The 144179-nt window shown below is 39.6% G+C and overlaps 1 protein-coding gene across 2 annotated transcripts; it reads right to left on the bottom strand.

The window, feature by feature from the left end:
* Positions 1-35237: 35237 nt before the first annotated feature.
* dis3l2 (DIS3 like 3'-5' exoribonuclease 2) lies at positions 35238-137162 on the bottom strand. 2 transcript variants are annotated; one of them, XM_067361728.1, is made up of 21 exons: positions 137075-137162; positions 135341-135463; positions 133523-133659; positions 132076-132129; positions 131722-131823; positions 95187-95322; positions 93812-93900; positions 93135-93364; positions 92862-93035; positions 92610-92689; positions 92409-92521; positions 70755-70862; positions 70344-70577; positions 65511-65590; positions 65068-65251; positions 60182-60268; positions 59311-59458; positions 52492-52622; positions 52154-52258; positions 38208-38312; positions 35238-37046 (listed from the first exon to the last, which is right to left on the bottom strand). In XM_067361728.1, the coding sequence occupies exons 2-21, from the start codon at positions 135456-135458 to the stop codon at positions 36948-36950; spliced, it is 2514 nt and encodes an 837-aa protein (XP_067217829.1). In that variant the 5' UTR covers positions 135459-135463; positions 137075-137162; the 3' UTR covers positions 35238-36947. The 2 variants fall into 2 exon arrangements, with proteins under 2 accessions (XP_067217829.1, XP_067217828.1); XM_067361727.1 differs by having other exon boundaries at positions 35240-37046; positions 134795-135463.
* Positions 137163-144179: the final 7017 nt, after the last annotated feature.

Below are 144179 nucleotides of genomic sequence, written 5' to 3'. Positions count from 1 at the left end.
TTGCTGTCAGTCAGCCACGGTATCGACCATCTTACCACAAATGGTGTCAGAAGTGGGATAAGAAGCCTTTGTGGAGTGACTGACAGTAGAAGAGGTAAAACTGCAAACTTCAAGATGACCTCTAGGGGATATGGAGGTCCTCAAAGGATTACCCGAGCTCATCCAATCCTGCTGTCTGAGGGGGAAGAGGACACTGTTGAAGCTCAAGCCGGTGATTTGGTGTTGGAGGCTGGGGCAACTGAGGAGGCTGTGATAGACTTGTTTCCTGGGAGAAACGTGCAGGATACTGAGAATGAACCTGTGGTGAGACCCAAGACCAGTAAAGTTAGTACACCCCGAGGTGAAGCAGAAGATATTGTGGTGGGTCAAGAGTTTCTTTTGGAGATGAAGAAGTTTATGCAGCAACAACAAAGAAATGAAAAGATATTATTTGATGAACTGAATGGTTTAAAGGCTACTATTTTTCAGAAACCCAAGACAGGGTGGGAATCAGTTGAACAGCTAAGCCAACAAACTCACTACCCATCACCTACACCCAGAACATTTCCACAGGAATCAGGGGGAAGAGCCATGCTTTCAGAACCTCCTCAAACTCATCCTGAAGACCATTTGCCAGGTATGTCCCCACCACCAGTAGCACCTTTTAGATGTTATGAACCACGAATTCCTGATTTTGTTGAAGGTGAGGATGTGGAGAGCTTCTTTGTACGGTTTGAACGTATTGCCAGAACGTGGGGATGGCAAACCGATGAGTGGGCAGCCCGAGTGGTAACTCTGTTAATGGGCAAAGCTCTGGAGGCCTATGCGGGCATGGACGAACAACGTTCTGGGAGAAGCTGGGAGAAACTATCATACTGGAACAGTACCTGCGTGTGTTGCGACATGACGTGAGAGCGTGGGTCAAAGAGAACCAACCACTGACTGGTGAAGAAGCTGCTAGACTGGCGGAGAGGTACATGGCGGCACATCGAGAGCCACCACGAACCAACAAAGGTACTGTGACTGTGGGCAGGGGTAAAGTTGAGGAGCCTATAGATAAGACTATGGGAGTGCCTGGGAAACATTCTAATGCCACTCTGATTTGTTTTTATTGCCAGCAACCTGGACATAAGGCTTCTCTTTGTCCCCTTAAAAAGCCCAAAGTGACTAACATGTGTTATGTTCCTAGGAATGAGTGCATTGGTGAATCATCAACAGTTACTGAAAAACATAGTCACCTTATAATGGTAACGGTAAATGGTCAACCTGCCCAGGCTTTGGTTGATACAGGTAGTACACAAACTTTGGTCAAATCTGACTTGCTAAATTGTGAAATGTTGAATTATGGTGATACTGTGTGCTTGGGATGTGTACATGGGGATGAACAAATGTATCCAACTGCTGAAGTCACTGTAGTGATAGAAGAACAAGCATACCTGTTAAGGGTGGGGGTGGTTGAGAAACTAGCATTTGATGTGGTTTTAGGGGAAGATTTTCCTTATTTAACTGATTTGGTGGGTTCAGTATCCAAAATGTGTGCAGTAGATACAAGGTCCCAGACCAAAGGATTGCAATCCCTTCCCAATGCTGATGCTGATCTGTTTTCTAATGTGGGGAAAGATAGAAAAAGTAAAAGATAGAAAAAGTAAAAGACAGAGACGACAAGAGAAGTATAAGGGGAAGGATAGGGTACAAGAGAGCTTACCAAATTTTCCTGACCCTGGGTCTGAGTTTAACTCTCATTGGCAGGTCCCTGATAATTTTAGGGAATTGCAAAAAGAAGATGTTGCTTTACAGCCCTTGTTTGCAAAAGTGTGTGAAGTGGATGGTAAGCCAGTAGAGGTACCAAACTTTGGAGGGGACCGGTATATTTTAAAGAACAGCCTTTTGTATCTGGCTGATACCGAGAGTCCTAGATTAGTGGTACCTAAGGTCCTGCATCAAATGGTCTTACATCTGGGTCATACCATCCCTTGGTCAGGGCATTTAGGCCAACAAAAAACATATGAGCGGGTCAGTCAACGATTTTATTGGCCAAAAATGTACCAAGATGTGCAGGACTATTGTGAAACTTGTACGGAATGTCAAATGGTAGCACCTGTTCGAAGATCTGATAGAAGTTATCTGCAACCTTTACCCATTATTGGAACTCCATTTGATAGAATAGGGATGGACATAATAGGTCCCTTGGTTAAAAGTAGTTCGGGTCATCAATTTGCATTGGTGATCTGTGACTATGCTACTCGATATCCAGAGGTGTACCCCTTGAGTTCAGTACAAGTTAAGCACATTGTGAGATGTTTGGTAGATTTGATTTCAAGAGTTGGAGTTCCGTCCGAGATTATCACTGATCAGGGAACAAACTTTATGGCTAAAGTGATGAAGCTACTGTATAAACATCTAGGCATTAAGGGAATTAGAACTACACCATTTCATCCTCAAACCGATGGTCTTGTCGAACGGTTTAACGGTACCCTGAAAAACATGCTTAAGAAGTTTGTTGACGAGTCTGGGAGGGATTGGGATAAATGGATCCCGTTTCTTCTCTTAGCATATAGAGAGGTCCCTCAGTGTTCAACCGGTTTCTCACCTTTTGAACTTTTGTTTGGCAGGCAAGTTCGTGGCCCCCTGGACGTGCTCAAAGAAGGGTGGACAACAGAGGAACCAGCCCAGTGCAGTATCGCTTCATATATTTGTAGGGACCCGTTCGACAGACGTTACCAAATGGCTTTATCAGCCAGAGGCATGATTGAACAAAGCTTCATTTGGTCCAAAAGATCCATTTCCTGACAGGAAACACCTAGCCTTAGCAGAAGTGATGATGTGACTTCTTTTAACAAAGGACTCTGTCTAAAGGACTTCTTTGCTCATCAGCAATAAACTAATCAGAACCCATCACGTGGGTCTGATCACATTAAATCTATTGATTCTCTCACAAAACCCTCTTGTATCATCGGACAGAACAGGAAAACACCCATCAACGGATTTAAAGACAAATCTGTCCTATCAATACCTCCCTTGTGTGACCGTCCATCGTGATCCGGTCACCCATGACTCTGGTCAGAGTTTAAACTATGCTTAAGGACTCAATCTTGAATCTCAAAAGGGACAATTGTCGATTACTTAAAGTATTAACTATATCCAGAATAACATTTGCTATGATGTGATTACTAATATGTTGGAGTCAATGCTTTATATGTTTGTAGTCCTGTATGCATCTTCTTTCTCTTATAATCATTGTTTTAATTAGGTCAGTCTAGTAATATGTGTGTAAGAAGTGTGTCATGTTTGAGCTCTAAATGCAGAATTTATAATTCTCTGTAATTCTGTGTGAATGAAACATTGAAATTCAGTATCAGGAAAATATTAAGAAACTTTATAAAGTTGTTAATAAAACAGGAAAATGGACTTCCGGTTAAGAGGGTTAATGGAGTAGACGTGTTTGTTTCTCGCTCCCACATTTTCTAGTCCAATCTAACATTTTAAGCCCATTAAATCTTTTTTTTGTTTTGTTCAAACAACAATCTATCACGCACGCTATATTTCTGTCTAAACATGACGTCTAAATCGGCTAAGCAGAGCAAAAAAGATATGAAAACGGACTCTGTAGATGACGCTGCTAGCGAGCTTAACATGGCAGCGATGGCCAAGCTTCTAGAGCAACATCGCCAGGCCCTGTCGGCCGAATTTAAAACGGCCATCTCAACACTCGAGGAAAAGATTGACAGCATTCAGACCAAGTTGTCAGATCACACTCATAAAATTGCTTCGCTCGAATCAAGTGCCAATGATTTAGACGAGCGGGTACGAGCGTTGGAATCGACCTGCGCCACACTGGCTGAGAGCAGCGTGAAGTTACAAGACAAAGTTGTCGACCTGGAATCACGCAGTCGCCGTAACAACATTCGGATCGTTGGCTTACCGGAATCGCTCGAAGGGCCGCGGCCTTCAGTTTTCTTCGCGCAAGTTCTCGTAGACATTTTGGGAGAGGACATCTTTCCCTCTCCGCCGGAGATTGACCGGGCACACAGAGCTCTCGTTAGCAAACCAGCGACTGGGAAGAAACCGAGGCCAGTTATCATCCGGCTCCATCGCTACCGTCAAAAAGAACTGATTATCCGTGAAGCTCGAGCCAAAAGAGGCAAACTTGTTTACCAAGGCAGCCCAGTCGCCATCTACGAAGATTACGCGCCCGAAGTGGCTGCTCAGCGCGTTAAATACCGGTCCGTGATGGCAGAACTATACAACCTCGGATTCAAACCAACGTTGTTTTTCCCTGCACGGCTCTCCATCTGGACCAAAGACGGAGGTAAGAAGATGTTCTCTTCGGCGACAGAGGCCGAGGACTTTGCTGCATCTGCCCGCTCATTGGAACATGTGCCATAACGTGGAAGGCCTCTGCTTATTCCGACTGTCAAACTGCCAGGGGCATTTTGTATTGTCGGCGGTGAAATCGAAACCAGTCGCGGGAACTATCACAATTGTTTTGTATTGATTTTTTTTTCTCTCCCCTCTCTCTTTCTATTTCTTTCTTTTTCTTTTCTTTTCTATACTAGAGAGTCGGAATTCACAATAGTTCTTTTATCTGCTTAATGAGGCAAATGTATGATATCTGACTGATTGGAGTTTTCCCTGAAAACATGCATATTGTATATTATTCCGTTTATTTACTGTATGTATACATTTCAATATGTGGTATTTCTGTCAGCAAACCTGTCTAGATGCCTGAACGTGCAGATTATTTTGCAGATAATTTTTATATATAGTTCTTTTTATGTTCAAGACTACATAATCTTGCATATCTTTTTTTTTCCTCCGTCATGGTTTGTCTGTGTGCAGGGACTAATTATTTCTAGTTTTTTATTTTTATGTATATGTGTGTATATGTATGTGTATGATGTGTGTATGTACACATACTATTGTATTGCAAAATCACTTGGTTGCTTTATAGCTGGCAGATGTACATATATAGCTTTTTTTTTTTTAAAGCTATTTTTATTTATTACAGTTTAGTAATTTTGTTCTTAAAATGTTCTTTTAATTTTTGGTATGTTAAGGTTTTTCCCTTTTGCACTTTTAAGCCATAAAAAAAAAAAAGTTATGTTTGGAAATTGTGTTTTTGTTCAAGTTCTATAGGGCTTACTTTTGAAACGGGAATGAGATCCTGAAGGATGGATTTGGTATTGGAAGTTGAGCCTAAATGCTCAGGCAAGTTAGTTGTTAAAGGTGGGTTGGGGGGTGGTTTGTTGTGGGATGGGGACGTTAGGGATTCTGATCTCCCTTTAATTTTTTTTTTTTTTTTCTTCTTTTATTTTCTTTGTTTGCTTTGTTCCTTATGTTTCTCCAGTTTATCTTCTATATTTGGATCCAGAATGTTTTCTGCCAGTTCTCAATGCTATCCTGTTTCATTAACCTCTCAGAATGGTTAATATTGCCATGCCAGGGGATGGGTGCCTGCGTATAGTGTCCTGGAACACCAAGGGAATGAACAGTGCCGTCAAAGTTAGTAAGATTTTAATGCACTTACGGGATCTTAAGGCAGATATTATGTTTCTACAAGAAACTCACTTACGAACGGTAGATATTCTTCGTATTAAGAGGGCTTGGATGGCTCACCTGTTTCACTCTAAATTCTCTCAGAGAGCTCGCGGGGCTGCTTATTAATTAATTTGATATTCTCCGACTACTATTCTAGACTGTACACTTCAGAAAGCCCTCCAAATAGTTCTACGAATTTAGATCTCCTCAACTCGCTTGAATATCCCACAATTGATGAAAACACTGCTAAGTATTTAGGCGCTCCGGTTACAGAATCAGAGATACAGGTAGCAATTAATTCCATGAAACCGGGAAAATCTCCTGGCCCTGATGGCTTTACTGTTGAGTTTTATAAAGCTTTTGCTCCCCTTTTAGTTCCTATTTTAACAAAGCTTTTCAATGATTCATTTAAAGAGGGGTGCCTTCCTCCTACTTTATCTGAGGCTTCTATTTCTTTGCTTCTTAAGAAGGATAAAGATCCTACCTCCTGCGGTAGTTACAGACCAATATCACTTTTGAACGTAGATTTTAAAATTCTGGCTAAAGTTTTAAGTTTCCGCCTTGACCGTGTATTACCATCTTTAATTTCTCATGACCAGACAGGCTTCACCCCAGGAAGACACTCATTTTTTAACACGAGGAGGCTTCTCAACATTCTGTTTTCCTGCTCATCTGATTCACCTGAAATTATTGTGTCTCTAGATGCTGAGAAGGCCTTTGATAGGGTGGAATGGGGTTATTTGTTTTTTACTTTGGATAAGTTTGGGTTCGACCCTAATTTTATTGCCTGGATTCGACTTCTTTACTCCTCCCCTATGGCATCTGTACATACTAATGGTGTACGCTCTCCCTTTTTCTCTCTCCAGCGTGGGACACGACAGGGATGTCCCCTGTCTCCCTTTTTTAATCTAGTTTTTAAAAATCTAATTTTTAATCTAGCCATAGAACCTTTAGCTATCTGGCTCCGTAGCCATGATGGATTCAAGGGAATTTTCCATCATGGTCTAGTTCACAAGCTCTCACTTTATGCTGATGACCTGTTGTTATTTGTCTCAAACCCTGCTGCCTCTCTGCCACCAGTTCTGGATATCCTAGACAAATTTGGACAACTATCTGGCTACAAGATAAATTTACAAAAAAGTGAACTTTTTTTTGTCAACTCTGAAGCTAAAAAACTTCCACGATCACTTTTACCCTTCAAGATTGCCTCTGATGGTTTTAGATATCTTGGGGTCTTTTTTACAAGTTCATTTAATAATTTATTTGCAAAAAATTTTCAACCGCTTGTGGACAAATCCAAACTGGATATGGGTAGGTGGGCCTCTCTCCCTTTATCCCTTGTAGGTCGCATTAACCTTGTCAAAATGGTTATTCTGCCTAAATTTCTATATTACTTTCAACACATACCTATTTGCATTACTAAATCTTTCTTTACTGGTTTTGACAGTCTTTTGCGTTCATTTCTATGGGGGAATAAACCCGCTCGCCTCAAGAAATCAATTCTACAACTTCCTAAAGCTAAGGGGGCTTTGCACTCCCCAACTTTCAGCAGTATTACTGGGCTTGTAACATCAATAAACTTCTCTTTTGGAACAAGGATACCTACTCTGACAGTTGTCCTCCTTGGGTGCATACAGAAACGTCATCAATGAAAAGCACTCTCTATTCTGTTGTCTGTTCTCAACTGCCCTTAGTTGTAAACAGAGTCTCGGATAACCCAATAGTCACTAGCTCCCTTAAAATTTGGGTCCAATTTAGGAAACACTATGGTTTACATAGAGGCTCTACCCAAATGCCCATCCTCAACAATTACTTTTTTCCCTCTTCTAACTCTGATCCAGCATTTCGCCTTTGGTCATCTAGTGGCCTTATCAAGATTAGTGACCTCTATGACAATGGAGTATTTGTCTCTTTTTCTTTCTTATCTCAAAAGTATAGCCTACCCAGTCATCATTTATTTCGGTTCTTTCAAATCAGACACTTTATACAGAAGCAGTTTCCTCATTTTCCTAACCGTCCCCCTGAAACACAAATTGATCACTTTCTCGCTTTAAATGCCAGCCACAGGCATTTAATCTCAGTTATTTATAATTTAATAAATTCTATTAGTTCGGACATTAATGACACTCTTAAAGATACCTGGGAGCAAGACCTTGGCATTACTATTACAGAGGATCTATGGCATAACATCTTGAACCAGGTACACTCTTCTTCTTTATGTGCCAGGCATGGCTTAATGCAATGTAAAATACTATTCAGAGCTCACTTAACCAATGCCAAACTGGCAAAAATCTTCCCAGACAAGAGTGCTGCCTGCAACCGTTGCAAGCAGTCACCTGCCAACCATCTGCATATGTTTTGGACGTGTCCACAGCTAGTAACTTTTTGGACCAATGTATTTGAGACACTTAAAAAAGCTCTCAACACTAATATTGACCCTGACCCATTCATAGCCCTTTTTGGGGTCTCCCCTAGGCCTGATCTGTTGGCCCGAGATCGTAAAGTTATTGCTTTTACTACAATCTTGGCCAGACGGGCTATCCTTCTTAAGTGGAAGCATGTTTCTCCTCCAACATATGACCGGTGGATACAGGACATTTTCTACTGCATTGGGCTTGAAAAGTTAAGATGCTCTCTCTCTGGTTCACTTAAAACTTTTCACAAGACCTGGGATCCCTTCTTAAATTACATTAAGGGTTTACCTTGCACACCTGTAACTAGCAGTGATACATAATTTTCATTCATCAGAAGGATCTTTTTAGAAGGAACTTTAAGAAATGTATTTATTTTATTTTATTTTATATGTATATGTGTATGTATGTGTGTATATGTATATATATGTGTATATGTATGTAATACACACACATGTATAATTTTTCATGTTTCCTTTTTTTTTTTTTTTTTTTTTTCTTTGACATTGATTTTGGGGAGGGGGATCATGTAAGGGGTTAATAATGGACAACATTTTATTGTTTACTGTTTTCATGATGTCCTATTCTGTACTGTCCCTAAAAACCAATAAAAAAGATTGGGAATAAAACAGGAAAATGTTCTGCAGATATCACGCGATGTGATCAATAGACAATAGACGAGGCGTGTCTAATCTCCGTAGCAACGTCTCATTGGAGGATCGCATCTGAAGGAGGGAGCCAGAATTGCTCCTTTAAAACTATGCTGTCCGAACAAGCTAAAGTCAGTCAGAAATATGAAGTAAAGTCAGAGTCAGAAGCTGGAAGTCAGAAGTCGGTCAGAAATACTTTGACCACGGCTGAAAAGTTGCTTGGGTCATGCTGAACAGAAGAAGTTGAGAAGATCCTTTATCGAGGCTGATTTTCCATCTAACAGCCGCCGATTTCAACTATGAGCCACGCCGCTGATCAACAGCCGTCACATTCAGACTCCACAACCCTCGGTGAAATATCTGACCAAAGTCTCCCAAGAAGAGAGCCACTCAAGCCAGACGCTCAGATCAGAACAGCTTCACCAGCCAGCAGCATCCTTCAAAGCTTCCGCGCAACCCACAGGGCTTTCCCGAGAAGACGTCACCTGAAAGACAGCCAATCCAGAACGGGATTCCGCTGTACACGAGTCACGGAACAACCCGATTACCTCAGCTGTCAGAGCAAACGCAGGTACAAGCAAACTTCTCTCTCTCTTGCTGGAAACTGGTGAAACTCCTTTAAACCTAAAGAATCAAGCCAAAGCTCTGCTTTTGTGATTTTCCTCAGGTTATGAGTTAGCACTGAACTTGGGACTTTTCATAACTCATCAACTCCGCGAATGTGTGTGCATGTATGTATGTGTGTGTGTGTGTGTGTGTTTAGCCTTAGTTTCCTGTAATCATTAGAAGTAGTCAATAAATCTTGTTTTGATTTTCACATATACGAGTTTTTTGTGCTGTGTGTCAAATTACTGCCTTAAACTTTAAAGATCATGTACCTCTTTCTTATAATAATATAATAATTATAATTATAATAATCATAATAAAATATTGTTACTGTTGGCCACAGAATAATATTTTATCCAGAATTGGTAAAATACTCTAACCTCAATTTTCGCTGGACGAATAATTGATGAAGTGTTAAATATTAATTCTGAATCATTTACAGTGAATCATTTACAGTTGATTCGATTCTTATTCCCTGTAACAATTAAATTGAGCTAATAAATGACCCTAAGGCTAAGCCCTTACATAATGGTGGAGAAAAATTCGTGCAGTTTAATCTAATTTGTACACAAAACAAGTAACTTGTGTGATTGTATCTTTTCTATTGGTCCGGAAAATAGATTAGAAACAGAAACGAGGCTTTTTGATTGTCATTACAATGATTGCACATAAGGCGCGGTGGATGAATGAAATCTGAACTCGAGTTGTTTGTCTGTACGTTTTGTTGTTGTTGTTAAAACTGCAGTAAATGAATCTAAGATTGTCTGCCAAGACAAAAGGAAAGCCGCCTTAGAGCGCACCAGGACAGAGTAAGCGTGTTCCTTGCTTTTGTTCTTTAGGCCTTGTAGCTAGTGGATAATATTGCGTGTTCCAATGTTATTTCAACTAAGCTAAAATCCCTGCATGTTTACATTAGAGCAGTGGTCACCAACCTTTTTAAGCCCAAGATCCCTGACCTCGACCTTTTTGAAAGACAAGATCTACTTGATAGAAAAAGACAGCCCAGATTGTATTTAGTATTTTTTTCGTGGTCATTGTAGATTCTGATTTATTTATTTATTTTTACAAACAAATTGGTCGATTCCGATACTGGTTGCAGATATTTATTATTAATATTATTATAATAAACAAAAATACATAGCCATTTCAAATTAGAGGAACCACTGCTTTTTAATCACAATCCAAACAAAGATGCTATCACATTGCATGAGCAGTTGTTTTTTATTTGAATTAGATTTAATTTCAAGATTTAAAGCAAAAACAGAACGGTCTGACTTTATCTTTGTGAAATTATAAATGCTACATACAAAAACAGCAGGCTGAATGGGACGCAAATTCACTCTCTGACAGCAGGTGGCGCTTATGGAGCAGCAGTGATACAGCGTTTCCTTGGTTACCGCTGTAAACAAAGCTGAAATGCGCTAATAATTAGCTACTTTATTCAGAGGTAAGAGGAAAATAAAAAGCCATTGCCATCGAAATCTTCCTGAAGACTGATCTCTTTTTAGAGGTGAATTCATAACCCTTCACCCCCAATTCAATAGTTATATTTTCTTCCTATATTTCGAGCATCGTGAACAGTGAGCTGCTCTGCCTGCTACAGAATTTTCTCCTCTTCACGTCCGTCTTCAGCGTCTCTGGCCTCTTGTTTACATCCGTTTACAGACTCGGACATTATGTGGGCTATTTACCTTTATCTGTCTGTCTCCAGAAAATAACATAAAAATAAATACAAAAATACAGTACAAAGACTGGAGAAATGTAATGTATTTTTGTACTCATATTTCTGTTATTTTCGCGAGCTACTGGAACAGTGATAAAGATCGACCGGTCGATCGCGATCGACGGGTTGGCGACCACTGCATTAGAGAGTAGCTACCTAATGTGCCGCCTATATCCGCTCATTCGTGAGATGAGATATTAATACTCTAAACACCACGTGTCTGAGTTTGATTTGAATGGGATTATTTTAAAAATTCTTGATCAAGTATTGTTGCAGTAAATCTTGCATGTTGTTGCGTGTCCAGAAACTGACACGAATTCAGATCGCCGAGATCTCAGTAACGTTAATTATTAATTGCAGAAAAATCTGTGGATTAATGTGCCTCACTCTAACTTGAGGGGGTTGTTCAGCTCTGAAACGCGAGAAGCTGAATGGTTCATTGTGAATGAACTGCGCTGTCAGTTCAATAATTATTGTGCTTTTGTTGTTTGTTATCTGTGTGCAAAGAGTATAGAACAAGTGTATTCTTTGTTGTGCGTTAGTGACCACGACAGTGACAGCTGTAACCCGGAAGCCCTAAGAAACCTTTTCCGGGACAACCTTTAAGTGCGCATGCGCAGACTGCCAGCGCCATATTCAACTGTGTGTAAACAAAGCCTAGCATAAGCTGAGCTAGCTAAAACTAGTGCGGTTGCATTACAGTCTATGTAAAGCTAGTAGCATTGCTAAAGAGCTAGTGGCTAGCATAGCATTTTGTGGTCTGAATGCAATGTTGCAATGTTGGAATGACTTCTTTCTTACTGAACTTTAATTCACTCTTGTGCTTTCACCTCTCTCTCTAACTTGCACATCTTATTTTTTTTTTTCTCATCTCCTCCCATTTGAGAGAACGTGACAAATGTTAAATTAATAAACCTGTTTGTTAATCTCATTTGTTGAAGAGTTGTCTCTCTCCTAAATTTACTCTTGTCAGTTAAGCACGGTTTTGTTTTATATTTAGCAATCATCCTGATTACATTTGAGGACATTTCCTGTTATTTGTAACTGCTCTTACTGATTTTAATGACATCTGGGAATATGAATTTTTGATTGGGAACTTTAATTCGATTTCAATTTTAATTGAAAATCAAGTTCATAATTTCAGTTTAGCTTTCATATGGTATGGATATTTGTGGATTAATTTAATTGTAGTTGCTTACAAACATCTGGCAATTTTAATCATTAACTAATCATTATTTCTTTGAAATTTTAATTTCATTAGTCATTAATTAGGATTTTGGCTTCCCTAATTCAGATGATACTTGATTAATTAATTTGATTATAATTGCTCTCAATGTTTAATGCTGAACCCATTACAATTTTAATTCACAACTATAATTTCCAAATTTAAATTCAAATTTCATAAGAAAATAGAGTTAGTCTCAGATTTTCACTCCCTTAGTCTTTGATTTAATTCATTTATTTAAAGGAACATTTTGGGGTCTCCCTCAATACTTGGGTCAGTTGACTTCTGCTAGCGCAGTAAGCCAACCCCCTAGGTGTAGCGACTCCCTAGCGCCACCACTCTGTCAACCCTGTAATTTTTCAAAATTTTGGGAGCAAAACTTCACTCTCTTCTTCTCTCTCTCTCTCTCTCTCTCTCTCTCTCTCTCTCTCTCTCTCTCTCTCAGCTGTCCTCCTCTGGTTTGACTACTGTTGCTGGTTTTTGGATTTGTACCTGTGAAAGTCATAAAAGCAGAGTGTTTGAGAAATATTTAACAAATATTTGGGAAACAGAACACTTCTTTCAAAATTGTATGACACTCACTTTACCTTCCCTCCTCATCCTGTTATCCTAGTCAGCCTAGGCTCAAGCAGGTTGACAAGGAGACTGGTAGGCGTCCATAAACCCCGATCGCGCATCTAGAAACACTTTGTGGTGCATGGTTGTCAATCCTACTAGCTGAGAAACCAATACTGTCATTGTTATTGTTTTTCTTTCACCCCGAAGGGAATTTTAATAACAATCACAGTCCTGGTACTTTGAAATCCTTTTCAAAACCCCTGTCTAGAACCATCCTTCTAAATTAAATTTGACAAAACTCATTCTGCAAACAGTGTTAAAGACAAAAACTTCATTTTATAGGGAAACTGGAAGCACCCCATTATTACTCTGCTCTTTGCTAAATGCTGTCCTGTTGTTTCGTGCTTTACTTTTCTTCTGCTCTTCTCTAACTGTGCTACCTGTGTGTGCTTACTGATTCTTTTCGCAGAGACTCCGAGTTAGAAGCACATCCACGAGAGGACCACAGTCGAGAACCAGTCTTACCTGCACATTTACACACTCATTACTCATTCCCATTAGCCCACACTTGACATTGCACCCTTACACCTTTGATTTGCCCTGCTTGTTTGTTTTGTTTTATTGTGTTTTGTTTTGTTCTTTTCTTCAAGGTCTGTGTCAGTTTAGATCTCCCTTGCAGTGCCAAAACATGTCTCGCACATCAGACCCTGCTGGACACTGGGAGGACCTGGAGACCTGGCTAAGTGTTGTAACAGACAGCATCCTACCTAAAGCCGCTGAAACACTAAAGCATCAGACACAGGACCAGCTGGATGACAACATAGCAAGCGTCATGAAACAAGACCCAAGCCAGAGCTACAGTCACAAAGAACTAGCCAAGATCACCGGCTCCTTAAGCCACACACTCATCGCCACCCTCAAACTGAGCGACAGGCAAGCCACCCATCGCCAGCAGGAGCTGACACGTGCACAACGACGCATCGAACAGCTGGAGCTGGAGGCTCAGGAACGACAAGAAGGGCCTGATGAAGTGGAACAAGGCGCAAAAGAGGAGATCAACAGGCTAAAAGAGACCCTAGCAGCTACTACGCAAGAAATGGAACGAGGAAGAACAGACTACGCTGATCTCTCCGACAAGCTACAGTACGCAGAACAGCTACTGGAAAAAGCAAAGGCTGACTTCAGAGACAAGAACAGCTGAATTAAAGCTCTCGAAACTCACCTGAATGAGTCAAGAAATGAGGTCAGCCGCCTAACACGTCAGCTTGACTACATCAAAGAAGAGTCCGACAGTATTAAAGAGGAACTCAAGCATGCATATGAATTGCGCTGTGAGCCGTCAAGAACACGTCGGACACCAACTTCACCTTTGCCCAGCAGGACCGGCTCCCCTGTTCCTGGACTGGCACATGATCAGAAGGGGGCAGTGCCAAAACAGTCACCAGCTCCCTCCGAAGAATCCTATCTCCCCACTAAACTAAAAGACTTTGCTCCAGCCAGCCACAGATCATCTCATGGCTTGGACCTCAGAGACCTTGACAAGCTTGCTAGAAACATTGGCAAATTCACTCCAAATGTGCCAGGTAGTCCAAATGTTCAGAGTTATCTGCAAGATATTGACTTCCATCTGGAGATGAGACCCAATGTCACTGACAAAGATAGACTTTATTTGCTCAGAGCCACATCCAGCTCTGAAGTGCGCAGCTTCCTGGACCGGCAGCCTGCCCACACAAAGACTGATTACTACCTGCTCCGAGAAGCTCTCATTAAAGAGTTCGCTGACCCTGAGTCAGAACAAGGACTAGTGGCTGCCCTGGAAACAAAACAAGGTCGCCATGAATCTCCTCAAGTCTTCTATAGCCGACTCAGGCTAGCCTACTTCGGGTCTCGCAACGAACAGAATATGGAGGAGGAATTGAACTTCAAAACTCTCTTCCTGAGAAACCTCCATCCTGGGGTGAGCCACCACCTTGGCGTCCTTGCCTGTCCACGCACAATGAGTGCTCAACAGTTAAGATACTTGGCGCACAAAGCTTACTGCAAACAGAAGATGGCCTTAGAAAAGGGCACCAAAACCACCACAGTTCTTGACTTCAACACTCAGAGTCAGAGAGTGGGACTTCCACACTGGTACTCGACCTAAACAGAGAGACAACCGCTGGGATGGACCACGTGGACGACAACGCTCACCTGGACATCACTGGGAAAATTCATGGAACCAATCAAGACCTCATGAGAGTCATTGGGAGAAAACTTGGAATCAGCCAAGCTCATTTGGAAACCCTAGAGGAAAAAGCTCATGGGAATCCAAGGGAAAACGACAAACACACCCTGGAGCAACCAGCCCAAGGAATCGACAAAAAAACTCACAAAGATTCCAAGCTGACAGAGCTCAAAATGAATCCATACCAGAACAAAAGTCTTCACCTTGCTTCGACTCTCAAGAGCTGATGAAAATGATGATGAAAGAGTTCTTCCAACGAAAGGAGGAAGACCGGAAGTGGGAAGAGAAAAAGAAACCAGATTCATCCTGACTAGCGGCCGGACGAGATGGCAGCGACCACCTGACTCAACTGACCCCAGAGAATAGCACCTCACCTCTCTCCCAGAGAACCACAAGCACCATAACTCCAAACGGACAAGAAATCCCACCTGAACATCCCACAAAACAGTCAGAAACTGATCCAACACCTGATGGCAGCAGCATCCAACAAACACCTGCTGTGGAAACCACTCCAGTTCCTGAAAGTGGTGTCTTGGTCGTCTGCCACTCCTCCGAAGAAAACGAAATAAATGCTGACATCCTACCTCTCTCATCCCAAACTCCAGTCCCACAACTCCTGGGTGATCTCATTGAGAAAGATATAGCAAGAAAGTTCTACCTCTCCGTTATCATCGAACAACACATCAAGGTTGAAGCCCTCCTCGACACTGGAGCTGACATCACCCTAATGTCAACAGAACTCCTTGAAGAAGTCCAAAGCAGAACAAAGAGGTCTAATGGAACCTTTAAACTTCAAAGGTGTGAGCTAAACCTCCAAGCATATTCCCACACAGGCCTACAACTAAAACATGTGGCCCCAATTCACCTAACTTTGGGACCAATGAACCTTGTTCACCCAGTATACGTCTCACCACTCAACACATATCCTCTCCTCATTGGGAAAGACCTGCTTAACCGCTTTGAACCCTTAATAGACTTCAAGCACCTGAAGATATGGACGCAAGTCCGTGAGCCTCTGCCTCTCCAGTCAGTAAACTCCAACGAATCGCAGTGTCAAGTCACAGACACCGCCCCCCATCTACTGACTGACGATGCAAGTTCAAAACCAAGAGCAAGTTCCACTCCAAGCAACAGGAACCAAGACCCATTTCTCTGCTCATTGCAAGCATCTGACTCAGGTTCCCTCCGAATCATGACTGCCATAAATGTCCAAAACAAAGATCTCAATGACCAAACCGATGCCCTTGCCAAAGCAGGTGCATCACATGGAGTGCCTTGGAAATTCCCATCCCTCCCACCCAACCCTTCAGTTGCAGCCATAACCCGCCGCTGGCACGCAAACCCCCGCCTCCTCCCATGTTGACCTCTCACTTCAGTTCACTGCTGACGATCTCCTCACCCTCCAAGCGTCGGATCCAACGCTGCAAACCATTGTCGCTCACATTTCCGACCCGATAACTCATCCCATTTCCACCTCCGACCTATCCAAGTCCTCTGATCTCCGCCACCTTTACTCAATCAAGCACATGCTGCATCTCAAGGACGGCGTTTTCACATATGTCCCTGAGCCCCTAACTGCGCCAAAGCTTGTAGTTCCTCAGAGCCAAAGGGGGATGATGCTGACACACGCCCACGATGCACCATGCGCTGGACACCATGGCGCCAAGGTCACCTATGAAACGCTCAAACAAGTAGCATATTGGCCTGGCATGAAGCAAGATGTGACGGAATACGTAAAAGGATGCCTGGTGTGTTGCCAGTTCCAACCGACAAACCCAAACCACAGAGCACCACTACAACGGAAAGGAATGACCTTCCCATGGTCAGACCTCCAAATAGATTGGGTAGGACCCCTGCCACGGTCAACACGGGGTAACAAATACTTCCTCACCGTGGTTTGCGAATTCACCAAGTGGTTAGAGTGTCTCCCAGCTCCCAACGATACAGCAGAAACAACAGCCTGCCTGCTAATGAACCACATCTTCTCAAGATTTGGACTGCCTCTCAGAGTCAACTCTGACCAAGGAACCCATTTCACCGCTGAGTTTATGCAGGATGTATGGAAACTCCTGGGCATACAGGCCAAGCTTCACATAAGCCATCATCCAATGCCTTCAGGGCAGGTCGAACAGGCCAACAAGACAGTGGCAAGCATGTTGAAGAAGTATGTGTCCGCCAACCAAAAGGATTGGGATATCAAGCTCCCTCTGGTACTGATGGCCATCAGGGCCACCCCTCACTGGACTACCGGAGTAGCCCCATTCGAAATGATGACAGGGCGACAAATGACACTACCACTACACCTGCTGTACCAACCTGGTGACATGAACCTTGTCACCGCCTACACCACTCACCAGTATCTGGAAGAGTTGCATCAGCACCTGAGAGCGACTTTCGCCTTCGCACAACAAAACCTCCAAAGAAGCGCGGAAGGTCGTAAAGCCTACTACGATAAAAGGGCCTCTTACCAAGAACTCAATGTCGGAGACAAAGTGTGGTACTACAGCTTTGCCCAGCCAAGGCAGAAAGCTCCCCATCGCCTGTCAAAGAAATTCCTACCTCATTGGACAGGACCACATGAGATCGTGGATAAGCTCTCACCTGTCGCCTACCGAATCAAGATCGGACAAGGCCGCAACGAGCCTGTCCTTTGATGGGTCCATCGAAACCAGATAAAGAGGCACCAAGGTTCCAACCGACGGGAAAAGGGGGAGGTTCAAACCCACTGACACAGACCGACAATCCCTACTCTACACCAGACTAATGACTTTGTCATTTTTCTGGTTTTGTTTTACACAACACTTACACCTGCTCCTCCACAGCACTGCTAGGAACAACCTCTAGTAGAAAGGAGTTGCTTCACACATGTGACACTTACTTTGCTCTAGTAAACTCAGTGTCCTTGTGCCTCTTTGTGTTTTCTTTTCTCTCTCTCCTCATGCTTTCCCTTTTTCCTCCTTCACTATCATTAGTCTTCCTCCTCAGTTGCCCATTATCGATTTGAATAATGTTTACCGGCTCAAAGACGTTGTGAATGTTTGATTTTGGCAAGGGAACACCTATGTCAAAGTACACACTCCTGAGGTCGTGGCGTACCACGACAACAACAAACAGTTGTACCTGGCCCCAAACCTAAAAATGTGTACACAAATTAAAGACATTCATTACCTTTGCCCGAGTAAACCATTCCTATTTGATAATACCGAGGGCTTCTGCGGCCTAGAATCAATTAGACCCGACACTAGCTGCCACACGCATCAGTCTGCCTAACCAAACCATCTGGATCAATGTCCCTAAGGGCTCGATCCTCCACATCGACGATCTTGCAGTGTATCACGACGATGAGCACTAGGCTGAACTCGAAATCTCACCGTACTTCAAACAGCATTCCTTCGTCCTCGATCCAGAATCGGAAGAGAGGATCAGGGAGAAAGGAATGCAACTTATTGATCTCACTCCTGTCGACACAGCCTTAGAAGCTATAGCTCGCCTTCCGCCCGCTGGCGTGCCATTCATTCGGTCTTGGTCTGCTGCTGACACAGCACTTTGCTTCTCTACTATTGTAGGATATATTGTGATCTTGACACTGGCCTTCATCCTGCACAAGCGAGTGAACGCCGTGCAAGAATCTTTCGATAGATGCACGTCAGGCGTCCAGCGCATCTTCTGACGTGATAAAATCGACCAAGAACCTGAACCCGAACTCGAGAACTCAACCAACCTGATTGAAATCATGCCTCTACCTCCTCGTCGAACCACTGACAATTAGATTAGTCGAAACCACCCAATTACAACTGATCTTAAACAGTACGCCCCTATGTTAGTTGGAGTGTTCCTAACCCGTTTAGTCCAAGATACCCAAGTCCTTCACCAGGCCTCAGTCAAGTGAGGGAAGCGTTGTTTGTGTTTTTTGTTTGTCTGTTCTCTCTCTGCCTCTTGTTCCAGAGCCTGCCGACGTTCGCACCAGGAACCTCGCCAAGCAAAAGGGGGACTCTGTAGGGACCCGTTTGACAGACGTTACCAAATGGCTTTATCAGCCAGAGGCATGATTGAACAAAGCTTCATTTGGTCCAAAAGATCCATTTCCTGACAGGAAACACCTAGCCTTAGCAGAAGTGATGATGTGACTTCTTTTAACAAAGGACTCTGTCTAAAGGACTTCTTTGCTCATCAGCAATAAACTAATCAGAACCCATCACGTGGGTCTGATCACATTAAATCTATTGATTCTCTCACAAAACCCTCTTGTATTATCGGACAGAACAGGAAAACACCCATCAACGGATTTAAAGACAAATCTGTCCTATCAATACCTCCCTTGTGTGACCGTCCATCGTGACCCGGTCACCCATGACTCCGGTCAGAGTTTAAACTATGCTTAAGGACTCAATCTTGAATCTCAAAAGGGACAATTGTCGATTACTTAAAGTATTAACTATATCCAGAATAACATTTGCTATGATGTGATTACTAATATGTTGGAGTCAATGCTTTATATGTTTGTAGTCCTGTATGCATCTTCTTTCTCTTATAATCATTGTTTTAATTAGGTCAGTCTAGTAATATGTGTGTAAGAAGTGTGTCATGTTTGAGCTCTAAATGCAGAATTTATAATTCTCTGTAATTCTGTGTGAATGAAACATTGAAATTCAGTATCAGGAAAATATTAAGAAACTTTATAAAGTTGTTAATAAAACAGGAAAATGTTCTGCAGATATCATGCATTGATGTGATCAATAGACAATAGACGAGGCGTGTCTAATCTCCGTAGCAACATCTCATTGGAGGATCGCATCTGAAGGAGGGAGCCAGAATTGCTCCTTTAAAACTATGCTGTCTGAACAAGCTAAAGTCAGTCAGAAATATGAAGTAAAGTCAGAGTCAGAAGCTGGAAGTCAGAAGTCGGTCAGAAATACTTTGACCACGGCTGAAAAGTTGCTTGGGTCATGCTGAACAGAAGAAGTTGAGAAGATCCTTTATCGGGGCTGATTTTCCATCTAACAGCCGCCGATTTCAACTACGAGCCACGCCGCTGATCAACAGCTGTCACATTCAGACTCCACAACCCTCGGTGAAATATCTGACCAAAGTCTCCCAAGAAGAGAGCCGCTCAAGCCAGACGCTCAGATCAGAACAGCTTCACCAGCCAGCAGCATCCTTCAAAGCTTCTGCGCAACCCACAGGGCTTTCCCGAGAAGACGTCACCTGAAAGACAGCCAATCCAGAACGGGATTCCGCTGTACACGAGTCACGGAACAACCCGATTACCTCAGCTGTCAGAGCAAACGCAGGTACAAGCAAACTTCTCTCTCTCTTGCTGGAAACTGGTGAAACTCCTTTAAACCTAAATAATCAAGCCAAAGCTCTGCTTTTGTGATTTTCCTCAGGTTATGAGTTAGCACTGAACTTGGGACTTTTCATAACTCATCAACTCCGCGAATGTGTGTGCATGTATGTATGTGTGTGTGTGTGTGTGTTTAGCCTTAGTTTCCTGTAATCATTAGAAGTAGTCAATAAATCTTGTTTTGATTTTCACATATACGAGTTTTTTTGTGCTGTGTGTCAAATTACTGCCTTAAACTTTAAAGATCACGTACCTCTTGCTTATAATAATATAATAATTATAATAATAATAATCATAATAAAATATTGTTACTGTTGGCCACAGAATAATATTTTATCCAGAATTGGTAAAATACTCTAACCTCAATTTTCGCTGGACGAATAATTGATGAAGTGTTAAATATTAATTCTGAATCATTTACAGTGAATCATTTACAGTTGATTCGATTCTTATTCCCTGTAACAATTAAATTGAGCTAATAAATGACCCTAAGGCTAAGCCCTTACATATTTTACAGATGCGGGACAAGTTGGAGAACTTTAGAACTCTGGCTAAAGAGAATTTAACTGCCACCCAGCGAAGACAAAAGGTATGGTACGATACTCATGCCAGGGAAAGGAATTTTAAACCTGGACAAAAAGTTCTGCTATTATTACCATCAGGTACCAGCAAGTTGTTGGCCAAATGGCAGGGGCCGTATGTCGTGACCAGGAAACTGGGTCCAGTGACCTACGAGATTTTGTGTCCAGAAAGAAAACAGCCTAAGCAGGTCCTACATGTTAATCTCTTGAGAGAATTTAAAGAGAGGGTGTCTGATCTCAAAGGTCCTGAGGATGTCAAAGGTCAAGTGATGATGGTGAGGGCCATACGGGAGGAAGAGGATGAACCTGATATGGAGCCAGTTCATTCATTGCTGAAGGCCCCAGAATGTTATTCAAATTTGAATAACCAACAACAACAGCAACTAACTGAGGTACTTCAATCTTTTCCCTCTCTTTTCCAGAAAAGACCGGGTCGGACCGAGATCTTGACACACAACATCATCCTGAAAGATTCTGCTCCCATACGACAGAAACCCTATCGAGTTCCAGAGAAGATGGTGGAACAGTTAAAAGACTGAGGTCGAGACCATGTTGGAAATGGGGGTTATAGAACCATCGAAAAGTGAGTGGTCAAGTCCCATACTATTGGTCCCTAAAAAAGATGGAGTTAGATTTTGCACTGACTTCAGAAAACTTAACAGTGTCTCGTGCTTTGATTCTTATCCGATGCCTCGTATTGACGAGTTGATTGAGAGACTGGGTAAAGCATCCTTTATGACTACATTAGATCTGTGTAAAGGTTATTGGCAAGTGCCCCTTGATCCTTCTTGCAAGCCCTACACTGCCTTTCGATCTCCCTCAGGGTTATACCAATACACTGTTATGCCTTTTGGATTACATGGAGCACCAGCCACTTTCCAAAGGTTGATGGACCGTGTACTTACGGGATGTGAGCAGTATGCAGCTGCATACCTTGATGATGTGGTGATATACAGTGGTTCCTGGCAAGAACATCTACGACATCTTGTGGACATTCTGAAGAGGCTTCACGAAGCTGGGCTCACCATCAACACCAGCAAATGTTCATGGGCTCAGACGGAGGTGAGGTACTTGGGGTATTTGCTGGGGCGTGGACAGATCAGACCACAAGTGGAAAAGCTTAAGGTCATCCAAAACATTACTCGTCCTCAAACTAAAAAGCAGGTGAGATCTTTTCTTGGTTTAGTTGGCTGGTACCGCCGATTCATTCCCCACTTTGCATCACTGGCTACACCTTTGACTGATTTGACTAAAAAGAGTCCTGCTAAGTTTTGTTGGACGAATGAGTGTGAATAAGCCTTCAATGCCTTGAAAGATTTGTTATGCAATGAACCAGTGTTACAGAGCCCTAATTTCTCTCAGAGATTTATTGTACAGGTGGATGCTTCTGATGTGGGCCTGGGAGCCGTACTGGTCCAAGGAGAGGGTCATGAGAGAGACCAGTTTTATTTTTGAGCAGAAAACTCTTTGAGAGAGAGCGGAAATACTCAATTGAGAAAGAAGGACTTGCTATCAAGTGGGCTGTGGACTCTCTGCGGTATTACTTGCTGGGGTGTGAATTCACGTTACGGACTGACCATCGTGCCCTGAAGTGGATGCAAACCATGCAAAACAGTAACTCAAGGCTACTGCGCTGGTGTCTGACTCTGCAGCCCTATGTATTCACAATTGAGCACTGTCCAGGTAAGAAAAATCTTATTGCAGATTATTTGTCCCGTTTGCCAAATTTAGGCCCTCCGGAGGGGGAAGAAGGGGGAAAATGTGATGTAGCACACATGGTTAAAATGAAAACACCTTAGAAATGTTTGTTAAGATCTTTATTTTGTTTGTTTTTACTTAGAAGCAGTAACATGGAAGGTGCACATTCCATGGTGACTGCTGGTAATGTGGAACACTCAATAAGGTGGTGAAATCAAGAAATGTGTGAATATTAATGTATGCGTTTCATTTCTGTGTCTTACCGGTTCCTGGAAAGCCCAAAAAGGAGTGGCCCGCGAACAGGAAACCAGTTTTATGGCATCCTGAAGGGGAGGAGTTAGTCAATCAAGGATATGTGGATTAAAATGTCTTTTACATGTATACGTCGATGAATTATTATGGAGAGAAGCCTTTGGTTAAAGGATCAAAATCTGGGCAAATCTTCCCATGAATCTGCCAGTCCTCTTATATGACACATGTATTTCTTGAGATTTGATTCACGGGGGGTATCCTCATCATCATCAATATCATCTTCATCTTCATCCGAATCGGGTGCGTCTTGGATAATCTTTTCCAGTAATGCAATCATTTGTCTTTTGTAATGACTTTTAAACAGAAATTCTATGATGCGCCTTTGGCTACATACAGCACCCATGGTGGCGGTGGTGGTGGTGGAGTCTGGCTCACTCTCCATTCACAAGTGAGAAACCTTTCCAGAGATCGACGGTGTCGTGCACCACTTTCTCACAGGATTTGTCCAGAAGTTTCTCTCTGATTTCTTGTAGCTTTGCAGCTATGAATGGTTCGTCTTTTAATTCGTGCAGAATAGCTCCGGCTGCTCCTTGAATTCTCTGAGGATGAGACTTTAAACCAGACCGGTGTAGGGCATAGGCTATGATGGTTCGGAGATCAGGTTTAAACAGTTTGCGGGTCAGCTCGTCAAAGTGAGAGTCAAAAAAGTAGGTGGGTGGTTCAAACAGGCATGAATGTTGCAGTTGGCTGGGATGATTTATCGCACAGCCTTCACAGTCCTCCTTCAGCTTTTCATCGATGAGATGTTGCAGGAGTACAGAAATCAGAGCTTTGATGATTTTGAATCCGAGGTCGGTGAAGCATCCGTCTGGGGCATCGATCCCCTTGTCGGTTGAGGTAGAGGGTGTGTCAGACAGACCAGATAGGTAACTCAGGTTGTGATGTCCGAGTTCTTTGCAGAATTTATCTAACCATTTTTTACTGGCAGCAGATGTTCCGGGTTCGTCTGGCTGAATATTATCACCATCGTTGTCATCAGGTGGGTCAGGACCATGGTCGAAAGAAGGACTGTAGCTGCAGCCTGGAGCATCATGTTGAGACATGGCTTATAAAGCTGTTGTGCGGGGTGGGACTGGCTTGCAGCACTTCTTATGGGTGTAGTGAATGGGTGGGGACGGCAGAGAGTATGTGCCGCTGCGCGCGCATCTCTCAGGGTGGAACAGCTGCACTTTAACTTTATTGTAACCATCACGCATGTCACACCATTTGAACATTTTGTTTATGATTGAAAAAAGACAACTCAGCAGATCCCGATCACACCACTTGAACAAAAATTGCATTTCGTACATGTCGAGATGATAATTTTGTACGATTACTCCTGAGACATCGCTGAGCTTCGTCTTGTCTTTATAGCAGAATATGTAAATGCACTCATCCGGATTCTTATTAGAGTGATCACCCACCACTCGGTACCGGAAATTCGGTGTTACTCCGTCCCACTCCGCGATGTACAAAGGCCTTTCTCCATAGTCATCCAGATCTTTCCACACACGTGTGTAGAATAAAGTCCAGTCCTTTTCAGGAAATACCAGACAGGGGTCTCTTTCCGGTGTAAATTCACCGGCGCTGTCAGCGGTGTAGAGTGTGACAACTCGAGACGGTTTATGGAATATGTAACCGAATAGACGTTTACTATTCAACCTAAACTCGTCTCTCACATACTCCTTATTCTCGTGGAGAAAATTTGTCAAATAGACATGCCAGCGTTCTTTTTTTTTTTCGGAGCCAGAGTCAGACTTTTCATCATCTCTTCATCCCATTCCATCTCGGGGGTTTTAGGTGAGTATGAACTAGCCATGTTTCACAACTCTTTTTCTGTTTCCACAGGACACCACGCTCACTATTTATACAAACATGAAATGGAATGCGGATACTGACACATCTGCTACACCCATTACCCACCCAAGACTTCAAATACCAGCTGTCAAGTTTATAAATGACCCATCTACAATTTATACACCCAGAAGACAACCAAAACTCCACAGGACAACATCGTTATTCAAATATACCCTGTCAGTTATATTGCCTGAGGATATCTCCAGTGTCAAAGGTCAAGGGTGATTGAACGGTCAACGTGAAGGGAGGGGTAACATCATGGGTGGTCCCCCATGGGAATATTCATACCGGACACGATAAAAATGATTTATTATGACAGGTGCCATCAATCATTTTGACACAGTAGCCTCCCTATATCTCTCTCTGGTAGCTGCAAGGTAAATTACTATAAAGGTGGTGGTGTTGGATTGACAAGCTTGTAGTTGTGTGTATTGGCGTTTTCTGAAAGGATCAAGGCATCAAGCGACTTGCGCTGTTTATCACTTCATAGGGCAGCAGAAATGCACGTTCCCTTTCGATACTTCACTCGTACTGCGTATGGGGAAAAGTCTCCCTTTTTCCCCGTCACTGAAGCCTTTTTCAATAACGCAATGTAACTGCATCGTCATTGGTTCACTCATAGACAAGTTGTTGAACCAATGACGGCGCGGCATAGCTGCGCAACCTATGGCGAGAGAGCGCGCAAACTCTCCCGCCGAAATGGGCGGGGCAAAGGGCTATATAAGTAGGCGTTTCGCCATAGGATTTCAGTCCTTTCTCCTTCAGCGACGACAACGCATCTCTTCGCTGATCTCCGCCTGAAGCCTGAGGAAGCTCGCCGCCTTCAAGAAGCTCCCGCCGCCGTCTGAAGAGGTCCCGAAGCGGACCCAGCTGAACTCGCCGGTCGGAGACAGCGCCGGCGCCCTCGCTGACTGCCGCCCCGAGCGCCGTCCTCGAGACGCCCGCCTCCCGCTCCCGCTTCCGGCAGCCTTCTCAGCGTGTCTCCTGCCGCCATCCGGCGCGCCTTTGAGAGCTTTTCCCGCGGCTTATTGCCGCTCTAAAAGAGCGTTTCCTCAGCGGTTCTACCGCTCTAAAAGAGCTTCCGCTGCCCTCGCCGCTCTAAAAGAGCCCCCCCAATCGCCCGTTATAACGGCGGCGGCGTTGCTGCAAATGCCGCGCCACTCTTGTGGCACGTGCAGAGCCCCTCTGCATGATGACGACGGACACAGCGAGTGCGTCGCGTGCCTGGGCAAGTCCCACGCCGACGGCGTGCTCGCTGGAGCCTCATGCCCGCACTGCGAGAGCATGAGCCTCGGTTCTCTGCGCTCGCGGGTCGCCTTCTTCACTGAAGGCGATCTCGCCTCTCGCGCCCTCCCGTCTCCTTCCTCCCGCGAGCCGGCCAGGAAGAGACAGCGGGGTAGAGCTACTCAGCGCCCGGAGTCGTGCGAGCTCACGCCGGCCCAGCCCCCGCAAGCCTCGCCTTCTCCCACTAGAGAATAATCTCCTGTCTTGTTCTCCCGACCAGAGCAGCGTCCCTCTGCAGATGCGAGCGACCTCGTCTCGTTTGGAGGATCTGACGAAGAGCCCGATGACTCCATGTCTCTTGCGGCTTCTGAAGCGGAAGGACGGGCTGGCGAGCCGGACGAACCTGGTCCCCCGCCTCCTTTGGAGCCCATTGAACACGGCCAGGGTATGGATGCCGAGCTCTTCCGCATCCTATCCAGAGCAGTGGAAAAGCTAGACCTCGACTGGGCCCCGCCGGAGGAGCCATCACGCAGCCGCCTGGATGAGTGGTTCCTGCCAGGCCCCTCGCCAGCGTTCCGCTCCATTTTTTCCCGAGGTGCACGAGGAGCTTACGAAGTCGTGGCGCACTCCGTACTCCGCCCGCCTCCACACAACGCACCGTTCTGCCCTCACTGCTGTCAACGGCGCAGAAGAAAAGGGCTATGAGCACTTGCCGCCCCTAGATGAAGCGGTGGCAGCTCACCTTTGTCCTCCCGCGGCTGTGGGGTGGAAAACCAAGAGAGCCCTGCCTTCCAAGCCCTGCAGAACCACCTCTACACTGGCTGGAAGAGCCTACACCTCTGCTGGCCAAGCTGCTTCGGCGCTTCACACAATGGCGATCTTCCAGGTGTTCCAGGCCAAACTCCTCCGCTCCTTGGATGAGTCCGGCACTTATGCACCCGCCTTCAAGGATCTCCGCAGCGCCACCGATCTAGCTCTGCGGGCCACGAAGGCCACTGCCCAGGCCATCGGGCGTTCCATGTCCAGCCTGGTTGTGCTTGAGCGCCATCTTTGGCTCAACCTCACGGAAATCAAGGACCTGGATAAGACGGCCTTTCTGGACGCCCCGGTCTCCCCTTCCGGTCTTTTTGGGCCAGCAGTGGATAGTTTCACTGAGCGCTTCACAGCAGCGCAGAAGTCGTCTCAGGCCATGAGACACTTTCTGCCCAAGCGCTCCAGCTCTGCGTCTGCTCCTAGCCGCCCCAGGACTGCGCCGGCTCAGCTGACCAAACCTGCCCCATCCACCTCTCAAGCAGCACCGCCTAAGGAGCATCGTCAGCGCCCTCGCCCTGCTAAGCGCCAATCCTCCTTCCCGAGACGCCAGGGACCCCGGCCCAAGATTGTGCTTGACCCGGTGACTCCGAAGACGTCCTGATCCAGCAGGAAGGAAGAGGGTTGGGGAATGTCCCGTTACGACCGGACCACCCCAAAAGCTCCCTCGTGCAGTCTCCCCTCCGCCTCGTTTAAATGCGGGCGTGGGAGAAATGCTCTGTGTTGTAGCTGGGCCCACACATGTTGCGCCCAAACAAAACGCCGTTTTCACGGCGAACACTATTTTACTTCCTCAAAAAGAGAGCAAATTTCCTCTTCCACCTCCTTCGGTGCACGGCCCCCTAACCAGCGGCCTGTCATCCGACATCATTCAACCCCTTGTCACTCGGGCCAAGGCCTGGCAGGCCATCCCCGACGTATCAAGTTCGATCCTCCGGATCATAAAGCAGGGCTACTCGCTCCAATTTGCACGACGGCCCCCTCGCTTCGGAGGGGTGCTTCAAACCTTGGTGAACCCGGACGACGCCCCTGTCCTCCGGGCCAAGGTCATGACCTTACTGAAGAAAGGGGCTATAGAAATAGTTCCCCCTTCAGAAAGCGAGTCAGACTTTTACAGCCGTTACTTTCTGGTCCCCAAAAAGGATGGCGGCTTCAGGCCCATCCTAGATCTCAGACTTTTGAATCGCTCCCTCATGAGACGGAAGTTCAAAATGCTGACGCTGAAGCAGATCCTCGCACAGATTTGTCATGAGGACTGGTTCTGCTCGCTGGATCTGAAAGATGCATATTTTCACATCCAGATAGCCCCCCTTCACAGACGATTCTTGAGATTTGCATTCGAGGGAGTGGCATACCACTCAGAGCGCGCCCTGGCGATACAGCAGCTCGCGGCTTCCGTCAAGAACAAAGCCTATCTTCCTCTGAATCTCTTCCAGAGGCTCTTAAGGCTGATGGCTTCCGCCTCCCCGGTTCTGCAGCTCGGCCTTTTTCGGATGCGGCCACTACAGTTCTGGCTGAAATCCCGGGTCCCCCCACATGCCTGGCGGCACGGCCGCTTATGTCTCAAGGTCAATCGGGCCTGTCTTTTAGCCCTGAAACCTTGGATGAACCCTGCTTGGTTCAGTCTTGGGGTACCCCTACAGGCGGTGTCACGAAGGACGGTGCTCTCGACGGACGCATCCAACTCAGGTTGGGGGGCTCTGTGCGAGGGCAGACCGGCCTTCGGCTCGTGGTCCCACGAGGAAAGCCATCTCCATATCAACTGCCTCGAAATGTTGGCAGTGATGAAAGCCCTGCAAGCTTTCCAGGCTCACTTGACGGGACGCCACGTCTTAGTCCAATCGGACAGCATGACTGTGGTGTCATATATAAATCACCAGGGCGGTCTTTTGTCCAGCCGCCTGTGCGCTCTGGCGAAACGTCTTCTGGAGTGGGCAAAACCAAGGCTTCGGTCGCTCAGGGCGACTCATATACCTGGCAAAACCAACCTGGGTGCAGATATGTTATCACGGAGCAACGTCCCCTCAGACGAGTGGATGCTCCATCCCCAGATGGTTCTCAAGATTTGGGAGCTCTTCGGGAGAGCAGAGATAGACCTCTTCGCCTCAGAAGACAGCTCTCATTGCCCAACATATTTCTCAAAGGAAGTCGATGCGCTGGCCCACGTTGAGCCCAGCACACTCCTTTACGCATTTCCCCCGATCGCACTGATCCCGCAGGTCATCAGGCGAGTCAGGGAAGACAGGCACAGAGTCCTTCTAGTGGCCCCGCTCTGGAGGAGCTAGACTTGGTCCTCAGAGCTGTTCAGGCTCTCCACGAGAGCCCCATGGCCCATTCCCCTGAGGCGGGACCTCCTCTCTCAGGCGAACAGAACAATCTGGCACCCACAGCCAGAGCTCTGGGCCCTACATCTCTGGTCCCTCGATGGGAGCCGACTAACCTCCCCAGGGACGTACTAGAGACCGTATCTCAGGCGAGAGCCCCGTCCACGAGACGCCTCTACGCCCAGAAATGGTCGGTCTTTGTTGATCGGTGTTCCACACGCAACATAGACCCCGTGGAATGTGACGTATCTCCGATACTGTCCTTCTTACAAGAGCGTTTGGATCTGGGGCGCGCCCCCTCAACGCTCAAGGTATACGTAGCAGCCATCTCAGCGTTTCATGTTCCTATCGCTGGCCAGTCAGTGGGTCGAAACAGCCTTGTGGTTCGTTTCCTAAGGGGTTCTAGGCGATTAAATCCTCCTCGTCCCCTTACTGTTCCCACTTGGGACCTTTCCTTGGTCCTTAGGGCTCTCAAAGGTAACCCCTTCGAGCCGCTGAGTTCAGCTGACCTCAGGCCTTTAACCCTGAAAACCGCTCGGTCAAGCGCGTTGGCGACTTGCAGGCCCTCTCTGTGAGCCCTGCGTTCCTCGAATTTGGGCCTAATGACTCTAAAGTCGTGCTGAAACCTAGACATGGCTACGTACCCAAAGTGCTCTCTACTCCGTTTAGAGCTCAGGTCATTTCGCTCTCTGCTCTTCCTCCCTCCACGGATGAACAGGAGCTGGAGTTACTCTGCCCTGTCAGGGCATTGAGGACCTATGTAGAGCGATTGCAGCCTTTCAGGCAGTCGGATCAGCTCTTTGTCTGTTTTGGTGGCCGCACCAAAGGGTCTTCGGTCTCAAAACAACGTCTCTCGCGTTGGATAGTCGACGCGATTAATCTCTGTTACTCCTCCTTGGACATTCAATGCCCCTTAGGAGTTAGGGCCCATTCCACTAGAGGAATGGCTTCCTCCTGGGCCTGGTCTAATGGAGTTTCCATTAAAGACATCTGTGAGGCAGCCGGCTGGTCCTCGCCGTCCACTTTTGTCAGATTTTATCATCTGGACGTTCCGGCATTACAAGCCCGGGTCCTCTTGGTGTAACTAGGTGGCCTCTTCGAATTCCACCTCTCACCGATCAGGAGTTATCTCTTCCTTGTAGTGTAAAAAGGGTTTACGATGACTTTGCCTTCTTACTTGTTCTCTTGGTCCCCCTTCGGTGTCCAAAACAAGTTATGTCGTTCCCTGCCGTGGCACGGCGCGGTTGAATTCGTTCCCCATACACAGTACGAGTGAAGTATCGAAAGGGAACGTACTCGGTTACTAACGTAACCTCGGTTCCCTGAGATACGGAACGAGTACTGCGTTACTTGCCGTGCCACGAGGCTGCGGCTTCAGTGTCGTCGCTTCAGTCGATTGGCCTGAAATCCTATGGCGAAACGCCTGCTTATATAGCCCTTTGTACGGTGGCCGAGAGAGCTCAACGCGCTGCAAATGAGAAAACATCTTCATCAGTTTGACAACACATGCGCTGCAAACTCCACAACACTTACAAATAGTGAAACGCGCTGCAAATAAAGAAAACATCTTCATCAGTTTGACAACACATATGCGCTGCAAACTCCACAACACTTACAAATGGTGAAACGCGCTGCAAATAAAGAAAACATCTTCATCAGTTTGACAACACATGCGCTGCAAACTCCACAACACTTACAAATGGTGAAACGCGCTGCAAATAAAGAAAACATCTTCATCAGTTTGACAACACATGCGCTGCAAACTCCACAACACTTACAAATGGTGAAACGCGCTGCAAATAAAGAAAACATCTTCATCAGTTTGACAACACACATGCGCTGCAAACTCCACAACACTTACAAATGGTGAAACGCGCTGCAAATAAAGAAAACATCTTCATCAGTTTGACAACACATGCGCTGCAAACTCCACAACACTTACAAATGGTGAAACGCGCTGCAAATAAAGAAAACATCTTCATCAGTTTGACAACACATGCGCTGCAAACTCCACAACACTTACAAATGGTGAAACGCGCTGCAAATAAAGAAAACATCTTCATCAGTTTGACAACACATGCGCTGCAAACTGATGAAGATGTTTTCTTTATTTGCAGCGCGTTTCACCATTTGTAAGTGTTGTGGAGTTTGCAGCGCATGTGTTGTCAAACTGATGAAGATGTTTTCTTTATTTGCAGCGCGTTTTTCTTTTTGTAAGTGTTGTGGAGTTTGCAGCGCATGTGTTGTCAAACTGATGAAGATGTTTTCTTTATTTGCAGCGCGTTTTTCTTTTTGTAAGTGTTGTGGAGTTTGCAGCGCATGTGTTGTCAAACTGATGAAGATGTTTTCTTTATTTGCAGCGCGTTTCACTATTTGTAAGTGTTGTGGAGTTTGCAGCGCATGTGTTGTCAAACTGATGAAGATGTTTTCTTTATTTGCAGCGCGTTTCACCATTTGTAAGTGTTGTGGAGTTTGCAGCGCATGTGTTGTCAAACTGATGAAGATGTTTTCTTTATTTGCAGCGCGTTTCACTATTTGTAAGTGTTGTGGAGTTTGCAGCGCGTGTGTTGTCAAACTGATGAAGATGTTTTCTTTATTTGCAGCGCGTTGAGCTCTCTCGGCCACCGTACCTTTGCCCCGCCCATTTCAGCGGGAAAGATCGCGCGCTCTCTCGCCATAGGTCGCACAGCTATGCCGCGCCGTCATTGGTTCAACAACTTGTCTATGAGTGAACCAATGACGATGCAGCTACACTGCGTTATTGAAAAAGGCTTCAGTGACGGGGAAAAAAGGGAGACTTTTCCCCATACACAGTACTCGTTCCGTATCTCAGGGAACCGAGGTTACGTTAGTAACCGAGTACGTTCGTCAGTGGCAGCGGTGAGCGGGTATTTGCCTTTTGCAGTTTCCCATGCGCTCCAATCAAAAACAAAAATCAACGCGGGAGGGGGAGGTCTCTCTCACTTTGGCCTGTCAATTCAGAGGACAAACCACTGGGCCAGTCCATGGCAAAAAAATAAATAAATAAAAAAATAATAAAAAAATAAACCTTTTATCGGCCCCAAAGTGCGTCGGCCCACCGGGGCTGCGTTCCAGCTCGGTTTTTAAATGCCCTTCCCTCGCTAACTTCACTCAGTCTCCTTGACTCGGATGTACGTCATTGCTTACGTTGCACGAGTGCCCACTTCTGGCGGAACCTTTGTATGGGCTGAACTGGAACGTCCTAAGCCCTTGATCGCTTGGAATCCGCAATGGAGCTGATTTATTATTTATTTTTTCCCCTTGCAAAATTGTTTAATACAGCATTCTATATGAATATGTGTGTTTTAAATGTTTAAAATATAATTAATATATCATAGAGTTGTTTGTGGTGGGGAAAATTAAACGCGATATGCGGTAACGTCACAATCGTGTTGCATTGTGGGTTATGGAGCTGCCTGAAGTGCACATATGGACTCGCTCCCTCGGTCAAAATCGAGAGGAGCGAGGGTCTGTCCATATAAACTTCCCTCGTCCACTTCACGAAGTGGAACCCACTTCAAAATGGCGGCAGGGATTCCCCCGAGGGGAAGTGTTTAGGGAAGTTCGCGAGCGTGTGTCTAAAAACGAACTGGAACGCAGCCCGGGAAAATGCCCGGTATGCCAGATTACCAGTCCAGCCTTGGATCTATCACTGCTTACCACATATGTGCTGATTCTGACAACTAACCTCTTTCTCTAGATTTACCTACCATTGTGACCAGTTTTTCATTTTTTACCTCCTCTTCATTAATAACTGGAGACCATTAATTTAAGGAAATGAGCCCTAGAGAAGCGAATACCTCGTCGACTACAGCCCTCTGCACAGACCCCAAGAACCGACTACAAGGCCCAGACAAGTCTTCTGCACAGATCCCTATGGCCAGCTTCACCTCCCAACATGCTGGCATGATGTATCCCAATCTTCAAGAAGCAGCAGTTGAATTACAGCAGAATTGAATCCCATTTGCAACACTGATCATTATTTTTCTGTTTATCACTGTAAATCTGAAACAATCTGTATTGTATTAAGAGCTATATAAAAGTGACTTGATGGAGGTGGTAGAGACTTGGAAGCGGTTTTTATTAATTTTGTAGTCAGTATCTCACTTCACCACATTCATTTGCCAAACACCACAGGTTTTTCCCCACTACTACTCACATATTTTATTTTAGGACTACATTTTTAGACCAGTGTTACAAAAAATGTGCACTTACGTCAAATTTAACCCCTAACAGAGTATGGAGGACCAGAAGTGTCATGGAAATAGTAATACAGCATATCATTAATTAATAATTGTACAATAAAAATGTGCATTCATAAATGTATTTACAAATTAATTGATCAATCTAAAAATAAATAGATTAAATTGCAAAGTAAATCATTTTTTTTAATGAGCAATAAAAGCAGTAATTATAAAAAATAATTTATAAATGAAATATTAATCTATCAATAAATGGTTCAAATTAAAAATGGATTTAACAAAATAAAACACTCAAATACATCATAAAAATACATTTATGAATTCATAAATAAATATTGGAATTTCAAATTGTATTTGAAAATGCAATTTAAAAACATAAATAATTAATTGGATTCAGAAATTGAATTACAAATATAGGTTCTAATCATCCATTAAAAAAGGGAATTCAATTAACCATTTGCATTTGCCCACTGTTTTTCCTTTTTCTACTAGCTATTTGATTTGCTTAATCATTTAGCTTCTCTTTTTAGCCTCTCTGTTTAGCATTTCAGTGACACTTTTGCTATTACCTGGCAAGTCATGTGCAGACGTATGTCATTAATATGGAAAGGGGAAGGTGATTGATAGAAAACCTAAAATGGAAGAAACAATTTCCCACACACATGATAACATAAACATTGCTGTAATGCTTTAGCTATAGCTAACGACATGTAGTGTTTACAACACTGGAGAAAAGTAGTTTGCAACTTCCGGTTCACGGGGAGTCGGGGACTTTAAGGACAGCCTGCATTGGATGACGACGCTACATGTCGTTAGCCACAGCTAAAGCAATAGACAAGACAAGACACACCAAAGCGTTTTGCTATCTCCCTGCACCAGATTCCAAGGGAGATTTGTTGCTGAATCTTGTCTCTTTGTAATGTCAAGAAGGCTGAAACTCTGAGATGTTTCCAATTTGGTGAATTATATGCTCCACCTCATCAAACGGTGTCCTCCAAATGCCGACAGGATGCTTAAGTTTTCCTTAAGATGAAGCAACGTTGTCAGAGCATAGTCATAGTCAACTGGCATATTACTGTCGATGCAGTCAGCCAAAGAAATTATGGCATTTATTGTGTTATCCCATGTGGGAAATTGTTTCTTCCATTTTAGGTTCTCTATCAATCACCTTCTCCTTTCCACATCAATGACATACGTCTGCACATGACTTGCCAGGTAATAGCCAATCAGAGATTTTGTTACACTCATCTCACATTTACCTCGGGTGCATCTCAATCAGCTCCCTAGTTCAGTAGTCAGGACAGTGATCAGGGAATCAGTCACATTAATTTAAATGATATACTGATTCACGACCTAGGGAGCTGATTGAAACACAGGGCTCATTTCCCCAGCATGCAAGTCCCAAAGTGTCACTGAAATGCTAAACAGAGAGGCTAAAAAGAGAAGCTAAATGGTTAAGCAAATCGAATAGCTAATAGAAAAAGGAAAAACAGCAGGAAAATGGAAATGCAAATGGTTAATTGAATTGCCCTTTTTAATGGATGATTAGAACCTATATTTACAAATATAGATTCTAATCATCCATTAAAAAGGGCAATTCAGTTTCTGAATCCAATTAATTATTTCTCTTTTAAATTGCATTTTCAAAAACAATTTGAAATTCCATATTTATAAATTTATAAATGTATTTTTAAATGATGTGATGATGATTTATTGAGTGTTTTGTTGTTTTAGTAAATCCATTTTTAATTTGAACCATTTATTGATGGATTAATATTTCATTTACAAATTATTTTTATAATTACTGCTTTTATTGCACATTAAAAAATAAAATAATGAATTACTTTGCAATTTAATCCATTTATTTTTAGATTAATTAATTTGTAAATTTACTAATGCACATTATTGTATTGTATCGTATTGTACAATTAGTTATTAATTATATGCTTTATTACTATTTCCGTGACACTTGTGGTCCTCCATAACAGAGTACTTACAACACAAGTCTCTAATTAAACACCATATGCAGATTTAAAACTTTGACATTTTATATATGGATATTGGCGTGTTCCAACCATAGACTGTAAAAAATGATGGGCAACACACCTTCACTCTCTTCCATTGTAGTAAGTGAAGCTGTCAATCATGACGTAAAAACCTGTGTTTTTAGAGCATTAAATTACTAACAAAAAACAAACTTAAATTTAAAGAAAGAACACTTTAACTAATATCAGCGTGATAAAAACTGCCTAAAATGACAGAAACCTTTTTCCAAAATCTTTGGAAAAAAATATTTGATGAGTAATTTGACTATTTATTTTCACGTTACATTACATTACAAGGAGAGGGTGGGGTTTATGACCTACACTGCATCCAGCCACCTGGAGGCAATCGAGACACTTTGGCTTCACTTTTCAGGACTCATATGGCATGCTTGGTTCCAACCTTACAACAACTGGACAACTCTTTTCCCCACTTCATTTACACAGCAGTTTTTGTAAAATAAACAAAAAGCAATTTTTTTTGTTATATCACATAGCTGCTTTCTTGCTAACTGTAAAGCTTCTTCAACTGAGTTTAATTGTTTAAATGAAGTTAAGCCCAACTGCCTTTTTCTAGTTTTTCTGACATGTTGTATAGTCATTGTCTCTTTTAACATTTTATACTGGTCCCAAGGATGGCATATCATACTACACAGTAGAAAAGACATTGTTTGCAAGATCAATAGTTTATAAGTAAATAGTTGATATATCTGAAACAATCACTGAAATTCCATGTGCAAAAACAAACAAGAAAACATTAAATGAAACGCATTAAAAGAGACAAATTACACATAAAAACATTTCCTAAAGACGTCAAACAGACGTTCAGTGTATGTAAAACAACATTCAAGTGTGTGGGGTATTTGGGGCAATACCTTTACATATATCAGACGTCAGCAATGGAGCGATTAAGTAAAAAATTCTGCCAGATGTTTTCTTCTTATGGAGAAAAAGTTGATGCTTTACAATTAATTCTCGAAAATAATTAAAAAAGCATCTATCAATCATTAACAAATGATTCACCCAAATGTCTTAGAAACAGATCCAGTATTTGCAACAAAACAAAGCAATCTCTTAGCCAAGCTAATATATAGTTCAAAAATCACTTAAAATGTTATTTTGGTTAAGGTCTCAATGCTTAACATATCTGCAACTTCTGAAGTTGACAAATGCCATTTCTGAAGTTATTATCTCTCAAACAAAGGCTGCACAAAAGGTTTAAGGTAGAACAAAAATAATGCCCAAATGTTACAAAGCACACAATGGTGGAAGTGTTAAAATACTGACACCAAAAACTAAAATTAACTTTGGAAACTATTCTTTGAATCAGGATGGATTTCATTTTGTTTCAAAATAGAGATACTTAAACTCATGGCACAATCCCTGAACACAAAACCTTCACTTAACACTTCCTGAGGCAAAAGCAAAAATATTTCAAATATTTCAACTTTAACATTATCAAATTAAAAGAAATGTACATTTGAAAGATTTCAGAACAAAATTCTAAAAAACAAATAAAATCACATAAAACTGAGCTCATGGTTTACTGGTGCAGAGGAGAAGCCTTCACCAATATCGATACTTCTGTTTGGTTAAGAATAAACCTGCAAAAAAAAAAAAAAAAATGTGTTGGGATAATTCATACAAGTGCTGAGGGTCTCTTGAGCACAGCACTGTATTTCATTGGAGCTCTATCTGCCTTCAGCTGAACATTCAACAGGGTAAAGATGGAGATCTCCTGCAAAAGAAAACAACACACCATTATCCACTGCAAAAAAACAACCATGGTATGTGATTGCTAGGATGTACTAAGATGTAGCTAAAGTCTTGATACGCAGTTTCTATGGGCCAACCTAGACTTTGTTGGCGCCCTAGGAGAGATTTTAGATTGGCACACCCACCCCCCACAACACTGAAATGCTGATCTTTTTCATTTATATTGTAAAAATGATAATTAAATAATTTGTAACAAATAAACAAATTTGACAAACAACCTGTTCCAAATTCTTTCTTGATTCTTTCTTCAGTCAAAAGTCTTTTTTGATCTGGGACAGATCAGAGTACTGGCAGCCCTCATAAACTGCTGGTACTCTGTTCTGTCACAGTTGCCATGTGAATAACATTCCCAGCACTGTGAAATGCATTTACATATAAGCACTGTCAGTAATTAGGAAGATTTGTGGCACAACAGATAATAAAAAATATATATAAATCCTCTCATGCTCTGCCCCCATCTTTTTGCACCCTATAGGCTGCCTATGTTGCCTATGCCACGGTTCGGCCCCAAAGTAGCTCACTGTTAACTGCTTGCTGTGTTTTCTGAGAACACTGCTATTTGGTTACTAGGGTGTTCTAAGCAGCTTCCAGGGTGTTGCTAGGTTCTGAATGGTTTTAAAAATATTGATATGGACAAAAGAATTTGGACACAAATCTTAATTATCAAATTCAGGTGTTTGAATCAGACCCAATGCTGAAGGTGTACAAAATCGAGCACCTAGCCATGCAACCTACATTTACAAACATTTATGAAAAAAAAAGGGTCATTATGAAGAGCTCAGTGAATTCAAGTGTGGTACTGTGAAATTAGTGATAGGATGCCACCTTTGCTATAAGTCAGTTTGTGAAATTTCATTCCTGCTAGATATTCCACGGACCATTCCATTCCATGGTAAGTGGTATTATTGGAAAGTGGAAGCATTTAGGAAAGACAGCAACACAGCCACGAAGCGCAAGACCATTTAAAGTCACAGAACAGGGTCAGTGAGTGCTGAGGAGCATGGTACTTAAAAGTTGCCAACTCTCTACCTGTTCCATATAGGCGAACAGTTACAAACTTCCACTCCATGATATTCTACTGGATGAATGGGCAAAAATTCCTACAGAAACAGTCTAAAATCACCTGTTGTATGGACTCATTGCTTGGGTCATCTGTTTCCCAAAAAAGTGTCATCTTTGGTCTCTTTCCCACTTTACGGAAGTGGACCGCCTTTAGTCCATCTAATGACTTCAAGAGAAAGAAAGCATGATAATTATTGATTATTTCATACATTATTAAAAAGCAGTGAATGTTTTTTTCTGTTGTGGCAATATATAGTGTGCTGATTTACAGCTCAGCTTAATACCACATTACATTCAATGGATTTAAAGGGATAATTCACAACTGGCGAAATAGGATTTTAATTAAACTTGAAAAAAAAAAAAAAAAAAAAATTAAAATCAGTGCTACCTGACACACAAAAAAACAGATAAAAAGGTGCTGTTGTCTCCCTTTTTTCCAAATAGGTTGGAAAAACTCCAAACCCATGATGCACTGGGGATGTTGCCACCCAAGGCCACTCCCAGTCTGCTCCTACTGAATAGAATTGACCAGAGTCAAATACTGCCTTGCTTGAGTAGGAAATACTTCTTGCCAAACTTTTAGTCACAATGTTTTTGTTTTTTTCAGGATAAAGCACCATTGATACCATTTAAACTTAGGGCAGCCCCATCCACCTTTTATTTTAGTTCTTTAAAGTGTACACCACTTGATGCTGGGACACTATCTATTCCAAATATATTTTCAGTAAAGAATCGATTAATTAATTAATTAAATTAATTTTCCAATAATTAACTGGTGGTGTATTTCTCTGAAAATGTGCTAATACAGCATTATGAATCGGAACACTGTGGTGTAAATTTGTGGTGTAAATTGAGGGAGTAAATGAACACAGGTGGAAACTAATTACATAATTAACAGACTGACAGACAGAAACTAGGACAAACTAAGAAACACAACACAGCACACATGTGACAGTTCGCCCCCTCCCAGAAAGGCATGGTCTCATGCCGTATAAAGTCCAACTGAGGAGGGAGGGTGGAGGTTCTAGAGAAGGGGGTGGAGCAGAAGAAAATAAACATGAAACTGTCCACAGAGTTGTGGAAGGTGGGAGGAGCCAGGAGCAGGAGAAGCCAGGTGGTAGTCCAGAGACCAGCCAGGTTGAGGCCCCAGGGCAGAGTCAAAGGTGGGAGGAGTCTTGGTGTCTTCCATCAAGTCGACTCCCTGGGGACGACCAACAGATATGCAGCCAAATATGGAGACCAAGATGGAGCTGATGAGCCCATGCATAGCCAATGGTCCAGGAGACCGAGGAGGAGCCATGGCAATGAGCGTCTGGGGTGGAAGCAGAAGTCCAGAAGGCAGAGGCTGAGCTGGTGGGACTGAGGACGGAGGCGGAGCCGGGGGAAGGCGGAGCCAGACAAAGCCGAAAGTGCAGGTGGGTCAACAGCTGACCAAGGCGGAGGGACAAGGGAGCCCAGAGAAGCAGTATGACCGATGGATTCCGGTGGAGCCGAGGGAGGGAGGAGCCAAGGCGTATCCAACGTGTCTACGGGCTGTGGCGGAGCAGGGGGCACAGAGGCTGGAAACAAAGACAGGGGATCCTCTGTTCTGGACGGAGATGATGGCCTGAAGACACTAGGCAGCTCTACATGGCATGTAGGACAATTGGAGATTGCTCGATTGCTCCTGTCTGCCTCGCTGCTGGTGTTTGCGTCTCAGTATAGCTTTGTTTTCTCTTACTTTTATTGAATCTCTTACTTTTATTCATTGTTGCTTATATTATTATTATTGCCTACCACATTAATCTGACATCGCTAGCCTGTAATCTTTGAATCTAAATCGCTGTTACAACGCGTTTGCATCTCGCTTGTTAACTTTTCATCAGTCTCGCGTGCTCCTTTTCAACGCATTCATCAAACAGCTGTGGTAACTCGGATCAGTCTACAAACACGGTGAGTCATGTCATCCTTTCCCACTGTTATCTCCTGCTCAGTTTGTCACATGTTCAGTGTAGCTCTCTCTGTCAGAGTAGGGAAATAGTCAAGCTGACAGAGAGAATCTCAGAATTAGAGACACGCATCCGAACTTTAACCGAGGATAGTAAGAATGCAGGTGCTTCAGATACTGTTTTGGATGCGACTTGCTTAGTGAACTCTGTACGTTGTTCGGTTCCGGCTGTAGAGCCCGCGCAGCAGGGCACTTGGGTAATGGTGAGGCGGCCTAGCCGTGGAAAACACCATTCTTCCGTTCCATTAAGAACATCAAACAGGTTCTCCCCACTCAGTGATGCACCCACTGAGAATCCTGTTGAAAGTGCCCTAGTTATGGGTGATTCTATTACACGGAACGTGAAAATAGAGACACCAGCCACCATAGTCACATGTTTGCCGGGAGCCAGAGCACCTGACATCAAAGCAAATTTAAAAGTGCTGGCTAATGCTAATCGTAAATACTCTAAAATTATTATTCACGTCGGCACAAATGATGTTTGACTTCGCCAATCGGAGATCACTAAAATTAACATTAAAGAGGTGTGTGAACTCGCAAGTACAATGTCAGGAGAAGTAATTTGTTCTGGCCCTCTTCCTGTTCGTAGGAGTGATGAGATATTTAGCAGATTATCATCACTCAATGGCTGGCTGTCTAAGTGGTGTCCGCAGAATAATATGGGTTTCATAGACAAAAAAACATGACAAACTGGGGCCCAGGACAGGAAGCAGACAGACTGGCTAAACCGACCGTCTGCTGGCTGCCTCACGTTACAGAAGTCAGATAATTCCCAACAAATAGAAACTCTTGCACCTAGATATTATCACATAGAGACTGTGTCTGTACCCCGAATTAGTAAAAACAAAAAACGTCCAAACCCATGAAATGGTAAAAATTGAATTGATGTTCAACAAATAAAAAATAGAGATAATAATGATAAACAAATGATAAAGCTTGGGTTGTTAAATATTAGACCACTTTCTTCAAAAGCACTTATTGTAAACAATATTATCACAGACAATAATCTAGATGTGCTGTGTTTGACAGAAACCTGGCTAAAACCGGATGATAACATTACTTTAAATGAGTCTAGTCCTCAAGGTTATGATTATCGACACAATCCTCGACAGAAAGGAAAAGGGGGAGGTGTTGCTGTAATTTATAGTAATATTGACAGTATCAGCCAGAAGTCTTTCAAATATAATTCCTTCGAAGTGATGGTGTTTTACGTAACATTATGTGAGTTGACATTTGTGTTGGCTACTGTATACAGGCCACCAGGACACCATACAGACTTTATCAAAGAGATTGCAGATTTTCTATCAGAATTAGTACTAGCTGCAGATAAAGTCCTTGTTGTTGGTGATTTTAATATCCATGTAGATAATAAAAAAGACTCATTAGGATTGGCATTTACAGACATTCTAAACTCTATTGGTGTTAGACAACACGTGTCGGGACCCACTCACTGTCGTAATCATACTTTAGATCTAATATTGTCACATGGAATCGATATTGATGCCGTTGAAATTCTGCAGCAGAGTGACGACATCTCAGATCATTATCTATCTACATTTAGTCAAAGAGGCTAAACTGCCTCCCTGCCATAAATATGGTAGAACCATCACTTCTACCACTAAATATTGCTTTATAAATAATCTTCCTGATCAGTTTCATCGCCTTAGCATTCCAGACAGCTTAGAAGACCTCAATATTGCAACAGAAACTATTGCCTCTGTCTTTTCCAGCACATTAGACTCAGTTGCTCCTTTGCGTTTAAAAAAGATTAAGGAAATTAATCCAACACCATAGTACAATGAGCACACTCGGGCCCTAAAAACAGCAGTTAGAAAAATGGAGCGCAGCTGGAAGAAAACAAAACTAGAAGTATTTCGCATTTCGTGGAGAGAGAAAATAACTGAGTACAGAAAGGCCTTAAAAACTGCTAGATCTGCCTATTTTTCAAAACTTTTAGAAGAACATAAACACAACCCTAGGTATTTATTTGATACAGTGGCTAAATGAACAAGAAATAAAGCTTCAACTTCTGATGTTTCCAAAGAGCACAGCAGTAATGACTTTATGAACTTCTTTACTTGCAAGATTGATAATATTAGAGAAAAAATTATAACCATGCAACCTTCTACTACAGTCTTGTGTCAGACAGTGCATTGTAGTGTCCCTAAAGAAAAATTCAATTCATTTACTGCCTTAGGAGAGGAAGAATTGTCTAAACTTGTTAAATCATCAAAATCATCGACATGTATGTTAGACCCTATACCGACTAAGCTATTGAAAGAGATGCTTCCAGAGGTCATAGATCCTCTTCTTAATAGTGTTAATTCATCTTTATCGCTAGGATACGTACCAAAAACCTTTAAGCTGGCTGTCATTAAACCTCTCATTAAAAAACCTCAACTTGATCCTAGAGAATTAGTCAAATACAGGCCGATTTCAAATCTCACTTTTCTGTCAAAAATACTACAAAAGGCAGTTTCATCACAACTATGTTCCTTTTTAGAAAGAAATAGTATCTGTGAAGATTTCATCAGGATTTAGACCATACCATAGTACTGAGACTGCTCTCATTAGAGTTACTAATGATTTGCTCTTATCATCAGATCGTGGTTGTATCTCTCTATTAGTGTTACTGGATCTTAGTGCTGCATTTGACACTATCGATCACAATATTCTTCTAAACATACTCGAAAACTATGTTGGCATTAGTGGAATTGCATTGGCATGGTTCAAATCATACTTATCTGACCTTTATCAATTTGTAGTAGTAAACGATGAGATGTCATATCAATCACAAATTAAATATGGAGTACCGCAAGGCTCAGTACTAGGACCGTTGCTTTTTGCTCTGTACATGCTACCGTTGGGAGATATCATTAGGAAGCATGGCGTTAGTTTTCATTGTTATGCTGATGGTACTCAGCTCTATATTTCTTCGCGCCCTGACGAAAATCACCAATTCGCTAAATTAACAGAATGTATAGCTGATATAAAAAACTGGATGACTAGTAATTTCCTACTACTAAATTCAGGAAAAACAGAGATTCAAATTTTTGGACCGAAAACTTCTTCACGCAATAATCTAGTATATTGTCTAACACTTGATGGCTGCTCTGTTAAGTCTTCGTCGTCAGTTAGGAACCTGGGTGTGCTCTTTGATACCAATCTTTCATTTGAAGGCCATGTTACTAGCATCTGTAAAACTGCATTCTTCCATCTTAAAAATATATCTAAACTACGACATATGCTCTCAATGAAGAATGCAGAACAGTTAGTTCATGCGTTCATGACCTCAAGGCTAGATTACTGTAACGCTCTACTGGGTGGTTGTTCCTCCCGCTTGATAAATAAACTACAGCTCGTACAAAATGCAGCAGCTAGAGTTCTTACTAGAACTAGGAAGTATGACCATATTAGCCCAATTCTGTCATCACTGCATTGGCTTCCTGTTAAACATCGTTTAGATTTTAAAATCTTGCTAATTACTTACAAAGCACTAAATGGTTTAGCTCCCCAGTACCTAAGCGAGCTCTTAATACATTATAGTCCTTCACGTTTATTGCGATCTCAGAATTCAGGCCAGCTGATAATACCTAGAATATCAAAATCAACTGCAGGTGGTAGATCCTTCTCCTATTTGGCACCTAAACTCTGGAACAATCTTCCTAGCATTGTTCGGGAAGCAGATACACTCTGTCAGTTTAAATCTAGACTAAAAACGCATCTCTTTAACCTGGCATACACATAACACATTATCAATTTATATTTTCAAATCTGTTAAAGGATTATTAGGCTGCATAAATTAGGTCAGCCGGAACCAGGAACACTTCCTATAACACCAGATGTACTCGTTACATCAGAAAAAGAATGGCATCTACGCTAATATTAGTCTTTCTGTTTATCCCGAGGTTTACCGTAGTCAACCGGATCTGGGCCGTATCCAGCTGAGACCAAGGACCGGTGCCATGACACGACCACAACGCAGCCCTGAAGTATCAGCAGAGATCGAGTCAACTAGATCATCCATTGTGAAGACATCATCAACACGACAGCCAGTGCCACAGTTCCTCAACAGACCGTCCATACCGGCGTGATGAATACGTTCCTCAACTGGACACGACCACAACGCAGCCCTGAAGTATCAGCAGAGATCGAGTCAACTGGATCATCCATTGTGAAGGCCTCATCGACATGACAGCCAGTAGCACAGTTCCTCAACAGACCGTCCATTCCAGCATGATGAATACGATCCTCAACTGGATGGAACTGAAATAAATACTTTGATTGTTGCGATCCTATCAGAATTATGATAGCAACCTGATTGTAATAAAGCACTGTTCGCCAGAGGAGAACTGGCCCCCCGACTAAGCCTGGTTTCTCCCAAGGTTTTTTTTTTTCTCAATTTTAACAGCTATTTGCCACTTGTTTGCCACCTGATGTCACCTGATGGAGTTTGGGTTCCTTGCCGCTGTCGCCTTTGGCTTGCTTAGTTGGGTACACTTGACATTTGATATTCAATAGTATTATTGACATTTATTGAACAGTGCTTCTGATCTGTCTGCATTGACACTATTATTTAAGATCTGCTGTGCAGCCAAATTATGTACCAGTTATCAATGTAAAGCTGCTTTGACACAATCTGCATTGTAATAAGCGCTATATAAATAAAGGTGACTTGACTAGAAGATATAGAGGGGCTTAAGGACTTCAGCGGAGATGGGGCTGAGGAACTGACTGATTGAGGAGGTGGGAGAGGAAGGCTGGGAGGGAATTCTGGAGATACTCGGGATGCTGGAGAATCGAAGACACTGGGGGACTAGGAAAAACCTCTCCTCAAAAATGAATAAGGTCCTCATCAAAAATGTCCTTTAGTTCCTCATAATAGTTGCCAGAGAACAAACAAATCCCATTCTGCGTGGTGGAGTTGTGGGCAGGGATTTCCTCCCAGCCCTCAAGCTCCATGAGCACTCCCTCATCGACGAATGATGTTACCAGCTCCCGCACGTTGTCAGACTCTTGCAATGAAGTGGGCTCTGGGGCGATGTTACCATCCGACCTTGCCCTTGGTCCTGGCTCATCCATCGCGGCTGGCATGCCTCCTCGGTCTGCGGTGGGCTCATGGAACATCTCTGTCGGTTCTGCCCCTTCTCGCCAGATAGAGAAATGCACAGGTGTGGGCCTCAAGGCTTTTCTGCTCCTGCTCCAGGCATAGCAGTAATACAGCAGGTGAGTTCATCTTTAACATTCAGGCGAGTTGTCTTTGGTTTTGGTCCATTCTTCTGTTACGTAACATGTTAGTGGAAGCTCACAAAGACGAGGATGAATAGGAAACAGGATTGTTTAATAACTAAACTCAGGAAACCCTTTACAAACACCATAACTCAGACACATACATTGATGAGGATAATCCAAGACTAAGCCAGAACTGAGGAAATAACAAAAAGGAGCTAATGAGGGAGTAAATGAACACAGGTGGAAACTAATTACATAATTAACAGAATGACAGACAGAAACTAGGACAAACTAAGAAACACAACACAGCAGACATGTGACAAGTAGGGTTTTTGAAACATTTGAAAAAAAAAAAGAGGCATCATATGAGTTTGGAGCATATATATTGACAAATGCAAACCTATTTCCTTCTATTAAATGTACAGCAAAATGCAACTCTAACTTTATTATTGAACACACAGGTTCTGATGATGATGGTAGAGTTGTGTTTGAAAAGAATTGTCACCCCCCTTTTTTTAAGATTTACAACTTTATGATACTATGGCAATGTAGCGCCTGTTTTGCATTTTTTGGGAGTCCCTGGCGTTAAGGTGGGTTACTTGAAGAAACGCTACATCAATCTTTTTTCTGTGTAAAAAACCTAAAACCCGTGTATGTTTGATAGGAGAGTTTAACACCCTAACTTTCAATGACAACTTTTTTATTATAACCATAGTATGAAGTTACAGGGCTCACACAGAATGACATGTAATGCTTAGAGTAGGTTAATAAGCATACCATTAAGGTTTCCATCGGTATATGCAAAAACAAAAACAAAGATAGTCCTGAATGCTTTATGCGCCTAAGCGCCCCCTCCCTTTCCCATATCCTTCCTTTAGCAAAAGTCTGTGGTGGTCGCAAGGCAATGTCTAAACACTATTCACCTTATTAGCCCCCTATGAATTTAACAGTTGAGGAAATTAAAATTATAGAATGAATATTTCAAAAGTCAGTATAAAATGCAACGATTTTCAGAACTGGATTTTTTTTTACAGCAACCAGATTTAAACTAAGAACTGTAGCCCGTCTGAAGCAAACATACAATAATTAAACAGGATCTTTACATATAACAGTCTAACAACCTGCACATGGAAATTGTTTAAAGGAGATTTTGAAACAAAATGCAGTTATATAGAAATAAAAGTGTAGTTACCATTTCACTTTGGTGAACTGAAACTTTAAGCTGAAACTTTAAACTGAAAAGTTTACGCTGAAAAAGTCTTGGTAACACTTTACAATAAGGTTCATTAGTTAACATTAGTTAACATGTACTAATAATGAACTGCACTAAATAAAGCATTTATTAATAATAATTAATTTTGTTAATTTCAACATTTACTAATACATTATTAAAATCTTGTTAACATTAGTTAATGCACTGTGAACTAACATGAACAAACAATGAACAACTGTATTTTCATTAACATTAATACAGTAACAAATGTTTTGCTCGTGGTTAGTTTGTGTTAATACAAACCCGATTCCAAAAAAGTTGGGACACTGTACAAATTGTGAATAAAAAAGGAATGCAATCATTTACAAATCTCATAAACTTATATTTTATTCACAATAGAATATAGATAACATATCAAATGTTGAAAGTGAGACATTTTGAAATGTCATGCCAAATATTGGCTCATTTTGGATTTCATGAGAGCTACACATTCCAAAAAAGTGGGGACAGGTAGCAATAAGAGGCCGGAAAAGTTAAATGTACATATAAGGAACAGCTGGAGGACCTATTTGCAACTTATTAGGTCAATTGGAAACATGATTGGGTATAAAAAGAGCCTCTCAGAGTGGCAGTGTCTCTCAGAAGTCAAGATGGGCAGAGGATCACCAATTCCCCCAATGCTGCGGCGAAAAATAGTGGAGCAATATCAGAAAGGAGTTTCTCAGAGAAAAATTGCAAAGAGTTTGAAGTCATCATCATCTACAGTGCATAATATTATCCAAAGATTCAGAGAATCTGGAACAATCTCTGTGCGTAAGGGTCAAGGCCGAAAACCATACTGGATGCCCGTGATCTTCAGGCCCTTAGACAGCACTGCATCACATACACGAATGCTACATGGGCTCAGGAATACTTCCAGAAAACATTGTCGGTGAACACAATCCACCGTGCCATTCGCCATTGCCGGCTAAAACTCTATAGGTCAAAAAAGAAGCCACATCTAAACATGATCCAGAAGCACAGGCGTTTTCTCTGGGCCAAGGCTCATTTAAAATGGACTGTGGCAAAGTGGAAAACTATTCTGTGGTCAGACGAATCAAAATTTGAAGTTCTTTTTGCAAAACTGAGACCCACGTTATCCGGACTAAAGAGGACAAGGACAACCCAAGTTGTTATCAGCGTTCAGTTCAGAAGCCTGCATCTCTGATGGTATGGGGTTGCATGAGTGCGTGTGGCATTGGCAGCTTAAACATCTGGAAAGGCACAATCAATGCTGAAAGGTATATCCAAGTTCTAGAACAACATGCGCTCCCATCCAGACGTCGTCTCTTTCAGGGAAGACCTTTCATTTTCCAACAGGACAATGCCAGACAACACTGCATCAATTACAACATCATGGCTGCGTAGAAGTAGGTACTGAAACGGCCAGACTGCAGTCTAGATCTTTCACCCATAGAAAACATTTGGCGCATCATAAAGAGGAAGATGCGACAAAGAAGAAAACAGTTGAGCAACTAGAAGCCTATATTAGACAAGAATGGAACAACATTCCTATTCCTAAACTTGAGCAACTTGTCTCCTCAGTCCCCAGACGTTTGCAGACTGTTATAAAAAGAAGAGGGGATGCCACACAGTGGTAAACATGGCCTTGTCCCAACTTTTTTGAGATGTGTTGATGCCATGAAATTGAAAATCAACTTATTTTTCCCTTAAAATGTTAAATTTTCTCAGTTTAAACATTTGATATGTCATCTATGTTGTATTCTGAATAAAATATTGAAATTTGAAACTTCCACATCATTGCATTCTGTTTTTATTCACAATTTGTACAGTGTCCCAACTTTTTTGGAATGGGGTTTGCACATTATGCACATCGGGTTTACATAAACTAATGTTTAACTAATGAACCTTATGTAAAGTGTTAAGCCGCAGTCACACTAGACTTTGAACATACAAAATTTCTTCGGATGCTGTAACAGTTGTGATATGATGTCATGGTCTACAGCGTCTTTTTTATAAACATGAATTCAACAAATAACAAAGCAAAACATTCAAAATGTAAAGTTATAGAACTTACTCGACTTTACTGCAAAACTATCATTCTTTTAATTCAGCCAAGAGGTCATGCCGTGGTGAATCAATCTTCTACTGGTCGCAGGTCTTCATGTGATGAAAATTCGCAGGTCAGAGTTCACCAAACATGAACTTTGGAACGCAGCGAAATGTGAAATTTTTCGCATGAGCTTGAGTTTATGGTCTGGCGCATTCGCATGCATTTGAAAGGAAGTCGATGGAACGAAAAGTGCAGTGTGACTGCACCATGTATTGTGTAGGTTTATCAGCAAAGACATTACACAACTCTTTAGTCGGCCTCATCCATTTCCTGCTGAAGCAGGAAGTTTAAAGATCTTAAAGCAGTAGGTACCGTTGCAGCATCAAGACCCTCAAGATATTTTTCATTGTCCTCCAGAGGTTCAAATGAGTATTTCTGACCCTTATGGGTGACTCGCAGTGATGCTGTGTAGATCAGGAAAGTTTTCTCATGACGGTAATCTGCATAGAATTCCAGGCGCATTCGTCCGGGCAGAGTGGGTTTTGCTTTCCGGGCTCCTGGAAGGATGGCTTGACTGTCAGGATAGCGAAGGATCTGGAATATCAATGATTGTGGTTTAGATGAGTTGAAGTTCGAGTATATTTGGTGAGCTCTATTGATCTTGATCAGGCCTGGGCATGCCATAAGTTGAGGAATCCTTTTAGGTAGCATTTTCTGTAGAAAGCCGACACAATCATCCCCTTCCATTCCTGTTGGTAGATTAACCAGGCAGACACTGTTGCGTCGTGACTGGTCTTCGAGGTCATTGCATTTTTGCTGCATCTGTTCAAGCTGAGCTTTGTATCTGTATATTTTTTTTGGTTTACTGAGCAACAAAACAATAGAGATGCCTCTGAGGATTACAAGATCTTTTGCAGTCCCAAACTGGAAAAAAACATTTCTTTGCATTGCCTTCCTTGTGATCAGGAAGTGTGAAAGAACTTTATTTTAAACAAAGTTACAGTTTGTGTCAGTAAGACTCATTTTACTAATTTGTTTTTAAACATGACACAGCTTGATGCAGGTTTTTCAGAGAGACTGAAAATAAAAGATGATGCAATGTCGACTATACTGAAACTGACAATAATGTTGCAACACACAAGTGTACATGTACTCATTTACTTTACTGAAAATAATGAACGATGAATATAAGAACGACAAACGATGGTACATTCATTCATAATTTGTTTACACAAAACATTGTAAGTTATCCTTTGTTAACTATGACTGTGGTAACTCCAAGTAAGTTACTTAAACTTTATTTACCACAACCAAGACTTATAAAGCATGTAATACGTAAGCAACAAGGTATTCGAGGCTGTGCTGTATCGTAAATAAGTCACGGCTGAAGGGCGACCTTTTCAGCCATGACTTATTCACAATACAGCACTAGCCTCGAGTACCTTATTGCTTTTATAAAACAAATATTAAAGGTGCTACAGAGGATGTTTTGTTTTATACATTTTTGCAATATTACTTGAAACTGTCTTTACTAACTGATAAAAGACTATTTATTAGGTGCACTGAAAGAAAATAATATTAATATACATCATCTGTGCACAAGGTAGGGCCTTAAAAACATCAGCCAATCCCTCTGGCTTGTCAATCACTGCCATTACGTTTCTTGTGAGAGACGTGCGCGGCTGCGCGCTCCAGTAACTTTCCACACTCCACAGGCGCCGCAATGCAATGTTTTTGTCAGGAGACAGAAGTAACAACTGCAGATTACGAGTTACCTGCGGTGAGTCCGACATAATGAATCCACTAACACGACACAGCAAATGGCGGTGGTAAACACTCATGTTCCAATACTCATGCATGAGTTTTGGGAGGTGTTCTCTCGAAATGAGCTGTGAAGGAGGAGGGGTTGTTCTTAGGCATGCACTCATTTCAAGTCTTTGGTTTCTCAGTTGGCGAAAAGATCCTCTGTAGCACCTTTAAAGCTAGAAATATTTATAAAAGCAACTTTCACAAAGTAAACTTTTTCTAAAAGCCTTCCTTCTACCAGTCAGTGTGCAGTAGTGCAAAACTCTCACTATCAAGGAAGCACAAAAAAATGAACATACAGTACACAAGAATAAATACAAACAAGTGTTTGTGAGGTGGGACCTCCACACAGAGTTAAAGGGCAACTTCACAGTGACCTCCCCTTTCCTCTTCCTTCTTCTCCTGGTTGCCGCGTGTGGGTCTAGAAACCTGGTCCAACCGTGAGGTCGCGGGCTGGCAGGCCACAAAACCTCTAGCCATGTGGAACTTCCCCGACCATAATGGAGTCAAACCAACCAGGAAAGTTCGTTATCATTTCCTCAATTAACGCAGAAGAAATTGATTGCAACTTCAAAACCATCGACTCAAGGAAGCATCAAAACCAGACAGCTTCAACTGAAAAAGCAAATGCAGGTTTTGTTCATTTAATGTATACATGATTGTGTGTGTTTGTTTGGATTAGTTGTGTTCATGACAGGGTTGGGCTGATAGACAATGCCATCGTCCATCACTGATGCTGACAGGCAGCTTGCATTGTTCCCAATCACAATAAAAATAAAGTTGAAAAAAGTTCAATGAACACAATTTAAAAAGTAAAGTTTTTATTGCGCAAAAAATGGCAAACAAATGATAGGCTACTAGATGTTTTACACAAACTAAACCCCTGATATTCATATGGCAGACTGTGGTCTGCATCCAGACCCTGGCATGTTTACATCCAGACCCCACGAGACAGAACGGTAACAGCATTTTACTGTTTCTAGTTGGAGTGGTGCGGAGCACAGCACAAGCACTCAGGATCGTTTGTGGTAATGATATTTCAGCACCATATCCTTTGGTTGTTTTATCTAAAGCCAAACGCACTACATTCGAGCCCTTCCAGCTCCTTGCACTTTCGTGCTTTCTCTCTTTCTCCAGACGCGTGCCACATTAACGGTGCATGTCCACTGGTGTGGATCAGAGCTGGCATTTTTCATTAATTCCAATGAATTAAATCCCCCTACCCCGATGTCATCCTCTGATGCCAATTTGGTAGACATAGCCAATGGTCCTAATCTTGCTACATGCTCGTAGTAGTACTGTTCAATAAGAAAGTTATTTCCATTACCCTGGAAATTAACATTTCTTGAAATTAATAAATAATCAATAATCAATACTGAGTGTCTGCTGGACGAACTGATAAATTGTTTGTAATATTAGTTCAACTACATCAAGTTAATCGGATTAACTGAGCCAAATATTCATAATTAATTATGACAAGTTATGATTAATTATTAATATTTCCCCTTTGAGCTGATTTGCTACATTATTGAAAAAAGCAGCTCATGAACCCTCGAAAAACCTCTGGCCATTGCTTTTACATGCCTTTTCATGACTCTTATGGTCGAATAATGGGGCAAATGACACCAATGTATTATTATGTAAAACATATTTTACATATTTTTACTATTCCAAGGAAAAGCTGTGAAAACAAATAGTTAAATAAGTCATACATACATTACAGTAGATTCGTTTCTGCACTCCGTAGCGAAGCACAAGCACATCAAAGGACTGGTCCAGAACCCCCATGACCATAGCCTCTGAATCCAGAGGACCACAATCCTACCAAAAACATCATGCTCATAAATAAATGGTTTGTTTACCAACATAATTTCTGCCTTTGCAGATCAATAGCAACTAAGCTTACATTATGTCAAGGGCAAAATGTATTTGTTCAAATTTGATCAATGTTTGCTTGTTTATGATTTATATACAGAAGATTTTTACTTTATGTGCAAACTTTGCAAATAATAAATAAAACCTGACCTCTTGAGCATCTTTCCTATGATACGTACCTTCACAAAGACAGCAAAGAAAAGTTCAGAGCTCAACTCTTGAACTCTCTTTGAAGCAGTCTTCCTGTCATTGCAGTGGGATGCCTGTTTGTGTACTTCCTCTCCTGAGAGACTCAAACATGGACCACAGTCTGTAACGAAACATAGAATAAATATGAGGCTTCAGATAAAACAGCACTGAACTTAAAGTCTGATTTTATTGCACATCCTTGCCATCTCTAGCTTAGAGCAGACTGCCAATTGGAGAGTGGTTAAGGATGTTCTGCTCAAGCAGTCATACTGATGCCATCAGAGAGGAACGCTATTCCAATGGAAAGCAAATTTTGACATTTTGATTAAAGATTACAAAAGATTTATTTCTGTGGATTAATTTGCACAGATTAATTGTAAAACTAGTAAAGGTCACTAAGTAAATAGGGTCAATTTATTTTTACTGAGACTTTAATAAAACACTACAGCAACAACTGAAGCATCCAGGTCAAAATATATGACAACTGAATGAAAATTTTCCACTTTCAAATGTGTTTTAGTAACAAGAACTTGGCATGTTCATGTAACTCATGTAACATATTTTGTAACCTATTTTGTCTATAGTGGGCATAAAAGGTCTACACACCCCTATTAAAATTGCAGCTTTCTGAGATCATGTCAGATCTTTGTCCACTTTTAATGTAACATTGAAAGTAAAAAAAAAAATTCATGTATTCAATTCATGCAATTCATGTAAATTCATGTAAAAAAAAAAAAAAAAAAAAAAAAAGAACAGAGAGAATAAAAATAGAAAAGAAAAAACAGAATAGAGGGGAAAAAAGGAATAAAATTACCTGGTTGCATAAATGTACAAACCCTTTTATGATGGAGCATGGTAATCTGTTTGAAATTAACCAATCACATTCAAACTCTTACTAACTAACTACTGCGTGGAAGAAGATGTGCCACACTCTGATTGGATCCTTGGTGAATGAACAAACAAATGTTCAACATAATCAGATAAGATGCCAAGACAACTGCCAGACACCTCTTCCAGGGCAGGAAGGGGGACCTTTTGCACCCACCACAACTAAGGAGAGGACTTCTCATTGGAAGACACATTGACTCTAACCACCAAACTCATTCCTAAGGTTTAGGCAAGAACTGCCATAAAAATTCCTAAAGGACATCCTGAATGCAGCAACGGTGACTGAAATAAAGAGAGGCCACAGAGATCTACCTAAATCCATTCATACCCATGTTTGGAGGTCTTAATTTGATTTAAACTGCAACACATCCAGAATATATGGTTACAGACTGTTAACACAACAGGTCATGGGACAGACCTCTTAAAGCTGCAGTAGGTAACTTTTGTAAAAATGTATTTTTTTACATATTTGTTAAACCTGTCATTATGTCCTGACAGTAGGATATGAGACAGATAATCTGTGAAGAAATCAAGCTCCTCTGGCTCCTCCCAGTGGTCCTATTGCCATTTGCAGAAATACACCGCTCCCAGTAAGAAACAACCAATCAGAGCCAGGAGGAGTGTCTTAGCAGTGTCAATCAAGCTCGCGTGCGAGCGCGTACAGGCGTTCAAATTCAAGATTACCAGTATGCCGCAGCTTTGCTTATGGCGGACAAACAATCCAAACTGCCAATTCCTCGAGTGGCACCTGCTCATAAAATAAAGACAGGTAAACGAAAAAAGACAGATGACGATGATAAAAAAGCCAAAAAGAAAGAATTAATATGAAATAAAATGAGGGTTAATATCGGAGCGGCTTTTCCGAGGTGGAGGGAGCTACATGTCCTGAAAGGATTAAAAACCGATGCAGAGTTAGCCACATTTCTGCTTGACAAGTAAGTATCCCTGCTTGATTTGTTTAATTTTTTAAGAACTACACAACTAAGATAATTTCAAAACAGGCCTGCCCGTCCCCTGCCTGATGCTCTGCGCACACCATGGCTTCCTCTTCTCCCCGCCCGTTAACTCCTCGAAGTTGCTGTGGGTGTGAATTCGTTGTCGGAGCCCACTGACTCAGTGTCAAAACTCTAGCCGCATAACATATAGATAAAATGTCACGCACTGTGTAAAGCAACTATTGAAACCTACTAATTCACTGGCTTGTCATGTTGCTGAAATAATGTACTAGCAAACCTTATTTAGCATTACATATCGATAGAATAATTACTTGCATACTGTAATGTTAGTTACCGTTATATTATCTTACTAGCTATTTATTACTTATAGAAATAATGCAACGTCATATAGTTACATTACATGTATTGCAAAATATGTAATGTTTTGAGGACCAAGTTTGTAGTCAAAGTATGGGCAGGCCATAGTCAATGTAAATCATATTGTTGATGTTTCGTCCGTACCAGTGAATGTGCCATAACTGTTTATCCGCCGTCATCGGTGGCCCTGCTTGCACAGGCAGACAATTTAAGGATAGTGAGTATGATTGAGAAACAGGCCAAAGATGAGTTAAAATCAGCCTTGTCTGAAATTTCTAGTTTGAAAATGGACTTAGAAATAGAACACAAACTGAGTATTGGTGCCCGTGAGCAGTCAGAGTTGTTACCCTCGAGTCGGCTGTTAAATCAGTTCATCTGAGTAGAGTGGGTCAACTATAATATTATAGAGCGACGAGAATATTGTTTTTGCACCAAAAAAAAAAAAAAATTTGTAACAATATCTATTTCAAAACACTGCTTCATGAAGCTTCGGAGCTCACATGAACTGATTTAAATGTTTTTAGTGCCTTTATGGATCTTGAGAGAGGAAGTACCATTGCTGTGAATACAGGGCTCACTGAGCCATTGGATTTCATCAAAATATCTTAATTTGTGTACCGAAGATGAATCTTACAGGTGTAGAACGACATGAGGGTAAGTATTAAATTACATTATTTTCATTTTTGGGTGAACTAACCCTTTAAGACCTATACCGCATTATATGAACAGTTATAGATATAATTAATTATATAAATAATATAAATGTAAGAACAGTTATAGTTATATGTTATTTTTATAATTACTTATAAGCTATGCATTTGCTTTTTCAATGCTCATGCTCATAATCCATTATACACTCATTTATAAGTAGTCAGTCATATGGTTCCATGAATGTATTTATAAAGATGCAACCTGCATTGCTATAATGTTATACATTGTTTTATGTGTCCGAGTAGGCAGAATGATTTTAACATAACTTTGAAGCAAAAACACTAAAATATACAATTCCCAAATTGTTAGTATGTGTTTTGAGGCCTTATTTCAGTGATTTTTGTTTTGTTTGTTTTTTTAACCAAAAACCATGCATATACGTAATTCTCTCAAAAATACAAACGTGTACATATTTGTTGCTCACATATTATTGTAGCCTAGTTTGTGCTGAATACAGTGTAATGAGACTTTTGTCTATGTTTATAAGCCTATGAAAAAAGCACAAATGTCAGGGCATGTCAAAACTACTCCAGTACCCCAAATTAGCCTCAATGTCCACTTTTGGGCACTGACAATATAGTTTTATCTAATAATCAGTTTAAAGGGATAGTTCACCCAAAAATGAAAATTTAATGTTTATCTGCTTACCTCCAGTACATCCAAGATGTAGGTGAATTTGTTTCTTCAGTCGAACGCAAATTATGATTTTTAACTGTAACCGCTGCCGTCTGTCAGTCAAATAATAGCAGTGGATGGGAACTTCTACTCTAACAGTAAATAAACTTGCTTAGACAAATCCAAATTAAACCCTGCGGCTCGTGACGACACATTGGTGTCCTAAGACACGAAACGATCGGTTTGTGTGAGAAACCGAACAGTATTTATATAATTTTTTACCTCTAATACACCACTATGTCCAATTGCATTCAGCTTCCGGTTAGTGAGGTCAAAAAACATGTTCTGATGACCGAAGTGATGTCTCGCCCATAGACTTCAATGAGCGCGAGACATCACTTCCGTTGTCAGAGCGCGATCAGATCTCACTAACCAGAAGCTGAACCGAGTTGGACATGGTGTATTAGAGGTAAAAAATTATATAAATACTGTTTGGTTTCTCGCACAAACCGATCGTTTCATGTCTTAGGACATCAATGTGCCGTCACGAGCCGCAGGGTTTAATTTGGATTTGTCTATGGAAGTTTTTTCGACTCTTATTGTTCAAGTTCCCAATCACTCCTATTATTTGACTGACAGATGGCAGCTGTTGCAGTTAAAAATCATAATTTGCGTTCGACTGAAGAAAAAAAAGTCACCTACATCTTGGAGGCCCTGGGGGTAAGCAGATAAACATCAAATTTTCATTTTTGGGTGAACTATCCCTTTAAAGGGGTGGTTCATTGCAATTTAACTTTTTTAACTTTAGTTAGTGTGTAATGTTGCTGATTGAGCATGAACAGTATCTGCAAATTTATAGCGCTGAAAGTTCAATGCAAACGGAGTTATTGTCTTTTAAAGTTATGGCAGTTTATTGCCTACAAAAACGACCGGTTTGGACTACAACGAGCTTCTTCCCACGTTGGTGACATCATAAACCCGGCAAAACACTGCCCCTGGGAACACGCAACAAAGTGGGCGAGGCCATGTCGCGCAGCATAATGGAAGCGGAAGAGTTGTGTTAACTGGATGTGAGCGGCGCGATGCAATGCGTCAAAAGATAATAGAAGCCATTATAATAATAAGATATTGTTTACACCATAGACTGTAAAAAACACTGTCTACACTGGATGTGCCATGGAAGACAGCTTTCAGAATCTACCCGAGTTCAATGCTGGATTTGCACAAAGGCTATTACTGAAAGAAGCAGTTCCCACCTTAAAAGCAGAAGCTGCTGTTTATTGGCCCCAAACTGTAAGTACGTTTTATTGTTTGTACATGTCTTTTAAACATATAGTTCTGTTGCTATTTTTTGGTTGCATCAAGGACGTAAACAAAGACCAATGCGGTTTGGCTTCGCTAGCCAGTTAGCTAAATTCTATTGCATACTTCAACAAATGCCAACAAACACCATCAAACTTCTATGTTCATTGTTGTTCATGCTATAAATTAAACACTACCTTTACAAAAATGTGACTACTCAGTCATGTATTCAGCTACAGTAAAGCTTTAGTTAGGATAAAACTGTATATTGAAAGCTTACAGAGCACAGCAGTGATAGCATATCTAAACACTTTGACACAAATACAAAATGAAATACCATTCATACCATTCATATCCATTCATAACCACGCATAAATGTTATTCCTTCAAAAACACAAACATGTACATACATGTTCCTCACATATTATTGTAGCCTAGTTTGTGCTGAATACAGTGTAATGACACTTTTTCCATTAATATGTTTATGAACAACTGAAAAAAGCACAAATGTCAGGGCATGTCAAAACTTCTCCAGGCCCCAAATCAGCCTCAGACTCCAGAGGGTTAATATACAGCATATTATGTTAATACTATAAATAAAAATGTGAAAAGAAATAAGCTTTTAAATAAATATTTTTAATGTGCTTGAATAAATCCAACCACCACTGTGACCGATTTAAGTTTCACTTCCATGATCCGTGACCGACAGAGGAGCATCTTTGCGGCAGGGATTAGGGCCCATCGCGGGTCCAAAATTCCTGTTTTTATTTCATTTTTAATGCATTTTATATCTTTTATGTATTATCTTGTTTTTTCTGACTTTTAATGCATTTTAAATATTGCTGTCTGGTTGAAAGAGCTGGGAGAAATAGGAAGAAAGCACTTTTGATTAGGTTAAAATTTGGTAAATTTGGATAAGGGGACAAACCATGGGGAAATTTGAGCTGTGGTGCATGGTTAAGATATCTCTGGATTACAGTCAGAACACTTTCCAAAGAGGGAAATTTCCAAAAGGGAAATTTGAACTGTGTTGCATAGATAAGATATCTCCGGAAGGGGGATTAGGGCTGTGTGGTGCAGTTTGAGGTGTCTTGGCAAAAGGGGAGATTGAAACTTTGTTTATCAGTTTGAAGTGCCTTAACAGGTAGAGCTAGACAGCGGTCCTGTCGTGTGAGAAAGATCCATTTAGATCCGTTCTTATGGATCCATTTAGATCCACTCTGGCGGACAACAACAACAACAAAAAAACTCCCTGAAAATTCCTAGCTCTTCCATCCAGATAGCAAATTTCTTTGTTTTTACTGTTATTTCTATTCCTTATGTTCTATTTTTATTATTCTTCTTTATGTAAAGCACTTTGAATTACTACTGTGTATGAAATGTGCTATACAAATAAAATTGCCTTGCCTTGCCTTATTTAATGCATATTTGTTAGAATGTAAGTTTTGTTTGCGTTTTTAAAAAAGTGTAATTACAATTGACTGTCTACTAAAATTATTTTTTTTGCTAAATTGCTAAAAATATTTAAACACATGAGAAATTAGGCAGCTACAGTGATCTGTTACACCACAATAAAGAATGCCAAAACAGTATTTATTGTTAAATTATGAATTATGTAATAACATTGTTACTTTTGAAGTCTCAGCTTTCAAATTCTGTCAAAGCACAAAGCTTCTTGTAACTATTGGATTAGAAAAATATTACATATTTTGTTTATGCATTAACAGCATAAACTAAAAAATGATTCTTGGGATTTATGAATTGAAATTGATTCAACAAGTGAATTGATTTTTTTAACAGTGTTCATACATTTAATAAATGTTGCAGTGCATAGTGGAAGCATAGTAGGGACCACTCACAAAGACTCATATAATGAACAGGCAGTAGGATGTTGAAAACCTCTAGTGGAGTTGGAGCAGATTACATTACATTCAGTCAACCAATAGTCATATGCACCCTGACTCAACAAAAGTAACTCACCGATGGAGGCGGCCAATAGACGGTGCACTATGACATCGGCATAGCGTCGTATAGGTGAAGTGAAGTGTGTGTAGAGAGGCACATTCAGAGCATAATGACAGAAGAACTTCTCATCCTTCAGAGCTCCAGTACAGAAATACACCGCCATCTAAACAGGACAACATAAAATAATTCAAATTAGATCATAAGAGTTCATAAGATCATAAGTTCAACTGAACCATTGCTTCAGTTCTAATAATCTGACACATTAGCTGTGTTACAATTCAGAGTAAGCTGCCCAACCTGGATGGAATTTTGACGCATATTATATACACACAGGCTGTTCCAAACAGCAGGTAGAAAATTTTTCTGCTTTGTAAGAAAAATCTATTATTAAAAATGCTCCCAATATGGTGGACTACTTAAACGGTTTAGTTATGAATAGTTTTTATTGATACTGGATAAAATGCATATTAGTCCTGAATAAAATGCAATTATATAATATTCAGTAATATTATTAATTTGACTGCCCTGACACTATTGGATGAAAACAAAACTTGAAATGAATTGAGCTGGATGACACCACTGTAGTGCTGCATTATAGCCAATTCGACTTCCAATTAATTTTCATAATTGATGATTTTGCAACATCAACACTGTTATTGAACTAAATTGGATCAATATTGAACTGTCTCAGAGTGGATAACAATAAGTCTATTGTCTTTTTAGAGATGATTTACAGCAGCATGCTTTTTGTATCATTGATCATTTTCCTGATTATTACTGCACAACTGCTTTGAAACAATCTGTAACACAAAGCACTATGGAAATAAAGGTGACTTGACACTGAGAAAGTGGATTTAAACTGTTAATAACAGGAGCACATCTTCACCTGCATTGGCCTGGAGCACATGTGAGTGAGAACTTCTTTCCTGGCAGCCGAATACTTGTCATCACCAAAGTTTTCATTCAGACTCCTCTGTCATAAAAAACAGACACAGACTAGTATGAGCACACACATGCAAAAACACACGCACAAGTTGGGTTTTCGTGTTTCATGAGGACTCTCCATAGACAATGATTTTTATACTGAAAAAACTTTACACTCTGTCCCCTAAACCTAACCTTTTCAAAACACTCTGCATTTTTGATTTTTTTTAAAAAACATCTGTGTTACAGATATAAGCCCTGTTCCTTTAGAGGGGAATACCTTTGGGTTGTGCCAATTGTCTGAAGCCCATATAAAATCACGGCAAGCTAAGGGAATGATATGCCACACACACCAAGCTCCGAGAGCTGCCATTTAGCTTTCCCATGTTTTCACAACATACCAAAGCCTATAGTTAACAAGGAAACTGCAATGATTTAAACAAAAAAACCTGGGAACCAGAAGCCAAGACCAAGTCCAAATTATAAAATTTTACAAAAGCATGCAAAAAGGACCAATTGCCCACAACATAAATGTCCTCCAGAGAAACATCTCTGAACAGCACCTGAAGAGATGCAACACTCCTAATAGAGTGAGCCCTGACACCTAAAGGCAAATTGATTCCACACACCTCATAGGTTAATGTGACATCCACTGTTTTGTGGCAGCTAGCCCCTCAAGGTAGCCAACAAAACAAACAATTAACTGATTAGATTTACGCCACTGGCAAGTGTGGTCAGTCGTCAAGACACAGATGCTATTGAGTCTCAAGGGAGCCAGAACAGCATCTGTGCACTGTGCAAATATGAGGCGCTAAAACCAGACTGAAAGGAGGAACCCGATTTCTGTATCCTTTGCCCCTGAACACGACCCTGAGGAACTTCCTGTGTCTCTGGATGATCCGAAAATGGAAACAAACATCCTTCAGATCCACTATGACAAACCAGTCTCCTGGTTGAATCTGCATCAGAATATACTTCAACATTTTCAGTTTGCTTTTGACTTAAGAGTAGTTCAAGCATCTCAGGTCCAAAATAAACCAAAGAGGTCCACCAAAGCGTTTTTAGCCAGCTGAAAATGCTAAGCGCTCTGCTTAAAACACCTATCTGTGATCGCTTGAGAGCGCTTCAGCTGTGCAGCGTTTTTTTTTTCAGTTGACACGCTTTGTTGCTATGATACGGAATATCCACGGCACTGTTACTTATAACTGATTTTGCAGGTAATTTGTTTCAGACTAAATGTGGAATTACTTGCTATATATGTTCGGAGAACAACAAAATATTAATTTCTCTTTGTTCCGTTCTCTGCTTGTTGATGTTGTTGTACAGCAAGAATGTTGTGACCATAGACTGTAAAAAAAGATGGACGACGCGACGCCGCTTCCTTCCATTGTAATGAACTGAGGCCAAAATGGCTGACGATGGGCGCTGACATGTTACGCAAAAACGTCATAAAAAAAACCAGGGCATGCGCAGAAGGTATCGTCCGTGGAACCGGAGGCGGAGCCGCTGTATCAAACTTCCGCCCAGACGACTGCGTCATCATTCATGTATTTTAAATAGACTATAAAAATTATACACAATTTAAAATTCTACCTATAAAATAATAGGCTATTCTGTTTCTAGAGCAATAATATTTTTGAGACAGCAAATTCAGTAGATAAACTCAATATAATATGCCACTAGAAACGACTCTAAATCGTCAGAAACGGTCTTGCCATTTTAAATCAAGTTCAACTAACTTTACAGGAGATCGACTGCTGTAATTAGAGTAGGCTATCATTAGTTTTGTCCTGCTAATTATTATTTTATACCCATGAAAATAATAAGTAACTGCCAGATAATGATCACCTGCTTTTTCCCGACATGGTTAACATTAGGTGTGTTATCTTAACTAATAACATTTATTAATTAGCTTATAATGCCCACATTTAATGTAACAGAAAAAAAGTTCAGTGATCCGTCAGATCCTGTAGGTCAGTTAGTACAGTTTACTGCTGAACAACTCATTTTGTTGGTGTTAAATAACAAAGAAATCGAAAATTAACAGTTAATACATCTTCAATCTCCCCTCGAAGCTCCGACAGTCCTCAGACAAGCTGTCAATCAACTTCGAATCATGACGACACGCTCCGTTTTTATAGCATCAAATTGCTAGCTAAAATCTAAATCGTCACAAAAACGAACAAGTGAATATATATCAGCATGATAACAACTACCTTAAATGACCAAAACCATCTTTCAGAAAGTTTTATTTGAAGCAGAATTTATTTTTAAGTTTTCACTGAAGTCTCATTCAACTGCATTGAGAGGGCGGGGTTTATGACCTGTACTGCATCCAGCCTCCAGGGGGCGATCAAAGAGCCCGTAACTCCACTTTTCAGGACGTAAGAGACCCACCCGGTTGTGACAGTTGGTCGGTGTTGTATTTGTCCCGCCCCTCCTCCACTCTGATTGGACGGCTGGCTAAAAAGGGACAGTGATGAGTGCAGCGTTTTACTCAAAGTTGAACATTCTTCAACTCAAGGTGACTAGTAAAAAACGCCGAGCTCTCAGCGCTTGAGCGTGAAAAAGACGCTCAACACGGTGCTCCCATTGAAAACAACTGAAAAAGTATGCTAGCAGGTGGAAAAAACGCTCTGGTGGACACACGGCCTGTGCGTTCACACTGCCGCCGGCGAGAGCGTCAACAGTCGCTTTGGCCACCCTGCCAACAACGCTGTACTGTTCGTTCAAACCACCGCCGACGGGAGGGTCAAAGTAAATGACAAGTTGCGTTAACCAATCGGAAGCCTCTCAAGCGAGGACATCTACATTCCGATTGGTTGCCGCCGAACCGCGTCATAGCTCATTACCATAAAGTTAACCTGATTTCAACTCTCCTCGCCGCTCTCGCCGGAGCTCGCCGCCGGGCTCTCATTGAAAATGAATGACTTCCTGTCACTTTGACGCTCTCGCTGCCGGCGGTGTGAACACACAAGAGTTTATGAATGGATTCAAAATACTGTTACACATTTTTCTCAACTATTTATGTTCCAAAACTGACTGTTTAACTGGATACTCGCCAAGATGGGCATTTTGACATAATTTTGTTTCTATTGGACTGTTTAAGGGCAGTAAGCCAATCATTTTGGTACTTGTGACTCACAAGCAGCTTGAGACGTATCAGTGGTGTGCGCACATTTGATAGCTATTTTTTCTTTTACTTCAGAAATGTTGACACCACGCACAACTGAGCTGGCATGATTATATACCAAGCGTGCCACACGAGTCCTGAAAAGTGAAGCCAAAGAATCTCGATTGCACCCAGGTGGCTGGATGCAGTATAGGTTATAAACCCCACCCTCTCCATGTAATGTAATGGGACGTGAGACAAACTAAACAGTCAAATTACACATCAAATATTTTTTTCCAAAGATGGTTTCTGTCATTTTAGACAGTTAAAGTGTTCGTTCTTTAAATAGTTTGTTTTTAGTTAGTTATTTGATGCTATAAAAATGCAGGTTTTGACGTAATGATTGACAGCTGAGATTGACAGCTTCTCTGAGCAAAGTAGTCACTGAAGCACAAACTGACTTTTTCTAGATCTTTGGGAGGAGATTGGAGCTTTAACTTTAATTTCTACATTTCCAGAACTGTTTATTTCACACCGACATAGTGAGTTGTTCTGCAGTATTAACCGATTCTGCAGGAGTGTGGGCAGGATCTTGAAATCACGGCTCCACTTCGCACTCACTACTGTGCAGACTCGGGCTCCAAGTTCACTATGCACAGACTCAAGACTCAAGATGTCAGCACCATATTGGCGGCTTCACTTATTACAAAGAAAGAGAGCAAAGGTGTGTTGTCCATCTTTTGTTACAGTCTATGTTATATACAGACAATCAGCACCACCCAAAGGTCTTCCCATAGCATCAGCTACAGATGCAGCATCAAGTTAACCTATGAAAAGGAACATTATTTAGTATGATTTATAAGCTGCTTTCCTCAAGGGCACCATACATTTAGTTTGTTATAGTAAAAAAAAAAATCAGGTTTTGCTATCCTTGTGGGATCACAACATTGGGAATATCTGGACCACACATATACGCACTCACAAAAAAATAAATAAAAATAAAATAAATAAATAAATGATTATATATATATTATATATATATATATATATATATATATATATATATATATATATATATATATATACATAGTGACTCCACAATGAAAACAATGGGATTCCTTAGTTTAGTGGCCAGAAAATGCCATAATTTCTAACATTATAAATCTCATATCCTAACCTAAAAGTTTGTTTTTTTTGGTCAAGAATGCCACAATATGTTTCTGGAAGTAAAAATCCCAATTTTTCTATTAACAATTTAACAATTGGACATCCACTTTTAAGTAGGCTTTTTGATCGTGAAGTGGAGATTGAATATCAAGGTTACCTTTAACTGCATCTTGACATATCCCAATGGTAACACTTTGTTATTTGTGGTAACCTTTAAAACATTCCTGTTAACTGGCAATAAATCACTGCTTTAATTATTAGCAAGAATTCAGAAAGGCCACATAACTATATAGCATTAGAAATGCCATATAACAGGCTTAAATAACACCTAAACAGCTATTTGGCTATTGGTTAACATTTTCCAATGGTCCATGCATACTAGGTGACATCTGCAAAAAGCACTGTTGTTTCAAAAGTTGTGCAAGTCATGACATATGATGAAAGATTATACTTTCACTTTCAGTGGGGACAAAACAATTACTAAACAATAACATCTGTCACATTGTTCCTGGTTGGGATCTGGAAGTCAATTATTTTGGTATGCTGTTAACATAGTTTGTGATACCCACATGGAGTGCTCCAGATGAGGAGAAGTCAATGTCAAGGCCCATCTGTTCACAAAACTCCTGCAGGTCATCCACCATCTTGCTCTGGGGTGGCGGATGTCTCCGCAGTAGGGCTAATTCTGGGTATGTGCGGTAGATCTGATGGGCAACCGCCATGTTTGCCAGCAACATGAACTCCTCCACCAGTCTGTATGACACAGGGCATGTGATTCATTGTTCAGAAGCTAAATATGAAGGTGTTTAGGGCCACATGTTGTGCAATACCAGAACAGGAGGTGACCAGTTTAACAACACTAAGAAATTACAACCAGCAAAAGGACAGAACAGAAACAAAGCTGGCTTTAGATGACAAAGCATGCATGCCCACTTACACTGCTTATTGGTGAGTATTTTATCACAAAAACCACAGTCAGAGTCATATCAACTGCTTTTGTGTACATTCTTACTTGTTGCTGTCCCGATACTGATAGATATAACAGCCCTGAGGCATGCTGGACTCCTTATCGAGGGTGAAAGATAGCTTAAGCTGTAACCAGGAAATGTCAACAAATTAATTAGACAAACATAACTGTAATTCAAACAGATCATTAAAACATCCAGATGCAAATTACATCCTGTAGGATTTTCCCATCATTTAGAACAGTGCTTTTCAATCCTATCCTGGGGACCCCTCACCATCGCACATTTTGGTTCAATGAGAGCCCAATTTGTGTGTTTAAATGTAAATTCTTATGATATATATTAGGGCTGGGACAATACATCGATGCCTTGCGAATTGAGAAATGATTCTGGATCGATTATAATATTTTCCATATGTATCACGATTCTCTCTCGAATCGATTCTAAACTTAGGTTTTCAACAGCAGATGGCACTGCGTGCTTTAGAAACAGACATACTCTGCTTCCTTCCAATTCCTTACAAACACCAGTTGAATCTTCTATAAAATAATCATTCATAAAGTTCGAAAAGGTTGAAGCGAATTACAGTGGGCTGTTTACACTAATCTCGTGTCATAAAAGCATTGTGAGGTGCACATTGTGAGATGTTTTTCGGTCACACTTTATATTAGGTGTCTTTATCATGTAATGTCTTGTAAGTCAGTGTGGATGTTCATGTTTTTCTTTCTTCAGTCGAAAAGAAATTAAGAAAACATTCTAGGATTATTTTTGTATTCTCCAACAAGTTTACACTGTATGAACTTAAGGAACGAACGCAATGCCAGTTAATTTTTTTTTTTTTCCATAAGTAGAATAGGGAAGGTGTAGGACATACAGCGTAAACTTTTTGGAGAATACAGAAATGTGGTTTTGGCGGAAGCACTTAGAAGGCAAACATGTGTCTGGTATCGTTTTTATAGCCCTTTGAAGCAGCACTGAAACTGTAATTTTGACCTTCAACCGTCTGAAGGCCATTGAAGTCCACTATAAGGAGAATAATCCTGGAATGTTTTCATCAAAAACCTTAATTTCTTTTCAACTGAAGAAAGAAAGACATGAACATCTTGGATGACATGGGGGTGAGTAAATTATCAGGAAAAGTTTCACTAATCATTTAATAGGCTATTTATTAATTTAAACATTTTTATATCTTAATCTGGACTACAACATGCCCTAGAATTGTTTTCTGATTATTTGTTATTATTCAGTAAAACTTAGTGACATAAGGCTTCATTAGTTAGCATGTTAATTCATTATTACCAAACTGACAATGAAAAATACATATAAAGCATTCATTAATCTTAGTTAATGTTAATTTCTTAGTTAATGTTTAATAACATTAACATCAAAAGGTCTATAATTTAAGTGACCTGAGCTAATCTGACAATGATCAGTTGTATCCTTTATCGGTAGCACTTTATTTGACAGTATGTGTACTTTCCTGGTACATATATAGTAATTATGTTGTACATACAGGTAAAAGAGTGGTAACACAAGGTACTTACCTGACACGTATGTACATGGAAACTAATAAGAAACACTGCTGTACTTTCCAATGGTTCATACATGGTAATTACTTTGTACCTATAGACAAGTGTTGGGTAATAACAGGCACTTACTTATAGTGTCTGTATATGGTAACTAACAGACACATTACTGTACTTACTAATGGTATGTATATGGTAACTATGTTGTACTTATGGACAAGTGTGGGTAATAACAGGCACTTATTTATGGTAACTAGTAAGACATTACTGTACTTACTAGTGGTATATACATGGCAACAATGTTGTACTCATGGACAAGAGTGGACACAAATAACTAGGGGTGTAACGATATGCTCAGGTCACGATACGGTACGTATCTCGATTCTGGGTTCACGATACAATACGTATCACAATATTTTGAACAAAATGAAACCGAAATTCAAATAACAGATTTATTTAAAAAATATTAACAAATTTCAATAACTTTCTTTGTTGTACACACAAGATCACATTTCAAGGTTTAATAAAAACCTTCTGTATTCAGATTAACAGCTGAATAAGTCTGTCTGTCACTGAAAAAACTGTTAAATTTAACATGAACTTACTAATTAAGAATCCTAAGGGGCCGTTCACATATCGCGTCTAAAAATGCGTAGAAAGGCGCGGCCGCACTGCTGCTTCTTTCCAAAGCGTTTGCTCTCCCATGCCGTCTGTTGTTGCTATGCAACCATGAACTGCGCTCTCCGCGAGGAGTAGGAATTTTCAGCAAAGGATAAATTGATTTCTAGCCCTTGCATTAGCTTTACTACTATATATATTTATGGAGATAAGATATAAAAAACCACCATGTACAGCTACGATCAGCTGTTCGGCTGAGATTTTGATGTTTTGTTACGGAAAGGCCATAGCTGGTCGGTCGGTTCTTGTCACATGATCTGCGGTGCGCTTGCGGCATTCTGAAAAGTTAAGAATTTTTCATCTCAATGCGTCTGGAAAACTCACCGCATGTGCGTCACGACCACGTTGCTTCTATTGTGAGCGCGCCTGCTGCGCGGCTACATTAACTGACTTGCACACGGAAAAGACGCAATATGTGAAAGGCCCCTAAGACAGAACTTCTTAAAGCAAAGGAACGCAAGCATCTTTTGCTTTTCTATAAGCACAGCTTGTAGCACTGTGGTGAAAGAAAGCCACGACTTAACTCACACAACCAAGCAAGAGAGTGACATGAGAAATGTTTAAACCTGCTTGCAAGATTTGATGTGTGCGCGAAACACTTACTGAACTAGGGGAGCTGATTGAGACACACCCTTAATATGGGGTGACAACCTGGGTTCTCTCACTGCCACTGCGTGCATTGTCAATAACAACAGCAGCACTATGAGGAGCCCAGACGTCGCACTTCTGTCAGATTTCTGCAACTGCGATGAAAAGACACGCAATGCTGTTGCAGAGTAGGTCACGTCGGCAGCTCAACCTATAAGATTAGACTGCCGTCATATCGTAAAAGTATCACCATCACTCTACGATACATATCATAAAATTTTTGCATCATGAAATATCGTACTGCGATATATCGTTACACCCCTACAAATAACGGACACTTACTTACAGTGCGTAGAAATTACAACATAAGTACTATATATATGTAGGCTACCAGGTAAGTACACATACTGTCAAATATAGTGCTACCCTTTTAACTAACATAAACAAAAAATAATACCTTCTGTAAAAAGTGTAGCTATTTCTCATTCTTAAAGGTGCCCTAGAACTTTTTTTTAAAAAAAGGTGTCCCCTGAATGTGTCTGTGAAGTTTCAGCTCAAAATACCCCATACATTTTTTTTAATTAATTTTTTAACTGCCTATTTTGGGGCATAATTAGAAACGAGCCGATTTCAGGTTGCGGCACCTTTAAATCGCGCTCTCTCCGCCCCCTCCTGAGCTCTAGACTCTATCACAGCATAAACAAAGTTTACACAGCTAATATAACCCTCAAAATGGATCTTTACAAAGTGTTCGTCATGCATACTGAATGCATGTGTCGGATTATGTGCGTATTGTATTTATTTGGGTGTTTACATTTGATATTGAATGAGTTTGAGGCTATGCCCTGTGGCTAACTGGCTAACACTACACTGTTGGAGAGATTTATAAAGAATGAAGTTGTGTTTATGCATTATACAGACTGCAAGTGTTTAATAATAAAAAAATTGCGATGGCTCTTGTCTCCGTGAATACAGTAAGAAACGATGGTAACTTTAACCAGATTTAACAGTACATTAGCAACATGCTAACGAAACATTTAGAAAGACAGTTTACAAATATCATTAAAAATATCATGTTATCATAGATCATGTCAGTTATTATTGCTCCATCTGCCATTTTTCGCTGTTTTCCTTGCTTGCTTACCTAGTCTGATTTTTCAGCAGTGCACATCCAGACGTTCTGCCCTTGTGTAATGCCTCAATCATGGGCTGGCATATGCAAATATTGGGGGCGTACACCCCGACTGTTACGTAACAGTCTGTGTTATGTTGAGATTCGCCTGTTCTTCGGATGTCTTTTAAACAAATGAGATTTATATAAGAAGGAGGAAACAATGGAGTTTGAAACTCACTGTATGTCTTTTCCATGTACTGAACTCTATGCCAATATAAATTCAATTTTTAATTCTACGGCACCTTTAATCTTAGTTATAATGCATTAACTAACGTTAAATAATGAGACCTTATTGTAAAGTGTTACCTGCTGTCCTTTATAATTCTTTTGCACTTTAATCTGTTTGAAACTATATATTTTTGTGTGTATTGCGTTATTTTATTTAAATGTTCAGAGTTCTTTTTGTTATAAGAAAAAGTGTTAAAATTTAACCTGTTATACTATGACAACACTTTTTTCCCAACTTATTTCAATATGGGGATAATAGTGTATACCGTAATAAAAGCTTTAGCAATTATCGCAACATGAAAATTTGATACCATCACATGCCTAATCACCACCGAAAGAGAATCATCACTGAGACGCATCAACCAAATGTACTCATCTCTTTATAAAAACGTCCTAATAATAACAACAGGGTTCATGAAGTCTGCAAGTGAGGATGTGAGGTTGAAAGACACTCCTTGCAAAAATGTACTGCTTGTTACTGTAAACCTGTCCATGTTTATCAAATATTCATCCGTTTATCCAACTTTAATCCATCTTGCTACAACCATTTTAACACTTTTTCTCATGTTGAGGACAATTCTACCCCCATAATCCATCATCAACTCATCATGTAAAATCAGGTCACACTTCCACCCATAAGTAAAATACATGTGCATCTACTTGAAATTGACTTGCATCTGCCTGACCTGGTCAAGCCAGAGAGCTCCACACTCAAAGCGCTGGGCTCGGAGTTGTTTGGCAATGTTGTGCAAGTTGAGGACAGCCTTTTGTATCTCTTGGATGCTGTGGTCTGGGGAGCAGGATGGCAGTTCTTCAGCACTGAAGTGCTTGTCAGGAGCTTCAATCATACTCTGAGCATGATCATAACTCAACTGAATGCAGGAACAGATGACAGTTCGGCCAAACCACTCACTCAAGATCTGGAGAGTACAGATAAAATAATACTATCAAAAAAACCTTACTCAAAAAAAGTGATTATTCTGAGACAGGGCTGTCTCAGGCCTGAAAAGAGAGGTAACACCCACATTAAGGCACAGGATCTGAATTTTAGTGATTTGTTCTCAATGACCGTATAAGAGGTATATAATAAAAAGTACCTTTCCCTCTGGAGAAAGCTTCCAAATGACAGAGAATGCCAGTCTATCGGTCAGAGAATTCAAGCTGCATAGCTCCTCACACAGAAGACGAGGCAACATGGGGATCACCTGCATTTAAAAAAAAATAAATAAATAAAAAATCAGATGGGTTTTTAATTTGATGTGGATAATACAAATCCTCTGCTATTCTATCAAACAATGAAAAATGAGATACAATAATAATAGTAATAAATATAGCTGCAAGCAGCGATAACAGGCCCAAGCCCAGTGGCACCACCAACACGGAGGCTTCAGGGCAACAGCGCTCGGTGGGAAATAGGCATTTAAAATGGGTAAACATAAAAGGACTATTTCAGAGTAATTTGAATACACCACATATACTGCAGCAGTTGGTGCCCATATGATCCATGAGATCGTTTAAATTCAGATGAATTTCATGTCATAGATCGATTTCAAATGAGTGCAGAATATCATCCTAATCTGCCATGTGTGTGTTTTTCTCAGACAACCACTATAAAAATTCCAGAGCAAATTGCATACTGTTATTAGCGCAAATTCAACAGTACTCTGAGAAATGTAATCCATTCTTAATGTGAATATCTGTGATTGCTGATGTTGTATTATCCTAACACTTCTCTTCATGTTTTTTGACCTCCCTGTGCTGTCATTTGTGCACCAATCTTATGCACCAAAAGCATAGTTAATTTCAATATGTGTGGTGTACGATGAAAAAATAAAATTATAAAATTAATAAATACAGCCAAATCACAGAACCTGCAAAGACATTTTAATATCAGTCTCAGGTAAGAGTAAGGTACATGTTTAGATTTTTCTGCTCACTTATGCAAGATTACAAACAGCCACTTTTACATGATGTTAACAAACACAACACATGACCTTCTGTAACGCCCATGTCTAGAAAACACACACTTTGCTCTGTAAAAAACAGAGATGTTAGTCTTGTATGAATCAGTACATGAAATCACAGGTGTCAGGTAATAATAATTGTAACTCAAACGACATTTAGAAAACTAGACCTGTCCGAATAGTGATATAGCGTCATGGTTCTATTTCAAATGAGTGTGAAGTTATCATTTGCAGTTCATCAATAAATGGGTAATCAGTAAAAGGGTTAAAGATCACTAATCAAGATTGTAAAACACACACACACACACACACACACACACACACACACACACACACACACACACACACACACACACACACACACACAGAAATATAATATAAATATATTTAGACAGATACTTTATTTATCCCGGTGGGAAATTCACAGTTGACAGCAGTATACACAACAGATATAACATACAGTAATACTAGAATATAAAAATAATAAATATAATTTAAAATACAGTCCTGTGCAAATAAAATTTTATGCTACCACATGTACAATGTATAATCCAGGTCAAATCAATGACAAATGTCCGCCTTGAGTGGAGTTGGTGGCATGAGGAAGAAACAACCTTCTAAGTCTGTCTGTGGAGCAGGGTAATGACAGTAACCGGTCACTAAACCTGCCAACCTTCTGGGGAAGTACATCTCTGTCCTTTCCTGCACAGAGCATCCGTGTTAGCAGTCCAGTCCAGTTTCTCATCTAACTGCATCCCCAAGTATTTGTACGTCTTTACCAGCTCCACACCACCGCCATTGATGATCACAGGCTCCGGTTGAGGCCTAGGCCTTCTAAAGTCCGCCACCATCTCCCTGGTCTTGGTGGTGTTAAGGTGCAGGTGATTTAAGTTTGCTATGACTATAACAGAATATGGCCATGGACATGTGTTTGGGAAAGGACTTTTTATCAAGTGTGTGAAGTTTGGGGCAGATCGGACATTGCCTGCCTTAGTTACATGCCCTTTGACGAAAACTCAAGATCTTTGCAATTTAGCGTTGCACAAGCCTTTTGATTAAACAAACCAAATTTGAAGATGATCAGATTAAAACTGTAGGAGGAGTTTGTTAAAGTACGAGGTCTGAAAATGGAAAGAACTGCACAAAAATCGCACAGGAAATTCAAAATAGCTGACTTCCTGTTTTGATTAGGACTTAGCTTCAATTTTGTAGGTAATGGGACGGTACATGTATGTACCGAATTTCATACATGTACATCGAACGTAGCCCATGGCGCACACCGTTGAAGTTTTATAGATGCCACTATTGTTTTGCCCCACCCATTTCTGAAACCTATATCAGATGTCAATTTTCGCCAGTCCTGACACGTGTGCAAAGTTTCGTGAGTTTTCGAGCATGTTTAGGCCCTCAAAAATGCGATAACGTTTGGAAAAGAATAATAATAAATATAGCTGCAAACAGCGATGACGGGCCAAATCCCGGTGGCTTTAGAGGAACTGTGCACGTCGGGCAATAGGCATTTTAAAACAGTTAAACATAAAAGAACTATGTCAATTTCACACCACATTTACTGCAGGAGCTGATGCTCCTATGATCACAGACCACAACAGCCACATCCATGAGATTTTTAAAATTGAGATGACTTTCATGTCATAGAATATCATAGGTTAGTTTCAAATGAGTGCAGAATATCATCCTAATCTGACATGTCTGTGTTTTTCCTCAGACAACCCCTATAAAATTTCTAGAGGAAATTACATACTATATGTGCAAACTCCACAGTGCTCTGAAAAAAACTGATCCAGCCTTAATGCGAATGTTTGTGATTGCTGATGTTGTATAATCCTCACACTTCTCTTCATGTGTTTTTTGACCTCCCTGTTGTTTGTGCACCAATCTTATGCACCAAAAGCATGCTTTTATTTAATTTCAATATGTGTGGTATAAGATGAAAAATAAAATAAAATAAAATATAGCTGCGAGCAGCGATGGCGGGCCCAAGCCCGGTGGCACCGCCACCCCGGTGGCTTCAGGGCAACTGTGCACAGTGGGCAATAGGCATTTAAAATGGTTAAACATCAAAGGACTATGTCAAATTCACTCCACATTTACTGCACTACAAGGTGGCGCCATTGAGCCCCTCCTCCCTGCCCGTTTCTAAGGCTTTGTCCATGTCTACTGGATATCAATTCTGACGTATGTCGAGTTTCATACAATTTGAAGCATGCTAAGAGTCTCAAAAGCATCAAAAATGAATATTAAAGTTTGATATGTTGCCAAGGCACCAGTGTTTGAGATATCACAATTCTTTTCAAAGGACTACATCTGCCACGTTTTAACAATGTTCTGATGAAGTTTGAAGCAAATCGGGTAAAAATAAGAGGGTGATCTCAACGCATGCTATCACTTTGAATCACAATAGTCACATCCATGTGATCAGCCTTGTACAACAAACACAGCTGAAGATTAATCAAAATCAATTAATGTATGCAGAAGTAATAACACTTTGTTTCCCTTTTTGTTGTCTCACCATGGCCAAACCATTTGAGATATCCAACATCTATTTGCAATTAAACAACTTCAATGTGTTAGCACCAAGTTAAAAAAGTTTGGTGTACATTGTATAAAACCCTGTAGGAGTATAAAATTCATAGCATATTTTTTCAAAAATTTGACATTCAAACCAAAATAGCTGACTTCCTGTTGGTCGGAGCTAATGAATGTAAATTAGAAAATTGTCCGGCATGATGAGAACAATATGTGTAACGCTTTTGGTGACTGTAGGAAAAACTATCCCCCCCACTTTTGTCAAAAGGTGGCGCTACTGAGCCCCTCCACCACGCCCATTTCTATGGCTTTGTCCTTGTCTACTGGTTGACAATATTGATGTGTGCGTCAAGTTTCATGCAATTTGAAGCATTTTAAGAGCCTCAAAAACACTGTCACAGGTCTACATCTGCTGTGTATTGACATTACACTGATGAAGTTTGAAGTGAATCAGAGTGAACATAGAGTGAACTCAATGCATTTTGAAAGTGACACTTCCTGCTGCCAGTTGGTGGTGCTATGCCTTTGACTCACAATAGTTACATCCATGTGATCAGACTCCTATAACAAACACACAGCTGAAGTTTCATAAACATCACTCAATGTATGTAGAAGTTATAACACACTTCCTGTTTCCCTTTTCTCACCATAAATTTGTTGCCTCGCCATGGCCAAACCGTTCGAGATATCAAAAATCAGCTGGCAATTTTTCATCATCAATGTCTTGACTTAATGCTGACCGAGTTTGGTGGTGACTGGATTAATCGCCTAGGAGGAGTAAATCAAATTTCAGAGCATGCGTTTTTCAAACAACCCGTAATAACTTACTTCCTGTTGAGGTGACGTATAACTTAGAGTATGAAAGTTGTTTTGCCTGATGAGGTCTATATGTGTACTGAGTTTTATACTTATATGTGCAAGCGTGTTTGATATATAGACCATGATTTCGGACCCCGTTCAAGGGGGCGCTGTCGAGCCCCCCTGCCACACCCGGGTACCAGCTTCTGTACGGCCCTGATGGCCCCGGGTTCCAATGTATGTGCAAAGTTTCATGAGTTTTTGAGCATGGTAAGGGCCCCAAAAATGCCAGAATAGTCAAAAAATAAATAAATAAATATAGCTGCGAGCAGCGATGACGGGCCAAAGCCCGGTGGCACCGCCAACCCTGTGGCTTCAGGGCAACTGTGCATGGCGGGCAATGGGCATTTAAAACAGTTAAGCATAAAAGGACTGTCAAATTCACTCCAAATTTATTGCACTACAAGGTAGTGCTATAGAGCCCCTCCTCCCTGCCCGTTTCTAAGGCTTTGCCCATGTCTACTGGCTAACAATCCTGATGTGTGTGTGGAGTTTCAAACAATTTGAAGCATGCTAAGTGTCTCAAAGCATTTTAAAAAAGTGATACACTTCCTGCTGCCAGTTGGTGGCGCTATAACTTTGACTCACAATAATCACATCCATGTGATCAGACTACTACAACCAACACACTCGTGAAGTTTCATAAAGATCAATATATGTATGCAGATGTTATAACACACTTCCTGTTTCCTTTTTCTCGCCATAAATTCGTTGCCTCGCCACGGCCAAACCGTTCGAGATATCAAAAATCTGCTGGGAATTTTTAATCATCAGTGTCTTGACTTCATGCTGACCGAGTTTGGTGGCGATCGGATTAATCGTCTACGGAGGAGTATATCAAATTCCAGAGCATGTGTTTTTCAAACAACCCATAATAGCTGACTTCCTGTTGAGGTGATGTATAACTTAGAGTACGAAAGTTGTTTGGCCCGATAAAGTCTATATGTGTACCGAGTTTTATACTTGTATGTGCAAGCCTGTTTGATATATGGACCACGTTTTCTGACCCAATTCAAGGGGGCGCTGTCGAGCCCCTCTGCCACGCCCGGGTACCAGCTTTTCTACGGCTGTCATGGCCGCGGGTTCTGACCCGTGTGCACAATTTCAAGAGTTTTTGAGCATGTTAAGGGCCCCAAAAACCCCAAAAACGTAGAAAAAAAAAAAAAAATAAATATAGCTGCGAGCAGCGATGACGGGCCAAAGCCCGGTGGCACCGCCACCCCGGTTGCTTCAGGTCAGCTGTGCACGGCGGGCAATGTGCATTTCAAACAATTAAACATAAAAGGACTATGTCAATTTCAAACCACATTTACTGCAGCAGCTGATGCTCCTATGATGACAAACCACAAAAGCCACATGCATGAGATCGTTTAAATTGAGATGACTTTCATGTCACAGAATGTTATAAGTCTATTTCAAATGAGTGCAGAATATCATCATAATCTGAAATGTCTGGGTTTTTTCTCATTGAGAGTTCAGGCTGCATGATTTTAGCCCCGATTTTAGCTTGCAGACAACTTTTGTGAAATTGCAGACAAATGCACGAAATCACAGGAAAATCAGTGCTCTGTTATGCGAGTGCTCTGTCACAGTCTCTCCAACCATTTCCTCCTCCATATTCTTCTTTTATTTTTCTTGTTTTCGCTGCAAAATCAGCACACAAGCCATTCGTATTGCAAGCTTCTTGCGGGTTACTGTTTTTAATAATAAACCCAGTCTCACTTGAGAACTCCGGTCTTGCATACGTGATATTGTGTTGTTTCCTTGTCACATCTCCCGTGTGTTTGGTTGTGAAACGTAGTTTGAGTGCCAGACAGATGTGTCGGCGATTCTTCCTATTCTAAATTCATGCAGTGTGAAACCTTCTGTCGCCGATCCATCATGCATTTTGAACACAACAGCGACTGAATCGAAAGCGAAAGTAATGCAGTGTGAAAAGGACAGTGACCAGACTAGTTTGAAAATCATGCAGTCTGAAGTCGGCTTCAGACAACCCCTATCAAAATTCTAGACCAAATGATATACTTTTATTTGTGCAAACTCCACAATGCTCTGAAATAACTAATCCAGCCATAATGTGAATGTCTGTGATTGCTGATGTTGTATAATCCTCACACTTCTATTCATGTGTTTTTTGACCTCCATGAGCTGTTGTTTGTGCACCAATCTTATGCACCAAAAGCATGCATTCATTTAATTTAATATGTGTGGTATAAGATAAAAAATAAAATGGAAAAATAATAAATAATAAATAGAGCCAAATCACAGAACCTGCAAAGACAATTTTAATGTCAATCTCAGGTATTTATAAGGTTCATGTCTTGAATTTTCTGCTCACTTATGCATGTTTATTTTAAACAGCCACTTTAATAATCGTGAAATTTTACTGAAACAGGGTTTTTTAATAAATTTGAATTATATCAGTAAATAAAAAATTAAAACAATTCTCATTGTAATTGTTAAAAATAAATAACTATAAAATAAATATTTAGAAAAAAATAAGACTGTAAAGCACATATATGCATACACACAGAGAGAAAAAGATATATATAGACAGTGTGACACAGACATAGACCCACACACACACCCCCGAATGAGCCTGAGGTAATATGGGGGAGGACAGAGAGGGAGAGAGACTGAGACAGACTGAGAAAATCATTTTAAACAAACAAACAAAACAAAAACAATCTTAATTATGACAAAGTAGTCTTTGATATTTTTTTTTTTAAATATACCTGCACAAACAGTATAATTTAAACAAATTATTTGTTCTATATATATCAAACTGATTATATATGTTTGACTTATCCAACCCTGTTTTAAAAATAGGTATATGCTGCCCTCTAGTTGTTACTCTATGTATGACATTAATTATATTTGATTGAATGGATTAAAAATGGATTAATCTGCCTATTTTTAATTACACATGCTTTTTGAATTGGAAGAAAATGAATAAAATGTGTTTATTTCAAACATCTATATTATTCTATATATAAATTAATTGTGTATAGTGTTTTTCTTAATAGAGAATATGCGTCATTCCGTTTATCTTTTTTACATTACTTCAATCTATTACCATGGCAAGACGGTTCGAGATATCCATTATCCGTTTTCAATTTAACATCTTCAATGTCAAGTTTTCGGGCGCAATTCAAGGGGTCGCTGTCGAGCCCCCCTGCCATGCCCGGGTACCAGCCTCTGTAGGGCTGTCATGGCCGTAGGTTCTGACCCGTGTGCAAAATTTCAAGAGTTTTTGAGCATGTTAAGGGCCCCCAAAACCCCAAAAACTTAGAAAAATAATAATAAATATAGCTGCGAGCAGCGATGGCGGGCCCAAGCCCGGTGGCACCGCCACCCGGTGGCTTCAGGGCAACTGTGCATAGCGGGCAATAGGCATTTAAAACGTTTAAACATCAAAGGACTATGTCAAATTCACATTTACTGCACTACAAGGTGCCGCTATAGAGCCCCTCCTCCCTGCCCATTTTCAAAGGATTACATGTGCCAAGTTTTAACATTATTCTGTAGGAACTGTGGACGAACCAGACAAATGAATCATTCAGATGATTCTTTCAAAACATAATTCTAATTCAGAATTGAGGTTCCGGCTCCGGTCCGTCTGCAGATAAAGCCAGGCTGATTACTTTTACGACACATGCTTCCTGATAGCAGAAGCGACATACCAAAGGGTCACCCAAGAAGACAGAGAGACAATCCAGACCCTTTTGTTTCCTTACTTCACAGGAAAGCCAAAGATTCATGTAAATGTGTTAACTCTTGACTGAATGACTGAAAGTATGCCTTATTTGGACTTAATTTGATTCTTTCTCCCTTTCCTATATTCTGACTTGAATGAAATCTGTTTAAAATGTATTGTATTCCATTTAATAGCAATTATGTTAAAATGGCACTCTGCTAAAGCAGAGACAGACCGGGATGTAACACTTTTGTTTTATTGGGGGCAGAGGAAGGCCCCCTTGAAACAGGACAATGTCTGATTGGCCAAGACTCCTCAGAGGTGTGACAAACAACTAAGTTTAAATGATCATATTGCAAGATAGTGAAAGGAGAGAAGTTGGTAAGTAAACGAACTGGAGTTGGTTAGTTCTGGTCAAGGAAAACAGAGCAACAGAAGAAAGAACCGGTCAGCCATGACTAGAGTACCAAGAACAATGGAGTAACAAGAAAAACAGACCAGCCACTCATTTCAAGCCATCCAACCTTCACTCACTTTTCATTTATTTTACTTAAGTTTCCTTTACCGCTGAAAGTCTCGTGTTCTAAGTTTCGCCGCAAAGTTCAACCAACGACTTTTGCCGCTTCAACTCCAGCGACAAAGAGACTTCCTTCATTGTTCCACACGGACCTGATCTGGACCAATCATCGACTTGGGAAACCCCTCTCTCTACGACGAGGGAAATTCACCTTAGTCAACGCAAGCAAGTACCTCCAGATGAAAACTGAACTGGTGCATTTAAATGAAGGATTCATGGTTCGTTCTGGTCTTTAAAATGCATTGATAGGAATTCGGTTAATCAGATCTCCCTCTCTCTCTCTTTCAAAGCTCTTTCTCTCTCATTTCCTTCTTACTGCAACACGTATGAATGTGTGTGTGTGTGTGTGTGTGTGTGTGTGTGTGTGTGCGTGTCTTTGTGTTAGATTGGTTTGTGTTAGAATAAATAAAATCTCTTGTAGATTTTAAAAGGAAAGTGTCTTGTATTATGTGCTTTATGATTTAATGTCTTAAACTGTGATCAAGTTACCGTGCTCTAATCAGTGTTTTCACGATTGTTGGATATTTATATCCGTTACAAGAGCTTATTACGGCTCGAGCAAATGAACGCTGGACGAATCAGTTGCTCGGTCGTAATCTAAACAACTCTTTATAATTCCCTATAAATATTTCATTTGAGCTAATTTTACTTCCTAGGGTGTTTTCCCTACAATTCTGATGAATTTTGAAGCAAATCAGGTAAAAATAAGAGGGTGATCTCAATGTATGCTGAAAGTGACACATTTTCTGCTTCCAGTTGGTGGCGCTATGACTTTGAATCACAATAGTCACATCCATGTGATCAGCCTTGTACAACGAAGACAAAGCCGAAGTTTCATCAAAATCAATTAAAGTATGCAGAAGTTATAACACTTTGTTTCCCTTTTCTTGCCATGAATTCGTTGCCTCGCCACGGCCAAACCGTTTGCAATTAAACAACTTCAATGTGTTAGCAACAAGTTAAAAAAAGCTTGGTGTAAATTGGATAAACCCTGTAGGAGTAGTAGTATAAAATTCATAGCCTGTTTTTTCAAAAAATTAACATTCAAACAAAAATAGCCGACTTCCTGTTGGTCGGAGCTAATGACTGTAAATTAGAAAATTGTCCGGCTTGATGAGAACAATATGTGTACCGAGTTTGGTGACCGTAGGAAAAACTAACCCCCCCACTTTTGTCAAAAGGTGGGGCTACTGAGCCCCTCCACCATGCCCATTTCTATGACTTTGTCCATGTCTACTGGTTGACAATATTGATGTGTGTGTCGAGTTTCATGCAATTTGAAGCATGTTAAGAGCCTCAAAAACACTCAAGAATATTATTACAGTTTGACCTGTTGCCATGCCAACAATATTTCAAATATCAAAAATCCTGTCATAGGTCTACATCTGCTGTGTATTGACATTACACTGTTGAAGTTTGAAGCAAATCAGGTAAAAATAAGAGGGTGATCTCAAAGCATTTCAAAAAGTGATACACTTCCTGCTGCCAGTTGGTGGCGCTATAACTTTGACTCACAATAGTCACATCCATGTGATCAGACTACTACAACCAACACACTCGTGAAGTTTCATAAAGATTAATATATGTATGCAGACGTTATAACACATTTCCTGTTAATAATAATAATAATAATAATCCTAAAGAAAACAATAGGGCCTTCAGCCCCTTGGGCTTTGGCCCTAATAATCCTTAGGGGATCAAGAGCGAAAATTCGCACAGGGCCCTAAATAATAATAAATGGAGCAATTCCAATAGGGTCCTCATACCATCGATGCTCGGGCCCTAATAAACGGAGCAATTCCAATAGGGTCCTCACACCATCTGTGCTCGGGCCCTAATAAACGGAGCAATTCCAATAGGGTCCTCACACCATCGGTGCTCGGGCCCTAATAAATATATATATATTTTTAACACTAGAAGTCCCAGAGATTTGTAACCCTCCTTTAGCCAAGTGGATGCTAACTGGCTAGTCTTTTGGTTGTCATTAGCATCAATTCATGTGTAAATATGGTCATTACCTGAGCAATCTCCAGGGGGGTTGGGGGTGTGTGTGTGAATGGTTGCTGGTGGCTTGTTTGTATGTGTGGGGGAGGGAGGGCTGCTAAAAGCAGAGAACTTGATTGACCATGTCTCACATTGGCATGTAGGGTCTTGCCCAGGTGTAAACAGGTATGAATTAGCACATCTAATTGCATGCAGCTTGCTCTCAAATGAGAGGTAATTCCTTTTGTGCTGAGGTGGATAAAATCTCACTGCACATAGCCTACTACTTCAGTGCCCTCAAGAATTCTGTGGTGTACTAACCTCCTCTCCAAGAAAAGAAAATGCAGAGAAGACTCACCACTCGGCAGGCCTTGGAAATGATCCTGAGCGAAGTAAACCCTTGTGACTCAGATGGAGAAGACATAGAACTTCAGCCGGATTCGGACTCAGAGCTGTCTGATCTGTCTTCAGGTTAAGTTTAATTTCATATTATTTCCTATTTCATTTCAAACCAGTAAGTGGAAAACACCAAAAAAGCAGAGTGGAGTGACAAATATTTACTCTGCCTTTTTTGTATTGTCCACTTTTTTGTTTGTACTACTTAGCAGACATGCATTGCCATCTGAAGTGCAAAACATTATTAGTTGTTTCCTTGCTTTAGTTGTATCTTTTTTTTTAGGAAGATATTTCAGACATTATTCCGATACAGAGAAGGAGATACTGGAATTATTATTAGTATCTATGCATGCATTTGTGATATCATTTGACTTTTCCATTGCTCACAATTTGAATTTGTTCACACTGCAGATGAGGAGACTGCTCCTCAACCAAAAAAGAGAGCCCGTTTGGGGACTGACCTGACAGAGACAGCGAAAGATGGCACAGTGTGGCGTGAAGAACAGGTGGGGACGCGTCTCCCTTTCACCCCAATCAAAGCGTACGCTGCAGATGGAGAGCCAATGGCTAAGGCCAGGAAAAGTATCTCGAGTTGCCTTCAGAGCTTCCTGTGTTTCATCACTCTTGACAATGCTTCATAGCATTCAAGAATGGACTATTCAACATGCACAGGAAACGGAGCATGTTCATTGGTTCATGGCCCTTCCTGAACTAATGGCATTTATTGCAATTGTCATCTTGCGGGGGCTTACCAAGGTTCCATCACTATGTGACTGCTGGTCAGCAAACCTGAGAAACCCACATATCATTGGAACAATGCCGCAAAACCGCTTCCAAGACATCATGCGACACCTACACTTTGATGACAGGTCCACCCGGAGTTCATCGAGCAAAGACTGATAAGTTTGCTGCAATTTCCAGTGTTTGGGGATCATTTGTCACCAATTGCATCATGTCCTACAACCCTGTTCTACATATCACCGTTGATGAACAGCTTTTCCCGTCAAAGACTCGCTGCTGTTTCCTGCAGTATATTGCAACTAAACCTGACAAGTTTGGGATCAAGTTTTGGGTGGCTTGCGACCTAAAATCCAAGTACATTTGTAATGTCCTCCCATATCTTGGCAAGGACCCTAGTCGTCCCAGTGGAGAGAGACTGTCTGAAAATGTAGTGATGAGGCTGATGGAACCATTCCTAGACAACGGCAGAAATGTTACAACGGACAATTTCTTCACATCGCTGTCACTTGCGCATAAACTTCTTAGCCGGAAAACCACCATCCTCGGCAGAGTCAACAAGATTCGCCAGGAAATCCCTCAATCTGCTAGACACACAGATCGCAATGAATTCACCACTCAGGTATGTTGCAGGTCTTTTGTGGTTCTATGTTTATGTGTTTCTAATTTTTAGAATCAACACCGCCAAGTGTGTCATTGTGTCATTGTGTGTAAAAGTGCTATGAAAATAACAATTTATCTTATTTATTAGGTGTTTTCAACCACTGCTGCTACGCTGACGGCGTATGCGCCCAAATGGAAGAAGACCGTCTACATTCTTAGCAGCATGCACAGCGTGATTCAGACTGATAATACCACCAAAAGGAAGCCAAACACTGTCACCCTTTACAACACCACAAAGTGCGGCGTGGATGTGATGGAGCAGATGGTGCGGGAGTACACTGTCCGCACAGGGACACGGCGCTGGCCAGTTGCCGTGTTCTATAACATGATTGACATGGCAGCACTGAATGCACATGTGCTGTATCAAGCATGCACCGGAAGGCAGGAAAGACGGGTGGACTTCCTGGTGGAGCTTGCAAGAGAGTTGGCTAACTCTCATATGTGTGCGAAGAAGGCAAGAAAAGAACAATTGCTTCGGACACAACCCTCCACACCTAGCCCTGGAAAAAGAGCCATGTGTCAGGTCAAACACCAACACAAAAACAATCATGCCACTGTGCGATGTGTTCACTGCTACAGATACTCATGTGGTAAATGCAGACGGGAGATACCATGGCAGTGCCAGGATTGTGAGTGATTGCTGGAATGTACTCACTCACTTTTTAATATTATTTGTAAATATGTGTACAAATGGTTGGTTTCTTTATTTTATTTTGTACTATTTTTATCAATAAATCTCAGCAACAAAGGAAAAAAAAAACGTGTGTTGATTTCTCCCTAAGATGGCAAAGTGAAACAAGTTTCCTTGAAGTGGCTCAGCATGGCCCCACATTGTTTACATAACAAAAGCAACTGTTCACAGCTGATTAAGGATATTAGCCTAAAGCCTTCCAGCCCATCGGCTGTCCTGCGGGTTTTATAGGTAGAAAAGCCAAATGGCTGCTCTCTGAGAGTTTGGTCTGAATACGATAAAGCGTTGCGGAGATACAGCCTTACTTCTATTTTCGCACGCACTACGTACAATTCGTTCAACGAAAACGGTTTGAGGAATCGACTTGAATTCCATAACTTTTAGTCGGCATGGTCTGAAGATGATCTCATATCAATTGACTCGACATGGCAAATTTGATATCTGTGTTCTCGGCATGACCCTAGGAATCAACTGAGACCAGTTTCATTACAATCAGTTAATATAGTCAAAAGTTATTCGCATTTTTGTAATACAGCATTTTAGCACAAAATAAAAAATGGCCGACGGCCTAAATGGCCGATATGGAAAAATTGGATATGAATCGACTCGACATGATGCCCTGAATCTAACGAGACCAAATATATGATTTTTGGATGAACTCAGCAGAAGTTATAAGCAAATATACCCATTTTTCATATCTCCGGACCAGTAGGTGGCGCTGCGCAGAAACACTGCGTGATGACATGTACCAAGTTTGGTCTGAGTACGATAAAGCGTTGCGGAGATACAGCCTCACTTCTATTTTCGCAAGCACTACGTACAATTCGTTCGCGTGTTTCTGAAGATGATCTGGTTCAATTTTCATGAAAATCAGACTAAAAAGTTTGAAAAAGTAGGTTTTTCAGAAAATTCAAAATGGCGGAAAAATTATCATGACGGATTTTGTTTCTAGCCCTTACGGTTAAAAAGTTATTAGCATAAACATAAGTGCAACTTTGGACAGCTGGTGGCGCTAGAGGGATTGAGTTAGAGACTCATTATGAGACTCATATGAGACAAATTTGCTATGGACAAAGGTCAGACTATCCTCTAACTTTGTGCCAAATTTCATAACTTTCCCGCAAGCGGTTCTATGGGTTGCCATAGACTTCAAGAGCAGAATAAGAAGAAGAAGAAGAATAAATTAAAGCTGCAAGCAGCGATGAAAGGGCCCTCGCACCCGGGCTCACCGCCACGCGTTGGTTTCAGGAAAACAGCGAACAGTGGGCAACATGCATGTAAGCGAGTAAATACAGGAGAATTATGGCAAAATCATGTAAAAGTGCCACAATTCCTGCTGCCAGCAGGTGGCGCTATAACTAACTGAATATTGGCATATAGATATGTTCAGGCCAGGACTCTTATCACACATGTGAAGTTTGGAGCAGATCGGACATTGTATGAGTTACAACGGCTTCCTTTTTCATGGCGAAACAACAGACTTTGTCATGCCGCCACGGACACGCCCTTCGGTGAAAACTCTAGATCTTCGCAATTTAACGTCACAAAGGCCTTTACATTAGACTGACCAAATATGACATTGATCTAATTAAAAGCTCTAGGAGGAGTTCATTAAAGTACGTCTGGAAAATGCAAAAACTGTGAATTAATTAAAAATATCCGACTTCCTGTTCGGATTTCGCTCCAAGAGACTTTTTTGTATGTATTGGTCTTATAAATGTGTGTACCGAATTTCAAAACCTTAGTGAAATGTAGCGAGAAGGGCTGTACGTTAGATGGCGCTATCAAGCCATTTTGCCACACCAAATTCCGAAACCCATAACAGACGTAAATTTTCACCACTTCTGATGCGTGTGCAAAGTTTCGTGAGTTTTCGAGCACATTTAGGCCCTCTAAAATGCGATTTACTTTGGAGAAGAAGAAGAAGAAGAAACGGAGCAATTCCAATAGGGTCCTCACACCATCGGTGCTCGGGCCCTAAAAAAAAAAAAAAAAAAAAACACCAACGGACACAGTGCTCGGTGCTTGGCCCCTAATTATAATAAACAATTTTTTTTTAAAAAAGAACGCCAACGGATACAGATGTGAATCTGGTAGTGAATTACAGTGTAAAGCATGCCATTTCCTGTTGCCAGCAGGTGGCGCTATGACTAACTAAATATTGTCATATAGATGTCTTTAGGCCGGGACTCTTATCACACATGTGAAGTTTGGAGCAGATCAGACATAGTATGCCTCAGTTACAACAGCTTCCTTTGCGAAACATCAAACATTTCATGGCGAAACATCAGACTTTGTCAGGCTGCCACGGACACACCCTTCAACGAAAACTCAAGATCTTTGATATTTATCATCGCTAAGGTCTTAAGATTAGACTGACAACATATGATGTTGATCTGGTTATATCTCTATGGAGGAGTTAATCACAGTGTAAAACATGTCATTTCCTGTTGCCCCCAGGTGGCGCTATGACTGTAACTGAATTTTGTCATGAAGATGTCTTCAGGTCAGAACTCTAATAAAACATGTGAAGTTTGGGGCAGATCCGACATTGTATACCCGAGTTACAAAAACTTCCTGTTTCATGGCGAAACATCAAACTTTGTCAGGCCGCCACGGACACACCCTTTGGTGAAAACTCTAGATCTTCGCAATTTAACGTCGCAAAGGCCTTTAGATTTTGGGTATATTTAGCCACGCCCACTTTATAAATGACCCTGTTATAGCGACCCAATGGGTAAAGTTAAACTTTTTTTTTGATAATTATTGATCTAGAGTCCAGAGAATTGTCCTGCACTGGTTTTATTCCGATTGGGCGAAAAATCTAGAACTAGTTCGCAAAAGTAGGTTTTTAAAATATTTAGAATAATTAATAAATGGTTTGATTGACAGCATTGGTTCTTGAGGCAGAATTGTTCAGCATGAGGAGATCTATCAAATGATATGCATATTGTGTGGATTTATGAAACACTTTTGCTGAATGGTGAAAAATGTTAGCGCCAACTAGTGGCCGATTTCTTTCAAAATTCTTACAGACCTCCAGGCCCATGAGTCGCTCATGCACACCGAGTTTGGTTCTGATTGGCCTCCGTTAACCTTGTCTAATAGGTGCTCAAAATTCATTGGCCGATGGCAGCCATGTTTTCTGAGATACCCCAATGTCCTCATAGATTGTCATTCCCCCTTGGACCAAAACATTGCATGCCAAATTTTAAGTCAATCGGACTAACGGTTGCATAGTTATAGCCGTTTTCATGGTTTTTTGTGTTATGGCGCCATCTAGTGGCCAATCATCACGATTTTTTTATCATGACCAAAAATTTTACACGTGTACCGAGTTTGATGAAACGTTGTAAATAGTTTGCTAATTTGCAGAACAAGTTGAAACAAAGGGCATGAAAACAATTTAAGCAACTACTAGAAAAATGACTGAAATTATAGGTTGGCAGCTATACATTTGGTTAATATGTAAAACTAAGGAAAAAACATAATGGTATATATATATATTGTGAAACAGACTTCTGAAATGAATGCTTTACACCTCTTAGTAATGATCACACATGTACAAAATACATGTCACATGTACACAAAATGAAATTTCACCATGTAAGGTGAATCTACCTAATGTCCCAACCTAAACTGTGATAGTTACAGTGGCATGAACACCAAACAAAAGCACATTTTAACTGAGATCAATTACACCAACTTGCCCTAAGCTTTGTTTTCAGTGTGGAATCACCTTTGTAAACTTCTAATATTCAACTTGTCTGAAGAATTATTGCGGTCATGATCTCATTCAGGAATCCCTTTATTTTGTAAACAACACTAGCTTAAAATAGTCAATTATAAATCAAAGTGTAGCCATCATTTGTAGACTAGAACAAAAGATTTATGTACTCCCTGAGATGAGGCAGCAGATCAACGAGGTTGCAAAACACAAGGTGGAATGTGTTTACATATCAAGAAGCAGAAAAAATGAACCCAATTATGAACCAAAATTTACATGCAGAGACAAAACATTTAATCAAACATTGAGAACAATGTGTCATGCAGACAGAGCAAAACATGTGAAAGTGCTGTGGCCTAGTGGTAAAAGGGTGTGGATTTGAGCCCCGCAAGATCTTCACTGAATTCCTCAGTAAGATGTAGCCTCAGGTTGTTAACTATGTTGCTTTGAATAAAAGCATCTGAGCAAATCTCACAAAGCCTATGAGTATGTCTGCGTGGATGTTCCACCCTAAATAAAAAAAGAATGAATTTATTTTACGCATTAGTAAATTGACAAACAGTCACAACCCTACATACAGTTGGACAAAACGTTTGGAAAATAAATGTATGGATAAACAAAATCAGGCATATATTTAGGACAATTAAGATTTTATTGCACTGTGAAATTATTTATAAGAATTTAGCACATTTTACCATCAAAAAATACCATAATGTATATATATTTTTTTAATTTTAATTAATTTGTGAAGTGTTTATACATTATAGCACTAACAGTATTAATATTTGTTGTATGTTTTCCTCCAAACATGGTGATAACTGGACACATCACAGCTTTCGTACTTCAAATTACAATTTAAGGTCCATTTCCAAAAAAAAGTAATTCCATCAAATATTTAAATGCTGGTGCCTACAGCAAAGTTTAATATCTAAAATGACTAGGGCTGTGAATCTTTGGGTAGATAGCAAATCCATTCACAATTCATAGTTTTTTTTTTTTTTTTTTTTATTCGATTCGATACTTTTTTTTTTTTTTTTTTTTTTGCAAATTCGGAACGATTCGATTATCAATGATATTGGATGTGATTCGATTAACGATTTGATTTTGTATTTTTTAAGTGTATTCATAGTAGGGCTGCACGATTAATCGAAATCGAACTGAAATCGTTTAAACTTTTTGCCTTAGTGCGATTATGAAATTGCAAAGGCTGCAATTTTTTTATGTGCAGCTTGTCAGTGAAGACCCGGAAGAGAAGACAATGCTGAATAAAATCGTAGTTTTTGTTATTTTTGGACCAAAATGTATTTTAGATGCTTCAAAAACTTCTACCTAACCCACTGATGTCACATGGACTACTTTGATGATGTTTTTATTACCTTTCTGGACATGGACAGTATACCGTACATACATTTTCAATGGAGGAACAGAAAGCTCTCGGACTAAATCTAAAATATCTTAAACTGTGTTCCAAAGATTAACGGAGGTCTTACAGGTTTTAAATGACATGAGGGTGAGTCATTATATGACATAATTTTAATTTTTGGGTTGAAAAACCCTTTAAGTATATATACAGTCTGTTTGTGCTGCATGTTTTAAATAGAAGAGTGCACTTTGCTCACGCGATCAGCTGGTGATCTGGTGATCAAAATAAAAGCTCAAGAATTTACTTAATTAATTTACTTAATTAATTTACAGTGTATTTGTTATAATATATGGATATTACTGTCATATGACTAATTACATAGGCATAAATCATTATATTATTGTAATAATTGTTTGGCATCCTAAAACACAATGTAGACTGAGACTCTATATCACAAATAAAAAGATGTTTGAACCCTCTTTCATGTCCAGGTATGTCCAAGCTGTTTCTTTAGTCAATTTGCACACTGTACAGGTTGAAGCTCCTAATTTTGAGCTTCCAAAGTGCACCAGATTAATGTATTTAATCTTAAAATGTACAAAATTTTCTTCTGGGGGTGGGGGGCAATCATCCCAGACCTCCCTAGAGGAGGAATACCCAACATAGTTTTACAAATTCCAGTGGGAAATACTGTACTTTTTATGAACTTTACTCAAGCATACTACAACAAAGCTCCTTTCATGTCAGTAAAGCTATTAACAGAAAATTAAAATGTCACTGGACAAAATCGATTTGGACCAAGCCTTTGGACCAATGTTTACAATGTCTGGCTCCACCCCTGGCTGAGCATAAGGCTTTCTGATTAATTTAAATATAATGTTTTGCCTAGATTTTATTATTTTTAAATTGAGAAATCACGTTTTTGAATAAAAATGTTAACAAACCTTACAATTAGACATGTTGACAACACAACAATGATAACAGTTAAGAGAAGAAAATGATCTGACCACATGATGGCGTGCCTGATTAACTGCTCTTGTGTGACGCTCTATGAATGTAGAACACATTGCTAGTCTCAAGCGGCTGTTTACTCAGAAAAAACGAGATGCGGGAAGTGGAATGGGGGAACAAAAACAGTTATTAAACGAGAGTTGAATTTTTTTTTTTTAACTTGACCACTGATTTTTTAGAATCCCGAGACACGAGTGCAACAGATAAACACATCCGCCAAACATAAAAACAATAGGAAAAATAGCGCAATGGAATGCAAAAACTGTAAAGAACTACTACTGTATATTTGATATTACATGTTTGCATGATGGTGAGAGGCTGAAAGGTGCTGTTATTTTCTGTTTTTACAAAGCATTTGCTGTTGGTAATAGCCTATTACCGGTGTATTTATTGGTATTACTTTTTGGCTAAAAAAAGTATTAGAAATATTTAGCAATTTTCTTATTTTATATTATTTCTGAGTATATTAGAATATGTTGAAGATAAGTTTGTACAACATTTGCCCTCATATTTCATGCATATTTTCTGCAAAGATATTTAACAAATAAGTTATTTGTTTTACATTTACACTATGTTTATCACTTCAAACAAGCAAAAAAATCAAAATCATGAATCGGTCAATCGTTTTTTTTTTTTTTTGCCATATCGCCTAAAAGCATTATATATATATATATATATATATATATATATATATATATATATATATATATATATATATATATATATTTATTTGCAGCCTTTGCCAAATCCAGATATTGGTTTAATTTTGATTAATCGTGCATCCCTAATTCATATGATTATTTAAATGATTCCCCTAATGTGTCTTATTTAATTAAAAAAAGAATCATTGCTACGTGCACTTTGCTGGAATAACTGGGACTTGACACAACACTTGCATACTGTTGCACTCATGTTGATTTGATTGCTTATATTGTTCTCATTTGTAAGTCGTTTTGAAGAAAAAACCTGCTAAATGATTAAATGTAAATGTTAGTCAGGGTGAGAATTGCACCACGACTTTCATGGGATCAAAAAAAATAAAAATAATAAAAAATAAAAGCTTTTCTCCACTGTTAAATGTTAGTTCTTAATGATGCTACATATACTAATTTTTATAAGCTATTAAAATAAAGTTAAGTAGAAATTTACATAAAAGGCTTTAAAATTAACTAATTAATTATTGTGTAGGATAGTGGTAATGTATAGGCTACACAACTTTATTACATATACATTAAACATACAAGGCTTCCATGGACAGACTACCCTAAAATATCATGCACTTTCAAAACTAATCCTAAACTAACTTTTCTTCACTGAATAGTAAACAATTGAACTCTATGTTCTCTTTCTCTGACTCATGTCAATTACCAGTTTATACCAATCATTTTTATAACATTCCCCTGCATGATGTGAGGTTCTTCATCTTATTTTCATTTAAAATAAAATGCTACATTTTTTAACTTTTCCTTTTTACTGGCCAATGATGATTCCAAAAATGGAAAACACACTTATTTCAGTGTTGTTGTTAATGTTGGGTTATTTCAGCAAACAGTTTGCTTTGTACATTCAGTTAAACGGCATCAAGTTAAATTTCATTAATCATTCAATGGAATTGTGTGCATAAATTTTTTAGTCACATTTATGTTTTTGCTGTGTCGCAATAAATGCACATCCTTGAATAAGTGGGTGTGGCGAGGGGCGTGGTTCCACAAGGTCTGCAGCGGGAGAGAGAGTTGGGAGACGAGCAGTGAGTAAGTGGGTCAAGTTCAAATGATGAAAACCTGTGTCTTGTTTCAGTAATTGGCATGGAGAGACCGCATAAAGCCACCTGGAAGTGAGACGCTGGTGGAGAGGGACAGACTCATGACTCGTGCGTGTGTGTGTGTGTGGGAATCTTTGCTCTGGAGAGCCACAACTTTGTTGAATGTGTTTGTTGCACTGATGCTGAGCGCTGGTAGCACGACTTTGTTTGTTTATTAAGAGAATTCAAATAAAGCACGAGTCTCAGCTTAGCCGACCCCGTCCTCTTCCTTCCTAAAACATTGAACTTGTTACAGTGGGGTTTTACTGCAACTGCTCAATTAATGTAAATGGTATGGCCATGCTGAGGAGAGATTAAACATGGGCTGCTAAAAAAACTGTCAACAAGAGAAAGACAGAAGGCAAGCGCAATCCAGTGAAAGGCAGTTGACAGTGCAGCCTGTATCTGTGAGGGAAAGCTGTGAGGACATGAACGAAATCACACAACATCTCCATTAATTTCCGCATAAAAAAAAAAAAAAAAAGAAGTAAGGCTTACTGTATATATTTTAAAGCACTGAATCGCTATCGAAAAGCATTTTTGATTCACAATTGATTCACGATTCAAAAAAACAAGTTTCAAGATCAATGAATATGTATTGTCTATATTTGTAATTGATGCATCGAGAAAACGAGTGAATAGTTACACCCCTAAAAATTACCATTGCTTCTACACTGCAACATTGCTGCAAGAATTTTAAGAAAATTGTTTGAAAAATCAAACTTAGACTTGTACCTTTTGGACTAGATAAACACTTGTGGCTCTTTGGCCAGCAATTTGATCCAAGGCATTTCCTTCCTCCACGAAGTAACTCACATCAGCTATATGAACACCAACTTCAAAACTGCCTACATGAGGAGAGGAAAGAAAACTTTAATTTTTATAAGTGTAATAAACTTTTTAAATGAGATTCAATGTCAAAGGCAGCATACATACCATCAGAGAGTTGTTTGCAGGACAGTGCATCATCCAGATCTCTGGCTGTAGCTGGGTCGATGGTAAATATGCATTCTTTTCTTAAAGATAAATTAAAATTAAACTGAAAATCAGAACCAAATAATTAAAATTTTAATTAAAATTAAATTTCAGATGGACTTGCCTACAAATAACAGATGATACATGAAATGGATATAAAATGAATAGATCAAATATGGAGCCTTGCAGAGTGGGGACAAGGTAGGAGGTTACCTGAGATCTCTTCTTTTAGAGAGCTCATGATCAGGAATGCTCCAGGGCAGATTTTGGGGAAGACAATTAAAGACATCCTCTGAAAACTCTGAGAAGTCAACATCATATTCAGTCAGAATGCCTTCTGTTTCTGCCTCTATTTCACCTGCTTGCCCTAATGTTTTTGCAAGCCGCCTTAAAACAGAAAAACAACATTGAGAAACACTGTTATAAAGCACAATTGCAAATGCAAAACTCATCATTTGGAGTATATACAGGTTACAAAAATCTCACCCTTCAGCAAAGTTGTTGTCTGCTGGCCACTGTGTTATTCGGCAGATGAAGAGTATGTTTTCATAGTCTCCAGGTCTGGATGTAAAGTCTGCAGGACAGTCTGCTAGAGGCACATTAACTCTCGGGACCCGATGGTCCACAGGAGAGAACATAGCAAAATTCTTGCTGGGGAGAAATTTTAGGAAGCCTGATGCTGCTCTTGAGTGCTTCTTTTCAACAATGAATACAACCTGAAATTACAACGTCCATGTATAATTATTCACAAAAGAATAAAGAAAGACATGTTATTTTTGGATAATCTTCAAAGTTGTATTATCGACAATGAAGTTAAAAAATTAGCCCATTTACTTTCTTAATAAAGGTTTCTGATGTTTTTGAGCATGATCCATCAGTGATGCACATTAATCCAAAAAAAGATTTAAAAAAATGACAAAGACATAACATTGTAAGAATTTAGTTAAACCAGAAAAAAAATTGCAAAATTGATTTAATCTATTTCTAATGTTAAGTTTACTAACTGAAAATACTGATCATCTTAGAAATGATCTAAACTTCTGAATCTTGTCTGAATGCATTTTTATTTATAACTGTCATGAACAATGAATAATGCTAAGAACTCATGATTGTATTGTCTTAAAAGTAAGCAAATTGCATATCCTTTCAAACAAATGGCTTACCTTTCCAGTCCTTTGTATAGCTCTCTCTGAACTTGATCCAGAAGTGTAGCATACATTAGCATGTTTGACAGAATGTGTTGCGATAGGGGCTAAATCAGAAAAAAACAAAACAAAACAAACAAACAAACAAACAAACAACATTACAACAAGATCAAATTTGATTGCAATTTTTTTTTTCTTACACTTCTTTAAACTGATTTTTTATCAAATGTAGAAGTTCTCTACAGATTGTTGTTTTAATAATTAAAGAAAAAAACATTTAGTTTAAGCCTATGTCAAAAACATTAAGGTGATGGACATGCACAGTTTTAAAAAAAAAATAATAATAATAATACATCTAATTATTTAACATTTTGAGGAGATTAAATAGTTAATCTCTCATTTTGATTAAACTAGATTCTCCTGCCTAACCTCTCTACACTGGCTTTTACAAGAACTGCACTTCACTATCTAAGTCACATTAGGTAACCATCAGTGTGCCTCAGTGTTCAATATTTGGTCCCCTCTTCTTCTAAATATGCACAACATCACCGGGACAAATCATTCTGGAACAAAGCATTATTTCTCATTTGCTAAATCAGTGAATTACATTTAAAGCATTGGAATGATTAAGCTAAATTTAAAAACTTTAACATCAACTGTAAACAACACCACAACACAAGGGTCATTTAAGGACTTAACAATGAGTCATGAAGATCTTGGTTTTTGGAAAGAGGTAAAATAGCTCATTCATTCTGCAAACACAATCATGTCTTTCATTGCTTGTTCACTTCAGTCACCACATGCCCTGTATCAAACTTGACACTCTGGAATCTGTTGCCATGTTTTGAGAAATGAATGCTTAATGATTTAATATGTAGACGTCTTTATGAGGCATGTGCAAACAAAGATATCTGGGCTTGATAATTAGAAAAAAATGATCACAGCTCTTGGCTGTTCAATCATCAATGAGTGACTCAACTTTTTGCTGCCCTATAAGAGAAAGCACATGTGTCAAGAGAGATATACATGTTAAAGATTCCATGGGCAATGTGTCTAATCTGCGGTGGTGTGAGTTTAATTAACAACTAAAAGGAAATTGGCACAGAACTGACCAAACCAATGAAATGCTTACAAGGTAAATTTTGATTATATAGTGACATATTTGTCTAGTTTCCATTTCAAAATGCAACATAATATAATATTTTAATAAATAAATAATAATCTACTTCAATTATAAATATTAATTCAAAATAGATATATAGATATAAAATTATGGTGAAGACTTAAGCTTAGTGTAAAAAATAATAAATACAACTAAATAAATGATTGTTTATCAGCAAAACCTTGAGTAAGAGGTGAACAGAACATTGTGCCTGCAGGAAAAGCTCATTACCTTTATCATGGAGACTGGCACTCTTCATTTTACTGATCACCTCATCATCTTCATTGTAATGGGCCTCCACTACGACACCAGCCTTTGGCGCATTCTGACTGGCTAGAGTTCTCTCATTTATATCTCCATTGAGTGCCTGTGTACACAATATGATTTATATTATGCATTGACATGTATTGATGTTAGACTGTCATTATCACTGCCTCTCACTTTTCATTATGATTCTACACAATCACATACTATACAAAACTACTAGTAATACATTCTACATGCATTCATTATACATCAATTTTAATACAAAACGTTTTGCACTACTTGTATTGAAGTACTGTATGTCTTAGTATAAAAACATCACTGCGATCGATAGGCTTGATTGTGCACTCTTTTCCACATTGTGTAGTGCCAATTGTAGGGGAAATCTGTAATTTTGCTGATTGGACTTAAATATGCTAAAATATGTGAAATGGAGATGAGAATATTAAACTACTGGAAGCAGAAAACATTGGCTAATTTGACAAAAAGAATTAAACACAAAAGGGCCAGGGGATCTATAGAATTTAATTACTCTGCGAAAATCTGTGGAGGATTTCTGCAAGCTCAGATTTCATGACGGTATGGGTGCCATTTCAGAAGAGGAAAATGAGGGACATTCTAGCAGAGGTCTTCAACCCTGCTCCTGGGGACCCACTGTCCTGCAAAGTTTATTTCAAACTTGCTTCTGCAAACCTGCCTGTCATATCAAGCAATCCTAAAGAGCTTGATTAGCTGGTTCAGTTATGTGTTCAGTTAAGGTTGGAGATAAACTTTGACATCCAGTGGCACAGATCCTCTACAAACCTGTCTCCACACCAGAGTGATGAATCCGATCTTCAACCAGATGGAACTGGATTAAATATTTTGAATGTTCCGATCCCAATCTGACTTCTGACCTGTAATGCTGCCTGAATCATAATCAAACCATGTTCATTTGTTGGCAGCAGTGAACTGACATAGGATTTCTGTTTCCCATTCATTTTCTATAACAAACTGTGCTTGCTCCTTATGGCTTTAATAACACAACTTTGATCCTTCAAATATTGGACATTAAATATCAGCCATTAAGATGACCTAAGATTTTGTTTTAATTATTTTTGTTTACAAAACCCTCAGACTTTGAAAAGCCAGTAAGGCCCATTTTTGGTTTTGATGCCTTCTCTTTGGATTTCGATGATAATGGCTAACCTTACACGACTCTGCAAATCTAAAATATATTTGTGCCTTCAGGGTGTACATTTTCTCATTTTTAATTGCTTTCCTATGCTGCTGATTATTTACAAAGCTGATTATTTTCATCTTGACAAAACTTGCCTGGCAGCAGTTTAGATTTCCTGACACACAACTGCCCACACATGCACATATCTACCCTCAATTTGCCAATTCTGATATAAAGAATGTTTATATAACTGATGAATTCAAAAAGCAAACATCTACTTGCTCTGCTGTACTAAAAATACTAAAGTCATAGAGCAGACATATAAATAACATAAGCAGACAGAAGTTGACATGCAGCATGACAAACATTATGCCACCTAATACTATTTTAAAAAGCCTTTGCCATATCTTTTATATTTATCATGCATGCAGCTTATTGAACCTCATATTATTTTAGACTACACTGAATATGTTTACTTTTCAAAAATACTTTTATAAGATTAACTAGTGAAAGCACTATTAAAAAATAAATCAATAAATAAAAAACAGTAAACAGTAACAGGGTGGCTACAATGGCTACAAACAGAGAGAGTGTGAGTGTGTGTGTGTGTTAGTGATGTCAAACGATTAATCGCAGAGTTTGGAGAACACCTGACAAGAGATCAAAGACCATTCCTTCATGCAGAATCTCAGGGGACTGGGATGGCCATGGCAAAAGCTTCATTTTGTGCAGTGACACATTTTTGTGTTGGTTTTGGATCACTGTTCTGATGGAAGATCCAACCATGGCCCATTATTGGATTTCTATCAGAAGCGGTCAGGTTTTGATTTTTTATCTGTTGGTATTTGATAGAATCCATGATACCATGTATCTGAACAAGATGTCCAGAACCTCCAGCAGAAAAATAGACCCACAACATAAAAGATCCAGCAGTATATTTAACTGTGGGCATGGGGTACTTTTTATCCATGTGCACACCAAACCCATCTGGTGGGTTTGCTGGCAAAAAGCTCTTTTTTTAGTTTCATTTGACCATAGAAGCCCAGTCCTGTCTAACAACTGAATATGCTGGAGATTGTTTCTGGATTAGAGCAGAGGATTTTTCTTGAAACCCTCCCGAACAACTTGGGGATGTAGATGCTGTTTGATATTTTTTTAGGCTTTCTGAGACTCAAGACTCAACTAATCTCTGCAATTCTCCAGCTGTGATCCTTGGAGAGTCTTTGGCCACTCAAACTTTCCTCCTCAACGTGCATTAGGACGATTTAAACACACGTCCTCTTCCAGGCAGACTTGTAACATCTTTAGTTGATAGGGCAATAATTAAGAATGTGGATTTTCAAGGTTTTAGCTATTTTCTTACAGCCACTTTCTATTTTGTGAACAATCTTTTGCTGCACATCAAAACTGTATTCTTTGGTTTTACTTAGGGATGCACCGATGTATCAGCCGCCGATATTTATTGGCCAATTTTTGCTCAATTTAAAAACAATCGGCATATCGGCTGTAGCAGGAGAAAGGACGACGGTTTATTAATTAACTGCGTGAAGGCACTGAGCTGTATTATGACCGTTACATAATCCTAGCACTGCTGTCTGCGCTTTAATGCTGATCAAATAACAAAAGATCGCACACTATTCTTGACTAAATATCTTTACTAATGTTTTATTAAGTTTATTGCATTCGTTTTCATGCCAAACAAATCACCACAAAAGCTGAAAATACAGAGCACAAGAAGTGCACATTAAACTCTCTCTCTCCATTGCATTATCATTCACATACAGTGAATTACTCAAAACACTTCTTATAACGAACAGTAAACAAATACATACGGATCTTATGCCTTTTTGGGGGATGCTTAATAAACGGACAAACTTGAAATCTGCAAAATAACTCTGAAGAACTGTATGCTCTCCTCAGACCGTAAACGAGAACACTCATCAAAAGTCCTTCCTTAGTAAAGGGTAGTGAAGATCTCATACATATTTAAACTTACAAAAATATTAAAATGTATACAAAAACAAATTAGAAGATTAATCAAAATAAAGTCTGTTACAATAAAGAAGGATTAATATGTATGTAATTTATACAGTAAAGAATATGCAGTGTTATTTTGCATTTGTTTACTTTATTTCTGTACCTGAAAACTTTTAAACCTACCTAAAAAGCACTGTTTATTTAATGTGTATCTTTGTTCTGTTGTCTTTATATGTAGGCCTGCTGAACAATGTTAAATGGATCCAATCCATGTTCATTAAAAATTATTTATATTATATATGCAGCAATTAACCTGCTAGTATATTTTAATGAAGGTGTTTTTGAACTTTGCTTATTTAAAACATGATCAAAATACTATCTATTTTGATGATAAAATTTCAAATAAGAGAGGAAGTGACAAATATCGGTATCGGCCAATAATTGTTTGTTAAAATCGGTATCGGCCCCAAAAAAATCATATCGGTGCATCCCTAGTTTTAAGTAAATATGAATGGGAATATACTTCGGAGATATTTTACTCATAAAAAATTCTAGGGGTGCCAATAATTGTGGCCAACGTGTTTTGGAGAAAAAACATTCAACATTTCAAACATTTCAACATTTCATTGCCGCTAAATCGCCATCACCTGCTTTCAAATGGAGCAGCATTTAATAGACAGAGCCGTAGTTCACTGATAAGCCACGCAATATCGCGTTCAATATCGATATGAATCGCCGTCGATATTGAACGCGATATTGCGTGGCTTATCAGTGAACTACGGCTCTGTCTATTAAATGCCGCTTCATTTGAAAGCAGGTGATGGCGATTTAGCGGTAATCAGGGAACCGGCTTTACTGACGAAATGCGCGTGACAAAAGCATTCGATATATCGCCCAGCCCTAGTAAAGACAAAATTGCTTTGTTAGCCTTTCACCAGCTAAAGAGGAGACTAAACGCAGAAACTCCACAAAACAAGCAACTGTTGAAAATGGCTGTATTAAAGGCCTGGAAAAGCATTTCAAAGTGTGAAACCGAGTGTCTGGTGATGTCTATGGGTCACAGATTCTCTCCTGTGATTTACAGCTAAATATTAGCTTTTAACACTTTTACATTTGCTTTAAGTTAAACCGTCCCAATACTTGCTCACATTAGGCAGAGGGATGAATCTCTAAAAGCGCTGCACTTCTTAGTTCGTAAAACATTTTGTGTTGAAACAGCTAATAATAAAATGGGACATTCTGTACTTCTGCCTCATATTACTCTTTTAATCCTATTTATAGATGTCTTGACATGATAGCTAACAGAGCAATTTTGTCTTTACTTACGGAAGACACTGTATATATTATATATATATATATATATATATATATATATATATATATATATATATATATATATATATATATATATATATATATATATATATATATATATATATATATATATATACACAGTAGGTGGACAACCAAAATGGGCATTACCGCCACGCATACCGCCGCCGCAGGGCCATTGCGTTAACTGAAATTCAGTCGCGTGTAAACAACTACCGCCAGTTGGCGCAAAGGGACGGATTGGAAAGTGACTGTAATAATAAAATGTCGGTTTGTATATATAAATTATATATATAAATATATAAACCTTATTTTGCTTTAAAGAAGGGTTGAAAAGTACACCTGTGATTTAAGTTCAACAAATGTGTAATATTATATTCTAGTATGTATGTCCTCCAAAACTACAATACTGAACTGACCCTTCTTGGCACTGAATATACAAGTTTATGACACATTTTGACATCTTCTGTATAACTCTTGGAGGATGACCTCCTTAAGTGCCCTTATGTTTAATGGGGAGTGTTACTCAACTTATCTCTATAAAATCCCCCAAAGGTGCCCATTAGCATTGGTTGGGTGAAATACTTGTCCATTGAAGGAACTTTACTACCACAAAATTTCACTGTGGGGGACAGGCATTTAATTTTGACATGGTAATTAATCAAGCAGACTTGTTATAACATTATATATTCAAGGAACACTAATATGTCTTCTACGTAAAGAGCAATTGCTGAATATGTTAACATTCAGAGGGGGTTCAGTTTTTTATGCAGAGACCTGCATATAAATGGGATAATCTACGGCTAGGCTAGCTGTGCATTAAATGATTTTAATGCATGATATGGAGGCAACAAATCACTCAATACGAAGACTTTTAGAACAATGTCTATTTATGTTTAAATTGTAACATTCCAATAAGTTTAACATGCTCAAATGTGAAATGATCACTTCCTGCAGGGGCAAGAAGGTAAACTCGGCCCAGCTGTTATCTGACTGATATCACTATACCTGTATTTGTATAACTTCATTTAACATTAAATAATAAAATGTTCGCATTGCGCATTTAAGTTGAATAATGATATACATGCATAATAACAAACCACAAATCATAAAGTGTATTTTAAAGCCTATTAATAGATATTTAGATACCATTATTTTTTTTTTTTATTTCAAACATTATATTGATTACATTGATGTTCTAAATTTAAAAATAATAATACTAAAAAATAAATAAAGCTGCAAGCAGCAATTACGGGGAGCAATTATACACCTGTTAAGATAATTTTAGGCAAAATAGCTGAAAAATCATAAATAAAGTCAATAATAAAGATTTACTGGTTTATTACTTTCAACCAATAGGTGGTGCTGTGACCAAATCAATGTGTTAAGGTCAAAGTGAGGTGACAATGACACTCTCAAAGTTTGGTGTCAATATGTCAAAGCATTACAGAGATACAGCCTCAAGAGTCATTTTGACATCAAGCCTCTACTTCGTTGCTGCGGTATACAAAAACGGTTTGATGAATCAACTTTTTTTTTTAAAAAGTAGGTTTTTAAGGAAAAACAAAATGGCGGACAAGAAGTTCGGCTGATTATGGCAAATTTGGCATCTATGTTCTTTCCATGACCTATGGAATCTATTAAGACCAGTCTCATTACAATAGGACCATAATGAGTTTCATAGCACCAATGCATTCATAAAATATAGCATTTTTATCATAATACTGTATTGTAGTTAACTGTTAACCTGCACTGGTGCGCCGACGCACGGAAGCTTCTTTGTTTAAATTAGCTCAAATTTAATGTTAGATTTAATGTAATTACCTTGACAAACTATACATCATTAAAAAGATCTAACACTCAAGCTTCAATTTTTAATCTCTATTTTACTCTCAACATCGTATAGTGACCGTTATTTGTTAATATGCGTCGGGAGTTATGAATATGAGAAACGGAGTCGTTACCTTTTCATTGAAATATGAGCGTCAGCTTCAGCCATTGAGAAAAAAACTCTGTACGATCATCATGAAAAAACTCCACAAAATAACATCCAAGAGGCAATCATGTGACATACATGGAACTAACAGAGGCTACCAGACATCGCTATGATCATTGATATAAACATACAGAACGTCACTTTTGAAAGTAATAAATACACGATTGTGACGATATGTGGTTTATCTGTGTTCTTCACGCCATGTCAGGTATTCATAATAGTAGATTCATAAAAGCAACATCACATCAAAGAAGGTTATTTAAAACAATCGACTAGTAAGTTTGGAGAAAAAAAACGTGGCTTTAATCTTATAAATTGTCGTGTTCGGTAACACTTTATAATAACGTTCAGTTATAAGTCATTTATGAATTATTAGTTAATGATTAACAAATAATTTACAAAACATGAATATAAATTTATAAATGAATGATAAGTGATCTACTAATATTTTATGAATGTTTTATAAATTCAGTTATAAGTCATTTATAAATTATTTGTTAATTATGAACAAATCATTTACAAAACATGGCTATATGTTCATAAATGATTAATAAGTGATATGTTAACATTTTATGAATGTTTTATTAGTTCAGTTATGAGACACATAAGTTATTAGTTAATGATGAACGAATCATTTACAAAACATTACATACGTTCATAAATGATTAATACGTGTTATGCTAAAAATGTACAAATGTGTTGTAAGTTATCTCAATTAAATAAATCAAACAAACAGATCATTAGTAGATGGTTTATAAGTTATTAGTTAAGACATTATTTATCACTTATAATAACTGAAGTACAAAATTGTTTTAGTATCATTATCTCAATTAACAATTGTTACTCATGAACAAATGTTGAACAAACCATTAGTAAATGATCAGTTTATGATTTATTGATGAAGATAAGCTGGTCTGTGTTCAAAAGCACAAACATGCAGGTATGCTAAAGCACTATTTTTAAGAAGAGTAATTTATTTGTTTTGACGTGGATGAACATTTATAAATGCCTTACAGTCAGGCGATTCCACTGGATTAAATCCTTTCACTAATCAACACAGACTTCTTGTTCTCTGTGTGGAGTGAAGTCAACCTCTGATCCAGATTTACCTTCCACTGAAGCTCACATCAGGTGCACAGAGTTAAACACTCCATGTGTGTCAGAGAAGACAGCTGTCTATACCCTCAGTCAGCACTTACACTGCAGTACACACTGCACCTGATGTGAGCTTCAGTGGAAGGTAAATCTGGATCAGAGGTTGACTTAATCACTAGACCCCACACAAAACAAATCTGTGCTGATGAGTGAAAGGATTTAATATTATCCACTGGAATCACCTGACTGTAAGGCATTTATAAATGTTTATCCACGTCAAAACAAATAAATTACTCTTCTTAAAAATAGTGCTTTAGCATACCTGCATGTTTGTGCTTTTGAACACAGACCAGCTTACAACTTCATCAATAAATCATATACTGATCATTTACTAATGATCATTTACTAATAATCATGAACTAATCACTGATCATTAACTAATAAATTATAAATGACTTAATAAAAATTAATAAAACATTCATAAAATGTTAGTATATCACTTATTAATCATATATGAATGTATATTCATGTTTTGTAAATGATTTGTTGAACATTATCTAATAATTTATAAATGACCTAAAACTGAATTAATAAAACATTCATAAAATATTAACATATAACTTATCATTTATGAACATATAATCATGTTTTGTAAATGATTAGTTCATCATTAACTAATAATTTACAAGTGACTTAAGTGAAATAACTGAACGTTATTATAAAGTGTTACCGTGAGGGGTTTGGTGAATGAAATGAGGGATTAAATGATCTTGAATAGAACATCAATAATTATAATAGAGACAAAAGAAAATAATAAGAGCCATAAGCAGGCTGGAGAGGTGTGAATGTGTTCAGGGGAGACTGAAACTGAATGGGGCAGTTAGCACAACAAAGCATAGAAAATACACTTGAATAGATGACAATAAACATCAGTTAACATTTTAGAGTCCTTTCTAAATAAAATCTCATGACATGGTCTTGAAAAACATATAATAAAAAAGTTTTAAACCTATCATCTTCAGATTTGAAATATAACATGGTCAGACATGTGGCTTTAGCTGCAGTGCATTTCTAGATTGCCACAAGGCCAACTTCACTTTTATTTTCATAAATATATTTCATAAAAATAAATTTCTAATAATTTTTCAAAATTTCGAAGCTATTTTTAACTATTTTCTTCATTGTGATAATAATTAATTATGAGTTTACCATAATCTGCAAAGTGTCTGCTTTCAAATGAGACCTTACTTATGCTTTTAGTGCAAAGGGTTCATGAACTCTATCTGTTTTAGTTTGGGTATGTCATTTTTTGAGATTTTCCAAAAGCGGGGATGCTGGCTAACTGGTTAATGGCAATTTCATGTTTTGTTTAAGTATAGCACCACCAAGAGGCACAATCACACTAATTTTTTTATGTGTCCTCAGAGTGAGGCCATACATGTGTTTGTCAAATTTGATGAAAATATCTCATTTTGTTTGAAGTTATAGACACTTATATGTATGAGACCATAAAAAATGACCCATGGACAACTTTGTTGATTTTTTTTTTTTTTGCCACTTCCTATCAAAATTGACATTTAGGCCATGACATATAGTTAACCAACCTGGGTTCCTTGTTTCCTATGCTGATTTCGTCTCGATCGGACTAAGGGTTTCGAAGATATTCGCAAGCGTTTTTTTAAGTGCTAAATCACCACATCGCACAAACCTGTTATGAGTCAGGCTTGATTACTCCTTGTTTTGGGTTTCTTTTTCTTCTCTCTTTCATCTTTCATTGGTCTCAGCTGTTTCCCTTTACCTCTGATGCGCGCGCTCTCGTACACGCATCTGTTCTGTGTCTTCGCGCTAATTGCGCTGCTTATTTCTCCCTGTTCTTTGTCCTTGTCTGTGTCCGGGAATTGATGATTGTGAGTAGCGCTTGCTCCTTGTAACCTCGCTAAATCTTTGTTCGTGTGTGTCTTAGCAGTCCGTTTACGGAGTCTGAGTTCCAGTCCCAGTCCCAGTCGATACCCCGTACTGGATTTCTTCTGTTGCTCTGCTGAACTGTGAGCCGGTTGTCTGGCGTGGACCTTGCTATCCGCCAGTACGGCACTTACCTACTGCTCGCGCTTCTCTCCAGTGGGAATACAGACGCGGACCTGTGACTCGGGAGACCGCTGTTGTTTCTGTTGATCACCAGCTGCAACGTGCCTGTTTCTCTACGTCTGGCAGAACTGTTTCTGTTTGTTTTTGGGAACTCAAATAAATCATTCACAAACTCCTTTCGCCTCTGGGTCTTCCAGTCTCCCCTGACAGAATTCCCGGACCAACATGGACCCGGCGAAGGAGGCTCCGATTCGCTCCGTGGTGGAGATGCAGGGAGCAATGCTTGGACATCATGAGGAGGAGCTCTCCGCGGCCAGACATGCGGTCGAGAACCTCGCAGGACAGGTGATGGATCTGTCTCATCGGTTCCAATTTTTCCGACATGAGCTCTCTGATTCTTCGCCTCCCGGTCAAGCCTCTGAACCAAGAGTGAACAATCCGCCAAGATATGCCGGTGAGCCCACAGAGTGTAAAGCCTTTCTAACTCAATGTCAAGTTGTCTTTTCTCTCCAACCCACCACTTATGCGACCGACTGTGCGAAGGTTGCATTTGATATTTCTTTGCTGACAGGGAGAGCACAGGACTGGGTCACGGCTGTCTGGGAGGCGGAGGCTGTTTGCTGTCAGTCATTCCCTGCGTTCCGGGAGGAGATGGTTAAGGTTTTTGACCGTTCCATTAGCGGACGCGAAGCATCCCGCCAGCTTGCTATCCTGCGTCAGGGAAGGCGTTCAGTTTCCGACTTCTCCATTGAATTCCGTACCCTATCAGCTTCTTGTGAATGGAATGAGCCTGCCCTGATGGCGTGATTTCTGGAAGGATTGTGTCCTGAGATTAAGGATGAGATTTACGCACGAGAAGTCCCCGCTACCCTCGATCAGCTGGTGGAATTGGCTATTCGTTTGGAGAAGTGCTCAGACCTCGGACGCCGTGCCCGCGGTACCCATCAAACCCCATCTCCTCCATGACCTGGACCAGCGCCTGTTTCCTTTGGAGCTGCCCAGTCTTCTGAACCCATGCAGACGGCGGGTATTCGAATTTCTCTGGCCGAACGTCAGTGTCGTATCACTCTCCAACTTTGTATGTACTGTGGCCGTTCAGGACATCTGGTAGCGGTCTGCCCGCTAAAAGAGGATGCTCGCCAGTAGACCGGGGGATACTGTCGAGCATAGTTTCCATTTCTGCTCCCGCCAAATCCATGACCACTCTGCCCGTAGTGCTCCGGTGGGCAGGGACTACCACCACGTGTAAAGCCTTCATTGACTCTGGGTCGGAGGGAAATTTCATGGACGAGCAGTGGGATCGTGAACAAAAGATTCCTTTGTTGAGACTCGATGACCCTACACCTGTGTTTGCATTAGACGGCAGTGAGCTGCCTGGTATTCATTATGCACTGGTGAGTCTCCATTTCTGGCAACCATCAAGAGACAATTTCTTTTTCTATTTTTCGTTCTACCTTCGCCCTTGTTGTCTTGGGTCATCCTTGGCTCGTTCAACATAATCCACAGATAGACTGGTCTCACGGAACCATTCAGTCTTGGAATTTGTCTTGTCATGTCCAGTGTCTTGTGTCTGCTGTGTCTCCCGTCTCTTCTGTCTCTGTGTTACAGGAGGAGCCTGCTGATTTGTCTGGAGTGCCCGAATATCACGATGTGCGGGCGGTCTTTAGTCGTTCCCGGGCTGCTTCCCTTCCTCCTCACCGTCAGTATGACTGTAGCATTAAACTTCTTCCTGGAACCACTCCTCCCCGCGGTCGTTTATACTCGCTTTCTGCCCCTGAACGCAATGCTCTCGAGAAATACTTATCTGAGAGTTTAGCTGCCAGTACTATTGTGCCTTCCACCTCTCCCGTGGGCGCAGGGTTTTTTTGTGTTAAGAAAAAAGACGGTTCGTTGCGCCCCTGTATTGACTATAGAGGGTTGAATGACATAACGGTCAAGTCAAGTCAAGTCACCTTTATTTATATAGCGCTTTTTACAATGCAGATTGTATCAAAGCAGCTTTACATTGATAACTGGTACATAATTTTTGCTGCACAGCAGCTCTTCAAGAATAGTGTCAATGCAGGCAGATCAAAGCACTGTTGAATAAATGTCAAGAATACTGTTGAATATCAAATGTCAAGTCAAATGTCAAATGTCCCCAACTAAGCAAGCCAAAGGCAACAGCGGCAAGGAACCCAAACTCCAACAGGTGACATCAGGTGGCAAACAAGGGGCAAATAGGTGTTAAAATGGAGAAAAAAAAACCTTGGGAGAAACCAGGCTTAGTCGAGGGGCCAGTTCTCCTCTGGCGAACAGTGCTTTGTTACGAATCAGGTTGCTATCATAAATCTGATATGATCGCAACATTCAAAGTATTTAATTCAGTTCCATCCAGTTGAGGATCGTATTCATCACGCCGGTATGGACGGTTTGTTGAGGAACTGTGGTACATCGTGTTGATGAGGCCTTCACAGTGGATGATCTAGTTGACTCGATCTCTGCTGATACTTCAGGGCTTCATTGTGGTCGTGTCCAATTGAGGATCGTATTCATCACGCCAGTATGGTCGGTTTGTTGAGGAGCTGTGGCACTAGCTGTCGTGTTGATGATGTCTTCCCAATGGATGATCTAGTCGACTCGATCTCTGCTTATACTTCAGGGCTGCGTTGTGGTCTTATCAAGGCGCAGGTCCTTGGTCACAGCTGGATACGGCCCAGATCCGATTGACTACGGTAAACCTCGGGATAAACAGAAAGACTAATATTAGCGTAGATGTCATTCTTTTTCTGATGTAACGAGTACATCTGGTGTTATAGGAAGTGTTCCCGGCTGACCTAATTTATGCAGCCTAATAATCCTTTAACAAATTTGAAAATATAAATTGATAATGTGTTATGTGTATGCCAGGTTAAAGAGATGTGTTTTTAGTCTAGATTTAAACTGACAGAGTGTGTCTGCATCCCAAACAATGTTAGGAAGATTGTTCCAGAGTTTGGGTGCCAAATAGGAGAAGGATCTACTGCCTGCAGTTGATTTTGATATTCTAGGTATTATCAGCTGGCCTGAATTCTGAGATCGCAATAAACGTGAAGGACTATAATGCATTAAGAGCTCGCTCGGGTACTGGGGAGCTAAACCATTTAGTGATTTGTAAGTAATTAGCAAGATTTTAAAATCTATACGATGTTTAAGAGGAAGCCAATGCAGTGATGACAGAACTGGGCTACTATGGTCATACTTTCTAGTTCTAGTAAGAACTCTAGCTGCTGCATTTTGTATGAGCTGTAGTTTATTTATCAAGCGGGAGGAACAACCACCCAGTAGAGCGTTACAGAAATCTAGCCTTGAGGTCATGAACGCATGAACTAACTGTTCTGCATTTTTCATTGAGAGCATATGACATAGTTTAGATATATTTTTATAAATTTTTTATAGATTATATTTGCAGATGCTAGTAACATGGCCTTCAAATGAAAGATTGGTATCAAAGAGCACACCCAGTTTCCTAACTGACGACGAAGACTTAACAGAGCAGCCATCAAGTGTTAGACAGTATTCTAGGTTACTGCGTGAAGTAGTTTTTGGTCCAAAAATTAGAATCTCTGTTTTTTTCTGAATTTAGTAGTAGGAAATTACTGGTCATCCAGTTTTTTATATCAGCTATACATTCTGTTTATTTAGTGAATTGGTAAGGTTTCATCAGGGCGTGAAGAAATATAGAGCTGAGTATCATCAGCGTAACAATAAAAACTAACGCCATGCTTCCTAATGATATCTCCCAAGAGTAGCATGTACAGAGTGAAAAGCAACGGTCCTAGTACTGAGCCTTAGGTCAAGAATCGATACCCCTTGCCCCTTATGTCTTCCGCCTTTGAGTTGCTTCAGGGGGCCCGCATTTTCACCAAATTGGACCTCCGTAACGCTTACCACTTGGTGCATATTAAAGAGGGAGATGAGTGGAAGACGGCGTTTAACACACCTCTCGGTCACTTTGAATATCGGGTTCTTCCGTTTGGCCTAGTCAACACACCGGCTGTGTTCCAAGCCCTAATTAATATTATGAGAGACATGCTAAATTTATTTGTTTTCGTTTATTTAGATGACATTCTCATCTTTTCCCCGTCTCTGGCGGTGCATGTTCAGCACGTTCGTCGTGTCTTTGTTAAGGCTGAGAAATGTGTCTTCCATGCCCGGTCTGTGTCTTTCCTGGGTTCGATTATCTCTGCTGACGGCATCAGCATGGATCCTGCTAAGGTACACGCAGTTAAGGAATGGCCCACTCTAGATTCTCGTACTAGTCTCCAGGGTTTTCTGGGGTTTGCCAATTTTTATCGCTGTTTTATTGCTAATTTCAGTCACATTGCCGGGCCCCTAACGGCTCTCACTTTGCCTAAGAAACGATTTGAATGGAACGAGGGAGCTCAGCGCGCTTTCGACAAACTCAAGGAGCTGTTCACTTCAGCACCTGTTCTTATCATGCCTGTTCCTACCGAACAATTTATTGTTGAGGTGGATGCCTCCGATATTGCCGCGGGCGCTGTTCTTTCCCAGCGCTCTTCTGCTGATATGGTGCCTCCGATATTTTCGTGGGCACTGTTCTTTCCCAGCGCTCTTCTGCTGATAAGGTGCATCCGTGCGCGTTCTTCTCGCACCGTCTCTCGCCGGCCAAACGTAATTCCGACATCGGCAACCGTGAGCTTTTCGCCATTCGTTTTGCTCTGGGCGAGTGGCATCACTGGTTGGAGGGCTCCTCTGTTCCGTTTATTGTGTGGACGGATCATAGGAATCTCGAGTATATCTGGTCTGCTAAGCGGTTGAGTGCTCGTCAGGCTCGTTGGGCGCTTTTTTTTTTGATGTTTTGATTTCACTATTTCCTATAGGCCCGGATCGAAGAATACTAAACCTGACGCTCTTTCTCGGCAGTTTGGTTCCGCTGGTGATGCCTCTTCCACGGAACCTATTTTACCTGAGGGTTGCGTGGTGGCAGGCGTTTCCTGGGGAATCGAGAGACAAGTCAAGTCCGCTCTTACTGGTGTGTCTATTCCGAAACGATGCCCTCCTAAACGATTGTTTGTCCCTCCGACCATGCGGCCCGCCATCCTCCGATGGGGGCACTCCTCTAAACTGGTGATTCATCCAGGGGTTAGGGAACCCTAGCGTTCATAAGCCGACAATTCTGGTGGCCTTCTAGAACACATGACGTACGTCGTTTTGTTGCTTTGTGTCCTGTATGTGCTCAGACTAAGTCGAATAATTCTCCGCCCGCCGGCCTCCTTAGACCCCTTCCTATTCCGTCTCGCCCTTGGTCTCACCTGGCCATGGACTTCGTTACTGGTCTCCCTGCTTCTAACGGCAACACTGTTATCCTCACAATTGTTGATCGCTTTTCTAAAGCCGCCCATTTTGTACCACTTTGTAAGCTCCCATCCGCCAAGGAGACCACTTCTGGAAAGAGTTTTGTCGGTTGATTGGAGCCACTACCAGTTTGTCCTCGGTTTTTCACCCTCAAACACCCTGGAGACTAGACATCAGGCTCCCCTGACAAAACCATAAGGTGAAACCTAGCATGTTTGATATCGTTGGACTCAGCAAGAATTCAGAATCAGAATCAGAAAGAGAAGTGATGGAGTAAGGAGTGAGGAGTGATGGAATGATGGTGTTAAAAGCAGAGCTGAAGTCCACAAACAGGATCCTCACATAAGTCCCTGGTCTGTCCAGATGCTGGAGAACATAATGCAGTCCCATATTGACTGCATCATCCACAGACCTGTTTGCTCGGTAAGCAAACTGCAGGGGGTCCAGTAAGGGTCCAGTGATGTCCTTCAGGTAAGCCAGAACTAGTCTTTCAAATGACTTCATGGCCACAGACATTAGAGCCACAGGTCTGTAGTCATTTAGTCATTTAATTCAGGATTCAGGAGGAAAAGTCTCGGGACCAGTAGGTGGTGCTGCGCCAAAACTCTGCATGTTGCCTCGGGTCATGCTTGTGATGAAGCATACCAAGCTTGTTTTGAAAATGATAAAGCATTGCGGAGATACAGCCTTATGTATATTTTTGCATGTGCTACGTAATATAAGTTTGCGCATTTTTTAAAAAAGGTTTGAGAAACCAACTTGAATTTCAATAACTTTTGAATTCCATAACTTTGCCAGCATGGTCTGAAGATGATGTGGCTCAATTTTTAATGAAAATCAGAGTAACTTTTAACTTTAACATTTAACTTAAAATTTTAATGACGGAAAATTAAGTCAGAGTGCAATCAAATCGTTTTGCCAAAGAATCAGAGGTAAGAAGAATTTTGTTTCTAACTTTCCCACATACGGATCTATGGGCTGCCATGGCGGAATAATAATAATAAGAACACTAAGGATTACAATAGGTAATCAATAATAATATATTCTTTAATATTTATATAAATTTTGGGGTTCCTCCACCAAAATCCCAGTTAAAACCCTGGATATTATTGATTGAGATTTATGCAAGGTTAGCATTGTACAATATATGGAATTACAATGTAATTAGTGTTAGCTCACTATATTTGCCTATTTCAATATACTAGGTGAGAAACTATTTCATAACATCTAATTTCTTTACCGCAAAATAAAAAAATAAAAAAAAGTTTCTCTCTCTTTTTTAACCCATCTCTGGTGTGCAATGCTGAACTCTTGTATGAGTTTCTAAAGGTTTTTGTATTCTTTGCACTGTTCTGAACGTAATATTTTATGTGCAACAAATGCTCGCTCAGTATTCATTAAACCTTATACTTAAACTGATTTTAATTTTTTTTATACATTATGATTTAAAATAGTGATGAGTGTACTTAAAATTACAACCTATGCAATGACATTGAAAACCAAAGTGACATTTCACAGAGTGAGAGACAAAAAAAAAAAAAAACTTAAAACCCTTTGATTTTATTGCAGCACTCAGTCTGTTTAGATAGGAGTTTATCAGCTTGGCACATCTTGCCAAGATCTGATGTGCATTCCAGATCTGATGTGCTATGTTTTGCACCAAACAAACATACCTTTTACAATTTTGGCTAAAAGGTTCAGTCTTATTCTTGATAATGTCACTGTTGTGCCACACTTTCTCTCCACTTTTCTAGGGTGCTATACAGTCAAAATTATGTTTGTGCTATCACTGTAAAGCTGCTTTTAAACAATCTGCATTGTAAAAAGCTCTATATAAATGAAGGTGACTTACCTTGACTTATTGATTATTGTCTTCACTGTGTTCCTTAGTATATCTAATGATGCCTTGGAAATTTTCTGTAGCCCTCACCTGAGTAATAGCTATCAGCAACAAGATCCCATTGATGCTTCGCAAACTAATTGTGAACCATGGCTCATGTAGTAGAATGCAACCATGAAGATGTCAGAAAAAAAGTCTCAGCTCTTTGAATTTATTTGGAATATATCAGTCACTTCAGGTGAATACAGGTGTGTGCTATTTCACATGAGCTTGATGATTTGTTAATTCTGAACACAGCCACATATCCTATTATAAAAAGGTGTGTACACTCATGCAGTAATGTTATTTTAAGTTGTAAAAAATGTAAAAAAAAAAAGGGGTAGGGTTAGGGTTAGGATTAGGGGATAGAATACACGGTTTTGTTTCGTTTGCTGATTCTTCTTTTTGGCCCTGGCACAATATGACCAAACATGGGAAGGTGTGAACAAGTACTAGGTGAATGATAGGTGAAATCACTATCATTCTGATTGGATTATAAGAGAAAACTGATTGCTATAAAAGCAGGGAAGAAGTGCTTCCAATCATTGTGTTCAAGTGGTAGCAATGGTTACTACCAAAGAAAGACATGAAAGAACCATTTACAGCATCATCAAGAACTCCAAGGACAGAAGTTCAACTGCAGTGAAGAAGGCTTCAGGACACTCCAGAGTGTCCAGCAAGCACTAGGACAGTCTCCTCCTGAGGAGTCAGCTGTGGAATCATGTCATCACCAGTGCAGAGTTTGCTCAATAATGGCAGCAGGTGGGTGTGAGTGCATCTGCAGCACAGTGAGGCCAAGACACTGGACAATGGCCTAGTGTCAAGGAGGGCAGCAAAGAAGCCACTTCTCTCAAAAAATAAATAAATAAATAAATAAAAAAAAAAATCAAGGACAGATTCTGCAGGAAGTACAAGAATTAGAAAGCAGAAGAGTGGTGCAAAGTAATTTTTTTCTGATGAAGCCCCATATGACTGTTTAGGACATCTGGAAAATCAATTGTCCAGAGAAGAAAAGGTGGAAGCTACCATGAATCCTGTGTCATGCCAACAGTGAAGCATCCTGAGACCATCCATGTGCTGGGTTGCTTTTCATCCAAGGGAGTGGGCTCTCACAATTCTGTCCAAAACACTGCCATGAATAAAGAATCAAAACGTCGTACAAGAGAAACTTCTCCCAAAGATCCAGGAGCAATCTGGTGATGATCCGTGCATTTTCCAGAATGATAGAGCTCCATGTCACAAGACAAGAATAATAATGAAGTGGCTTGGAAATCACTACATTGAATTTTGGATCCATGGCCAGGCAACTCCCTGGATCTTAATCCCAAGAAAACCTGTGATCAATCCACCAAAGGCTAAAAGACGAGCAGAAGCCCACAAATTGTGATCAACTTCCATCCATTGGGATTTGGCCCAGAAGCTGATATCCAGCATGCCAGAGCAAACTGCAGAGGTTATAAAGAAGGGTCAACACTGTATATATTGACTCTTCGAATATATTGAATGTTTTTGCCAATAAAAGCTTTTACAACATATGAAATGTGATGTGATCTGGGAAAACCCATCACATGGTGAAATTTTACCTATCACAGGTATGTACCATATGAAATGTATGTTCAATACCATATCTGGATTCGAAAGTTATGGTTATCTGAAGTCGGCTGATCGCTCTGATTTTCAGGAATGGAATTTTGAGAAAAATAGGTTTAAATAACTGTCACCCCCTTTTTTCGCATAGTGCATTTTCATGTCTATCCAAACATAAATGGTTGTAATTCAAGAATGCTTTGGAATATAGACCTAAGGTTGGTCTTGTTTTAAAGAAGACGCTATTCAGATTATTGTAGAAGTTAATAAAATCGGTATTGGTAGTGAATAAATTATTAAAGTGAATCAATTTTGAAAGTGAAATTAAAAAAAAGTTATATAACTTAAATAAGATTAAGTTTATGAAAATGTAACAATATAATTGTTTATATTTTATAACAACATATTACAAAGCATGTTTTACTCTTGACTGCAAGAAAATAAAAAGCAAAACTGTCAACATTCCAAATTTTAGGTTGAATTAAAGCTGCAAGCAGCGATGAAAGGGCCCTCGCACCCGGGCTCACCGCCACCTGTTGGCCTTAGGAAAACAGTGAACAGTGGGCATCATGCATGTAAGCGAGTGAATACAGGAGAATTATGCCAAAGCCATTTCGAAATGCCACACTTCCTGCTGTTAACAGATGGTGCTTTGACCGTAACTGAATATTGCTATGTTGATGTCTTCAGGCCAGGACTTTTATCGAACATGTGAAGTTTGGAGCAGATTGGACATTGTATGTCTGAGTTACAACGACTTCCTGTTTCTTTAGTGGCGTTAATCGCATAAATTAGCACTCAGCAAAGTGTTGCATGATTTAACATGTTTCTAGCATGTTTGGTACTTCGTGGCATAATGAAATGTGAATCTGGTAGTGAATTACAGTGTAAAGCATGCCATTTCCTGTTGCCAGCAGGTGGCGCTATGACTGTAACTGAATATTGTCATATAGATGTCTTCAGGTCAGGACTCTAATAAAACATGTGAAGTTTGGGGCAGATCAGACATTGCATGCCCGAGTTACAACAACTTCCTGTTTCATGGCAAAACATCGAACTTTGCCAGGTCTCCACGAACACGCCTTTCAGCGAAAACTCTAGATCTTCACAATTTAACGTCTCAAAGGCCTTTAGATTAGACTGACCAAATATGATGTTGATCTGATTAAAGCTCTAGGAGAAGTTCGTTAAAGTACAACGTGTGGAAATGGCAAAAACTGCCAAATTTTTGTAGAGAAAATTCAAAATATCTCACTTCCTGCTGGGTTTACAAACTTTGCACCCAGGGGCTTTTTTGTAGGTATTGGGCTGTTACATCTGTCTACCGAAATTCATAACTGTACGTGAAACGTAGCACGAAGGGCGCTTAATTGAAATTTTGTAGGTGGCGCTATCGAGCCATTTTGCCACACCTAATTCTGAAACCCATATCAGATGTAAATTTTCACCACTTCTGACGCGTGTGCAAAGTTTCATGAGTTTTTGAGAACGTTTAGGCCCTCAAAAATGCGATTCATTTTGAAGAATAATTGGCTGAGCAATTCCAATAGGTTCCTCACACCATCGTTGCTCGGGCCCTAATTAAAGCTGCAAGCAGCGTTGAAAGGGCCCTCGCACCCGGGCTCACCGCCACCCGTTGGCCTTAGGAAACAGTGAAAAGTGGGCGACATGCATGTAAGCGAGAGAATACAGGAGAATTATGGCCAAAGTCATTTCGAAATGCCACACTTCCTGCTGCCAACAGGTGGCGCATTGACCGTAACTGAATTTTGCCATGTTGATGTCTTCAGGCCAGGACTATCATTGAACACGTGAAGTTTGAAGCAGATCGGACATCGTATGCATGAGTTACAACAACTTCCTGTTTCTTTAGTGGCATTAATCGCATACATTAGCACTCAGCCAAGTGTTGCATGATTTAATGTGTTTCTAGCATGTCTGGTACTTCGTGGCATGATGAAATGTGAATCTGGTAGTGAATTACAGTATAAAGCATGCCACTTCCTGTTGCCAGCAGGTGGCGCTACGACTAACTGAATATTATCATATAGACGTCTTTAGGCTAGGACTCTTATCACACATGTGAAGTTTGGAGCAGATCGGACATAGTATGCCTGAGTTACAACAGTTTCCTCTTTCATGGCGAAACATCAGACTTTGTCAGGCCGCCACGGACACGCCCTTCAACGAAAACTCAAGATCTTTGATATTTATCATCGCTAAGGTCTTAAGATTAGACTGACAACATATGATGTTGATCTGGTTAAATCTCCATGAGGAGTTAATCACAGTGTAAAACATGTCATTTCCTGTTGCCTGCAGGTGGCGCTATGACTGTAACTGAATATTGTTATGAAGATGTCTTCAGGTCAGGACTCTTATAAAACATGTGAAGTTTGGGGCAGATCCGACATTGTTTGTCTGAGTTACAACAACTTCCTTTTTCATGGCGAAAACATCAAACTTTGTCAGGCCGCCACGGACACGCCCTTCAGTGAAAACTCTAGATCTTCGCAATTTAACGTCACAAAGGCCTTTAGATTAGACTGACAAAAAAATGACATTGATCTGATTAAATCTCTAGGAGGAGTTCGTTAAAGTACAACGTCTGGAAAATGCAAAAAACGGTGAATTAATTCAAAATATCTGACTTCCTGTTCGGTTTCGGATTTCGCTCCAAGATAATTTTTTGTAGGTACTGGGCTGATAAATTTGTGTACCGAATTTCAAACACCTAGTGTAATGTAGCGAGCGGGGCTGTACGTTAGATGGCGCTATCGAGCCATTTTGCCACGCCCAATTCCGAAACCCATAACAGACGTAAATTTTCACCACTTCTGACGCGTGTGCAAAGTTTCGTGAGTTTTCGAGCACGTTTAGCCCTCTCAAATGCGATTCACTTTGGAGAAGAAGAAGAAGAAGAAGAAATATAGCTGCGAGCAGCGATGGCGGGCCCAAGCCCGGTGGCACCGCCACCCCGGTGGCTTCAGGGCAACTGTGCACAGCGGGCAATAGGCACTTAAAACGGTTAAACATCAAAGGACTATGTCAAATTCACTCCACATTTACTGCACTACAAGGTGCCGCTATAGAGCCCCTCCTCCCTGCCCATTTTCAAAGGATTACATGTGCCAAGTTTTAACATTATTCTGATGAATTTTGAAGCAAATCAGGTAAAAATAAGAGGGTGATCTCAATGTATGCTGAAAGTGACACATTTTCTGCTTCCAGTTGGTGGCGCTATGACTTTGAATCACAATAGTCAAATCCATGTGATCAGCCTTGTACAACGAAGACTAAGCCAAAGTTTCATCAAAATCAATTAATGTATGCAGAAGTTATAACACTTTGTTTCCCTTTTCTTGCCATAAATTCGTTGCCTCGCCACGGCCAAACCGTTTGAGATATCCAAAATCCGTTTGCAATTAAACAACTTCAATGTGTTAGCAACAAGTTAAAAAAAGCTTGGTGTAAATTGGATAAACCCTGTAGGAGTAGTAGTATAAAATTCATAGCCTGTTTTTTCAAAAAATTAACATTCAAACCAAAATAGCTGACTTCCTGTTGGTCGGAGCTAATGAATGTAAATTAGAAAATTGTCCGGCTTGATGAGAATAATATGTGTACCGAGTTTGGTGACTGTAGGAAAAACTAACCCCCCCACTTTTGTCAAAAGGTGGCGCTACTGAGCCCCTCCACCACGCCCATTTCTATGGCTTTGTCCATGTCTACTGGTTGACAATATTGATGTGTGTGTCGAGTTTCATGCAATTTGAAGCATGTTAAGAGCCTCAAAAACACTCAAGAATATTATTACAGTTTGACCTGTTGCCATGGCAACAATATTTCAAATATCAAAAATCCTGTCATAGGTCTACATCTGCTGTGTATTGACATTACACTGATGAAGTTTGAAGCAAATCAGGTAAAAATAAGAGGGTGATCTCAAAACATTTCAAAAAGTGATACACTTCCTGCTGCCAGTTGGTGGCGCTATAACTTTGACTCACAATAGTCACATCCATGTGATCAGACTCCTATAACGAACGCACTCGTGAAGTTTCATAAAGATCAATATATGTATTAAGACGTTATAACACATTTCCTGTTTCCTTTTTCTCGCCATAAATTCGTTGCCTCGCCACGGCCAAACCGTTCGAGATATCAAAAATCCCCTGGCAATTTTTAATCATCAGTGTCTTGACTTCATGCTGACCGAGTTTGGTGGCGATCGGATTAATCGTCTAGGAGGAGTATATCAAATTCCAGAGCATGCGTTTTTCAAACAACCCTTAATAGCTGACTTCCTGTTGGCGTGGCGATTAACTTAGAGCGCGAAAGTTGTTCGGCCCGATGAGGTCTATATGTGTACCGAGTTTCATACTAATACGTGCAAGCATGTTTAATATATGGACCAAATTTTCAGACTTTTTTCAAGGGGGCGCTGTCGAGCCCCCCTGCCACGCCCGGGTACCAGCCTCTCCGGCGTCCTAATGGCCGCGGATTCCAATGTGTGTGCCAATTTTCAAGAGTTTTTGAGCATGTTAAGGCCCCCAAAAAGCCCCGGAAGACGGAAAAAAATAAAAATAAAAAAAAAATAAAAAAAATAAAAAAATAATAATAAATATAGCTGCGAGCAGCGATGGCGGGCCCAAGCCCGGTGGCACCGCCACCCCGGTGGCTTCAGGGCAACTGTGCACAGCGGGCAATAGGCACTTAAAACGGTTAAACATCAAAGGACTATGTCAAATTCACTCCACATTTACTGCACTACAAGGTGCCGTTATAGAGCCCCTCCTCCCCGCCCATTTTCAAAGGATTACATGTGCCAAGTTTTAACATTATTCTGATGAATTTTGAAGGAAATCAGGTAAAAATAAGAGGGTGATCTCAATGTATGCTGAAAGTGACACATTTTCTGCTTCCAGTTGGTGGCGCTATGACTTTGAATCACAATAGTCAAATCCATGTGATCAGCCTTGTACAACGAAGACTAAGCCAAAGTTTCATCAAAATCAATTAATGTATGCAGAAGTTATAACACTTTGTTTCCCTTTTCTTGCCATAAATTCGTTGCCTCGCCACGGCCAAACCGTTTGAGATATCCAAAATCTGTTTGCAATTAAACAACTTCAATGTGTTAGCAACAAGTTAAAAAAGCTTGGTGTAAATTGGATAAACCCTGTAGGAGTAGTAGTATAAAATTCATAGCCTGTTTTTTCAAAAAATTAACATTCAAACCAAAATAGCTGACTTCCTGTTGGTTGGAGCTAATGAATGTAAATTAGAAAATTGTCCGGCTTGATGAGAATAATATGTGTACCGAGTTTGGTGACTGTAGGAAAAACTAACCCCCCCACTTTTGTCAAAAGGTGGCGCTACTGAGCCCCTCCACCACGCCCATTTCTATGGCTTTGTCCATGTCTACTGGTTGACAATATTGATGTGTGTGTCGAGTTTCATGCAATTTGAAGCATGTTAAGAGCCTCAAAAACACTCAAGAATATTATTACAGTTTGACCTGTTGCCATGGCAACAATATTTCAAATATCAAAAATCCTGTCATAGGTCTACATCTGCTGTGTATTGACATTACACTGATGAAGTTTGAAGCAAATCAGGTAAAAATAAGAGGGTGATCTCAAAGCATTTTAAAAGTGATACACTTCTTGCTGCCATTTGGTGGCGCTATAACTTTGACTCACAATAGTTACATCCATGTGATCAGACTACTACAACCAACACACTCCTGAAGTTTCATAAACATCAATCAATGTATGCAGAAGTTATAACACATTTCCTGTTTCCCTTTTCTCGCCATAAATTCGTTGCCTCGCCACGGCCAAACCGTTTGAGATATCCAAAATCCGTTTGCAATTAAACAACTTCAATGTGTTCGCAACAAGTTAAAAAAAAGCTTGGTGTAAATTGGATAAACCCTGTAGGAGTAGTAGTATAAAATTCATAGCCTGTTTTTTCAAAAAATTAACATTCAAACCAAAATAGCTGACTTCCTGTTGGTCGGAGCTAATGAATGTAAATTAGAAAATTGTCCGGCTTGATGAGAATAATATGTGTACCGAGTTTGGTGACTGTAGGAAAAACTAACCCCCCCACTTTTGTCAAAAGGTGGCGCTACTGAGCCCCTCCACCACGCCCATTTCTATGGCTTTGTCCATGTCTACTGGTTGACAATATTGATGTGTGTGTCGAGTTTCATGCAATTTGAAGCATGTTAAGAGCCTCAAAAACACTCAAGAATATTATTACAGTTTGACCTGTTGCCATGGCAACAATATTTCAAATATCAAAAATCCTGTCATAGGTCTACATCTGCTGTGTATTGACATTACACTGATGAAGTTTGAAGCAAATCAGGTAAAAATAAGAGGGTGATCTCAAAACATTTCAAAAAGTGATACACTTCCTGCTGCCAGTTGGTGGCGCTATAACTTTGACTCACAATAGTCACATCCATGTGATCAGACTCCTATAACGAACACACTCGTGAAGTTTCATAAAGATCAATATATGTATTAAGACGTTATAACACATTTCCTGTTTCCTTTTTCTCGCCATAAATTCGTTGCCTCGCCACGGCCAAACCGTTCGAGATATCAAAAATCCCCTGGCAATTTTTAATCATCAGTGTCTTGACTTCATGCTGACCGAGTTTGGTGGCGATCGGATTAATCGTCTAGGAGGAGTATATCAAATTCCAGAGCATGCGTTTTTCAAACAACCCTTAATAGCTGACTTCCTGTTGGCGTGGTGTTTAACTTAGAGCACGAAAGTTGTTGGGCCCGATGAGGTCTATATGTGTACTGAGTTTCATACTAATACGTGCAAGCGTGTTTAATATATGGACCAAATTTTCAGACTTTTTTCAAGGGGGCGCTGTCGAGCCCCCCTGCCACGCCCGGGTACCAGCCTCTCCGGCGTCCTAATGGCCGCGGATTCCAATGTGTGTGCCAATTTTCAAGAGTTTTTGAGCATGTTAAGGCCCCCAAAAAGCCCCGGAAGACGGAAAAAAAATAAAAAAATAAAATAAAAATATAGCTGCGAACAGCGATGGCGGGCCCAAGCCCGGTGGCACCGCCACCCCGGTGGCTTCAGGGCAACTGTGCACAGCGGGCAATAGGCACTTAAAACGGTTAAACATCAAAGGACTATGTCAAATTCACTCCACATTTACTGCACTACAAGGTGCCGTTATAGAGCCCCTCCTCCCTGCCCATTTTCAAAGGATTACATGTGCCAAGTTTTAACATTATTCTGATGAATTTTGAAGCAAATCAGGTAAAAATAAGAGGGTGATCTCAATGTATGCTGAAAGTGACACATTTTCTGCTTCCAGTTGGTGGCGCTATGACTTTGAATCACAATAGTTAAATCCATGTGATCAGCCTTGTACAACGAAGACTAAGCCAAAGTTTCATCAAAATCAATTAATGTATGCAGAAGTTATAACACTTTGTTTCCCTTTTCTCGCCATAAATTCGTTGCCTCGCCACGGCCAAACCGTTTGAGATATCCAAAATCCGTTTGCAATTAAACAACTTCAATGTGTTAGCAACAAGTTAAAAAAAGCTTGGTGTAAATTGGATAAACCCTGTAGGAGTAGTAGTATAAAATTCATAGCCTGTTTTTTCAAAAAATTAACATTTAAACCAAAATAGCTGACTTCCTGTTGGTCGGAGCTAATGAATGTAAATTAGAAAATTGTCCGGCTTGATGAGAATAATATGTGTACCGAGTTTGGTGACTGTAGGAAAAACTAACCCCCCCACTTTTGTCAAAAGGTGGCGCTACTGAGCCCCTCCACCACGCCCATTTCTATGGCTTTGTCCATGTCTACTGGTTGACAATATTGATGTGTGTGTCGAGTTTCATGCAATTTGAAGCATGTTAAGAGCCTCAAAAACACTCAAGAATATTATTACAGTTTGACCTGTTGCCATGGCAACAATATTTCAAATATCAAAAATCCTGTCATAGGTCTACATCTGCTGTGTATTGACATTACACTGATGAAGTTTGAAGCAAATCAGGTAAAAATAAGAGGGTGATCTCAAAGCATTTTAAAAGTGATACACTTCTTGCTGCCATTTGGTGGCGCTATAACTTTGACTCACAATAGTCACATCCATGTGATCAGACTACTACAACCAACACACTCGTGAAGTTTCATAAAGATCAATATATGTATTAAGACGTTATAACACATTTCCTGTTTCCTTTTTCTCGCCATAAATTCGTTGCCTCGCCACGGCCAAACCGTTCGAGATATCAAAAATCCCCTGGCAATTTTTAATCATCAGTGTCTTGACTTCATGCTGACCGAGTTTGGTGGCGATCGGATTAATCGTCTAGGAGGAGTATATCAAATTCCAGAGCATGCGTTTTTCAAACAACCCTTAATAGCTGACTTCCTGTTGGCGTGGCGATTAACTTAGAGCGCGAAAGTTGTTCGGCCCGATGAGGTCTATATGTGTACCGAGTTTCATACTAATACGTGCAAGCATGTTTAATATATGGACCAAATTTTCAGACTTTTTTCAAGGGGGCGCTGTCGAGCCCCCCTGCCACGCCCGGGTACCAGCCTCTCCGGCGTCCTAATGGCCGCGGATTCCAATGTGTGTGCCAATTTTCAAGAGTTTTTGAGCATGTTAAGGCCCCCAAAAAGCCCCGGAAGACGGAAAAAAAAAAAAAAATAATAATAATAATAAATATAGCTGCGAGCAGCGATGGCGGGCCCAAGCCCGGTGGCACCGCCACCCCGGTGGCTTCAGGGCAACTGTGCACAGCGGGCAATAGGCACTTAAAACGGTTAAACATCAAAGGACTATGTCAAATTCACTCCACATTTACTGCACTACAAGGTGCCGTTATAGAGCCCCTCCTCCCTGCCCATTTTCAAAGGATTACAAGTGCCAAGTTTTAACATTATTCTGATGAATTTTGAAGCAAATCAGGTAAAAATAAGAGGGTGATCTCAATGTATGCTGAAAGTGACACATTTTCTGCTTCCAGTTGGTGGCGCTATGACTTTGAATCACAATAGTCAAATCCATGTGATCAGCCTTGTACAACGAAGACTAAGCCAAAGTTTCATCAAAATCAATTAATGTATGCAGAAGTTATAACACTTTGTTTCCCTTTTCTTGCCATAAATTCGTTGCCTCGCCACGGCCAAACCGTTTGAGATATCCAAAATCCGTTTGCAATTAAACAACTTCAATGTGTTAGCAACAAGTTAAAAAAAGCTTGGTGTAAATTGGATACACCCTGTAGGAGTAGTAGTATAAAATTCATAGCCTGTTTTTTCAAAAAATTAACATTCAAACCAAAATAGCTGACTTCCTGTTGGTCGGAGCTAATGAATGTAAATTAGAAAATTGTCCGGCTTGATGAGAATAATATGTGTACCGAGTTTGGTGACTGTAGGAAAAACTAACCCCCCACTTTTGTCAAAAGGTGGCGCTACTGAGCCCCTCCACCACGCCCATTTCTATGGCTTTGTCCATGTCTACTGGTTGACAATATTGATGTGTGTGTCGAGTTTCATGCAATTTGAAGCATGTTAAGAGCCTCAAAAACACTCAAGAATATTATTACAGTTTGACCTGTTGCCATGGCAACAATATTTCAAATATCAAAAATCCTGTCATAGGTCTACATCTGCTGTGTATTGACATTACACTGATGAAGTTTGAAGCAAATCAGGTAAAAATAAGAGGGTGATCTCAAAACATTTCAAAAAGTGATACACTTCCTGCTGCCAGTTGGTGGCGCTATAACTTTGACTCACAATAGTCACATCCATGTGATCAGACTCCTATAACGAACACACTCGTGAAGTTTCATAAAGATCAATATATGTATTAAGACGTTATAACACATTTCCTGTTTCCTTTTTCTCGCCATAAATTCGTTGCCTCGCCACGGCCAAACCGTTCGAGATATCAAAAATCCCCTGGCAATTTTTAATCATCAGTGTCTTGACTTCATGCTGACCGAGTTTGGTGGCGATCGGATTAATCGTCTAGGAGGAGTATATCAAATTCCAGAGCATGCGTTTTTCAAACAACCCTTAATAGCTGACTTCCTGTTGGCGTGGCGATTAACTTAGAGCGCGAAAGTTGTTCGGCCCGATGAGGTCTATATGTGTACCGAGTTTCATACTAATACGTGCAAGCATGTTTAATATATGGACCAAATTTTCAGACTTTTTTCAAGGGGGCGCTGTCGAGCCCCCCTGCCACGCCCGGGTACCAGCCTCTCCGGCGTCCTAATGGCCGCGGATTCCAATGTGTGTGCCAATTTTCAAGAGTTTTTGAGCATGTTAAGGCCCCCAAAAAGCCCCGGAAGACGGAAAAAAAAAAAAAAAAAAATAATAATAATCCTTAGAAGAACAAGAGGGCCCTGCGCGAATTTTCGCTTGGGCCCTAATAATCCTTAGAAGAACAAGAGGGCCCTGCGCGAATTTTCGCTTGGGCCCTAAATATAGCTGCGAGCAGCGATGGCGGGCCCAAGCCCGGTGGCACCGCCACCCCGGTGGCTTCAGGGCAACTGTGCACAGCGGGCAATAGGCACTTAAAACGGTTAAACATCAAAGGACTATGTCAAATTCACTCCACATTTACTGCACTACAAGGTGCCGCTATAGAGCCCCTCCTCCCTGCCCATTTTCAAAGGATTACATGTGCCAAGTTTTAACATTATTCTGATGAATTTTGAAGCAAATCAGGTAAAAATAAGAGGGTGATCTCAATGTATGCTGAAAGTGACACATTTTCTGCTTCCAGTTGGTGGCGCTATGACTTTGAATCACAATACTCAAATCCATGTGATCAGCCTTGTACAACGAAGACTAAGCCAAAGTTTCATCAAAATCAATTAATGTATGCAGAAGTTATAACACTTTGTTTCCCTTTTCTTGCCATAAATTCGTTGCCTCGCCACGGCCAAACCGTTTGAGATATCCAAAATCCGTTTGCAATTAAACAACTTCAATGTGTTCGCAACAAGTTAAAAAAAGCTTGGTGTAAATTGGATAAACCCTGTAGGAGTAGTAGTATAAAATTCATAGCCTGTTTTTTCAAAAAATTAACATTCAAACCAAAATAGCTGACTTCCTGTTGGTCGGAGCTAATGAATGTAAATTAGAAAATTGTCCGGCTTGATGAGAATAATATGTGTACCGAGTTTGGTGACTGTAGGAAAAACTAACCCCCACTTTTGTCTAAAGGTGGCGCTACAGAGCCCCTCCACCACGCCCATTTCTATGGCTTTGTCCATGTCTACTGGTTGACAATATTGATGTGTGTGTCGAGTTTCATGCAATTTGAAGCATGTTAAGAGCCTCAAAAACACTCAAGAATATTATTACAGTTTGACCTGTTGCCATGGCAACAATATTTCAAATATCAAAAATCCTGTCATAGGTCTACATCTGCTGTGTATTGACATTACACTGATGAAGTTTGAAGCAAATCAGGTAAAAATAAGAGGGTGATCTCAAAGCATTTTAAAAGTGATACACTTCTTGCTGCCATTTGGTGGCGCTATAACTTTGACTCACAATAGTTACATCCATGTGATCAGACTACTACAACCAACACACTCCTGAAGTTTCATAAACATCAATCAATGTATGCAGAAGTTATAACACATTTCCTGTTTCCCTTTTCTCGCCATAAATTCGTTGCCTCGCCACGGCCAAACCGTTTGAGATATCCAAAATCCGTTTGCAATTAAACAACTTCAATGTGTTCGCAACAAGTTAAAAAAAGCTTGGTGTAAATTGGATAAACCCTGTAGGAGTAGTAGTATAAAATTCATAGCCTGTTTTTTCAAAAAATTAACATTCAAACCAAAATAGCTGACTTCATGTTGTTCGGAGCTAATGAATGTAAATTAGAAAATTGTCCGGCTTGATGAGAATAATATGTGTACCGAGTTTGGTGACTGTAGGAAATACTAACCCCCACTTTTGTCAAAGGTGGCGCTACTGAGCCCCTCCACCACGCCCATTTCTATGGCTTTGTCCATGTCTACTGGTTGACAATATTGATGTGTGTGTCGAGTTTCATGCAATTTGAAGCATGTTAAGAGCCTCAAAAACACTCAAGAATATTATTACAGTTTGACCTGTTGCCATGGCAACAATATTTCAAATATCAAAAATCCTGTCATAGGTCTACATCTGCTGTGTATTGACATTACACTGATGAAGTTTGAAGCAAATCAGGTAAAAATAAGAGGGTGATCTCAAAACATTTCAAAAAGTGATACACTTCCTGCTGCCAGTTGGTGGCGCTATAACTTTGACTCACAATAGTCACATCCATGTGATCAGACTCCTATAACGAACACACTCGTGAAGTTTCATAAAGATCAATATATGTATTAAGACGTTATAACACATTTCCTGTTTCCTTTTTCTCGCCATAAATTCGTTGCCTCGCCACGGCCAAACCGTTCGAGATATCAAAAATCCCCTGGCAATTTTTAATCATCAGTGTCTTGACTTCATGCTGACCGAGTTTGGTGGCGATCGGATTAATCGTCTAGGAGGAGTATATCAAATTCCAGAGCATGCGTTTTTCAAACAACCCTTAATAGCTGACTTCCTGTTGGCGTGGCGATTAACTTAGAGCGCGAAAGTTGTTCGGCCCGATGAGGTCTATATGTGTACCGAGTTTCATACTAATACGTGCAAGCATGTTTAATATATGGACCAAATTTTCAGACTTTTTTCAAGGGGGCGCTGTCGAGCCCCCCTGCCACGCCCGGGTACCAGCCTCTCCGGCGTCCTAATGGCCGCGGATTCCAATGTGTGTGCCAATTTTCAAGAGTTTTTGAGCATGTTAAGGCCCCCAAAAAGCCCCGGAAGACGGAAAAAAAAAAAAAAAAAAAAAAAAAAAAAAAATAATAATAATAATAATCCTTAGAAGAACAAGAGGGCCCTGCGCGCTTAATTCGCTTGGGCCCTAATAATCCTTAGAAGAACAAGAGGGCCCTGCGCGAATTTTCGCTTGGGCCCTAATAATCCTTAGAAGAACAAGAGGGCCCTGCGCGAATTTTCGCTTGGGCCCTAATAATAATCCTTAGAAGAACAAGAGGGCCCTGCGCGAATTTTCGCTTGGGCCCTAATAATCCTTAGAAGAACAAGAGGGCCCAAGCGAATTAAGCGCGCAGGGCCCTCTTGTTCTTCTAAGGATTATTAGGGCCCAAGCGAAAATTCGCGCAGGGCCCTCTTGTTCTTCTAAGGATTATTAGGGCCCAAGCGAATTAAGCGCGCAGGGCCCTCTTGTTCTTCTAAGGATTATTATTATTATTATTTTTTTTTTTTTTTTTTTTTTTTTACGTATTCCGGGGGTTTTTGGGGGGCTTAAAATGCTAAAAAAAAATTTAAAATTGGCACACACATTGGAATCCGCGGCCATTAGGACGCCGGAGAGGCTGGTACCCGGGCGTGGCAGGGGCTCGACAGCGCCCCTTGAAAAAAGTCTGAAAATTTGGTCCATATATTAAACATGCTTGCACGTATTAGTATGAAACTCGGTACACATATAGACCTCATCGGGCCGAACAACTTTCGCGCTCTAAGTTAATCGCCACGCCAACAGGAAGTCAGCTATTAAGGGTTGTTTGAAAAACGCATGCTCTGGAATTTGATATACTCCTCCTAGACGATTAATCCGATCGCCACCAAACTCGGTCAGCATGAAGTCAAGACACTGATGATTAAAAATTGCCAGGGGATTTTTGATATCTCGAACGGTTTGGCCGTGGCGAGGCAACGAATTTATGGCGAGAAAAAGGAAACAGGAAATGTGTTATAACGTCTTAATACATATATTGATCTTTATGAAACTTCACGAGTGTGTTCGTTATAGGAGTCTGATCACATGGATGTGACTATTGTGAGTCAAAGTTATAGCGCCACCAACTGGCAGCAGGAAGTGTATCACTTTTTGAAATGTTTTGAGATCACCCTCTTATTTTTACTTGATTTGCTTCAAACTTCATCAGTGTAATGTCAATACACAGCAGATGTAGACCTATGACAGGATTTTTGATATTTGAAATATTGTTGCCATGGCAACAGGTCAAACTGTAATAATATTCTTGAGTGTTTTTGAGGCTCTTAACATGCTTCAAATTGCATGAAACTCGACACACACATCAATATTGTCAACCAGTACACATGGACAAAGCCATAGAAATGGGCGTGGTGGAGGGGCTCAGTAGCGCCACCTTTTGACAAAATTGTGGGGGTTAGTTTTTCCTACAGACACCAAAAACGGTACAAATATAATAATCAACAAGCCGGACAATTTTCTAATTTACATTCATTAGCTCCGACCAACAGGAAGTCAGCTATTTTGGTTTGAATGTTAATTTTTTGAAAAACAGGCTATGAATTTTATACTACTACTCCTACAGGGTTTATCCAATTTACACCAAGCTTTTTTTAACTTGTTGCGAACACATTGAAGTTGTTTAATTGCAAACGGATTTTGGATATCTCAAACGGTTTGGCCGTGGCGAGGCAACGAATTTATGGCGAGAAAAGGGAAACAGGAAATGTGTTATAACTTCTGCATACATTGATTGATGTTTATGAAACTTCAGGAGTGTTTTGGTTGTAGTAGTCTGATCACATGGATGTAACTATTGTGAGTCAAAGTTATAGCGCCACCAAATGGCAGCAAGAAGTGTATCACTTTTAAAATGCTTTGAGATCACCCTCTTATTTTTACCTGATTTGCTTCAAACTTCATCAGTGTAATGTCAATACACAGCAGATGTAGACCTATGACAGGATTTTTGATATTTGAAATATTGTTGCCATGGCAACAGGTCAAACTGTAATAATATTCTTGAGTGTTTTTGAGGCTCTTAACATGCTTCAAATTGCATGAAACTCGACACACACATCAATATTGTCAACCAGTAGACATGGACAAAGCCATAGAAATGGGCGTGGTGGAGGGGCTCAGTAGCGCCACCTTTTGACAAAAGTGGGGGTTAGTTTTTCCTACAGTCACCAAACTCGGTACACATATTATTCTCATCAAGCCGGACAATTTTCTAATTTACATTCATTAGCTCCGACCAACAGGAAGTCAGCTATTTTGGTTTGAATGTTAATTTTTTGAAAAAACAGGCTATGAATTTTATACTACTACTCCTACAGGGTTTATCCAATTTACACCAAGCTTTTTAACTTGTTGCTAACACATTGAAGTTGTTTAATTGCAAACGGATTTTGGATATCTCAAACGGTTTGGCCGTGGCGAGGCAACGAATTTATGGCAAGAAAAGGGAAACAAAGTGTTATAACTTCTGCATACATTAATTGATTTTGATGAAACTTTGGCTTAGTCTTCGTTGTACAAGGCTGATCACATGGATTTGACTATTGTGATTCAAAGTCATAGCGCCACCAACTGGAAGCAGAAAATGTGTCACTTTCAGCATACATTGAGATCACCCTCTTATTTTTACCTGATTTGCTTCAAAATTCATCAGAATAATGTTAAAACTTGGCACATGTAATCCTTTGAAAATGGGCAGGGAGGAAGGGGTCTATAGCGGCACCTTGTAGTGCAGTAAATGTGGAGTGAATTTGACATAGTCCTTTGATGTTTAACCGTTTTAAGTGCCTATTGCCCGCTGTGCACAGTTGCCCTGAAGCCACCGGGGTGGCGGTGCCACCGGGCTTGGGCCCGCCATCGCTGCTCGCAGCTATATTAATCCTTAGAAGAACAAGAGGGCCCTGCGCGCTTAATTCGCTTGGGCCCTAATAATCCTTAGAAGAACAAGAGGGCCCTGCGCGAATTTTCGCTTGGGCCCTAATAAACGGAGCAATTCCAATAGGGTCCTCACACCATCGGTGCTCTGGCCCTAAATATTTCAAAAATTTGCTTTCAGTAATATTTTGTTTTGGCGCAGTACCAAACTTTTTCACTAGATGACACCCAAGCTTCTTTTCTGACCATTTAAAGGCGCCTCCATTTATTTGAGTGATCTGAGCCATATATTTCCATATTGTCATATATTTTATGAAGTAGACATCCTATTCAGAAGTAGTATGGGCAGTTTGGCAGTATTTGATTTGAATTCAACCTCTAATAAACATAATTAGAGCATGTGTGTTTATTATAGCTCTGTTGTTCTTTTGTACTCCGCCTTCTCATGATAAGGATGTATTACAAAAAAAAATCTTTGCGTGCCGTAGTTTATACAGGAATGGAGGGAAATTTGTATTAAAACACCTTCATTCTAGATGTTATGTGTTTGTTTTGATAGGTGAACTGTCTTTGTAGTGTTTAGAGAGGGAAAGCTATGGCCTTTTTTTTTTTTTTTTTTTACCTCCCTGGCGGTGTGTTCTTAAACAGTAATGTTAGAGAAAGACAGCCTTGCCACTATAATACGCTATTTTTCTGCACTTAACAGGCAAATTTTGCTACAATATTTTCAGAGATGATAGACAATATGTTATAGAATGATAATTTAATGAAAACCCAATTTTGACAAAAAAAAAATACATTTGACAATTTTTTGACTACTGAAAATGTTCCATCACGACATCCGACAGGTTTTCCCAGATAGCATCACAAATGCTTAGCATTGTTTTCAGTATACCATAGAAACATGTGAAAAAATAATCTACAAATAATGCACCAACAAACTTTACGAAACAAAATTTTTCACTTCCAATACTTTTGGGCACAGTCAAGTCATCTTCATTTATATAGCTGTTTTTACAATATGGATAGTTTCAAAGCGGTTTACACTGATAATAGGAAAATTAAATTAATGGACAGATTATTTTGGCTTTACAGCAGCTCTAGGAAAAAGTTATTATCAAGCTAAAGTAAGTCTTTGATTGAATCACTTCAGTTGTTTTTGCCGTTCATTTACATGTTTAGTCTATAGGTATGCGCATTCGAATGTGTATGTGCGCAGACGTTTAAACAGACACGGTACCACAGTAATCATCACAGCCAGAGTTCCGGAAACTAAGGGCAGCTAAAAGCCACATAATAGAGGTGCGACTTCAACATTGATTTAAAACAAACTAGTGAGTCACAGGATCTAATGTGCAGTGGGAGACTATTCTACAACCGTGGAGCTGCCACCGAGAAAGCACAATCTCCTTTGGTTTTCATCCGTGCTCTAGGAACAATGAAAAGCAAACTCTGAGAGGATCTTAACGGTCTAGAGGCACAATGCTGATTTAACAGAGAAGAAATATACACAGGAGCCAAACCGTGCAGACCCTTGAAAACGATTGTCAAGACTTTATATTGAATTCTGTACTCAACCGGAAGCCAGTGCAGTGAAGCCAGCACCGGGGAAATGCTGGACCATTTCCTGGTACCAGTCAACAATCTGGCCGCAACATTCTGTACCAGTTGCAGCCGAGAAAGCAGGTTCTTTGACAGCCCCATATAAAGTGAATTACAATAGTCCAATCTGGATGAAATAAAAGCATGAATCACAGTCTCCATGTCTCTGAAGGACAAAATTCTCTTTAATTTAGCAATGCTTCTCAGTTAATAAAAGCTGCTTTTAACAACGGCCCCAACTTGTTTGTCAAACTTTAACTCAGAATCAAAAATTACCCCAAGATTCCTAACTTGGGTGTTTAAGTTCTTAGATAAAGGGCCTAATTTTACAGAGAGCTGGTTGGCGAGTCTTTCATTGCCAAAAATGACCACTTCTGATTTATAGTCATTAAGCTGCAAAAAGCTTGCAGCCATCCATGCCTTTATTTCCTCCAGACCCTTAAAATTATATTATTGGCATATAATATAAGATATTGGCATCATCGCTACAACTCAGAGGTAGATACAGCTGGATGTCGTCAGCATAGCAATGATAAGACACATAAAATTTTTGGCAGATCACACCCACAGGCAGCATATATAAAGAGAATAATACAGGACCAAGACCAATTAATTATTATTCATTACCACGGATCCATGAGAACTGGAATCACAGCTGTATATATGATATGTACATTATGATAAAGTACCTTCCACTGTTCAGGGGGGAGAACTTTCACCACAACAACATCTCCATTGAGAGCCCTGTTACGAGCTGCAATCCCATCCAGAAAGATATCGGCTGACCCATCCTGCAAAAAAAAAAAAAAAAGCAACTTTAAAACTGCAACTAACCTCACAAAAGAGTTACACGTAATCAGAAACAACACCTACTACTATTCAATTAGATTTGGTCAGTTAATTTTGAATGAGAATCATTTTTATTCCAGCATTCATTTATGTTTAATATATGTATAATGTTTTAATATTAATGTTTAATATGTTCAACTTCAAGGTATACTGTATATGTAATATGTGTAAAGGTTATTAAAAAAAATACTCACAGGAGATGGGACAAAAGCTTCCTTGTACTTCTTAGGGTTTATTCTCAGTAATCCCTTAAAGAGAATGACATTTAAATATTTTAAATATGATGACTGTTTAAATAGTTTTCCATTTTGAGATTTTACTCTTTAGGAATGTGTAATAAGTGCATGTACGATATAAATCCACTTGTTATTTTAATTTTGAATTATTTAAAAGACGGAAATAGTGACGGAAAAGACAAAAGACAAAATTGATAATCAAATTTTAAAAAAAGTTTAAAGCACTACTGAAAAGATATTTAATCTGTTTACAAATAAAAAAGGAAATATCATATTGTTCCCTATTGTTGCTTGTAAGCCCACTAAGGATGAACTTCATTTAAAAAAAAATAGCATTAACAGAACTAATTTGTGCTTTTAATTCATGAATTTATTTTCATTGTAGGAACAATTTGTTCTTCCAATTTAGTTCATCCAAATATGAAAATAATGTCATTTATTACTCACCCTCATGTCGCTCTACACCTGTAAGACCTTCGTTCATCTTCGCAACATAAATTAAGATACTTTTATTGAAATCTGATGGCTCAGTGAGGCTTCCATTGCCAGCAAGTTAATTTACACTTTCAGTGCCCAGAAAGGTACTAAAAACATATTTTAAACAGTTCACGTGAGTACAGTGTTTCTACCTTAATATTATAAAGCATGAATCATTTTTGTGCCCCCAAAAAAACTAAATAGCGACTATTCAACAATATCTAGTGATAGCCGATTTCAAAACACTGCTTCAAAGCTTTTGTTTTGAATCAGTGATTTGGATTGTGTGTCAAACTACCAAACTGCTGAAATCACATGACTTTGGTGCTCTGAACCACTGATTTTTTTTTTTTTTTTTTTTGTGCCTTTATTCAGATAGAAAAACAAAAAAAGTATTCTCGTCCATTTATAATATTAAGGTAGAACCACTGTACTCACATGAAGTGTTTTAAATATGTTTTTAGTACCTTTCTGGGCACTGAAAGCATAAATTAATATGCTGGCAATAGAGGCCTCACAGAGCCATTGGATTTCATCAAAAATATCTTAATTTGTGTTACAAAGATGAATGAAGGTCTTACGGGTGTAGAACAACATGAGGGTGAGTATTAAATGACAATTTTCATTTTTGGGTGAACTAAACCTTTAAAACTATAGGGACTATTTTTTTTTTCACCATTTTTTGTTAAGAACAAAATGTTTCACAAATTCATTTTAAAAAGTAGAAATATTCCACATATTCTCTCAATTAGGGTGAGTAATTAATAAAAAATACAATAAATGTTATTATAATATAAATTGTTTATATTATACAAATTATGTATGAAATAAAAAAAAAGGAAAAAATACATAATTTAGATTAAGTAAAGCATGCAGGACTTGTCAAGTGAACTACCCAGATGCATAAGTTTGCATGTACTAAATTCACCTGAATGAGTTCTCCTCTCTTTAGGCCTGCAGAAACATCCTCAGTGGACATGTACTGCTCGAACAGTTGCTTCTGGGAGCCTCTAAAATCATTAGTGTTTTTATCTTTGTCATTTTGACGTAAACTTTCTTTTGACACTGTGAAAACAAAGATGAAATTGTATCTCACATGCAAAAAATGGCTGTGATGTTCATTTAGATTTGTAATAAAACTAAATCTGTTCATACATGTCACACAATGTTTTTTTTTTAGGTCACCATGGATTGTTTGACTATTCCTCATCTATTAGCTTTGAAGCCATGTGTTCATGTGTAGATTCAAAAGATGTAATTTTCAAATGCGTATCCTATATCTGTAAAGTAAACTAATCTATAAAGTAAAACAGATTAGTTTACTTTACAGATATAGGATATGCATTTGAAATTTACAGTCTCTTTTTTCAGCAAAACATTAAAAATACTGATGACTAACAACATAAGTAAGCGAAGGAAGAACAGTCAGTTCGTTGAATCTATGTTTTGAAGCGACACATGAATACATACTTTTCACAAAAAATCCAGTAAAGACAAAAGACACAATCACATACATTGACAGGGTGAAGTTACTCCATGATTTGCATTTCGAATTCAGTCTATTACAATTGTTTATGATCATATGCTCAGTGATCTTACATGGCAAATAATCAGACAGAAATTTCAGAAATTTCAATTTAATTTGACACCCCTCTTCCATTTTCAATGGACAGATCTCCAACAAAAGAGGGCAGCAGATGGGTAGGATACTCCTGAACAAAATACTTTTTCAACATCTAAAGTTTTTCAACATCTAAAGTCAAGTGATTTCACGTGTCTTTAAAACCCAAAAATGAAATTTCTGTTATTTACTAACCCTCATGTTACTCCAAACCTGTATGCATTCCTTTTTTTTTACAGAACACAAAAGAAGACATTTTGGAAAATGTTGTTTTTGACAGTGGTGAACACTGACTTCAATTGTATGAGCAAAATGAAAAAAAAAAAATGAAAAAAATCTCAGAATAACTTCTTAGGGGGAAAAAGTAAAACAGTTTTGGAACAACATGAAGGTGAGTAAATTATGAATTTTCATTTTTGGATTATCCCTTTAATGCAAATAAAAAAATGATTCTTTGATTTGGGACTTACTATAAAGTCAACATGAAGCCATTGACAAACTAAATCAAATAAATTGAATGTATATATGACATAAATAAGGCTTTGTTTTAAGAGACTGGCTCTTCATTTCACGAAATACCTTGAGCTTGAGGAGCTTTGCCATTTTTATTTGGTGACTTCCCAGCAACAATGGTGTCAACTTCAGGACCACATGCACCCTTGTCTTTTTTCTCCACATTTTTTTTTGATCTCCTCTTCTTTGATTTTTTCTTTGCTTTTTCCTCCCCACATGAACCGCTCAACTGTTGAGCATCACCTTCCTCAGATCCCACTAGATTTGTGCTCCCTTTGATGTCTTTTTCACTTCTCTCCTGTTTTGAGGGTACATTTTTGGGTGCAGCAGCATTATGTAACACCGTTTTGGCATGCTTTTCCAGCATGCCAGGCTTCATGCCCTGGACTTCAGTGCAAGCTGCCTGATGGATTTTTTTGTCCATGTGCAAATAGTTAGAAGTGTCAGCCATTTGTCTACTTTGCTGAGAGGATAAGCTATCACCAGAATAAGATGATTCTGAATTGCCTTTTTTTCTCCTGTTTATATCATTCACAGAGCTGCTAACTGGGGTCCTCATGTTCTCCTCCACCTGCTGCTTTGCAAACTCTTGCAAGAAAGAACGAAACTTGCCATTCTGATGCTGATTCAGAAGTCTGGCATATGCATCCTTCTGGGATCTGGGAAGATTTTGTGCAACTTTCTCATCTCTAGGTTTAGTGGTTCTTTTTACTTTAGGAGAAGACGCCATAACCTCTGCAAAGAATAAACACATCAGTGGTTACATCAGGTTAACAGAATAGAGCAGCTTTTGTCTTTACATATCAATAAGTAACAAATATAATCAACATTTGACTCACTATGTCTTATAAAAAAAAAAAAATTATTGAACGACTGACATGATGTTTCAGAAAAAAGAAGGGAAAGACTGTTTATATGCGTTTCTACAACTATGAGCACTTTTGGCCCTGTGGACTTAAATTAATACAGTCCTTTAAAACCTTTACGCTCTCAATAATTTTTAGTTCAATGTCTAACAGGGAAAATGCAGGTATCACAGCAAAATTCTGTCATTTTTGCAACCAACAATTTTTGTTAATGATAACTTCTGTAATGAAAATGAAATAAAAATGAAATTAAGCAATATCCCATGAGCAAAAGTGGGTAACACTTTATTTTAGTGTCCTTGTTAGACATGTTACATGTAGTTACTATAGTAACAACCATAAATTATGCATAATTACATGGAACAAACCTAAACCATACCTAACCCTACAGTAAGTACATGTACTTAATATTACTCTGTACTTAAATGTATAATTACACTGTAAAAGGACACCTTAAAATAAAGTGTAACCCAAAATTGCACTAAAATGGCAACAAACTGGAATCAAAGTGTTTGATGAAGTGTCTGATGAAGGCTTTGAAGATGGACAAAACAACTGTTTTTAAAGAACTGTTTTTATAGTTTAAAACTTAACTTCTGTATAAACTTTTTAATGAAATGGAACTCCATTTTGCTACAGCTGATATAATTTAATTCACACAACTATATTATTATATATTTGGAAAATTTTCTGAAAATTACATCTTGGTTGTGTCTCATATTTTATCTCAAGAATGCTCTTTCTTTACTGACTCTGTGGTCCACTGAGTAAACAGGTTCACAAATTCTTGGAGAACAAAACTGCAACAAAACAAAAAAAGAAAAAAAAAGAAAAAAAAAGTACATTATGTCAAATTGGACATAAAATTTACACAATATTGAAAGTTTGTGATTATTTCACTGTTTAATTAGATCGTCACAGCTTTAAAAAATGTAGATTAATAATTAATTTTAAGATTTAAACTCTGGGCTTGGGATAACGTTAATTGTAATAAAATCTCTACAAAGCAGCAAACGTTTAAAATAAAAATCAACACCAGGACATAAATGCTCGTAGTTGAAGAAACACCCTCACATAGTTCATATTTGTCATGTCTTCTTGACAGAAAAAGGATCTTAGTTCGGCGTTGACTGTGTGATATTATAATTTTTAGTAACTTTCACAGGCTTTCACATGCTTATAAGCCTGAATCATGCCATGAACTCAATCGTAATGTCATAAACTTAAAAGCTTCCATTTGGGGAAAAAACCCAGAGAAAAGAACTCATGACTTAATGTGTTTTAAATACTAAAAGAATTTAGTTTAAACCATAGGTTATTAAAGAAAAGATTTACTCATATAACAGTGTGCCAAGCACACAATTCCTTTACAACGAGCTAATCAGCTACTTGATACTCGTATCCTCAGTATCTTTCAATAAAATACACCTGTGTCCCAATGGACAACTACATAAATAAACATACATAAACAACAACTCACCGTCTATATCTGCTCTGTCTATATAGGTCGCTAAATTTCACTGAACAAAACAACAGCAACTGCACACCTCTTCCGGGTCCTATAAATAAAGCGCTGTCGTTGCATCATGGGAACTGTAGTTTTGTTGCACTCACATGCTCTAAGTGTCCAATTTAGTCGTAAATCAGAAGCATTCTTTGTTATTTGTAAATACTGATCCAAATATAATCTAACTAGTCAAAGTTTTTTTTTTTTTTTTTTTTTTTTTTTTTTTATGTAAGTCATTGTATAGTAATTTTATTTTAATTAAATAATACAGAAAACAAGTCCAATATAAGATGAAAAAAAAAAAAAAAAAAAAATCCCGCACACTTCTCAAACTTCCTCAGGCTGACTCAGGTTAAGAGACAAAAACATCGCCAATAAATATTTTTTATGATGATGCAAGTTTGAGTAGAGTGCGGGATATATTTGTTTGCTTTGTTTGTTTGCTTATTTGTATGTATGTGTTTGTTTGGTGAGAATTTAAAAAAAAACAAAAAATTAAGCTAAAGATAGAAAAGGAGCTATTGGCATCAAAGCATTAAAAGGAAATGACACTATTATTTAAATCATCATGACGTCATAGCTGGATTATAAAACACTGAGAGGAGCGCCGGCAAGTGTGGTCCAGACCGTTTGCATTAAGTTGCTGGGATGGATATGATTTACACACTCATCTGCGGACTGTTCATGGTCAGTCTTTCACTTTACGCAAAACCAGTCACCACAGTCCAGTACAAGGTTTGTGTTTTTTTATGCACATTATGTTGGTAAAGAAAGTTGCTGCAAATTTAGGCAAACATAACTAAAGTGGCAGGTTTGTTATTATCCTTCTTTGTATAGCCTACGCAAAGAGCTATAGCCTAAATATTTGGGTTTTTTTTTTTTTTTGATTGCATGACAGCTTTGGTTACATTTAAAGCAAATTAATGAACTGTTTCTTTGGTTAAATGTTAATATTGTCTCTGACGAAATCTTTAACTTATTTTTTAACTGCAGTCCACAAAAACTGAGATCAGAAGCACGAGACCAGTGAGGAATGGAACAGAAGACGCGCGAGTGCTGAACAAGTCGCGCGCAGCGAAAGAGCCGCGAGAGCTGGACACGAGCGCCAAAGGCTCAAGACAGCGGCCGTCATCAGACGATCATTCTAATGCACGTAAGAAGCCCCCCAAAAATAGAGAAAAACGGAAAAACTGCTTCGGTTTCAAGATGGATAGAATAAGTGATGTAAGTGGAATGGGTTGTAAAAGTGACTGAGGGGCACAAGAGCACTAATGGTGCAGAAATGAACAAAATGCCTCATGCTGAATGAACATGAATCAACGAATGAGTCGTCAGTGATGCCTTATATTGCAACAATGGATAGAAGTTGGATCATCCCTAAAGAATTAGGTCTACTGTAATATTAGCTAGGCTATTATATGTCATATTGCCATGCAATTTGTAAATGTTCCAATCATATTGCATTTGAATTTCCAGAAAACAACCAAAACAACCATACACTCAAACAGCATTTTTTTGTCACATCATTGTGGATTAAACTGCTACAAAAATAACTCATAAGTGATTTCTGCAGTGTTGAATTTTGGGATGTTTAGAGACTGCATGTATAAAGCTGGGTGCACACTGTGTGATTTATAATAGTCCTTTATGATTTTTGCTTGTCAGACTGTACGAACATGATCCTCATGTCACACTGTGGGATCTCAGCTGTCCTATATGTCAGACTGTACAACAGTCAAGACATGTTAAAAACGGACGTGCAGTTGAAAACTTGTCCAGAGTTTTACATCATCAACCCACACACATTCGGTGACAGTGAGCTGCATTACACGTGGGACAGAAATGGTGGCCAACAAAGCAATCTCCAGCGTTAATTTTGATCACGGCTTATCGTGAAAAACAAAGACAATTTGATGTTTGTCGTAGGAGAAGTCACACTACAGGATTGTGCGCCAAATCTTATGATGCCTCCAGAATTTCTTTGGAGGTAACATTTGATCGCAATGGTCATTAATCGGCTGTCGGAGAACATGTCAAACTAGCGAATCGTGGCCAAAATTAAATAGTGTGCACCCGCCTTAAGGGGCCGTTCACGTCTCGTATTTTGCATGCTTGCTTTTTCCAGGTGCAGCGAGATGAAAATGTTTAAACTTTTCAAAATGCCGCAAGCGCACTGCAGGTCATGTGACAAGAACCAACCAATCGTTGGTTCGTAACAACATCGAAAGCTCATGCCATGTTTACGCTACAGGATTTTAAGCCTGATTTGCAAGTTAACAAGCTGGCCGACAGGTCGGGCTGTGATCAGGGGGAAAATCAGCAGGTGATCAGTGCTTGCCAATCTTTATGTGTGAACTACTCAACGACACATCAAAGAGGCTCGCTGACGCTTCACCGACACCTCACTGATGCTTCGGCGACACCTCACTGACATCAGACAAATATCTAGCATGCTAAATATCTGGAGCAGTCAGCCATCTCGATATCCTGTGGTGTCATGTGTCGCGACGCAACAGCCGATGAAATATAAACTGATGTCTATGGAAGCAGCAATAACAATCCATTCAAATATCCTATAATTTGCCGATGTTTATTCATATCAGAAACACATTGTGTAAATAACTATAAAGCTCACTCTATTCTTCTCCCAGTTCACCGACCACATGTATTTTGGTACAAATGGATGAATTCACGTGCTGTAGCCTATAAATCCGACTGACAGGACTCACTGAACTAAAGCGCAAACAAACAAGTCGGCGCCCATTTTGCGTTATAGATTAAGATCAAGATCATGATGTAGGTTTTTAAATGACAAAACACTCACTTGCAAATATATGAGAATCAGAATATCAGATAGTTGATGACATGGTGAGAAAAGCGATACATCTGTCATACAGTGTGGCCGCAGTGTGTTATGTGACAATCATGACGCATCATCATGGAAACAATAAAGGAAACTTTCTAAAGGTGGCCCTAACTCTGGGAGGTCAGCCAGAATAGTTTAAACTTATGTGTGAAACGGTTCATTTAATTTTAATTTAAAATTTTATCTAATTTCTTCCCAATGTCCATTTTCAAATAAAGTCATTGGGTGACAGAGTTGTTGTGAGTGTGTAGCCCCCTGTTGCAGATAATTTACGTAGTGTCACATAGTGTGAACACCACAACGACTTAAAGACTCTACAGCAAATCATGTAGTCTGAACAGCACAGTGATCTGCCGATGTTTAAAGTCCTGTAGTGTAAACTTGTCCTCAGTCGAACAGCTGATCATAGCTGTACAGGGCAGGTTTTTATTTCTCATCTCCATAAATAACTAGTAGAGCTAATGCAAGGGCTAGAAATCAATTTATCCTTTGCTAAAACTTCCTCATCATCATGGAGAGCACAGTTCATGGTTGAATAGCAACGACAGATGCCATGGGAGAGCTTTGGAAAGAAGAAGAAAGGAGCTTTCCATGTGTTTTTAGACACGACATGTGAACAGCCCCTAAAGTTTGTCTTGAAAAGTTACGATTTTTCATCTAGCTGCGCCTGGAAAAAAATGCACACTGCGACCACGTCACTTCTATGATGAGCGCACTTTTCTACATTTCTAAGAAACTAATATTTTAATACACTGCTCACAATGTTTTTATTAATAGAATACTTTTTTCTTAAAAAAAAAAAAAAATGCTGACAGTTTTTACAAAATCATGATTTCAGTCATATTTGTTGAAAAATAAACTACTGATTTCTCTCCACTTTGCTGTAGAGCATACCATGAAGTCTCTGATGGAGATGATCCTTTTTATTAAGATATGGAATTGATTATAGGTAAACATAAAGAATGAGTTAGGCCCAATATCTAACATGAGGATGTAAATATGTGTTTTAATGGAGAAGAGACTACAAAATTGAGACTCAGTAGTGTCCACTAGCAGCCTTTGATGACCGTACTTGCTGTCTTTGCACATGGCCAATTTTCTACATGACATATTTCTGGAGATTGGCGAAAATGTTCCAATATTTTGAGAATTTTGTTTACTTAATGGGAAACACTAAATGAGTGCATGATTTTGGAGCTTCTTTTGCAAGATTAGGAGGTATGCTAATCTCTGTAGTCTCTGTAACAATAAAATGTGCAACATTTTACGTTTTACGTCCAAATTATTTGTAACATTTAATTAATTGAATTTACACTGGGAAGTTCCTAGACAAAACACAATCTCTGTGTACTTAATTTCCTGGACATAAAGAGATATGCTTAGCATCAAATACGAAAAACACACTACATTCACATTTATTTGTATAGTGTTTGGTAAGGAATTATATATTACATAACCAAAACTTTCAAAACTTTTCCAGTGTTGAAGTTAAGATTTTAAGAACAAAATATCTTAAATTTCCAGTTGCACCAAAAGCAAAGGAAATACACTTATTCTTAATGGAGTATATCCTTGCAGAGAATTTTTGAGATGTCGATTTGGTCTTGATGTTAACAGTTGCTCTTTTTGTGTTGATCAGATTGAAACAACAGAATATCTGTTTTATGATCATAAAATTGCCCTTGCATTCTGGGAGGGTTTGCATTACTGATTACATCCTAAATTTGAAGATTTACCTGAATTAACATATGAAAATGTAATATTTGGCATGTTTATGAAAGATGAAACACATGACTTGGCAATTAACACAATTTATTATTTTTGGGAAATTCTTTTTATACAAGAATAGATTCCTGAAAACACTTCCAAAACTTTATGTTTTTCACAAGGAACTTCTCATCGTTAAATGTAATGAAGAAAAGGCCTTTAATTTTAATTTTTGATAGAGGATCTTAAACTTGCTGAGAACTAGTCATTTATTTCTTTATCTATTATTTACCTGAATGTATTTTATTTATTTATTTTTATTACAGTTTTTTACGATTGCTTAAGAACAATATTAAAAACAATGCTCATTTTGTCAAAACACTACACGCAATTCACAGATCCACACACACAAATAGCAGAACACCACAGATCTTTTGCAAAATGAAACAGTTCATTCAAAACTTTACATTAATATAACAAAACCCAATTTTGACACCGTATGGAACATATGGATTCATTTACACACTGCTGTGCTCATTCTTAAACACTTGTAACTTTTATACTTTTAATGATATAGTCTGGGTTTGATTTTTTCAGAGATATTGTTAGAGTATAGTACATTACAGTTTTTTTCAATTGCTAACATACTTCTGTCCATTCTGTAGTCACATTTTCAAAACTCTAAACGCATTTAGCAGAACATCCATCTGTTGTGACCATACCTTTAACACAATTCATGTCGTTTTCACACAAAATGCAGTCAATTAACACGTTTCTAAAATGCTTAAATTTTCTTTTCATATAAGCTTACCCCATACCAAAATCATGGATCTTTCTCATTTTATTTGCAAATGCTTAAACACAGCAAGTCAGAAATGAAGGCCTAATATTCCAATCTTTAAATATAGGATAAAACCTATACTTTTGCAACAACAGCAACTCAAAAGTATAGAAAAACATATCAAACAAATACTGAAACAATTGATAAGCATTTTTACAGTTTTTTTTCAGTTGCTAACAAGCATTGTTCAATACCGAAACCACATTTTCAAAACTCTTCACACAGTCAGTGAAACAGAAGTCAATGCAGACCAAACTGTGAAACATTTTTCATTGCTTTCAGACAAAATGCATTCAGTGACCACACTTTTCAAAATTCAGGAACTCTTTTCCCATTCGTACTCCACAACATGCAAAATACTATGTATTTTCAGTTATTTTTCTAATGCTAACACACTGCATTCAAAATGATTAAAAATACATTCAAAACAGAATGATGGCAAATTCCAGGCTTTTATGCAGTAATTATTTTAAAATATTCTCATTTTTATAGCCAAAAACTAAAAAAAATAATCATTACAAGCTAATTGCAATTTTAGCTGAAATTCCACCCACTTCAATGCAAGAGAGAGAGCAGATTAGAACAATGACTGTAATTTACTATAATGAACAACTACACATGTTGTTACAGTAATGTGTAGAATGTATTTTATTTATTATTTTTTATTATCATTGCAGCCCTGGAGTTTTTTTCCCTTTTGGTTATAATTTTCAAGTACTATATTCATATAAAAAAAATGAAATTTTGATTAGTTTCTGATTCATTCATGTTACAAATGCTTTCAATAAAGTGAAATTGTGTTACAGTATTCTATATGAAGAACTGATTTATGTGAAAAATCATTGAAACTTTAAAAAAGAAAAGTTCATCAATTATGTAATGCTTCCTGTTGTTAGTGTTTTTTAGGTCAGTGTGTTCTGAATGAAATGTGTTTTCTGAATGAGAATTGTTGCCAGTGTTATGTTGGTCTGAGTGTTGGTGAGATTAACTGTGTGAAGGGTTTTGAAAATGTGGTTTCGGTATTGAACAATGCTTCTTAGCAACTGAAAAAAACTGTAATTAGCAGATCACTGAAATATTGAGAAATAGCTGATTCCAATCTCAGTTGGAGGCATAGTTAGGTGTTGAAGTTTTTTTTCATTACATACTGTAAAATAGGACTCTTTGAATCGGATTTGTTCAGTGTGGATGCAGAACAACACAAAGGTGTCAGGTATGGAAGGACGAGGACTCAAATGCAGGGAAGGAAAGGCTTTTTATTAATAATAAAAATAAAACAAAAGACAACAAAAACTACCCCGTGGGGGAAAACAGACTTGACAAAAACAGGACACGACTTGACTTGACTAGACTTACTAAAAACACCAGGGAAAGTATGACAGCATAAACGACAACGAACCAGCACAGGACTGCAAACAAAAGGAGAATAAATAGGAGAGCAAATGAGGCAGGTAATGAGGGAGGACAGGTGGGGGCAAATCAACCAATAATCAGGTAACAAGGTGGGCGGGGTCAAGACAATAGACATGAGAGCACATGGCACAAAGAAACACATGACAAGCCATGTGCTCACACCAAACAAAACAAAAGGCTTGTTCGACTTGATGCAGCGCCGCACAGACCGATCGGCGGCTGACTTAAAGCAGTGCATGCCGGTTAGAAAT

Source organism: Chanodichthys erythropterus, chromosome 15 (assembly GCF_024489055.1).
Source record: "Chanodichthys erythropterus isolate Z2021 chromosome 15, ASM2448905v1, whole genome shotgun sequence".
NCBI classification, from domain to species: Eukaryota; Metazoa; Chordata; class Actinopteri; order Cypriniformes; family Xenocyprididae; genus Chanodichthys; species Chanodichthys erythropterus.
The sequence above is the reverse complement of the archived record's forward strand: the minus strand, read 5'-3'. Positions and strand labels throughout refer to the sequence as shown.

Excerpts from the sequence above, each read along its gene's own strand:
- dis3l2 (XM_067361727.1), bottom strand. The coding sequence starts at position 135,458 with ATGGCGTCTTCTCCTAAAGTAAAAAGAACCACTAAACCTAGAGATGAG. Across the intron at positions 133,660-134,794 it reads CAAAGCTCCTCAAGCTCAAG|TGTCAAAAGAAAGTTTACGT; the intron begins GTATTTCGTGAA and ends TTGTTTTCACAG. Across the intron at positions 52,623-59,310 it reads TCTATTGGCCGCCTCCATCG|ACTGTGGTCCATGTTTGAGT; the intron begins GTGAGTTACTTT and ends GTTTCGTTACAG.